At 43.1% G+C, this 144,179-nt stretch overlaps 1 protein-coding gene across 2 annotated transcripts; it reads left to right on the forward strand.

The window, feature by feature from the left end:
• The first annotated feature begins 20,333 nt into the window (after positions 1-20,333).
• epha7 (eph receptor A7) lies at positions 20,334-111,542 on the forward strand. 2 transcript variants are annotated; one of them, XM_069656466.1, is made up of 17 exons: positions 20,334-20,417; positions 21,954-22,018; positions 22,540-23,209; positions 43,633-43,788; positions 54,648-54,983; positions 87,709-87,833; positions 89,757-89,936; positions 91,419-91,531; positions 93,347-93,402; positions 96,130-96,255; positions 96,698-96,883; positions 97,346-97,407; positions 97,635-97,844; positions 98,335-98,484; positions 102,660-102,853; positions 103,490-103,645; positions 106,220-111,542. In XM_069656466.1, exons 3-17 carry the CDS (start codon positions 22,606-22,608, stop codon positions 106,332-106,334), a joined length of 2,769 nt encoding a protein of 922 aa, XP_069512567.1. In that variant the 5' UTR covers positions 20,334-20,417; positions 21,954-22,018; positions 22,540-22,605; the 3' UTR covers positions 106,335-111,542. The 2 variants fall into 2 exon arrangements, with proteins under 2 accessions (XP_069512567.1, XP_069512559.1); XM_069656458.1 differs by having other exon boundaries at positions 89,757-89,925; positions 91,423-91,531.
• The last annotated feature ends 32,637 nt before the right edge of the window (positions 111,543-144,179 follow it).

Here is a 144,179-nt window from a genome sequence, read left to right on the forward strand (position 1 = left end):
AATCAAAATACACGCCCGATAAATTTTTCTCAAACATGGTTTCTGTCATTATAGTTAGTTCTTATCATGCTGATTTACGTCCAAGTGTTCATTTTTCTGACAAGTTTATTTTTAATTAATTATTTGATGCTGTAAAAATGATGATTGACAGCTCTGTTGACAAATACAGCTCCTGCAACCGATCAGTTCCGGGTGAGCAGAGAAGAGGACGATCCGCGAGTGGAAACGTAACTTAAACAATCACTACAGTCATTGAAGTTTCCATACCTGTGAACGTTAACCTCAGACCAACACAAGAAGCTGTTCTGCTGTTAAACACGCCTGCGTGCGGGATCCTTGCTGTTTTTTTGTGTGTGTTTGGGTTAGCGGAAGTGGCTATGGCCGCTTCACTCGCCGATCTCTACTGCGCAGTCTCTGGCTCCATATGACGTCACTGTCGCAAGATGGCAGTGCCTATCATGGGGCTATTTTATCATCAATTTCGTACAATGGGAGCAGATGGAGACGCGTTGTCCATCTATATATACAGTCATCAGTGTGGACAGTGAAGACTGATGTCGGCAAAGGGCAGATAGTCGGCTCAGCAAAATGTTTCCATCTCCTCTTTATGTCCTCATTTTAGGGAATAGAAATCAAGGACCTACACTGATACTTATGCTTATTTTCATGTAATTTATTTGAGTATCTTTAAAAGTTTTAAAACCCTAAATATTTTCAACCAAAGCTAAAAGGTTGGGTCAAGTGAATTAACCGTAGAAATAAGAAATGGATAACTTTTGTTATCTAATTTAAACAGTATTATGCAAACACTGACCTCCTCTGAGGTGTTATTGTGTCAGGAAAGGACATAGATTTATTGCTATTCCACCATCTTCACTGTTTTTCTGTATTCTAACACCTCGTACATGTTGAACTTTTTTTTAAACAAACACATTTTCATACTGTGTGAACGTGTCCGCTCTTCCTCTCTGCAGCCCCCACCTTCTCCCGTCTTTATCTACACTACAGAACAACAAACAAAGTCTTGCCTCTGTGGTTCTGACAGCAGCGCGAAACCCAAAGTCACACAAGTTAACAAGTGGCATATTTCCACATGCTAATTCAGTCGCCCTGGGAAGTGGGCATGCAACAGTGACCTCTCTCTGAGTCAAAGAATGCTGCCCGCATATTAATGCCAATGTAAACATAGTCAGGGGCCAAATTACCACTGCATCCTCTACATTTTAAAACAAATGATACACTGTTAGTACTGGATATTTGTTTTCAGAGGAGCCGACTCTTAATCTCAAAGGTCAGTGTGGTCAATCCAAGCTATAATTGAGCAACGAGCTTAAGGGCACATCTTACACATCTGTCAAAAGAGAGTTGATGTAGAACAGCCACTATAGAGCAAAGTGATCCGCATCTTAAATATACTCTGCAGAGTTTGCAAAATCAGGAAATATATACAAGTACAAAGAGGTATCGATTGAGAGCGAGGCGTACGGCTTTAAGAGCTAAACACGGTGCAAACTAAGAAGTAGCAGAATTCTTCATCAATTTACAAAACGCACTGGATACAACCCAACAACGTACACACAACACCATCAAATACACAGACAAACAAAAGTGGCACGAACGACAACGGAAATGTTAACTTACATTAGAAAGGGGTTGAGCATGGCTTGAACACATGTGCAGGCTTGTTGCTGTCGGGGTTTGTGAATGGTGAAATGATTGACCAGCTATCCTGCAGTTTTGAACTGATAGATTGAATTGGGAGGCCGAAACACGGTCTACTGCAGTTACTGTATCTGTAAACATGTCTGAATAATGGGATCACAATGTTTAAAAGCTAGTTTTTCAACATGAATGATGGAGTTCCAACTTTAATAATTTCACGAGGACTCCCATAAGACTTTGTTGAAGTCCCCATCGAGACAGAAAGTCAACACTGACTTTGACGTTTCATCACATTCATAACGCTGGGTAATCGTACTTGAGTGACAGAGTACTTATTTTAAACCTTGGGTCTCCAACAGGTAGCTCGCAGCCTGGATTTTAGTAGCTCACAAAGAGGTTCACAGACTCTGTATACAAATCTGACAACAACAAATGCAGCTTTTTCTCCTGTACTGTATTCACTTGATAACCTGCTGCTGTAACGCCACAATTTCCCAGTTTGGGATCAATAAAGTACATCTATCTATCTATCCATCTATCTATCTATCCAGCTAGCTAGCTAGCGATCTATCCAGCTAGCTAGCTAGCTAGCTATCGATCTATCCAGCTAGCTAGCTAGCTATCTTCCCACTTCAATCAAACACACAGATGTCCGGCCCCCTCCAATACAAAATAATTAGGCCTATCAGCTGTCACTAAATAACGGTGATGCTCCTGGCAAGTTTGTCAACGTCTGAACCTAACCAATCACAGCAACGTTGCAACAACCTCCATCCACAGTTCAGTTCAGGTCAGTTGTTCTGTACGCTAGTTGAGCTAAAGTGAGGAGTTTGGTGCTGTTAGCATGTTTAGCCAGATTTATGATGGACAATGAAGACACGCCAAGACAAAGCAGAAAACATACTATTTCCACGGGGAGTGGGAAAGCAAGTTTTTTTTTTAAGCGACATTCGGATGGTAGAGCCAGAATTTGGCATTAACAGCATGAAAGCTGGATCCATCCTGCCTTGTATCAGCGGTTCAGGCTGCTGCTGGTGGTGTAATGGTGTGGGGGATATTTTCTTGCCACACTTTGGGCCCCTTAGTACCAATTGAGCATCGTTTAAACACCACAGAACTACCTGAGTATTGTTGCTGACAGTGTCCATCCCTTTATGACCATAGTGTCATGTCACAAAGCTCAAATCATCTCAAAGTGTTTTTTGGAACATGACAATGAGTTCACTGAACTCAAATGGCCTCAACAGTCACCAGATTTCAATCCAGCAGAGCACAGAGAAATGGTGGAACGGGAGATTCACATCATGGATGTGCAGCCGACAAATCTGCAGCAACTGCGTGATGCTATCACGTCAATATGGACCAAAATATCTGAGGAACGTTTCCAGCACCTTGTTTAATAAATGCCACGAAGAATTCAGGCAGTTCAGAAGGAAAAAGGGGGTCCAACCCGGTACTAGGAAGGTGTACATAGTAAAGTGGCCAGTGAGTGTATAATATTTAGTGTCTCTTTGAATGTATTGCTGCTCTGTTCTCAAAAAATGACAAAGAGCTCATACTGAGTTGTTAATGATGAAAGGTTTGGACGGGAGTTGACTCTGGATTCTAGCTGAGACTTGGGACTTCGCCATTGAAAACTGGGCCCTCATGCAAAACACATTTTAAGAAGTTGCACAAACGAGTAAAATAATTCAGATTCAGTTCCAACTATTTTGTCTAAACAGGCAGATGGTTTGCTAAAAATACACACCTGGTAAAAACACACTGCAGAAAAAGGCTGGGTGTGTCACAAATAAAACAACATAATGAAGGAGAAAGTGGGCTTTGGACCAGACTTAAGGACTTGCAGGCCCACAATCTCCTCTCACACATTTGACTGCTACATAAGGCATGCAGCCCTGAATAATGTCTCCATCCTCTGAGGAGTCAAAGACAACGTGTAGAATCCTCATCAGGCCCTCAGCTCTCCAGCAGCGAGGCAGCAGCCTTGGGAGAAACCCGCTATCATTATAACATCAATCGCCACCCGCCTCCCTTAAACTCCTTCCTCATCACCGCTGGTTTCAGCTGCAGTACATCAGCACTGACTGAGGAGGAATATGGGAGCAGGTAGTCATCCTTTAACACCGGCTCCAGCCTCCGTGTATATATTAATGAGACGCCACTGGCTAGCACCAAACTTTGGGGTTTCGTCTCTGTCATTAAAACATCCCATGTGCACTTTTGACTCCGCGTTCACTTCTTTTTGCCCTTAAGGGAAACAAAAGGGATTATGTAAGATTTATAGAGATCTGCCTACATCTAGCTCCGGCCCCGCCGCTCCTTTTATCTTTTGATTGGGATAATTATTGGTCAGAGGAAGGAGCACAGAGGAATGCTGAGTGGATCATGGCTTTGAAGCAGGGGACGGACACACATTTCTGCCTGAACTAGTAATGGAGAGAATCTGTCACCTTCTTAATTCCACCTCTCTGACATCAAATCTGAGCTTCGGTTTACAAGTGATCCTGCTTTAACTTCACCTCACAGATATATATTTAAAATGACCATGACCTCTTCACAGGACATTTCCTGGTGGTGGCAATGTCATTTATCCAAATGATGTGTCTGCACTATGGAATGATTTAAAGGAGGGTAGTTAAACGCACATCACGTAGGTGCAGGGCAATTGGTACAACCATTGTCGTTCATTAGCAACAAAAGAAGGCAAGTATGCACATTTACTCCATGTTACTCAAGTATTTTAATCATCACAATGTTTTGTTACAACTTGATCTTCGTTAGGTGGATTTTTGTAATCAGATGCATCACCCCATCAGTTTATCCTTCACACTGATTTCATTTCATCAGATATAAGTCTCTGGCCTCTTGCAGGAGTTTTGCTCCCTCCGCCATAGCATCACTTAACAACACAGCATGGTAACTGAAGGAAGGGAAAGTGCTGCTATGTGTATATGTGTCATGTCGTTATGTTATGTTCCTTTTGTCCCTGATATCAATGCTATCTATGTGTCTGACTCCTCGATCCCACATGATCCGTCTCGGGCGCGTTCAGTCTGCGCCGCGTGTCTGGTCCGCAGTGCAGCGGAGCGCTGGCCCAAGCAGCTGGATTCGCGAGATCACAAGATCGCGGGAGAACTACATTATCACGAGAGAATTGAGAAATCACGCGATAACATCAATGTTAGCAGAGCAACACACAAACTACAGTTCAGTTTGCACATCCGAGTTTGATTATCTGCTCATTTGGAGATCATTCTGTGATTTTTGTGCTTCTACCATGGCTGAGTACACTACTTAATTAAAAGTGTTCTTTTTTCGAGATTTCACTGTGTTGATCTTAAAATAAAAGGGAAAAAACAGGAGTCTGTACCGGTCTTTACAAGGTGTTTTATTTTGAAATGACCGGATGCTGTATGCTGCTTTCATGTGTGACTTCCTGTTTGGAACGATCTGCTCTGTTCAGCTTGATGCGTGTTTGAAGCGGCCTCCGTCAGACGGACCGCGACGCGTGCTGTGGAATCACGATCATTGACTTGAATGGGCGCGATCGACTCCAAAGGTCGCGACGCAGACGGAACGCGCCGGAGACGGATCCTGTGGAATCGAAGGGTGAGAGACGCTCCACAGACTGGCAACAAATTTCCTGGAAAGGACAAAAAAGAATTTAATCTAATCTGCAGATGCATTACACTGCCATGAAGCTCTCCAACCAACAGACTATTTCAATAAAATAATTTATCACTTTTTCATCGTCATTGCAAAAGCCTACCTGACATGTTAAAACCTATGATAAACAACATATTCACTCGTACTATGCAGTCATACTCAGCATTGAAACATCCGGCAAATGAAATGAATCGTAGCACCCTCACCCTCAGATTAGTTTATGTCAGTTGATGGTGACTGAAAGGTTAGCTAGCATTATAATGAATGAGGAAGGAGAGAAGGGTGAGGACAATATGGCTGATGAAGACCTTATTGTGAGCCATTCGGCACGTCTGTGTGCTTTGTCATGAATGGCTAAGGGCCTGTGTCCACTAACGGCAGTTTTTGTGCTGGCAGCGCCCACAACCTTAATTTCAGGTTGCTTCTCATCGATGCTTACTGTTGCTAGGTTACAAAAGTGACCGTTAAATTGCTCTGCATGCTTAATATTTGCTTTTATTCAAGAACATTTTACAAACAAAACATAAAAACAATGAAAAGAATTGTGTCCTGGCATTAGCAGCATCTCTACACCTGGAAATTGTACCCTCGCAAAAACGAAAGGATTAGCTTCTACTCTGCCATTGATGTTGCCAAACATGTCGTAATCCTCATCTATGTTGATTGGTCGGTGAGTGAGAAGTCACATTGACCAACGTGGCGATGTTCCAAAAGTTGGAACTATTTTTAATTGTGAGCGCAGTGACAAAAACAGCTGACGCCCAGGACGTTTTTGAGGACGCTGAACTGCATTTATTTGTATAGAAAATAGGTGCTGCCAGCGCAACAAAACGCAGGCCCTTTGTTATGGTCTGGGGTCTTCTTGGGTTTTGTTTCTGTTTTTATTCTGTGGCTCTGTTTTTCTCTCCTCTTCTCCCTCCTCATTGTTACCTTTTCCCTCAGTGTGTGGGAGGCGTGGCTGTCTCATTCTCTCTCTCCTCTGGAGTTGCAGCAGAGGTACACCTGTTCTCAATCCTACAGCAATCACCTGCTCCATAAAAGACTGGTCAAGACTCCAGCACTCTGCCAGATAATTCCGTGTCGTTGGGTAGTGCTGTCGCTCGTATGTTTGCCTCCAGTGTTTCTTCTGCTACCTGTAGCTTTTTATTCAGTCCTAGTTTTGCTGTAGCTAACAGCTTTTCTTTTGTGGTTTTCCAGCGTGCGTGCCCGGCTGCCTCGTCAGACTTCCAGTCCCACCTGCCCTCTGCCTTCAGTGGTCAGCCAGCCTCCAGCCACCACCACCTGGCTCATTTTGGTTTCGCCATTTTTGCTACTTTTTCCTGTTTTTTGATCATTTTGCCTGCACTTAATTCATTAAAAACCTCTAAACTGCTCTCCATGTCCGTCTCCTGCTACAGTGGTCCAAACACAAAGACCCGGCCATAACACCCTTATTATTGAGACACCAGGCAGATGGCTGTCCATCAATGAGTCTGGTTCTGCTCCAGGTTTCCTGCCTTTTAGAAGTTATTTTTTGCTGATGCCAATGTATAAGTTGGATCACTGTAAATAATATATCAAAGAGCTGCTCTGGACCTGTTGTATGTGTCAAGTGTCATGAGATATCTGCTGTGATTTGGTGCTATATAAATAAAGATTGATTGATTGAAAAAGAACAGCACTTCTACTATTTGGAATTATTCAAGAATTAAGGACAGGAAATGTACAGACACAGGTGCATGACAAACAGCAGAAAGACATACTGTAAGTTACAGCCATTATTCATATTTGTTAATTTATGTCAAATTTTTATTCCAGTATTGAATCATGTTTCCACACCCTGCAGGCCTTCAAAGCACCACATCTTTTCATCTTGATATCTGCTCTCTGCATTTACACTAAACTTGCGTTGGAGATTTTTCTCAAATTGAAACTTCAGTCTGTTTTCCTTTGACCATTCATGGTTAAAGGTTGTGTTTTCATGCTTTGCCTCGCAGTTATACTTGAATGTCTCAAGCACAGAGTCAAAAGCACACAGTTCATGAACCTTACCGCATGTTTTTTTTTGGTGTTTCCAGGGACATTCATATATTTGCATTCCATTTGGTATGGTAATTTGTGTGCTTCACTACAATGCAGTCAACTCAAACTGGCCTTTTCCTGTTGGAAGATGTTACAAAGACCATAAAAGCAGTCGGTTTAACTTTTCCTCCAGCGGCAAAAATCAGACGTTGGATAGCAGAGCTGGACACAGAATTTAATTTCCCCAAATCCTACAACAGCTTCAGCTGCATGTTAAAGCGGCCGGCCCATTGTGCAGGCAGCTGATTAAAGAGCAATTGTGAAAAAAAAAAAAGACATCTATTTCTCAGGGGTCTCGAGTGCCAGACAGTCAGCACGGCTGACGGCTGTGTCTGGGCGGAGGACAGCCGTTGGACAGACTGCCCGGGGGAGACGCAGGCCAAACATCGCCCAAACTGGAGGCTGTCAGCATTGCAGCACAGGCAGCTGGAGAAACAGTGAAATAAAACACCTTTCTGCTGAGCATCCTTAAGATTCAAGGGGGCCACCTTCTTCTCTTTCACGCAGTGGAAACGCTAACTGACTCCTCACCCTGAACCCCGCCGAATCTCACAGAGGAGGTTCATTTATAGGAGAGAGTTCAGTAACGGGACACTGTTGCTACATTTGGATCTGGGTGATAAACAGTGTACCTTACACACTGATGTGTTCAGTACCTGAGCAGGGTGAGACGAGCCCAGTGGAGCCTGGTTAATCCTATTTCACATCATAAAGAGAGATTTATAGCTGAAGGAGCAGCTGTACAATCCTGCCACTAAACTGTGACTCCATTTGTGCTCTGACATCTTCGGGGGAACTCCAGATGGCCAGCGCTGAATCAATAAATTAGACAACCACTTATTCATTTTCCTATAACGACTAATGTTTAGTCAGAACAGCAAAAATATCCAAACTAACCAATAAATCAGGTAAAGTCAATACCTTCTTTAAAAAAAATCATCATTGGGAATATCAATAAGACTTTTAGAAGTGGTATGATTTCTTATACAGCAGAGGTAGTACTTTGACCCAAGTGAGGTGTGTGTTGAGGCATGGATGTGCCAGCATGAGTTGAAAATGTTTTTTACTTTTCTCCTCCTCAATTCATGAATACAGAGAGACAAAAAGCACAAGATAGCCTGTAGGAAAACAGACTGACTGATATCAGAACTCACCAGGAGCGCAGATGCACTCTCTTTACACGGTGGGTGAGTATTATGCTAGCTAGCTTACAGCTAACGTCTCGGTAGCCAAGTACGACGGCTGTGAACAGGGAATAATCACACCCAGTGGTTAATGTGATGCAAAGTAACAGAAGCAAAGCAAGGCAAAATGAAAACACTGATTTTGACATGTTACCCTTTCTCACCACCAGTGTTGAGGGTAACCCGTTACATAGTCATCCATTAGGGTACTTAAGGATTCGTTTTTCGTTCTAATGAGTGACGTGTCTCCTAAGTTCTGCAATTCAAGTAATCAGTTATTTAATCACTTTTTCATAGTTACCGGAAAGTAATTTGCCGTGTTTCTCTTTTCCGTTTGTCGCCACAAAAAACAGAAAATCCCTGAAGCTCTGTTTCTTTCTCTCCTCCTTCTTGGCAGGTCGCTGCGTACCTGCAGAAGGTAAACACAGCTGTGTCAGTGCGCGGGTGTAGCTAGCTAATTCAGCTAGCGAGCTGTCAGAGAGGACAGCGTTTACTTTGTGGAAATATTCACATTATTCTGAATGTTTGGGTGAAAGGGACGAGAACAACATGACTGTGAAATGTAAGATGTGTCTGGAGGATAAGTGCTCGTCAGCTGTGAAGAGCTCGACTTCAAATGTGAAGCATCTGAAGCTAAACACTGCGTCTGTCATTACTGTTATCAGGCTGCAGAGTTACAGATTATGGGCCATAAACGAGGCTATGCAATGACGGTAGAGTCAATACATCCAAAGGTAGACGTACAGTAGGCTACATGCCGTCCTGACAATATAACACACATGTGTAACGAGTCACAAGGGGGGTTTAATTTTTGGTAACACAAAAGTAATCTAACATGTTACTTTTCTCAGGAGGTAACGCAGTAACGTGACAAGTTACTTTTTGAAGTAACGTTACCCAACACTGCCCGCCACCTTACCTTTCTTGCTAACCCACCGTTGACTTGCGCAACCAAAGACAGAAGCTCTTTAACTTTTTTTTATGAACATCCCAAAAAGTCTGGCACTGACATCAGCACTGGCAGATTTAGAAAATATCACCAAATTCAGTTAGCTAGATACTAAGTTGGCTAACAATAATTAAATAGCAGTCAGCCTATACCTTCCATCATAGCAACAAGTCCTAAAGCCCATCTGATTTTTTGTTCTTATCCTCTAAAACAACCTGCTGCAGCGTTTCCTAATGCCTGGCCCACACTAAAAGATTTTTCAAATCTTAACAGATGTTGAAAATGTGAGAGAGCCCACACATGACAATATGTAATCATAAATTTAACAGTTTTGTTCCTGTATTGTGAGGAGAGCAACGATTACGCCAAAAAGCACACCACACACTAACAGATTTATCCACCAACAACAAGAGTCTGACTCTCAAAGCTGCAAATCTTGCAAAAAATCTCTCGTGGTCAAACGAGACTTTAGATTAAACAAACATGGCGGACGACAGGCAGGAAGAATTGGCGATGATAGTTTTTGGACTTTTTACTGAAAATTCAGTCAGCAACGTTTTCCTGAGCAAATCGAGGGAAGTAAAATCACTCTTAACATCCCTGACACCACAGGAACATCTGACATGACAATCTTTAGAACCACTAAAAAACCAGGACTTTGCTTACGATTGTTGGAAAGGGGGAATCGGGCCAAAAATCGGCCTTTGTTGACTTTTGGTTTAACATTTGACTTCAACTTCGGTCTACTGGATCTACTCCACCCAAACGCCCCTTTTTACTACGTCACCTGCATTCTGCTTTTTTCTAGCGATTGTTACAAAGGGCTGCTTAAGGTCACCATCTGACTAAAAATGTAAATATGCAACACAATTACCTGTTGCACAGAAGACCTATATTGTCGTATCTTTGGTGCAGACAGTCTCATCATGTAGCTGAAGTATTATGACTGACATATTTGCATTAAAACAGGAGTTCCTGACTTCCTCTGCTCCTCACATTTCACTGGGTGTTTGTTTTCACATGTGTGGACTGCAGTGTTCTGCACAAACTAAAGGAAAGCCATTTTAATCACGCCTAAATAAACAAACAACACAATGACGGTGGAAGAGCGAGTCGCGCCGCCACGCATGACTGATGTGCAGTGAAACTGACCACATGTTTCCCATAAGTGTGGACGTCTGGCTATCTTCATACGTCAACACTGATTTCAACAGTCCCACATTGGCACAGAAAAGAGCAGTGACAGAGGAAATGAAGCAGTGATCAGAGCGGCGCGCTGCAGCACCGTGACATTTCACTAACTCAAAGTGAATTTGTGCGTTAGTTTAAAGTGAATGAAGAGCCGTGATCCTGGAATAATTTGAAATGAGACTATAAAAGCAGAGTCTTATTTGAGAAAGGCCGATTAATTAGCGCTTTAATTACTTTTCATTTCCATGGAAATATCAAACTGTAATTAAAAGGATTGTCTTTACATATGGTCGTCTTTAATGTGGGTTCATCAGCTCAGACAGCTGTGTTTTATGAGCAGAGAGCGTTGAGTCGTTTGAGGCTCCTTTAGTTCTGTTTGTGTCTCATTTTCCTTTCTGGCTGCTGTTCCTCTTGTAATTACAGCTTAAAAATATATTTTTCTTCTATACTGCGGCAAAAATTAGTTACTTATGATTTCTTGTTCACTAACTTTGCGATATCACACATCCTGTGACCCATTAACTAAGACACACCAATCCTCTGCTGTACCTACACAGCTAAAAAGTAGAGCAACATCCCAGACAGAAATATGCTCATAAATACAACCGCACTCTTCTCTCTTTGAATCTGCTAATTGGATCACAAAGAATTGTGCGTTTCTGCTGTACTTCCGCGTCTCCTGATGAACCAATTTTCATAATTGCGACCCAAGGCACATGTGAGTTTAAACACAGGGGAAATTTTGTGTGGAATGATTACTCTTTCTCCGGTGCTTTGCATTTTAAAACTTGAGTGCAGTCGCAGACAGACTCCAGCAGGAATGTGATTATATCAACAAAACGGTGTCAGGTGCAAATGGCTTTGAGCTGCCCCACAACAATACCAGTTGAGTTTTCAACACTTGAGATTTCCTCTGGGACGGCCTTTCCATATTACCAATCTATAAAAAGAAGCAAATTGCCTGCTTGCACAACCAAACCACCATTTGACGGGGCCTCTGGGCTGCTTCTCGTGGTCGCTATTAAAGCTCTGGGTGGTGTTTTCCTCCGGGGCCTGACAGGCAGACTGCAGACTGCCCCCACACTGCCTGCTGGATGCCAGGATCGGTCTGCACACGGCTCCACCGTCTGAGGACGGCTTGTTCGCTACTTACTGACACAGCCCGAGAGGTGCACGGGAACAAGATACAAGTGTGTACATAAGTATTTCCAACTTCTTTACACATCTCAGCAGTCTGTGGGACTGTGTCTAAGAAGTGTAATTCGAGCCTGCAGGGAGGAAACTCTGGAGAGGAGTTAAGTGCTGCCTGCTGATGAGGACACTCGATGAATGTTTAACGGATTTCTCCGGGAAGGAACTCACATTGTAAATGTTGGTCAATGTGAACTTTCACTTCATATACTGCATATACTTGGAGAACACTTTCTGTACTGCCATTCTTTTAAAGCGGATTTTTGAACCTGGGCCCAGTTTTTACATGTTTTTGTGAGTAACTCACGAGTAGGTTCAAACAAGTTGCTTCAGCCGGCAGCTGCGACACGGCAGGCACGGCTTCAAATCCTGTGATTCTTGGGGGCAAATGCACTAGAAGTGACCCCTGCAACACAGAGTATAGTGACCAGAAGCTTTTATTCATTTGACTGAGAGCACTGTCTTCAGTCTTTCATTACTGTATAATTTGTATCCACTGATAAAGAATATTAAAATAATTTAATCTGCATTAATGCTGTAAACTGACCTTCACGTGAGGGTTTTTTAGTCTAACTAGTAGTTGTTGTTTTTTTAATGAAGGTCTGTTTTGTGTATTAAAGGTACTGGATTAGAATAAAAACAGAATAAATCGTCAAAAAGCTTAAAAGTAAAAATCTGCTTCCAGCATCAAGCTACTAAATAGTACATAATGCATTTCATATTCAGTATCAGTTGTGTTTGGAGGTAGGGGAAAAAACAACTATAGTCCTGGTCATGGTTGTTTTCTTGTGCAACTTGGTTAAGTTTTTATTTTACAGGCTGATCCAGGATAAAAACAAGCATTAAAAAAAGAGTTATTTTCAAATTTGATAAACATGTTAAAAAGATATGCAAGAACTTTAACCTGCTTCAGAATGATCAGACATTACATCCCTCTTAAGGCAGCTCAATTATTCATGCATGCCATGATATGTTCACGTTTATCCTGCTGTGTTACTGTATGGAGCCAGGCTTCACAGTCAGCCATGAAACATCACTGTACAAACAAGCACTAAAAATAATGGATAAAAAAAATGAATTGGCACCATTGTATCATTCTGAAAAAATACAGCTCAGTTTTGACAGTTTTATCAAATTTTATTTTATTAAATTGTTTTTTAAATGTGTAAATAATTCCCCCCCGCTGTACTTCGTCCATATGTCACAAAAACAAATGCTAATAGAATATCCACTGTCACAGTGTAAAACTACTTTTGATCAATCATCTTTCTCAGTGAAAGAAACGCATTACTGGAACGCCCGACAATCAGGAATAAAAACACAAACTGATCTGAAGACTTTTAATGAAAAGGTGAAACACCGGCTGAAACTAAATCAAACCTGGATGACTGAAGTGGGATCACGCACACAGACACTTTATACATATATGTGCCACTTTAAAATGTTTGCAAGGTGTATTTTTTGTCATTTTTAAAATTTCAAAATAATGTATTAGAATGCAACTTAAGTATGTGCTCTATTTAATGATGACTTGTGCTGACCTTTTAGTGGAAAAGCCTGACCAGGGACAGGGGTTGCAAATTAGCCTTGGCTAGAAACCTTATATGCAATACATATATCTCATGTTACTGTAACCTGTCACAATGTCTTTGTATTGTCCCTGACATAACTAAGAAAAAAAAAAAAAAAAGTTCCAGGCGTTGAGGGATGTTGAAAGCATTCAGACCTTCATGCTGAGGAATAAAGATTATAATTATTATGAAAAGAACTGAACAGAAGGTTAATTCAGAAACGTAATAAGAACTTTGTGTCAGTATTTATACAATCATGCCTCATTCCTCTGTTATCAGCAGGAATGCAGTGATACTGTTTTAATGTGTGACTGTTATTTTCCCAGCAGCTTCAGGTTTCTATTCAACCTGCAGAGACTTGAAACACATTTGATGTAAACTAATCTCGGCTGAAATCTAAACGCTGCCACGCTTTACTGACAGACCTCTGTTTCATTTTTGGTCTTTTTCCTGTTTTTTCCTGTACACTTTAAAATAATCTTTCCCCTTGTAAAATTTCCACATATGATTTTATACATTAGATATTTTTTTCAAACAACTGTGATTTTTGTGTTTAGAATTTCCTCCATTTTAAGGGACCGTTCTGGGTATTTAGTCGCCGATAAATCATAAAAAGTTGCACTAAGTGGAATTACCCTGCAGTAACAAGGTAACTGATTAGCTGATGATAAAAAAAATGTATTTAATTTATTTTGTTGACATATTCCTGCTTAGTTTTTAACGTGCTGGTAAAAATCGACAAAAACACCACGTGTGAAAAATGTACATAAGTTCTGAGATGCGTCTTTAGTCGCTAAATTCTGACTTTAAATTCAGATTTATTTATTTTTCAAACCCTTTATTCTGCACCTGAAATCATAACTCTCACTGTATTAATAGAATGTAAACTTTATATTCAGGATTTCTTCTTCAAATAAAGTCTGAATTTTGAATATATTTGCAGAAGAAAGACTCATACATTTTCAACATGTGCCACTTATCTCTCCTCCGTATGAATCTGACACACAGTTGCTGCAGAGGATGTGGGCTTTAAAAACACAGAGATATACTTAGAACTTTATTTATTTATTTTATGTACATTCTTTCCTTTGTTTTGTTTTTCTGAGTGTTCACAGCAGGTGAGTCTGGCTGCTGAATAGAGTTGTAGAGAAAAGCTGCGGTCAGAAGCAGAGAATAAAGACATGTTTGTGGTGGGAATGAGAAAGTGAATTTGACTGCACCATAAAAAGCAATTGTTACACTTCATGTTTAAATGTTGTGGTAACAGAAGAATTAGAATAGATCTGTAATTCAGATAAAAGGAGATGCATCTGAAGCGGTCCATATCTACACAGCTGGGGGGTCCTACAAACGCGGCTCCCATTAGCTGTGTGTCCGTCCACAGTTTGCAGTAACAGCTGCGTCTCCTTACAGCCACTCCCTCGCCATTGTTGCCTGTTATGACGGAGCTCCTATTGAACCTAAATCCTCTTTAAAAGGCTCCTCTGGCAGAAAGCTACTGCGCTGACACGCTATCTTTCACAGCCCTCACGGCGGCTGACCTTCCGGACATGTCGCACACTTACACTTTTCCCTGTTAGCCAATCAATTTGGCAACAACAAGGCAAGACGATAGCAGCTTCATTACTGTCAGTGCTGAACATAATACCTCTAATGCTTAGTGTCACTTCCATATGAGGCTAACAGGAAGGCTCTAATTAGAGGACACCATGGAAACAGTGAGCATGTAGGTTAGGTACACCGAGATGAAACAGACAGCCTCCAATTTACTGAGCCGTCTCACATTAGTCAACAGTTAGAGCTTTTGTTCAGATAGTCAGCATGTTCACAGAGTGACGACAGGACAAACAGGGAGGATATACGAGTATTAAGACGTCTGCTGGCCTTCATCTTTCCTTACCTTTGAAGGTCCAAAGAAGAGTGGAGCCTGTGCTTGTATCTGACATCACTATGGAGAACATCCCAGCAGAAGCAGACCTATTAGCCAAACAGATGCTTTTATTTAAACTGGAAAAGTTGGTACATTGTAATCTCCAAAGCCACCAGACTCCATTGACAAGAAGAGTAATCTTACCTCCCTTGCTCTCCCTCGCAGGAGTTGCTGGTTCACCACTGCCACGTTAGGTTAGATTGAAGTATTACTTTTAAAGGTTTTAAAGGTTATTTAAGATCCAGAAAAACATTTTTGTAAAGTTTAGCAAAAAATGCAGTTGAGTTGAGGCAGCTGTAGATAAGCAACTTTAAAGGCCGTTTCTGGTTAAAATAATAAATTAGAACAGCATCTTACTCTTTAACAACCCATCTATTGTCTATTAATTCTATTAATCACTAAGATGCCAACATAAAAAAAAAATACAGCCTCTATTTTATAATATCAGAATTACACTGTAAGTTGAGATAGTAAAGTGGTTAGCCCCCCCTCCAGTGAAAATCCAGTGTTTAACCCTGTAAACATTTCCATGTGATGTTCTTCATGTGTTACAAGACACATCAGGGACAACATGAGCAGTCATCTCCATGACTGGGCCTGTCTGCTTTTAAACTGCAGTGTACCAAGGACAGGCTGAACAACACGTTTTCAGATTGGCAGGTTTGAGACGTCATTTTCCAGCAGAGCATTTTACATGTCTTAAAACATGACTGGAGCTGGTCTTTAAATAAGCATCGGTATGTACATATAATAACTTAACTTCTTTCTTTTTGTCATTGGACTACGTTATTTAAACAAAAAAAATGCTGTTTCGATGCCTAAACGGAGAGTTTCTAGTACTCCAAATCTACTTTGGTTTGGGCTGCAAGACTTCTTGACCCTGTTCAGACCTGGTATCAACATGTGGTTTTCGAGATCGGATCACAAGTGGACAGCCTTAACTACAGGTCTGAACATCCCCAGGACAGATTGAAGACGCATTTAGATCTGATCACTATCAACCATGAATGTTAGCTAGGGAGCAGTTGAATGCTAACGTTAGCGGTGGTCTAAGTGTTAAATGTTAACGTTAGTGGTTGTCTAAGTGTTAAATGTTAACGTTAGCGGTTGTCTAAGTGTTGAATGCTAATGTTAGCAGTTGTCTAAGTGTTGAATGCTAACGTTAGCGGTTGCCTAAGTGTTGAATGCTAACGTTAGTGGTTGTCTAAGTGTTGAATGCTAACGTTAGTGGTTGTCTAAGTGTTGAATGCTAACGTTAGCAGTTGTCTAACTGTTGAATGCTAACGTTAGTGGTTGTCTAAGTGTTGAATGCTAACGTTAGTGGTTGTCTAAGTGTTGAATGCTAACGTTAGCAGTTGTCTAAGTGTTGAATGCTAACGTTAGCGGTTGTCTAAGTGTTGAATGCTAACGTTAGCGGTTGCCTAAGTGTTGAATGCTAACGTTAGTGGTTGTCTAAGTGTTGAATGCTAATGTTAGCGGTTGTCTAAGTGTGGCTAATGGGTTATCAAATATGTTGTCCCTCTGAATATGTCTCCCTCTGGCCTTAGTAGACTCAAATAGGAATCTGTGACTTCACGTCGGACTGCTGTGTGATCTTCAAAGTTTAAAACTTCACACAGAACATGAGCAGTGGTCTCCTGGGTCAAAGAGGCTGCCAGGTAAACGTCTATACTGTCTACCACAGTTTAACTGTAAGTAATTAACTTAACTTTAGTATGTCGGATTGTTATACATTAGTCTGAAAGTTTTGCTGACTACATTTTGGTTCATGTACACAATTCTATATATTTTGTGACTATTCCTCCACTGCTGTGAGATAATGTTGAATATTCAGTGTTTGCTGGGCTTCATCTCGTCCTTAACGTTAAGGTAACACATCTCAAAGAGGAGGAAGTCTTCGTGTGCCTGACAGAGAGGAGGAGAAGCTGAGGGGGACAAACACACACTGATGAATATTCACGTGTTGATTGAAAACCAGTTTAAACAGTTTAACCAACCTCTCTGTGATCATGTCACTCACGCTGACTCCACACTGACAGACACCGGTGTGGTGACGGTGTCAGACAGTTCATGATAACAGTAACATTAATCCAGATTAATTCAACAGTCGTGTGTTACACACTTCCATGCAGGACTCGACTGTGTATGAAGGGCAAAAAGGATTAGCTGCAATCTGCATAATAAACAGGCCAAACAAACAAACAGAACAAGAAAAAGCAGAGGTAAATAAACCTTGAAGTGAGTCCTTGTCTGCTTCTGTCCATTCTTATGTACACAGTTTATTAATCAATATTTGTCGGCCATAATTACAGCTGTTTGGCTTGTTGGGAGGTAATGGAGATTAATTAGTGACCTGCAACAAATGCTGCATGTATGAAGGGATAATGAGCTCCGCTTCATGCTCTCATTTTAAGTGATATGCCAAGTCATCCAAGAAAGTGTTAGATTAACTGTTTAATTGTGAAGTTTTTTTTGTTTTGTTTATGTTTGTTTGTTTATTTCAGACCCCCGACGGATCTGTCTTTACGCTGAGAGTCTCTCAAGCAGCAGAGCAATAATGCGTCAGGCCTGTCGTGCCCAAGCCCGTCTCAGTGGGACTCTCCCTCTCTTAAGGTGACCTTCCACAGATTAAAAACTCCATTTAATGTCTCGCCATCAGATACTATATTTGGCTCAAACATTAAAGACGCTGTCACAGATTAAATTCAGGAGACGGATGGAAACTTGTTAAGTGCTTCATTTGATTTAATCTTTGTCCTTTATTTCATGTAATATCGTATTTCTCCATATTGTATTTCTCTCTCTTCTGTTTGTCTGCTCTGTGACACCCGTTTTATTCAGCTCTGTCCTGAGAGGGAAATTCCTCCTCAGTTGCTCCTCCTCGTTTCCTTTCTTTTCCTCAACTTTTAGTTTTGGGAAATACCAACAGTCCAAACATTGAATAATGCTTCTTAAAGATGTAATCTCGTTCTATTTGGCTGCACCTTATGGCAATAAAAGGCAATTGCGGGTGCACACATCCCAGATAACCAGACGTCCACAGTTGGCTCTGGTTGTAACTCTTGATTTTCTTGGCTGACGGTCTCTTTCCTCTTTAGACTGTTTGCCTTCATCTGAGCGTCGAGTTTGTTTCTTTTTCTTTGGATTTTCACTTCTTGTTGAAGTTGTATCTGTAGTCATCCATCTTTTCTTTGTTTGTTCAGCCCTAGTAGATTACTGTTTACTCGCAACACTTGCAGAGACCGGAAAAGCAGCCGCTTAGCTCCGCCTACCCTCTCTGACAGACCAACCACTGCTGGCTGATGGAAAACGCGTCACTAACTGGGCGCTGCTTGTGATTTTTTTCCATAAAAGTCGCCGCAGACACCCAGTCTGTAATCCTGCAAATGCAAAGGCTTTCATCAGTGGGCCATAGGCTCAATCACCATTGTTACCTCATTCGGCGATAGATAGAGACTTAACAGACATTTATTTAAAGGAAGATCTTTCGGATTCATACTTAAATGATCTTTAAATCTGCAAATGTATCAGTCAAACCTTAATGAGCAGTGAGCTTTGTATCATAAAGTTAGTCGTGTCAGTAGAAATAAGGAAACACATCAGAAACAGAAGCTGTAAGTAATCCTTCTTGGGAACAGGTGGACCTGAACTCCTCCAGGACCCTGAAGCGTCTCCTGTCTGCTCAGGACAAACACTTTCAGACTCTCCGCGCTCCATCAGGACCTAAAACATCACGACACAAGCACAGTGTCTTAGCATCAGCCTCATCAATAAGCCCCCCCCTGTTAGACTAACTTTAATCCAGTCACTTAATGTAACATTAACGCACGCTGCATGTTTGTCTCTCTGCATCACACTCTCTCTGTGTCTCATACTGTAAACATTTGCAGACTCCCTGGACAATATCATCACATTCCCGCACACACTCTACAGACCTGTCATTACAGTCTCAAACTATTTATACATATTTTATATGCATAGTAGAGGATTTGGGCCACCTGTGAAATATGTCGAGAATTTAATTGAGTTCTGACTTTTTTTCTCGAGAATAAAATCCAAATTATAAAATTAATTTGAAAAAAAAATCATTTCTTATAAATACTCAATTACTTAAATGTCATCATACTGTCAGAGATTTTTCTGACAGTAATATAGTCTCAATTCTGAGTTTGCAGACAGAACTCAAACATTGTGGCCCTAAACTTCCCCCAGTATACATACATATTTGTTTTATTTTATGTACATTTCTGAACAGCAGGAGAACTGCTGTTTACTTGTGTTGTATTATTTTTATTCCCCTTCTGTGTTCATTGTTATGCACCAAAACACAGACACATTCCTTGTACGGGTAAACCTAAAAAAACTGTGGTTCTGATTTAAGTGGCTCTTGTGTTAGAATAGTCTAAAAAAAATCTTTGTGTGTCTGCTGAAAACTTTCAGTTTATCATTTAACCATGTTGAGACATAACAGCTCGTCTTAACAACAAACTTTAAAGATTGTTTTTCAGAGGAGCTGTTTCTGCCACCCGGAATCCTCTTGGTCTCGAGGAGACACATTTGTGGTGAGCGTGTTTGTGGAGCATCCTCTGCCCTTTTCCTGAAGTAGCCCAAAAATATCTAAAACCAAGTTGTGACAACATTTCCTCCGCCGTGCGTTCCCCCAAAACCTCACGCGCCTATTGGCCCTCTCTTTTCGTGACGCATCCTTATCCGTGTCCTGATTGGAGGATCCCTTTGCCCGTCTGCTTGACTGACATTCCCGCAGCCACAGTCTCCTCCCAGCGCAAGCAGACGCTATTTGAGTGGGGGACCAGCGGATTGTTGTACATAGAGCCGGTTTAGTGTCGTCAATGGGAAGCACGCGAGACGGTGGCAAAGCGAGTTACGGTCTACAGTGAAATCCGCGGCTGCTACCATGCTCTCCAGGTCTCTCCCGTGTCTGTGGATTACATTTTGCCTTCATTTATGCTGTTTTGTAGACAGCGGGGAAGCACAGAATGCGAAGGAAGGTAAGTTCTTAAAGTTTGGACTGCTCCATCCCGTCGCATTTGGAAGACATCCTCCAGAATTAACGGATAGGTGTCCAAATCCGGCGCACAGCGCGCGTGCTCTTCTCTGTTTTTTTTTCTTTAGATGCCATTAACTAAAAAATGGATGTTTTATACCCCAGCGCGGTCACATGAGGCCGGTGTGCGGGAATGACAGCGCTGCTTCCCGGGCTGTTTGCGAGCGACCTCTCGGTGTTTTTACGCACGGCAGTTGCACGCCACGGAACGCGGATTAGACGCAGGGGCTGTTGTTTTTATTTAAGTCCAGTGCCAGTGCGCCATCCGCGTAACTAACCAGCTCGTTAAAGAATAACAATCTGTCACGACAAACTAGGTATTGTCAGCGGATCGATCGTCCCAGCAGTCAGGCTCGCCTCGCTGGAAGTGAGAGAGCCGTGTGTGTGGACTCAGTTTCGGAGGTGATTTCCTCCTGTAAGTGGCCTCGGCGGCTCTAACGCTCCTGTCTGGTCCCGTTTCTTAGAAGGAAAATCCAGCAGATTGATGCGGATCCGTAACCTGCCTCAGAGGCTCAAGTTGGCAAAATGAAGTCTAAAAAACACCAAAAATTAAGAGGAGATTTAAAAACTCCAAATAGCAAAAAATTTACACTTTGAATTGATCTGAATCTGGTTCAATTAATGCTATGATGTTATGCGTAAAACTGAATATCACGTTGATTTTCTCGCCACTAAAACTACAGTGTAATAGCGGAGCGCGGTCCGGGCGTCAGAGCTGATATGAAATGTAAAATCCTCGCTGTTTGTTTGTTATGCGGGATATCGCAGACCTTCTGTCAGATATAACCTGAGCATATATTTTTATTATTTTACTGCGGTGCGTCCTGGCCGCTGCCCCCTCTCCTTATGATGGAGCTGTCTGCTGATATTAAATAGGCCTGCACAATTGAAACAACTTCATTTTTATAAAAGCCGCTGCGGTGCCGCTTTGCGCTCTTCCCGCACGATACCAGAACATAAAACACGCGCCTTTGACAAATCCTCCCTCACAGATTTAAACTGCCGACACGCTGCTAATTAGATGGTTTCATTGTTGGGCCGTTTGAGCTGAAATTATTCCTCAGTTTAAGCCCATGTTGGTACTGTACGTGCGTCGGGATGGAAGCAGCCGCTGCGTTGACCTCAAGGCAACAACTTCCAATTCAAAAATGTGTTATAATGAACTGAAGTGTAAAATAAAACCCCATTTAATTACACAAATGTTCTTGTATTCAATGCGTAATGAGTCCCTGTATCCCCTCTTTATGCGCACTGTCACTGTCTTCATTTGTCTCCCTGAAAGTTCCCCCGCAGGCGCGAGGACCTGTCTGCTGCAGTGTGTATATTCTTATTGAATGTTTTTTGCTTTAGCTGCTGCTGCTGCTAGAAATTAGGTCACGGGTGTATGCGCTATAGATATCAATGTGTGGCCTATCAGAAATACCCAGCCGCGTGCTCCCGGTGAGATTTAACCACCTGCCTCTCGGTTTCCTGTCACTAGTGATTCTGCTGGACTCCAAGGCACAGCAGACAGAACTGGAGTGGATCTCCTATCCTCCCAATGGGGTAAGTCTGCACAATCTCTGCATCACTGCCCCGCTGCATGCACTCTATATATATGTTTCCCAGCTTCCTCTAATCTGCAACAGGAATAACAGCATTTAAAGGAGGCATTAAACACACATAGAGAACCGGAGCTTACATTTCCCCGTTCAAACCAGAATAAAGGATTGCAGGAGGTTGTTTTTCTGCTGCTAAACTCCCCGAGCTTTTGACATTCAGAGCACAAAGGCCTTAAGCAAACCTCCTCCAACTTGCTGCTCTGATTAAAAAGCAGACAAACTTTTTAAATAAATAATGTGAGCAGGAGCAGATAAACCGAGCACCATCATCCTGTAAAGATGTGTGATAAAAATGCAACCGCTAATCTCCCTTCATTCAGACACCATATTTCACATACCTTTGTCATATTCACTGCAGAGTAATCACCTCCACTTTTATTACCAATCATTAGATTTCACTTTGATGGCTCCGAGGTATAAATCCAACACTGTGCCTTTCTCTTTACAAACGTCTCCTTCTTTCAGTGGGAAGAGATCAGCGGCTTGGACGAGAACTACACACCCATTCGCACATACCAGGTTTGCCAAGTCATGGAGCCCAATCAGAATAACTGGCTTCGGACTAACTGGATAGAGAAGGGCAATGCCCAGAGAATTTTTGTGGAACTGAAATTCACACTGAGGGATTGTAACAGCCTACCCGGAGTGGTGGGCACTTGCAAGGAGACGTTCAACCTGTATTACCAGGAAACGGACTCCGAGGTGGGCAGGAGCCTACGGGAGAACCAGTATGTGAAAATTGACACGATTGCGGCGGATGAAAGCTTCACCCAGGGTGACCTGGGCGAGAGGAAGATGAAGCTGAATACAGAAGTGCGCATAATTGGCCCCCTGTCCAGGCGGGGCTTCTACCTGGCCTTCCAGGATGTCGGGGCGTGTATCGCGCTGGTCTCTGTCAAAGTGTATTACAAGAAGTGTTGGTCCATCATCGAGAACCTGGCCACGTTCCCAGACACTGTGACGGGATCAGAGTTCTCCTCGCTGGTGGAGGTCGAGGGCATGTGCGTGAGCGACGCAGAGGAGGAGGCCGACAACTCCCCCAAGATGCACTGCAGCGCTGAAGGGGAATGGCTGGTGCCCATTGGGAAATGTATATGCAAAGCTGGATTCCACCAGAAAGGAGACGCGTGTGAACGTGAGTACCTTTTCTTGTCCTGATCAAAGTGCTACACATTTTAGAAGTCGTTCCCAGAGTCTCTCCCTGTACAATTTAGAAATCAGTCAGGAGCATCCTCTCCTCTATTAAACACAACTAAACGTGTGCCAGGAAAAAAGAAGGCAATAAACTGGGGAGTATTTATGATTTGATTATGCAAAGCAGGTAAATGACAATTTAGGCTTCGCTGGCTGAATAATTCTGTTGGCAAATGGGATTAAAGCAGCTGATCTGACAGCAGTAAAGATGGATAAAGTATTGAGGCCAAACATCCGCACAGTAATAATTGGAATCCGCGTTAATTGATTACAAGGCTCTTAATTTATGGCCATGATTGTGTTGACACTGGGATTAAATAATAACTTGAGTTTAGCGCCTCAGCTTGAATTCGCCTCTCGCTCTCACTGGCAGCGAACCAAAACAATCACCAGCAGAAGACTCAGTTTAGAGGTTTAGAGGAAGTCCAGCCCGTCTTTCAGTGTCTCTCTCCCCCGGCCGAGTGACCCTGACGGAGAGGGAAAACAAATAGCTGCCGCGCCGTGGCATTTAGGCCTCAGGATATTTATGAAGGAGCCCTAACAGGAAGGGCAAACACACCCTTCGCTGTGGCTGGTTTTTGCAGCGTTGTGGTGCCGGACCGTGCCGCTACACTTAACAATAACCTGCTCTCTGTCACTCTGACGATCACAGGATTATTTTCAGTGGCCGCCTGACTTGAAAGATAAAAATCAGTATGGATTAAAAGGGTTTGACTTAGGTCACAGAACTTAAGTGGCCTGCCTCGTCAGCCAGACCTTTTTTTTTTGGGGTTAACCTCAATGTAAGCAGCTTATGAGCAGCAGCAGCCAGTAATAACTGAAAGGAATGCATCTAAGAACAAATGAGCGTCCCTGGCAGACGAGCTTTTATGCCACGCTGTCATCCATTAGGGACCCCACCGAGGGAGCGGTGTTAATGAAATATATTAGGCCGTGTAATTTAGAGCAGCTCAGTTGTGCTACATCTCTAATGTTAGCAGGCGATCGCTGATTCAACCCCGCTGAGCTCCTTTTTATTGTTCTTGTTGTTTTAATATGCAGAGATGTTAGATCCAGTTGTGCCCTTTGGTGGAAGGAAAACTCTGATTTATTTCCACTGGGAGAGCGAAGCCGCACAACCACCAACAGCCACCTTTTCTTATTACGTCTCAGAGCAGAAGACAGTTGCATCTCTCTATTAATTAATCTGTTTAGGTGTCAACTAAAACTACGCACAGGCAGCAGCACAGTGAACCGACCCTCAGGTTGTTTAAAGCCAGCGGAGAAGCCTCCTTAATGTGTGTGTGGATCAAACTCCAGCCTTGACACGGCACCTTTATGAGCTTTATCTCCACCGAGGCATGAGAAGCCTTTGTATTAAGGGGTAGTTAATCTAAATAAAATGAGAATCACGGTGCACCATCAGCACTTCTTCCAGCAGCTCCACTGACATTAAATTGTCCATTCAGTAGTTTCCCCTCGGCACAATCTAAAAGCTATTCAAAGTATTTCTATCAGCCGAACAGCGGAGCAATGAGTCCAAGTGGCTGTGACCGCCGGTGAAAATGTGAAGTCCTGGCATTTGGACCTCGCAGTCGCCCGTCTTAGTGGTGTGAAAGCACGTCTCTGTAATGGTGCCTTGTAGTGGTGCTGAAGGCTTCTTATTCTGCAAACAAACTAGTCAAAGCGTTCTCATCCTAAGGTGTCAAACACGGACGTTTTCCCTCTGTGTCTCATGCAGAGGCTCAGGGCAGTGTGAGTTCAGCTTCTCTTTAAAGGCCTCTTTTCATCCTGTATTACAAGCGCTTAACATTAAACGTCTTTGTGGCCGGTTTAGGCACAAAAACTACATGTTTGAGGAGTCACATCATTGTGGTTTAACAACTGTTAGTGACTTTGTTTCACACGGGACTCTAACACCACCAACAAACTAAATGTGTTTTAAACACAATGACTAAAGTGTTTGTACCTGTTTTGAACGGCCAGAGTGTTAGACGGGGTGGGAAGCCTGCTGTCGCAGAGAGGGGGAGAGATGCAGATGATTCCGGCTGGGGAAAGGGGAACACTTTTATTAGTTAATGCAAACATAGAGTCTTGCGAAAAATAGAGCGGTTATGATTGCATATTTTTGCGAAATATTGTGAGCGAGGAAATATATTGCAATTTTAAAAAATGTAGTTTTAAGACAACTTTGTACATTCAGAACAGTCTGCATTTGTATTGATCACAGTGCATCCAATATTACCGGCGACTTTTTGTGCATTTGTAACAGCAAAATAATTTACACTTCTCTTCAGTTATAGAAATCTTTGTGTGTAACAATTAATGATTAACTGGTACATAGCTTTTTTGAGAATAAATACGCTTTGGATATTTTCTAACACCGCTAGCAAACATTCAGTGACGTGTAGGATTTTGCCTGTTTATGATGAGCCAGCGAATAAACAACATGTCGCTTCATGAAGCTGCTGAATGAACATTTTTTCTTCCCGTGTGTTTAAATAGAAAAGCGTTCCACTTGTGGGACTCGACCTCCCAAATTCCGACATCGGAAAGTTGCGGAGGCCGAGGGTTTCAGACGCTGTTGAGTGATCAGACAGGCGCTTCTGTTGAGGCATGCTGCTCCTTAACACAGTTCTTAACTGGCCTATTTTAGTACGTGCAGTGTGCTATGATTACAACATGGCCGCCGAGTAAAACACCAGCCGGAGGGCGGTGCAGGTGGAGTGAGTGACTGGAGCTGTCAGTCATGTCATTTGAGGAGCCCCCTCTGTGGATGCAAAGGCCTCCTCCCAAACGTGTTGTGATCCACTCATTCATCACCGTCAGCAAAGAGGGACCCCTTGTCTCTCACCCCTACACCCCCCCTCTGTGTCTCTCTTTAACTCTTTGTGTGGCAATCTGTGGCAGTAAATGTCACTCTTCTTCTCCGCCCGCTGCGTTCACTGCTCTCAGTGTAATGGGTGTTGAAAAAGGCCAGTTGAAGTGTCCCCGCAGCCTGCGCGGGCCTTCATTTTAGCGAGCAGTGCGTGTTGTGAAAATAGCGCCCATTCATCCGCTGGTCTTGTTCAGCGCTGGCTGCTGGTTGCAGCGGAGCCACAGAGTCGTTTGGACAGAGAGAGGGCCCTTGTGGGAGGACACTGCCGTCTTTGTTTGGCTCAATCCCGGGAATGTATGTTGTCCGATTTTGACACATCCCATCATTGTGGTACTAAGTAACCAAGCCTGAGAAATGATTAACTGTTGACCCTCGACCAGAGACGCGAGGAGAGGCCTCTGTCTGCTGGATAAAACCGTCCGTATCAGGCTGCTATCGGTGCATGCTAACAAGAGAATTAATGAGAGGATACAGCATCCTGTAGACGCTGGCTCCATCCATCTCCACTGTCAGGGAGTTGGACAGAAGTTAGTTGGAGACTGATTGATGATTGAGCCCCCTGAGGGAAAGGGGGCCGAGCAGTCGGGGTCTGACCACGACAGCTAACATGTATGGAGGCCACCAGGCGGCACGGGCAGCCCGGCCTGGAGAAAAAGATGCACTTAGCATTTCAAACAAGGCCAGGAAGCCAAGAGTCAGGAGGTCCTCATACATCAGGATGCTCCCCTGATTGATAAGGTGTGAATTTAATTCACCAAATGGCCGTCTTTACAACTGCTGCAGAGCTTAATTATGCAAATGACAGGTGTGCGCCAGATCCACAGGAGACCCAAATGGACCTAAATCACTCAAGATTGAAATAAATTGGTGATGGATGGGAGCTCGTCCTGTCGCTGCCACTGTCGGCTGCCTGTGAATGGTAGCATTCTTCCACAGCTCAGGGCTTTTCCTGCTTGTTGTTTCAGCCTGGCAGGTAGCAGCAGACACACACACACACACACACACGCGTAGTACGCTCTGCTCAGGATGTTTCTACCAATACAGCTGGCAGTGTCCTCAAATGGATCACTGGGGGGAGGATTAATAATCCAAGTCATACATCAAGTAAAATGGCAAACATTGTCTGCTTCCAGCTTTTGTAAAGATTTGACGCTTTTCTTTGTTTTGGATCGAACCAACGTTTTTACAGCAAGACATCAGCGTGGGCTCTGCTCATTTGTTTTTACTGTTTTTTACTATAAAGGTGGAAGTCAGATGTTTCCATAACCCTTCAACACGTAGCTGTAGCTTTGAATGTGTTCGTTTGTCCAGCCAACAGTCCGGACACAAAGGATATTTAGCTAGAACCCTGAACTCAAACAACTTGTCTCACAATTTGTACAGAATAACACCAAGGACGGTGTCTTTAATATTGGGCAAGAAACAAACAAACTGTGGAGATATTTAATAAAACTAAAGATTCTTTCACATTTTCTTTGTTATAATATCAGACTTTCCCTTTTATATCCCGACAAGTTTACAGAATCATCTCATGAAATTGGACATGGGCTTAGCCAGGTTTACGATGAACAGGAATACATTGGAAATCTCACCTGAACTGTTCAGCTTTTTTTTATGACAGTTAAAAAATGTGCCTGATTTATGTAATTAGAGCAGACTCTCCCTTTAAATATCTCTAGAAATAGCTTCTCCGCTCTTTATTTGCTGCATGTAGGTGGGAAACAAAGACATAGTGAATCCATAGTACGCTTTTAAAGACAAGCGAACAATGCTTGTTGGATGCGTGTTGGATTCCAGATGAAGCTGTCTTCATGAACAATAGATACTGCTGTACACCTCTGCAGCTCTGTGCTCTAATTCCTTATTATTGTAGAGACTGGAAAACTGTCACGTCCTCACAGGATGAAGCGAATGTTTGAAATGTAATGCTGTAAGCTGTAACAAAGACTATTTATTTTTCCTTTAATACACACGTCTAAATGAGACGTAAAAGTGAAAGCATGAAGAAGAAGCAGTTTCCCGGGATACACTTGCTGGAGCCGGTGCAGCAGCAGCTCTTTCTGTGGGATCCGGCTGCCCTGTCAACACGTCAAATTAAATACAAATGCCTCTTTTTACAGACAAAAAACTTTCACCGGGGGGCTCATTCACAAGGGTAAATATTTGTTTCAAAGTTACATTCATATAAACCGCACCAGTCCTTGCACTGAAACAAAGGCACGCTAAACAAAAGGCCTGTTGTGGCTTATTATTCGCTCCAGATTCATGGAGAGCACAATGAGGTAAAGACGGATGTAAAACACACGATCTCAGCACCGCGCTCCGAGCTTAAAGAAGGACACCGGGCTGCGAGTGTCTGGTCGCTCGTAATGGGTTTGTCTCTCACCTCTGCTGATAAGATTCATGCATACATGAATATCAAGCAGCTGATGGGAAAGCTCCGGCCGCTCCGCTGCTGTAGGCGCACAAACATTATTAGGAGCTCCAAACAAAAATGTCATTGGGGATATTTTCAAACACAAGTAACCTGAGATTCTTTTACACTTAACTCCTGAACCCTGGGATGACTTTGCATGTTTTTTATATTTAAAAACTAACTTAGACAACTCAATCCACTCATTTTAAAATGGTCTATGTATGTTAGAGCTGATTTTTCTGGGTCTTAATAACTGGCTAAAGTTATGATAGTTATAATTTGCTGTGTAACCCAGAACTCAGAATTTATAACCCACCAAGTCTGTCACTTACAATACCATAAACCATACGTATTATTTATTAAAATGCATTAAAGATGGGACCCACATCAAAAGTGTTACCTCATTTCTTGTATTGACTTCTAAGCTGATTTATTGAATGATAATGATGTTTTTGGGTAGAGCACTTTGCTCTTCTATCAGGAGTTTGTTCTTGGTCTGTGTGCTTTCCTTCAGTCCTGACTGTCAGAAGAAAGGGTTCGATTTTAGATGCAAATGGAACCAACAACTATTTCAAGTCACAAAGTAGAAACGCGGAGTTATCAGTATCCAGGTCTTGGAATTTGACCTGCCAGTCCAAATTTGAGACCCTACGTTGCATCACATGAATAGTCAGAATCTGAGTAAACAGCCTCATTCTCACTCAAACAAAGACTCATGGTCCCACATACTGAGCAGAGCCTAAAAGGAGAGACCTCCACGACTTTGCGTCGGATAGCATTTTTTCCAAGGTGATAGCGGGGTCTGCTTTTGGCCGTGCACGAGGTCAGTGAATATTAACTTCATTTACACATGGCTGCAGAGCAGCGCAGCGCCACAATGGAGGCCTGCCTGTTGTGTTTAGTAACATGAGCGACCCGGCTGACAGGACACTGTCAAGACAGAAGATGGATGATCGCAGCAGTTGACCCCTGATCGCCAGCAGAGTCACCTCTCCGGCCCCCTCTCACTGCATGACAAAAGAGCCCTCCCCGCGGTGCAGCGGCCCTCATCTCCACTTGCACTAACAGGTTCAGACATCTCCATCGATCCCCCACTTCCATACCGTTTGCAACTCGAAGCGTTTGCCCTTTTTAGCTATCCAAACTGTGGCACAGATGTCTTTTTTGTAATTGCTTGCCCGCTGACTGCGTGAGAGGGATGTGATCAGACAGGCGAACTCCATGTCAGAAGACAATGTCTTTGGTGTTCTGTGTTGTGTCCCTGTGGCAGCAGGGTGAAAGTGATATGTGACCGAGCCCGGGGTCTCGGGCCCTGTTGTCAGTGGAGCTGCTCCTCTGGGAGGCTTCAGACCACTGGCTCTGTACCTCAATCTTCCTTTAAGAGGAGAATCGATAACTTATTACATAACTTCACACTTTCTTTCCTGCTCACATCCCGAGCGGAGGAAGCAGGACCTGAAATGTGCTTAGGATGGTTCTGTAGGAGGAAACTCGGCTTCTTTTCTCCACAGTGATGGTCAGATGAAGACAGCTTTGCAAAATACAAAGTATTAGGGCAGGGATGGGCTTGATATAGTGCAAGTGTAGCATGTAGCGTGTTTAAGTTGTCAAACTTATTTAGGGTTGTTTTCTCATTTTTAAAGTAAAGATAATTAAAGCTGGTAGAAACAATGAGCAAAGCAGTTACATGTTTTAAATTAGCGTTTATGTGATGCGCTTTGGTGTCGCTGCAAGCTGCAGCTAACTTGGTTAGCTTACGTCTAAGGCTAGGACTTCTTCAGTGTTCATTGTTCTCTGGGTTTCTACCAGGAGCTGAATTATCCTCTGCAATCTCCTCTTCTCTAAAACAAACAAACTCAATAATTAAACAGGCAAAACACTGGATAAAGAAGTTTCATGTTAAAATCAGTGTTTCTCAGATTATCTTTGGGGCTTCTGGGGCTTCTGGGGCTATGGGCTTAGCTGCAGCTAACTTTAGCGCAGCTTGCTTCTCTCATAGCCTCCTCATCTATGGATTATCTAGGTTTAAGTTTATATCATCTAAGCATCAGAATGTCATTTTATAGACTATTTGCATTTTGTTTTGTTTTTGTAAAGTAGCAGAAAATGCCCATTACAAGTTCCCCGAACAAATGAGCCATTCTCTCTCTATTTAAAGGAGTGTCTCAGAGCAGATCTGCACAAGCACTCATATGCATCTGAAGCCGAGCCGGTGCCTCTGTGTGTCAGGGGAAGCCACAGCGATGCAGAGCTGCTGGTTCGACATTGTTCCGCTCCTCTCTGTTCTGCCATGGGACTTTGGGGTCGGGGGGATAGGACAGGACAGGCGGGGGCTGGGCTGGGTCAGGAGGGTTGGCAGGCATTGGCACAGTTCAGAGATAATGCTCAGTTGCTGACTGGGGACATTTCAGTGCTGATTTCGCTCGGGCTGCGGGGGGCTTTGGATGGGTCAGACCTTTGGACCCTGTGCTTTCATCCCCAGAATGCAGAGTCCTCCCCTCGTCTGCGGCTTCCTTTAGAGACAGCTCCCCTTAAAGAGCTGACCACTTCAACCATTAAAGGTAGCCGCCTGGCTGGCCTTAAGGGCCTTCTCTCCTGTTTCCATGTGAGTTAAATGAACTAAACAAAAGGAGATTAGGTAGGGACATTTTCCATGTCACTGAGAATCCATTTCAAAAAGCTCACTCCGCATGATAGCTTAAAGAAGCAGGAACCTCTTAGGAGGACTGTATGGACTCCAGGTCCCGCTCCTGCTCAGGCAGAGTGAGAGGCTGTAAATTCACTGATGTAATGAGTTTAATCTTAAAATGCCCTTCATTTTACCCCTCCAAGTCTACGCAGTAAATCAGCAGGAGAGCTGCAAGAGAAAACAGGTGTTCGTGTTTGTGGTGTGTGATTTGTTTCGCTGTCAGCAGTGACTCTGCTGAAGCTGAAGCGGTTGTCTGTCGTGAGATCAAGTTACTTCTACTTGTCTATAGTTCTTTAAAAAAAACAGTTGATTTATGGAACACACCAGGATATATGACATATGCTATAAAGTTTATGAATGGCTCCGGTAGATTGCTTCAGCCAGCAGCCGTTAAACAGGCTGTAATGACTGCAGTTTCATTCTTGGGGGCAAATACCCTTGATCAAAGTACGTCTGCTAACAGGTCTTGTTTGTTCCACTGACAGACTCAGACTGTTATTCTCAGTGTCTGACAGCGTTACAGAAGGGATCCCTACAGAGACTGACCCTTTTGTTGAATAGTAAGATGCCTATTTTAACAAGAAACTGGAATTTCATTGCTTTCTTAAAACCCACCAGACCCCATTGAGAAGAGTTCTCATTCTTCCACAGCCTTGAAAAGCTAGCTTGATTGCACTGTTGTGTGACTTTTTGGCTTTTAATTCGGATCCAACACAAAATAACCCCTTAAAAAACTAACCTGTCAAGGTCGTGGTAAATCAGCTACTCTCCTGTTCTTCTATGGTAAAATTACTGTTTCCGTCAATAGAGTCTGGTGTGTTTGGAGAGGGAGATGTCGCAGCCTTTTCTGGTTTTCAAAGAAAAGATCTGTAGAAATAATTTCTATAATGAAATAACAAAGCACTTAAGTAGAGGTCGACAGATATGGGTTTTTCAATGGCCGATGCCGATGTCTAGAGGGCAGGGCGGCTGATGGGCGATATATGTGGCCGATATCATGTTGTTGCATATTTTTGCATTTGATAAAATACAACAATTTAATAATAATAACAAATGAGACACAAAATTGCTAAACTTGAATGAACATTTATTTAACACTGTCGTCTGTATTACCTGCAAGTAGATCTACATTCTGTCTGCAGGACACTTATGTTAGATAAAAAAAAAAAATCAACTTAATACATGTCCACTGGTAATCAGAAAACTCAACTTTAAAATAAATTAATTAAATATATGTCAAAGAAAAATAAAGTTTTAGTGCACTTGACAGAAAACGAAAATCCATAAACTTACATTTTTGTAGTTATTGTTTTTGAGTTAGGTGTTTAACGGCGTTGCCTTCCCCTTTAAGAACGGTGGCCTTATGGGTGACGTATGCATGTGACGTCTGGCAGGTTTGTTCTGTGAATTGAGTGTAGACTGTGTAGAGAAAGTACCTGCAGCAGACCAATTAATTGGTCTATCACTACACTTAAGCACTTTTATTGGACGTACGTTGATTAGACGATTGGTGAGGCCGTGATTGCCCTTAATCTTCATACCTGATCATGGCTTCTGGCTGGACCTATTACTTTCTGTTAACTAACTGACATTTTTAGTCATTTAAACCACAAAATATGATAAAAATAAATAAATAAATAAATAAATAAGGCCCAGGTTGAAAACACCGGACTTCACCTGTAACTTGTGCCTGGTAAGCGTTCATTAGTTTGCAGCTTAACTCCAAACCGTCCCACTTTAAGGTTCAACTTGTGGACTGGCTGCAGCTTTACTCTCTGCACCGCGGCAGGAGCGCGAGCTTAAATTTTAGTATAACTTAATCAGTGTCTGGCTTTGATCTTTGCTGTGAACAACCGAGCAGGCACTTCCTTTGGGTTTTTCTCCGCTCAGAGGGCAAAGCTGCATGCCCTCCAACACAGTGTAAGGGAATGCTAATCTTCTCTTTGTTTCTGGTGGAAAGCTACTTATCTCCCGCTAAGCACAGGTACCTCGGATGAATGGCTCGGTTGTCTGCATGTGTGGAGTGCAGCAGCAGCCAGACAGAGCCATTCCAAGTATGTGTGTGGGGTGAAGGGAGGATCCAGCACAGTTAGACACCAGCTTCTTTAACTTATGTTTCAGTGGCTTATTTTAAACTGACTTCTCTTCTGGCCTTATTGCAGCCGTGTCCTACGTCCCCTCTGTCTTTCAAAGCCCACAGGAGGTGTTGGGTGTTCGAAATTAACTTGTCTGAAAGAGGGTTTGACATTGAAACTCTATCTCCGTCCCGTGAAGAGATTTTCAGCAGTTCTTTTCCTTTCTTTGTGTGATCTGCCACTGTTTCCCAGAGCTGGTTAGGCGCCTCGCCTCTCATAGGTGGGAGATTAACATGTCTGCAGGCAAAAAACCCAGCTGCTGAGCATCTCTTCCTTTATCGAAAGAAAGAAAAAGGTTCAGAGCAGAGCAACGGACTCAGAGGGGGAAAAAATCGACAAACACCTGCTGCTTTCTTTGTTGCTCCTGTGATCAGATAACAAAACATGTTCAGATACAAAGAAAAGAAGAAACCATGAGAATTCTTTTGTATAACGTTATAATAGATGATGCAAAACTAAGAACCAAATGTGAGCAAGCTCTGCAGTCAGCTTAATAAATAAACCATTTCTTCCTTCAAGGTGCACTTGATTTCTCTAAAACCTTTGCAGCTACAAAAGTCCACACATCACCTGCGAGATCAATTGAGCCGTCCTTTGGCTTTTCAACGAGAAGAAATACACTCAGCTCAGATTTTTCCCAGCCTGTGCTGCACTGAAATAACTCACAAGATGTACTGCCTCTTATATTGCAGAGGAAAACACCACAGGCTTTAGTCCATAAAAGAGATGCAGCCACAGTTCAGTATGCATAAAATGGCGGTAAACAGAGCCTGATGAATGTCCACACCGAGGCCGACTATTTATTGAGGCAAAGAACATAAGTCACATCTAATCAGAGCAGCACACGGAGGCCCCGGGCTACATTAATGCATAAGAAATAAGCTCTGTGTGAGCTATTGACATCCTTCTCTACAGTCGTAACGCACCGTCATGGTCCTAATCGTATGCCCTGAAAGTAAAACCGAGAAACATAAAGCAGGAGTTGGGTTTTTAAACAGCATTTCATGGTTGTCTGAGCATCCAGCTAGACACAGGGCATTTCTGAAAGAGCTGACAGAGAGTGTTTATGGCAGTATTAACAATGGATTGCAGTGTAATAGAAGCGATCACATGAATTTGAGGCATTGTTTTTCTCAGGTAGCACCGGGATGAAACCAACTGATGTGCGTCTATAGAACCAGGTTTCACAAAATGGTATCTTGTCACATTACTCAAACCTTATTACTTCTTCTTTTAAAAAAACTTATTTAAAATCAATCCTAGTTTATTAAGCTCATGTTTGGACATTTAACATTTGAACGTGGGCTGATTAACCTGCCAAAGATAGAAAAAAGGAGCTGCCAAGCTTCTCTAATATCCCCTGTTCCACCCACTCGTCTTGGTAATGTGTCTGGTATTCCTATGCTTAAAAAAACTACCTGGCTGCAGGTTAAATATGTGACAACCTGATGAAACTTATCTTTTAGGGAGGAGAAAACCTCTGAGGATGATTTCGCTCTGGTAAAAACCTTCTGAGCCTTAAAAACTGAAGGAATCAAAACACAGAAACAGAAAGAGCTGATTGATGAATACAATCGCTGGCTGGAGGCAGCCCTACAGCGTATACGAACAGCACTCATTAAAACAAGATCTTGAAATCTTTTCTGACACAGAACCCAGTAGACATACTTTGAGGCACTCATCACTATTGTGCCTTTGTGGTGCATATTGGCAAATTAGCACAAACCAGTTGACATGCAGTAAAGCTGGAGCTTCTGGGGCCCTTGGACTTCAGGGGCCCGCTCTGCATGGTTAGCAGTCCATCCTTACATCTAAGAAGTTTGGATTCTTCAGTCGTAAGGTTGTAGAAAAACATGAGGGATAAAATATTCTGAAGTCAAGGTTCACCAACCAGCTTTTTGTCTGCAGCTTGTGACCGCGAGCCATGGGCCTCTTCAGGAAATGGAAATGTCTCAGCTCGAAAAACATGTTTGTGTCACAATGTGAGGCAGTGATAAAGGAAAACAAAACTTTGTAATCTTCACAAGAATATTGTAAAATTACTTTGACGGATATCAGCCCTGATCAGACGTCCGTGCAGAGACAAAGTCAGTACTGGATGTGAGATCTGTGCTGACGCAGGGAGCGACACTTGGAGGAAACACACTCTTAAACCACAGGCGACAGGCTCCCCATTGTACCCGGCCTGTGTTTAGAGCTGATATTTATAAAGACATTTCCCTATCGGAAAGGCAGCAGGCATGGCGAGCGTTTTACAGAAACCAATGGTGTTTTTTTGAAATAAGAAAATAAACTGTTTCCTTTATCGCGCTTGACCCGTTCCACCTGGCATTCATCAGCGGCAGGGCCTGCATGTTGGTCCTGTCGGCTGCTCTCCTCCCTCTGCCTCTTTTATCACTCTAATGGGGTGCTATCTCCAGGCTGCTCTCTCCGGGTCTCCACAGCCCCGCTCGGCTCCGCTCTGCGCGCATTCTTTCCACATCCATCCCGACACACGGGCGGATTTAACACATAATCAGGCCGGACGGGAGGGCAGTCAGAGAAGAGGGGGGAGAGGCCCGGCCCTGACAGGACTCATCATGCTAAGGCCGTGGAGACAGAAAGGCCCACACTAGTCATTCTCACTCTGCCTCTGCTAGTCTGCAAAAAAACAGAGGGAATCTCCCTCATTCCCACACTGCAGCTCACTTTGAGCCCCGTCCGCAGCAATATTGAGACAGATGGGGAGAAACTCAATATCCCAGCTGCCCTGCCTGGACCGGCTACAGTCCTCTGTGCTCAGTAGTAATAATGATTGTAACCTTGATTGAATTTGTGGGTTGTAAACAAGCAAGAAAGCTAAGTCTCCACTGTCTCCAACACACAATATCGTTAATACGCACACCAATACCTGAGCATCAGTAACAATACAGAAACAATACTTCTGATACTATACTATATTGTCAAATAGATGCACGATATTACCGGGGATGTGATCTAAAAGGATTAAAATGACATTTTTCATTTCACCTCGACTTTAAGGACAGAATATCTGACCGTATGGACAAGGATCATACACACCCACTGTATGACTGTGAACACACATGCCTATGCAGACACAGTATAAACCAAACCAGATCAACATTAACTTGGAACCATGGCAGACTGCAATAAGAACAGTGACTCTGGTCTTTAGCCATCTTAGCTAACAAATCCGTATGAGATGCCACGAGTGATGTTGACTTTAAGCACTGAGAAATCGTGTTACTGAAAGCCTTTCAGTCTCATTGTTTATTCTGACTTATACCTCTTTCCCACCAAAATAAGCGCATTGACGCAGGTTTTTCAGACCTGGGGAGGCTCGCTCAGTGTGGCTAAGCCAGTGAAGTATACTCTTGTCGGTCTCTTTTCTGCTGCGTCACCGTCTGACACCACAAATGCGCCAGAGACGGGGTTAGTAAACAGTGAAGATGTTGCTGTGGTTAGGTCTTTATTGTATCTATTACAGAATCATTTGACCCAGGTCTGAATGCCGATTGTAACCTTTCCCACAAAGCAAAAAAGCCGGGTGTTAGCGGGTTTTTTGACCAGTGGGAAAAGGTCTTTACAAGTGAGGTTTTGTTAGCGAATGTTAGCTTACCCGCTCCCTGAGATTAAAACATTATTCTCTGAAACTTCACATCAACACCAGAGTGGGGTCATTTATGATTTATTGGACCACAAAGTGAATCAAGTGTTAAAGTTATAAACCTCAAAGGCGTCATGTTAGCATCATGCAGCCATGAGAATAGACTCTATCTTTCCCTGTCCGACACTCCAAAACTCTCCGTCAAACACACCTGATGCTGATTTGATTTCAACCCCCTGAATGCAGGCACTTTGCTTTGGTTTTGCCGTTAGAGTCATTTAAGGCAATGCAAAGGCAGAGTGCTGTAACCACAATTTTGGGGTCAAAGGTCAAATCAGCCATCATGTTTATATTGTTATAAGAATTACCTCATTAATACAGGCACAATTAGTGCAATGTAACTTAAACCGTACACCCATGTGGTTGCCCAGTTGAAGCAGTTTAAAGACAGTTGTCACTGCAGTAAGTCTTTGTGTGGAGGTACAGCTTTGGTCACTGCTTTTTACTAACCAGCTTCTGCAAATGCACCGAGAAACAGAAAACTACACAGAGAACTTAAAGGGCAAATTTGGAATCCGATCTGTCAGCAAAGGCACAAGATTAACTGAGAAAAAAAAACATCAAGTGCCACGGCGTCACCCCAGACAGGGGAAATAATTATTTTCTATTTTGGCCGGGAAGGGATATGTCAGGCTGTCGCGTACGGAGTCATCGGCACTCTCTCCCCCTCCCTCTCTGTCCCTCACCCCGAGTGTCATGACACTGCCAAAGCGTGAGAGAAACTGGATGTAATTCAAGAATGTTAAGAAGCTCAACTCGGAGGAAAAAGAAATAAACCGACATCTAAGAAAAATACAGAAATCCGTTTTCGCCCCCTTTTTGTATATGTGTGTCTGCATAAGATAAGGACACTTTGTTTTATTCTGCGGGACAGTGTGAGAGTTTGATTATCTCTATCCCAGCACTCTGAGGACCGCTCCTTTCTCAGGCTCTTCTTTCTGTATAAAACTGCTGACTGCAGCGCGCACCCCCCTCCCACACACACACACACACACACACACACACACACACACACACGTCACTGAATGAAAGTGCTTGACCACTGGAAGGGAAATTACAGATGCCGGCTCTGTAGCCTGCCGAGGAGCTGCCTGGAATGTAAGACTTGTATTTTTCTCCTCTCTCTGCTTAACCTCACCCCGCTTCTCTGAGGACTGACTAATTTCTCAGTGTTGTAAATAAGCCGGCTGTTGTTGTGCGTCGCGGAGCTTTTTTAACGGGTTCGTGTCAACAAGCACAAGCCATTAGTCTGTTTATCTGTGCCAGAGGAAGACTTACATAAAAGGCCCTTTTTTTTCAAGGATACACTTTATCCTTACAAATATAATAAACACGCTGAACTGTTACTCTTTTGCAAATGTAGGTAGTAAAGAGAGAGAGATGATTTAAGCCTTTGAAAATGTTTCTTACATGAGCCTGAATAAAGACTTTAATGGCTGGAGCTGTCATTCTTTTTGCAGCTGAAAGCTTAGACTGTCTTTTGCTTCATCACTTGGGAGCTTGTTGATGATGTTAAATGGGTGAAAATGCACAGGCAAGAGGAGGCTGTCGTGATCTGACAGCGTTGTTGCTAACGCCTGCTAACACCCGGCTTCTTTGCTTAATGGGAAAGGTTGACTCAAATGACTCTGCAGTAGACCCAGTAATTATCGCCTCGGCTCCAATCGGCATTGATGGGAACACCAAACCCGTGACACACGCTGATCTCTGCCCCCTTTCCGGCGCAATGCTATGCTCCGTCTGTAACTTCTGCGACTACTTGTCATCTCAGCTTCAAATTCAACCCATCTCTGTCCAAGTAGCGCTCGAACATAGTTCCAAATTTTAAAATAAACAGACTGAATGAGTAATAGATACAATAAAGACCTAACCACCGTTACTAACCCTGTCTCCAGCTAGTTTGTGGCGTCAGGCGGTGACGCAGCAGAAAAGAGACACAAATGAGTATACTTCACTGGCAATGGGAAAGAGACAATCAACGTGCTAATTTGGGTGGAAAAGGGGTACAATAAATGAGATCATAATATCCAAAGAAAGCCGTTACAGTCACTGACTCATTTCATATCATTACAGAACTAAAAGGGTTAACATGTTTGTGCGTCAGTGTCTGCCAGTGAGGTGTCAGTCATGTCGTCTGCTAAGAAGGCTACTTAGTGAACAGACTTGGTGTAATTGCTTTGTAGATATTCCCACTCAGAAGGAAAGTGTTGCTGCAGGGACTCTCGACAAAGAACCTCTCACTCACTATCATCCCGTCTCGGTGTCTCAGACTAAGAGAGTCTCTTCAGCAGCTGGTGCCAGGAACGGAAACTTGCCAGCTTAGAGTCCGTGTGTACTGAGCTGCTGCTGCTGCTGCCTCTGCTGCTGCTGCTGCTGGGACAGGAATGCTGGGCCGGGACGCCTGTGTTTGTACTTGTCACTCAATGAGCTGCCAGTGGTGGGGCAGAGCTGCAGAAACACTTAGTTGACTGTGTCATGCAGGCATTCGATTTTTGAGGCCTCATTTGCCGCCTTGTTGCTTCTGTAAACATTTCCGGGTGCCAAACCCAGCAGACACACTGATAAACACATGGGCTGCTTCTGAAAAACACAAATAGATACAATGAATGAGCTTTAGCTCGAGTTAGAGGACGACTCCTGTTATTCATTTTAAAGTTTGGGGCATCATTTATAGCAGCTATTAACACTGAACCAAAGTGCGCTTCCCCGTACTACAGATTTTCCTACTTGACTAGTCTTTCAACATTTGTGATATAAATTGATCGTCTATCATCCGTCCCAAGCGTCGGTCCTGTGCTCTGATGTCTTAAGGCTGATTCAGTTAGCTTCAGCCTGGTAGACTCGGCCCTTTTAACAACCACAGTACCTGGTACCTGAGCAGCACATCCTTCTACTTCTCTTTACCAACACGCAGGAGAGACTCACACAACAACATCACAAGCATACGTTTCCCACAACGCCACCTTCCTCTCAGGGTGAGGCTCAACGCACAGATAACAGACAAGGTGCAGCACATAATGTCTTAGACAGGGAAAATGGTAACAATGAAGTCCGATAGGGCAACCCAGGGCAGTCAGAAAGGCTGTAAACATGGAGGTAACATTAGCATGAGTGTTGATATGTGCCTGTTCATTAACTGCAGTGAGCTAACAGTGATGTATAAGCTGCTGCTGAAACCACAGTACTTTCTGTGAAGCCAGAGGTGGTGAAAATGGCATTGACCTTTGTATCTACCTTCCCTTTTGAATGGTCCATGACACATACATGTCATTGGCATAAAGATACACATAAATCTACTCTTACAGTTCGTTTAAAGCTTCAAAATTTGAGTGCTGATACTGGATCGTTGCACGGCCAAAATCAGCTTCTGAGTTCGGGTGTTGAAATCAGTATAAAGGGAGAAAAAGGCAGAACCCTAACCGTTAGAAATACTGTGAAAGCTATGCAAATAGGAGTGGAGCTGGAGTTATCCAGTAGAGTTGTGTTTATTTCCCCCCCCAGGCCTCGCTCTCGCCTTAATCTGGGCTGTGGATCCTCTTGTCTGCTGGAGTGGTGGTCTCGATGAGAGATAGCCTCGGTCCCTGCCGGGCTCTCCCCCTCCGCACACTGGCCACCCAGCAGACGAGCTCTCAGAAACCCAAAGGCAAACAGACACGCTGGCTTATCAGAATGTTTAAACAGCCCAGCGTGGTGGGAGAAAGCACCGTCTTAGACAGGATCTAGCCAATCTTTAACCTGCTGGAGAAAGCCCTTCAGTGTCATTACCAACATCCACGGGGGAGTGTTTACACTTTGTATCAGATACTGCAACTAGAGATGGTTTCTTTTGCTGTTTCTCAAGTGTTATCGCTCATCAGAGCTCTATATACAGTCAAAAAGCAGCTAAGTGTGATGAGTAAGCACTTGTACACTCTGTATGTGTGTGTGTTTGCCTGGTCAGCATTCAAGACCCACCGCCCGCAGCTTCCTCATGGCTCTGTTTTCAATTACCGGCCTGAAAAGGTAAAGAAAGATTAGAGATAAAATCATGTCTTTTTTCCGCTTGGAAAAAAAAAAGGTCTTGTTTCACGAGGCTGTGGCTGTGCGATAAATGGAGACTGACAGGGCTTTCATGTATCTGAAATGGGGATACCCCGAGCCCCGGTCTGCTCTTCAGGCTCTGGAAGTGTTAAAACCAGAAAATCAGATGCCTCCATCCTTCTTATCCACGACCTGTCACACAGGAGGTGGTGGCCAATATATCCCCCTGCAAAGCGGAAATAAAGAAGTAGCAGCACGGAGATCTGCAATGGCAGCTGCCCAGTATGAGAATCATTGCTCATTTCCCCCGGTGGCTCATGAAAAATGCATCTTGGGTGTAATTTTATAGTTTGTATGCAGAGCTATTCACAGAAGTATAGATTTCTCTCAGATTGTTTAAGAAATCATGTGGCCTAGATTGCTGTTTTTCAACAGGCTTAGCTCTGGTGTGCACACAGACGGTCATTGTAGATTAACTGTCTTTGAGGCTGAAATATCCAGAGCCAGAATAGAGATTTAGCGGCTAACTAATACCAAACATCAAAGGAAAATCTGTTTGCTTTTTTAAACCTGGGCCCTTTCTTTGCAACAGTTTGGGGTCTAAATGACTTTTGGAGCCACATTCGCTGCTTCAGCCCCAAAACACGAGATAGACTGTAGCGGCTGCGTCGTCACAGCCTGTCTGTGGCTGCTGGCTGAAGCGATCGACTCGGGCGTTTCCAAAACTCATCGAGACCCCAAACTAAGTCAAACTAGGGCCAAGGTTTGAACTCTCCTTTAATAATGAATCACTGCGATTCACAGTCAAATTGTTTATGAGTCACCATTTTATTTTCCATTCCCATTTTGCCTTTGTCAATATTTGCTCATGGCTCTTTTCAGACCTGAGAATGCGTCGGTACTGTTGAGTTATTTGGGTTTAGAGGTGTCATCCTTTAATGACTTTCTCAGCACAGGCAGTGATGAGTCTTTGCTGATTACACATATCAGTCTGAGGCTTGTTTACTGTCTTGGTCAAAGGTACGATGTTGAAATGATCCGTGTGCTTGCACTCGCTTATCTCTCCGCTCCACTGAAGAATGTTTCCTCTCAGAGATAGGCCTTGTTATAAACAAGCCGGACCTCCTTACTGACCTGAGGATCCATCCGAATAAAAATAGCCTTGTTATTTTCCTTTCAAAGTGAGAGGCTGTAGTTTATCCCTGGGCTGATGTTTCGACATGAGATTTGTGAAGCTGTTTCCTTGCTCGGGCTGCGTGATGAAGCCTGAGGGGCAGGTTCATTCAAATACTGGCTACTTTAATGAGCGAACACAATGGTTTGTTCTGTCATGCCCTCTCCATGATGGGAATTCAGGTGTGAAGTGAAGACTCTTTCAGGCTGTGTTTGCACAGGACTAATATCACCTGGAGACACTCAGTGATTTGTAATGACGGCTGAGATCATCAGTGACTGTCTGCCTGTGTGAACCTGGCTTAGCTTGGCTTACTGCATATGAAGCGCTCTGAGAATCTACCTGGTTGAGGCGGGGTATGTTTTGAAAATTTGACATACCAGCATGGTTGTATTAACCCTTTAGATGGCCCAGGGTACAGTACCCTTTTCTTTGTTTGTTCAGCCATAGTAGATTACTGTTTACTCGCAACACTTGCAGAAGAGACCGGAAAAGCAGCCGCTTAGCTCCACCTACCCTCTCTGGCAGACCAACCACTGCTGGCTGATGGAAAACGCGTCACTAACTGGGCGCCGCTTGTGATTTTTTTCTGCAAATGTCGCCACAGACACCCAGTCTGTAATACTGTGAATGCAAAGGCTTTCATCAGTGGGCCATAGGCTCAACCACCATTGTGTTACCTCATTCAGTGACATTTTGCTTGGAGAGATTTAAGACAAAAAGAAGATTTCTATTGCAGATGCAACACCAAACTCTGTGCATGCTGCTTATGAAAATAAGCATAACTCAAAAACTACAGTTACAATGACTGATTTAATGTTAAGAAATATATATGTTCATGTTACTACATCCATAATTGTTTTGCATCGATATGTTTTGTGTGTTTGTTTAGCAAAATCTGACAAAAACAGCGATCTATTTTGAGGAGTTTGAGGGATTAAGTCTCGTATCCATTTGTTTCCATACGCAGAGATCACAGGACAAATCAGGAAAGAAGAGAAATAAAAGATCTGCTAAAACAATTATGGTTTTTTTGGAGGAGACTTTCCTCTGAACTTTGCTTTCTTTGGGTAAAAAGTTGTATAATTCACCTGTTAAAGTTATTCAGATGACTCAATCAGAGAGGTTTTGAAAGGAAAGTCACTCTTGGGTCAAATTAGTTAATGACCGGAGGGTTGCAAAGAGACACTGAATCATTTTAAGAAGTCAACACTGTCATCTTTTTCAATTTTTCAAGAACTGAACATGAATAATGAGGCTACACTCTGACAGCAAATTTAACTTTGCAGAGATTTGGTTGTGAATTACAAATTACAGCAGATCCCCACATAATACTGTCTTTATATGTGTGTTTTCCCCTCCTCTCTTTGTCCTGACATGATTCTCCTTTCTCCTTCCCTCTGCAGCGTGCGGTCGCGGTTTCTACAAGTCTTCCTCACAGGACCTCCAGTGCTCTCGATGTCCTGCACACAGCTTCAACGACCGCGAGGGCTCGTGGCGCTGCGACTGCGAGGACGGCTACTACCGAGCACTCTCTGACCCTCCGTCTGTGGCCTGCACGAGTAAGTGTGCCCTGCCGTTGCTACGTAAACACAGAGCAGATCACTTTCTCGGATGTGAATTTAACCAGCCACACATGCGAAGGGGAAAAACACACTCGCGACCTGTTCAGCCAGTGTGCAGTGGTCTCAGGAAAACCCCAGATGTGTTCCCATAGCTGCCTCCCAGTATGTCATTATAATTATGTTTGCAGGCTCGCATGTCTGTTTTGTGTCTTAGCTGGTTGCTAATGATGAGAGGAGCAATTTGCCATTTCCTGTCTGAAAGATTGCAATTACAGTCATCGGCGGCGGCAGCACAGGCAGAACCTTGCGTCTTCATTTGTCCTGGCCAGCGTAACAGTTATGTGACAGCCACTGATGGCTTACTTACACAGGCCGGGGGACTCAGAGAAGGGTGGGGCTCATGTGCTTTCAAATCTGTTCTCAAACGTGTTTATGTCAAGTTGCTGCTGGATGTTTTACCTTCAGCTACTGTGCACAGGGGGAGGCACACCCCAGCGGTGCAGTAGGCTCTCTGCTTTATCTCTGGAGGTAAACAGCAACCTAAACTTAATCTTTGCTCCTTTATCTGCCTTCAGTGCACTGATAATGTATCACGAGATTAAGCTCTCTGGCTTCTGACCGCTAGCTGTACACTTCTAGACAATCCAACTGTGCCCTATTTTTACTTTTTGGTTTAGATAATCCAGCTAAACCAAAATCTAAATCTACTCTGTTGCCCTGTTAGACTTGTTGAAACAATGCTGCCATGTTCCCTGATTCCAGCTCGTGCTTTGGTCAGAGCTGGAGGAACAAACAAGGAGGTTCTGCGGCGAGAGTTGTTTACAAAATTACACTATGAAAGCACAACTTTAAGACTCTAAATCTGGATTTAGTCCCTGTACAAACAAACCTAGTAAAAGGTAAAAGACCTTATTTTTAAACGGGAGCTACTTTGCTGCCTTCAAAGCCACCAGACTTCAAAGAGAAAAGCGGACATTTAAACCCTCTCCTCACCTTGTTAGTTTGCTTGTGTTGTTCTGTTATTCTGGCTGCTCGCCCTACATCTTTGTCATACTTGTTTTGACGCATCTATCATGAAGATGAGAAGAGGAATTAACATTTCACATTTATTTCATGCTGTTGATTACAAACAACTAAAACAGATCGAGGAAAATGCAGGAAAATCAGCATGCCTGCTTCGCTTCCTGTGCCTTTCCCCCAAACACCCAAAGTAGGCCAAGTCAGAATCTCTAAAGTTTTCTGTGTGTGTGTGTGTGTGTGTGTGTGTGTGTGTGTGTGTGTGTGTGTGTGTACAGACAGAGCGAGACTGCTGGTGAGATATTATGCAAATAGTCGAACGTTATAGCTCTGCATTGACTTGTCTTTGCATTAAATCAGAGCATGAAAGAGAGGATTATATGGATTCTAGTTTGGATTTAATGTCGTAAATATGATATGAAAAACGAGTCCTTGTCATTGCAGGCGTCTGTGAAGCAGCTCGTTGAGCAACATCTCTGTCTCTACCTGCCCGCTGACTCTCTCTGTAATATCCTCGACGCACAGACGTGTTTATTTACAGCAGTGAGTTCTCCGGTCATGAATAATCTGGCTCTCGTCTCAAAGTTTGCACCTTATCTGAGATTCTTTGGCTCCTTTTTTATAGGTCTCTTATATAAGTGAAAATATATTATCAGGCAACATTTTAATTAAAACAGTGGGTACGATAGAGGGCTGCAAAAACATTTAAAACTTGTAAAAGAAAAGTTATTCCTCTCATTATTTATGAGCAATGATTCCCCACAAGCATTTTCTATAATTAAAACATCAGCTTTTTTTTGTTGCATTTAAGCTGTTAAATATGATTTGGGTTAGTTCACAGACTTTCTGACATCTCCGTCTTACCCGGCTCTGAAAGCAGCATTCACCTTCTGACCCCCATCACGTGATGTTTCTTTATTCTCATCGTGTTTGGAACATATAATGTGTCTACCATTACCTGTACCGCTTATCCTGTTCAGGGTCACGGTGGACTGGAGCCTGTCCCAGCTGTCATTGGGCGAGAGGCGGGGTTACACCTGGACAGGTCACCAGTCAATCACAGGGCTGACACATAGAGACAGACAACCTTTCACGCTCACATTCACACCTACCTCACGAGTCTTTGGACTGTGGCAGGAAGTACCCGGAGAGAGAACGGGGGAGAACATGCAAACTCCAAACAGAAAGGCCCGCTACGTTTGGTCCGGGGTTCAAACCCGGAACCTTCTAGCTGTGAGGCGACCGCGCTAACCACTGCACCACTGTGCCGCCCTTTGTCAGAAACAGATCTTCTTATATAACATTCATTAATGTAGGTGGTCATCATTGTAACACAGTACAATAAACACTCACCATAGACTATCACTTACTATGTGCATAGGTGTGTCTCACCTCTGCACATAGTAATTACACATTATACAAACAGGTGGATAGTTTAGTATTCTGTATCTTCATGCTTGACGTGGATCAAATAAACTGATCTCCTATAATGTATGTGGAATGTTTAGTCTAGTTTGACTCATTCTTCAAGCTTTAGAAATAAAACTAGCAGATACTTTCCCACTCAGTCCAACTCCTCGTTTCATCAAACAAAAATAACTCCGCATTTTGTTCTGCATTCTTATAGAACATGAAAGTTCAGGCCTTCCTGTCGGTAAGCTGTGCCTTTCTGTTGCAGTTAGTGACAACAGTGAGAGGAAGAACATCAAGGCAGAGCTAGACCACTAATGCTCATGTTCTGCAAGGTGAAATTACTGTTTTTGTCCATGGAGTCTGGTGGATTTGAAGAGAGCGTCATTTTATTCTCAAGCTATCAATCAGTCAATCTTTATTTATACTTGAGAGATCATAGAGGGGCAACCCTCGTTGACAATGGCATATTGTCAATTACAAAAGCAATGTCCAAAAGGTAAAAGTGAACTGACTTTCAAGGAGATGTATGTTGTTCCAGGAATCAGGTGTCTGGTTCAATAAGTAACTTAAATGCGCCCAGTTAGTGACGCGTTTTCCCTGACCCAGCAGTGGTTGGTCTGCCAGAGAGGGTAGGCGGAGCTAAGCGGCTGACAGTCTGAAAAGGAAAGCGAGGAAAATCAAGAGTTAGAAGCATGACGTTGGGAGCCAGCCATAGACGACTGGTTAAAACAGGGAGTGTGCTTTCCTAGTTACCAATTATCGCTAGTGGGTGAGCACAAAACTGAAGTCTTACGAGACTGTTACTCTAAATGGTGAGTTCAGATCCAACTCTATATTTGTGTAACACACAAACAGATTGAAAGAGGCAGAGGTCAACTAGTGACATTCATGCTCTGTGAGGTAAATGACTGTCAAATCAGTCTGGTGGTTTTAAAGGGAGCACTGTAACAGACGTTTCAGATCTTCCTCTGTAACAAAAAGTCTGTTTCTGCAGGGATCCTTCCTGTGATGCTGTCAGACACTGAGAATAACAATCTGAGCCTGTCAGTGGAAACAACAAGAACTTTTATTGGATGGACTTTAATTAAGGGCATTCGCAAGATTATATTGCAACCTACAATGTTACACAATTGCAATCTACTGGAGAAATTCCCAAAATGTTTGTACCTATTAGTCTTTCAGAGCCTAAACGTGTTAAAATAGGGCACAGGTTTACACAGATTCCCAGCCCATCCCCATGTGACACAAACAAGGACATAACTCAGGCTAAGCAGATTTGAGGCCGAGCAATGACCACAAACCACCAAACGCTCTCTGCGCGGCAGCGAGGCAGGCACACAGATCCTGTCCTAAAAGACAGGTCCATTACTCACTTCTCCAACCATCCTAATCTGAAGTTAACGCTTCACTCTGACATCTCGCGCTGATCAAGGGCAGGAGAAAGTTCCACTTCTTTGTCCTCTGGCTGTTCCCTTCTGGGTAATCACCTTGGCCAAGTAGCACAGTAATTACTGAAGTTGCCTAATGCACACTTTCCATTATTCATTTTCATTAACTTGGGGTCTACACTTGATGACCCCATACCATTATATGTAAATATGTATTTTTAACTTGTATGAATAGCTTCGCCCTCGTCCTCATTCACCCAGCACAATGTCTGCTCGGCGCTCCGTACGTGCATTCCCTCATTCATCGCCGGATTAAGTCGGTGTGACCAATAGTCACTGTGATTTCCTTTTTTCAGGCCTTATCCGGACCAGGAGTGAATCGTAATTGAAAATGAATTTGCACTGCCTGAACAAATAGCTTGATTGACAGATTTTTTTAAATAGGGGTTTGTAAAGCTACCATATCGTAGGCCTTAGCAAAACAGTGAGATGGATCTCTGGCACACAGAGATTAAGAATGTGTCTATGAGGATTTGAGGGGAAATGAGATGAAGATGTAATGTGGAGACATAAAAAAGCCAAATCCACGCTGCATAAAGATGAGGGAAGAAGTTCCAAAAAAAAAAAAGCATAGCTCCAGATATATTGTTCCTCATCGTATGTGTTCAGAGGGGGCGGAAGAGGATGGAAGAAATGCTTTTGTTTGTCGAATATTTCTCTATTCATATGCAAAGTTGTGAGAAAATGAGATATATGTGGACGGCTATGGGGAGGCATTTCTTCCAGAGGAGAGGCTGCGCAGCGTGGAGCTGCTGACAAGTCGGGGAGTGGGCATCAATCACGCAACAGCTGTGAGCAGTGCTGGTGCAAGCGAGGGGCTGAAAAGGGCAGTTGTGAGAAGTCGTCTCCTCCTCCCAGCCCCCGCCGCCCCCCTTAAAAATGTGCCACCTCAACAAGTTGACATCCATCAGGGAGTCTATCCTGCCTGGAGTTGCTAGGGGACTGTGAAAGGCCTGCAGAGCGTCGAGGCCGGTGCTGCTACCAGATTTCAGATCAATATCTGAGCATTTTATATACGTCTTCTGTTTCTACTGTCAGACTGAAGCTCCGGCCTGAATCCACTTCAGCAGGACTTAAAGTTTATCCATCTGTGTTATTTTTTAGATGCATTTAAACTCTCGCCATACATTCAGCCTTAAGCTGTGACAACTCCAGTTTCTTGCCCTTTCAGACTTGTTGTAGAAAGTTTGCCTGGAGCTTTAGCACCCTTTTTCTCTTTGGTTGTGCTTGACTGAAAGCAACATAACTTAAGATTATGCTCAATAAAAAGACTGTTTAACTTTTCTAAATCTAGATTGTGACCCATTTACAAGACCTGCACTCTGCAATATGGAGGTATAAAGGCAGGAAATATAGTATCAGTTGAAGTAGAGCATAGTTAAAGGTATAAAATACATTAAAGAGCAGCTCCAGTCATGTTTTAAGTCATATAAAATGCTCTGCTTGAAATAATAATTTGTGTCTTACCTTGTAAGAATCCTCTTAAGACATCTCCTCCTTCTCCCTGCCGACTATGCACATTTACAACCACCCCTCCGTCGTAAAAACAAAACACTTCTCTGCCATCGTTTAGTGGCAACTGGTTAAAACTTAGCGAGCTTGAAATGTAGTAATTAGAAGCAGTAACGTTAACGTTAGTAGTCAGTAGTGAGTTTGCAACAATGACGGTGACAGCTGGCTCGCCCGTCGCCGAAGTGGTTGCTATAGGTTACACATAATGATATGCGTAGCGTCACCCCGTCCATTAACGGGATTGGCTCCTTAGGTTTGTGACGTGCCAATCTGCAAACGTGTTGTTCAGCCTGTCCTTGGTACACTGCAGTTTAAAAGCAGACAGGCCCAGCCATGGAGATGACTGCTGATGTTGTATCTGATATGTCTTGTAGCACATGAAGAACACCACATGGAGATGTTTACAAGGTTAAAAACTTTCACTGGAGGGGGGCTTTAAAACTTACTTTTGATTAGATTGTACTTTGGTGAACCACACAATTTTAACATTTATACAAAGTTATTGTTGCTCTAATAATCTGGAGCCTTTCAAATGGTTAGTTTGGATCTAACACGGTATTTTCTTGTAACACACAATAACACTAAAAACGGACCCTTTGAGGCGTTGATTGATCTGCAACTCCTGTGCTTTCTGCAAGGTAGAATTAGTATTTTTATCAATGCAGTTTGGTGGCTTTGAAAAGAGCATTTTTCTCTTTAACACAAAGGTCTATCTCTGCAGGGATCCTTTCTGTAATGTTGTCAGAAGCTTAAAATAACAGTCTGAGCCTGTCAGGGGCAAAACAAGGCCAAGGATTATGTTGCAGCCCTTACAGCCTGTTTAAGTGGCAGTAGGTTTAAAATTCCAAAATGTCCCTTAAAGGGTCTGTGACCTCTGGGCTGTTGCTCACCTTGCCAAGATGTATCTGTCCATCCATCCACTAACTTAACCACTTATCCTTTGCTTTGTTAAGTACGATATTGGCATAATGAACATCACCTGAATGCAATAATTGGAAATGATTCTGATCCAAACATGAAGCTGCCGTGTCTCTGTCCTGGTCATGCACATGTAAATTCAGTGTAAATGCTGCGTGATTGTTGTGGTCCACAGTGTAATAGAAGAGCCATGCAGATACTTAGAGCAACCTGCTCACTTACAGCAAAATTCACAGATCGCACCACACCTGGGGACAAAGACAGCACGCTCACAGTTTGACCACTCACAAAACAAGCTCTCCTCCTCTTCTGCATGGCTTCCCTCTCACAGGTTCTGCTGCAGCCACATCCTTAGAAGCTGGGTCACGGGGTCACAACACACATTTGTAGAGCGAGGATTACCTCATGGGTGATTTGAATACCACTCACCCCTGCCGCCCCTCTCCCCACAGCTCCCCAATTAGAGCCCAGTCAGCTAATAGGCTGTGGAGGGTTAAGGCAGCCCCGAGCACCTCTCAAGGCCGATAAGCGCCAGATTCTTCCCTCCTAAGCTCGGATTTACTCAGGTCTCACATCCATGCACGAAGTGGAGACGGGCTTTAGAACATGACCTAAAAATTATCAGCTGTTATGCTGTGTTTCCTATACGGTCGATTATTAGCTGAAGTGGATACTTCTTAAAGCTGTATCTCTTTGCGTTCACACATAGGAGTTCTTTGTTTACGCCACAAAAATCACAGGTTCTGCTTTAAAATCTGCTCCATGTTAGCATGCAAGTGATGTAGCAGGGAACATTAACCGTGCATGCACATATTCCATATTTATGCACAACAACACACACACATGCTGGCCCGTGTTTTTTCACAGTGGCAGCAGCAGCGGAGGGAAGCTAGCAAGTGATTGAGACATTTCAGGCTGTGGGGGCTCTGGCAGGCTAATCCGTGAAATGAAACTTGACTGGGAGGAGGGGTGAGAGGAGAGAACACGGAGAGATAAGACAGAGTGGGGGAGTGAGAGACAGAAAAAAAAAAGAGTAAAAAGAAGAGGCAGAGCGACAAGCCCTTGAGCTATAAGGATGAGCAGACAGACAGACAGACAGTGGAGGGCTCAGGATGTGGTGCAAATCTGTGCTGTAGGTGAAGAGGGGGCAGACGAGTTTCATATTCCTGAGTCCAGACGGAGCATATTCAGAGACACGAAGCGACGCCGAGGCAGGAGAGGAAGAAAGAGAAGAAGGCTTTCAGAAGGCTTCAAACAAACTGGGTCATATGATGCGTCCTAGTACTGTGTCTAAGGGGAAAAGTGTGTTTACCTGTTGCAGCAATCCAAGGCTTTGCAAAGGTCTCTGTAGCTTTCTGTTGAAACTACCTGGTTATGTTTAGAAAAAAGATTGTGGTTTGAGTTTAAGCAGTAACATTCGTACATTAGTTGCATAACTGGACAACCTCATAAAGACTGTTTTACTGAGGAATCAAACCCCTGCGTTTTGAATGTCTCTGGTTGTTTGACTCTTCCACTGCCTCCCACTGCTACACCAATTGGACTTTCATCTAGAAATGGTTTTAGAGGGGTACCCAGACAGTCATATTTTGAAGCTTTGGGTCACCGACCGAGCTGCCGTAGAGCTTGAGTGAGAAGTTTAACCCTGTCGACTTTCACAGCTCTCTACACATCGAATTGTCTGTGAGGAAAAGTTACAAAAACTCGTCAAACTCAGCCCCGGTTCTGGAACCGGACAGGGAGTTTCAGAGGGACGATGTTATACGATCCGACACGCACTCCGTGTGAAGCATGCTGAGGTCTCTCGAGGAGGAAGGGCACAGCTTGCAGGATTGCATGCAACTGAAAAACAAGAGCAAAGACAAAGGTCACACGGATCCAGAGTCAGTCTAATCTCATTTCCTTTTGTTGCTGAGAAATCACCGCTTTGATCTGTGACACCTGAGACCAAAACGAGAGTGGCACGAGCAAAATGAGATGCTATCGTCGCTTACCGTGGCCGTGGACATGCTGGAATAAAAGACCCCCGAGGTTCAGGCAGGAAGCTGTGGAGTGTGTGTGCCTGTGCGTGGGCGTCTTAGTGCACACCTTCCCCTTGTCCGTGAGGAAGATTGAGAGTGTGGGTCGAGTGTCGGTGCCAAGGCTGGAGTCGAGTGGCGCTATCGGCAGTCACTCGTCTCCACTTCACCTGCCACAGGTGGCTCTTTCATCTTCCCCGTCCACAGTCTGTCTCTTATCTCCCCCGATAATCATGAATATGGATGTCTCAGTACATCGAGCCCTGGGTTGTAATGGGTGGAACAGGGAAAAACAACTAAGTGCTGTGTTAATGAGCCTGGATATTGGGATGGCAGTTTTGGCTCCTTGCATATGCATGACCTGTTTTGTTTTGACAGATTTAATGAGTTTAGAGGTCCCTCCCCAAGACTACCTCTAAAGAATATATCCTGAGAAAACAGAACAGTTTAAGTCTCCCAGAGAACAAAATGAAGATGCTCTTATAACATTCATAAACAAAGAATACAAGTCGTATAATCTTTACTGCGATACGGGAGTTTATTTATATCAACATCTGGGCCGTAAAAGCCAACAGCCTGGAATCTGAGAGATGAAAGCAGCAATTTGTTATTCATTGTTTTACGAGATGAGATAATCTCTGTGCCATTACAAGAACATTTACAGCCAAGCGGTTTGTGGTCCTCTGCGCCTTTGAAGCTATGGAGTCTGCTGTTATTGTATGTCAGGAGAAATTGTATATGGCAGTTACAGGGCGGCGATAATCCCGTTTTAAATCTAGTCCATAAATTGCGAGTGAGTCCGTCTTTGAGTCTTTTTTTGGAAGACGTTAACTTTAAGTGTCCCGCTGTCTGTTTGACAAACCTTCCAAAGTAAAGCCACCGTCTCCAGCTGGGACGGTCGTATGTCTTCGGCGAACAGGAAGACATGTCTGTGGCATCTGATTTCCTGCTAAGCGTTTGTCCGACCATGTAACCATGTCTCAATCATTTCCATAACAGCTGCAGATTTTATGCTGTTAACAATCGCTATGTAAACAAAGCCCTCAGACCATCTGGATGAATCATGAGCTATTTTTGCATGCATGAGTACACTGTAAAATAGCATCAGGTTGTTTCAGATTGAAAATATGAGGCTACCTTTAAAGGGAATGTCAGTATTCGTAAACCTTGGACCTATTTTTTAAATATTTTGGCATCTAAACTACTAATATACATTCTTGCCATCATCCTTATGTCCACTAAAAGTTCTTGTAATTGTCACTGACAGGCTCAGATTGTTATTCTCAGTGTCTGACAACATTACAGAAAGGATCCCTCTCTTCTAGAACATTATTTACCTCACAGGTTGTAGGACTTGCTGTTCTACTGCTACCAACCATTTAGCCCCAACGTCACACAATAACTCAATAACTGTTTAAGCTCATGAGGGCCAGACATATAAACACAGTTACTATCCAATAGCAGTGTGAGGTTAAACCAATGACTATGTAGATGGATGATGTGTATTCATCTACTCTCATTGTACAAAGTGAAAGCCAAAATAGCCCCCATGATGGGCGCTGCCATCTTGCGCTGGTCTATCGCTAACCAAAACACACTTAACTTGCCGAACGAATGAGGCCACACCCCCTTTTGAAAGCATCAAATAATTAATAAAAGTAAACTCGTCAGAAAAATCAACACTTGGACGTAAATCAGCATGATAAGAACTAACTATAATGACAGAAACATGTTTGAGAAAAATGTATTTGACGTGTATTTTGATTTTATAGTTTGACTCATGTCCCATCTGTTAACATGGAGGAGGCGGGCTTTATGACCTATACTGCAGCCAGTCAGCAGGGGGCGATAGAGAGGGTTTGGCTTCACTTTTAGGGAGCTGTCATGTCGGCCATCTTTTTATACAGTCTATGAGTTAAACAATCAGAAATCTAAATGTGACCTTAAAAAAAAATCAATTTTACAGATTTATTTTTAGGTTAAGTGAAAATGATGTAACTTTGAATTTGTCTTCCTAACAGGGTCAGTACTAAGATATGCTAATGTCTAGTTACAACAATTTTAACAGCTAATTTTTATAAGAAAACAATGTTGTTGTAAATTTAGGCGACTCATCCTTTTACAGTGTCTAAGCTGGTACTGGAAGTGGAGCCTGTGGGTTATATTGGTGTGCTGTCCAGTTAAAACAATGACATGAAACTGTGTTGCATGAACTCTGACTGTGAAATTATTCCCCCTTTGAAACTCTGGGCTGCACTCTTTGATTTCACAGCTTTCTAACACTGACCTTGGTGCCTGCCAGAGCTGACTTCCTCTCAGTGTACCTGTACTCCTCTTTTTTCTGGACCTGAGGCTTATTATAATTGAGTGTGAGTCTCTGGCTCTAGGGCTGGAGCTGGCATGTCCTATACTGTTTTTTTTTCTCAGAGAACAGTGAAAGCACAGATTCAGTCAATGCACATTCTTGGCTGTCACTTTCCCTGGCACCCAGTTATTTAATTCTGGCTTCCTCTGTGTCCACCTCTGACAGGACCTCCCTCAGCGCCACAGAACCTGGTCTACAACATCAACCAGACCACCGTCAGCCTGGAGTGGGGCCCGCCGGCCGACACCGGTGGCCGTAACGACGTCACCTACAGGGTTATATGCCGGCGTTGCAGCTGGGAACCCGAGGAGTGCGTTCCGTGTGGGCCCAATGTGGGATACTCCCCCGCACAGTCAGGATTAGTGGACACATATGTGACCATCTTGGACCTGCTCGCCCACGCCAACTACACTTTTGAGGTGGAGGCCGTCAACGGAGTGTCCGACCTGAGCCGCACGCAGAGGCTGTTTGCTGCCGTTAGCATCGCTACTGGTCAAGCAGGTAAGAACACAAAGCAGTCTGTTGATGGTGTTGTTTTGCACTTGAATTCTGCATTTTTATCTGAGCTAAAGTTGTTACTTTTTTCTGCTTAAATTGGACCAGTTTTCCTCATTTGTAGCACTTTTGTGTGCCAGTTGGTGGTAACAGAAGTACAGTGCACAGTGAAAAAACAAGATGGCAGCAACCTCTGCCAAGTCATTCTTCATTAAATCCCAAAGCGGAAGTAGAGAAGGCACAACACCTTGTCATTTTCATACAGTTATTTAGATTTAATGAAGCTTGTAGTTTGATATGACATATCATTTAGGAAATTTTAGCTACAATGCTGCTAATCAGGAAGTACTCATCTGAGTGACTTGTCTGTAGAAATGCTAGCCTCTACGCTAGGCTAACCATATCCTGAATTGAGCCTTGCACTTAATGCACAGTCATGAGGTTGGTATTGATCTTCATCTCTGACCCTCAGGCGGAAAGTGAATCACCAAGCTGTTTATCTTTTAAGCTGGTGTTGCTAAGCGTTAGTCTCACACCAGGCTGTGCACAGTTCACTCTTTGCTCATGCTGAGCGCTTAATAACGTGACGATTGACAGTTTAATTTTGAAAACCTCTCATATGCAAACTACAGTAATGATTCCCCATTAGCATTAATGACCATCGTCTGATATGATCCATAATATATCCAGATTAATTTAATGTGTGTATCGCTGCAGTGCAAACATTATTAGCTTAGCAATGATGCAGACTCCCAGTGGTACCTAAAGAGCAAGTTCTGTATTTGCAGCTTATTCTCGGGGGAATCTAACGTAATTAAAATGCTGTATTTTGCAGTGACAAACTCTAAGGCCGTGTTTATTCATTATTTCTATGGATCCACCCAACAAGATTCCTCTTTCATGCTTGAGCATCCATGAAACACAGTTGGCCCGAAAGACTGTTCTGACTATGCTGATTAAAAGGAGGAAAGTGCAAAGAGAGCACTGAATCTTTAGCTCCATATATTACCTCATTTAAACGTTAAATAACGCTGCTCACCTGCCGTTTTTCCCGTCAAAACATACATATCCAGAGGCTGTCGTTTGCTACCAAAAACAGTTTATTACACAGTCATTATCCCGGGTTGTATCTGCGAGGGAAAGAGGCGTTGAGATGAATGGATGTGTGTGGGTTGTAGTGTTGGGGGATGATGTATTTCGTGCCGCTCAGTTCGTGACAGAGACACACGCTGGAATGTGCCGAGGGGTTGCCTGGCCAAGGACACGAGGATGGTGGGAAGAGGACGACCTGCAGGAAAGAGCCAGAAAAAACAATTAACACATGCTCTTTTAGAGTCACTCATAATTATACGTGGCATGTTGACAACAGACAATTACTCAGTTAACCTCGGTGGATATTTAGCCATTAGCTATTGTGGAAGAGTAGCGTGCTCGGCCAAGATGGTGTCATGTTTATTATTTTGAGTGAGCGGCCACCATTAAAGCGCTATAACACTATAATCAGTGTAATTGGCCGGAGTAGGTCAGGCTGCTGATCACTTTGTTGATCAGATGTTTAGCTTGACACCCAATAGTTACAAAATGAGCTCATCTTCACTTGCATTGATTTCCCCGAGTCTTTATGGTATCGGGTTGGACGATGATGCAATCCCAAACCCCTCTCTGAAACCCAGACTAATCAAATTCCTTCAGGGTTAGCAGCTCTTCAATGCCGGGCGACCCGCTCCATCTGTTCATGTGCTGGGACCGGGACAGAATAATACCTCTAAGCGGAGGCTGAAATTACAGAACACAGTGATGAAAAGAATAAATCATATGTGCAGAAGAATGGACGCACAGGAGTGTTATAGTTGTTTCATGCATGGCATTACTGAGCGATATGAGATACTTGATAAGAGGTCAGTATTCGGCCAAAACCTTAACCCTAACTCTGGATCAATCTATTGTATGTGGATGCATAGAAACATCATTTTTAATTGCACTGACTCACAGAAACCTTAACCTGAAGCCCTGAGAGAGAGAGGCTTAATTATGGTTCCAACACTGCCTTTGTCTTGGGTAGAAGGACTATTTGGTTAAGGATGGGGAAATATAAGAGGAGGCAGACAGTGGTACGAAAATGGAACATTATTATGTCATAATCACAAACTTTGTTCATCCATCCCTCCACTCTGAAGTTTTTAAAGCTGAACGTCTGTGAGAAATCAGAGCTGGTTTCTGAGATCAGAGTGTTTGAACTACATTTGAAACCTCTCCGGGTTTCGGCTGACGTGCACGTCAATATTGAGCATTCGGTTGATTCGACGGCCGTGTGATGAGTCTCTCTTGTTTCCCATGTGGAGCAGACATTAGCTGCATGCTGCAGGGCTCATTGTCCTGCTCACTGGACCCTCACTGTGTCCAGTGCTCTCCGGGCAGTTAGGGAATGCTTGAGCGCTTTGTAATTGGAACATCGGAGCTTCCTAAAACAATCGGTCCTTCCTGAGCAAGCATGCAGGACCACTCATTAGAGAATGACTGCATTATTAAAGCTTTTATGGCTCATCATTCAGAATTGATTAACCTTTGCGTGGCGAGGTGCTGGAGCCCCGTAGCACTGAAAGAAATGTGTAAAAAAGAAGCTCTCTCCTCAATCTCTCCCCATCCCCACCTCCTGCATGATAATCAGCATGAACATAGGCTCGTAGCTGGGGACTGGGGGAATGAACACGCAGTGTGTGAATGCAGATGGTGATCCATCTGATGAGGAATTCACACCTCCCCTAATTACACCAAAGGAAAAGTCTGGAGCGAGGCTGGAGCTACACAAGGTGCTGAGTGCTTATTGTTCCCAGAAACCTAATTACCTCTCAGCTCTGTCTTAAATGAGTTTAAGTAGAGGCTGCTAGTTCCTTAGCTTGATTTCTGCGGCTTCGCCGTCGCAGCGCCTGAAAAGAAATCCGTCATGTTCAGGATTTTGCCGTCTTCGCCATCGCAGCACGCTGGAAGTTAAGAGTGTGTTTCAATCAGCACTCCATTGTGAGTCAATAGTGCCACAGAGACGCCCTCGGAGGCCCTCGGAGGCTCCCTGTGCCTTCGTTTTCCTCAAGCGCCCTTGTAAACAAGGCCTTTTGTTCTTCCAGCACACTTGTGAGTGGGCACTGCTCATAGAATAACCATTAATATTTATTCAAGACGTTGTTCACATCTCTGAGCCAGAAAAAGCACTGTGGAGAAGGGCACAGAAATAGGATTTGAAATTAGTTATGGGAAAGGCAGCAGGACCTGTGTGTGTGTGCGAGTGTGAGTGTGAGTGTGTGTGCGAGTGTGTGTGTGTTTCTGTACACGTTCAGCTGGAGACCATTGAATTGGGGTTTAGGTGCGATCAGCAAGAGGTATAAACAATCTAATGAGTGAAAGGAAGAGCCTGTGGAAAATTGATTTGAATGTTGACTGCGTGTGTTAGCCAGCAGCACAAAGCCTGTTACACTCAGATAGCAACTTTTACAATAGTTGAGCTCTAACGCGTTCACGGGCTCTGTGAGTGAGTCAGAGCAGAAAACAGGGGAGACTGAGGCAGATGCATTATTTAGACTGTGGTGAGTCTGACTGGAGATGCCTCTGAAAGCCTACAAGGCCTCGTTCTTCATTCCAAAACATTTGATAAGATAAAGACATCGTTTCAGATGTTGCATCTTTGTTTAACACTAAAAACATAACATATATATAACTCTGTCTGTTCTCACGCTCAACTTGTCAAACACGGCAGCTTGGTCAGTGGCCCAACGCTTGAAAATATGACCATCCTGCATCTTCTGTCACTTCTGGATGCTGTCCCGTAGCTTTGTGTTTTCATCTGCCTTTGAAGTCCGGTGATGTGGCTTAAAGAGCAGAGTGTGTTTAGGAAAGCAGTCGGAGGCATGGATGGGGCAAACAACAGGACTTTCCTCCAGTAGCCAGAGATTCAATTCCTTTGTGAAACCAAACCGTCATCCATCCGTTTTCTATACCGCTCGTCCTGTGCAGGGTCACGGGGGGGCTGGAGCCAATCCCAGCTGTCAGGGCCGGCCAATCACAGGGCTGACACTTAAGCCCGGTTCCACCTCAGCACCGTAACGGCTCTGCTGTTTACACGCTGTGTCTCCTCTGTTACTACCTCCGATGCCAGCTCAGAGGCGGAACGACTTCGCCCCACCATTCTACCTCCGTGTGTTATACATAGAACATACAGAGGCATAATAAGCCCGCCTTGAACTGGCAGTGTAAAAAGGGCTTTAGAGACAGACAATCTCTCACACTCACACTCACACCTACGGGAAATCTAGAGTCACCGATGAACTTAATGAGCATCTGTTTGGACTGTGGGAGGAAGCCGGAGTACCCGGAGAGAACCCACACATGCACAGGGAGAACATGCAAACTCCACACAGAAAGGTCACCTACATTCGAACTAGGAACCTTCTACCTGTGAGGCAACATCGCTAACCACTGCACCACCGTGTAGCCCATCATATTGCACTGAATTCTGAATTACGTGATGGATTTCCGTTAGTTAAATAAGTCAAGTGCTGTGGTTTTACAGGGACAAATAAGGGGTTTTATTTCTGTGTGAGACCTTAGTTGACAACAACGTTACATGTACGTGAGTTATAATATGTACTTAAGTCAGATACATTAGCTTATTCAGAAGTTAGTTACTCTATGTGCACAATGTACGTTGATCATTTTAATCTTAACCGAGTAGTTTTGGTGCAAAAACCAAACAGTAACCTTCTAACAATGTTTACCACATGCTAAATATTGTTGCACATCCAAAACTTTGGCTTTGAGCTTTATTTGGAAATTCTCACCAATTATTGCACATCTCCTCTTGCTGATTGCTGCACGTTTAAACAATGACACTACAGGAGTACCCAGAGCGTTGGTCTACTGACCAAGCCGTTGTATTTGACTTGTTGGGAGTGAACATGTTGAAATTATAGCTTTCTTCTCATTCAGATAATTTATCATTACAGGATGTTTAAAGAACAATCCTCAATGCTCGTATGACATTTTACTCTGAGAACACAAAAGGATGTTAAAAATGCATTTACCGTTGAAGCCTGAAAGAGAAGTTAACACCCTGCTTTAGCTTGAAATCACTCCAACACGAATAAAACATGCAGATCACCAAAAACAGCAACCATCCCCACCCCCGTGGTACCTCAGGTTTCGTAATGTCTAAAAGAAGCTTCAGACAAGGTCGCCTCTGAATGCCAAGATTGCCACGGCCGTCGTTCTCAAACAGAAATGATGAGATAGAGTCATAATATTGAGCTGTGAATCAGGCTTCGTGTGAGATGGAATTTAAAAACAGCCCACAGTTATCTTTAGTGTTTATTTTTAGCCATTGTTCGTTTCATTTGTTGTGCAGCACTGTGTGAATGTTGGATGATGTTAAAGTCCCCCTCAACCTACTTAAACATTCAAAGAGAACAACGGGCTATTCCCTTTAGTACAATCTCTCAATGCAGGAGGGAGAAAAGGCATTGAGGCACACAAGAATGTGAGCTAAGCATTTTACTTTGATCTGAAAAGCCTCTGTGCCCTTGCATTGCGTGAGAAGCAAATATTTCAGTTTTGTTTGGCTGCTTCGGTCAGAGTCTGCTTCTCTGTCCTGCAGCACTTTGGTGTCTGGGGTCTGCAGAGTTTGTAGCATGATTTGATGCTTATTTACCTCGAAGATCATTCGGTTTTAGATGTTTATGTGTGCAAATTGATACTCTATAGCTCCTCGGCTGTAATCTATACCACCACTTTATTGACACTTTATCATCACTAAATGGATATTGTTCAGTGCATTTGTGAAAGTAACACTTGGGGAACAATGAGGCCATTGATTTATCCCTTTTTGTGTTCCAATCTGCCACGGTGGCCTTAAACAGAAGGATTGATTGATTCTGAGCGCTCCCCAATGACCAGTGCCAGCCAGTGTAATTTTCTAGTTAAGCGGATCCTCCTTTGTAGCATTTGTCCCCGGTTTTACGTTACCTGGGAGCCCATTCTTTTCACCGCCGCCGCCGCCCCCCCCGCTCCACATGCTCTCAGTAATTTGATGAGAGCTGGGCAAAGCAGTAAGATTCAACAGCTGCAATAAAACTGTGGTGGTCTCAGTGCAGCAGCTCGGAGCACTTAACCTGTAGCTTTTCTGTAAATGCCTCCTGATTTGTCTGTCACCCAATCCGTCAGCAATGAATAATTTTCATGGAAGGTGCACTTTAATTACTTTCCCATTTAAATGGCATTATCGTGGCCTATCTAGGTAATTAATCTCACCAAGTATCCTGTTTCAGCCTTTTATTGCTGGCAGACGAGCTCCCTAAATCCCCCAGAATCTGCCATGCTTGAGCGAGCCCTCCCTCATAGAAGCTGGCGTCGCCTCTTTCCCCTTCACTCGGTCCCTATCGCGGCCGTTGGACGGTCCTTTCACTCGGTGCAGGAAGCCTGTCAGAGCAACGAGCTGTTTCAGTGCGCTGGAAAGGACACAGGGAGACACATCCATGCAGCACTGCAGTCAAGAATAGGACTCAGCCGCTCTGCTTTGAAGGGCTGATAACGGCAGATTGCTGATATTTGTGTTGATATTTGCATGAATGTATCGCCTAGCAAGAACTGTGTGGGTATCACAGGCTGATATAACCTCTGCTCCATAGAGCTCCATGTTGTCCCAAAACTATTAACCCTTTGAACTCTGCAGTAGAAACTGTCCCTACAGTGCTTGCATCTGTATTTTTCCATATTTTGATGTAATTTCTTGGAATACTTCAAATGCTTCATATCAGAGATAATTCTGTGAATAGAGAGATGTAGATCTGCAGGAGCTTGCAGCATGTAACTACATATTCCAGGGACTTTGAAGAATGGTTGCCAGCATGCAGTTGTGGACCAAAGGAAAACCAAGATATCAGCAAAAATGGTCTTTGGAAGAAAGACGCGTAAAGATTCTTATTTCTTTGTTACAGCAAGTTGTTTCAGTCGTTGGGCCACCCAAAATAAGCACTCCACCTGACTTCAGATTGTGATATTCAAAGAGTTGTTGCACATTTATGCTAAATAAATATATATTTTTGCAGCATCAGAAAATAGTTTGGTGTGACAATGGCTCTTTAGAATATACATTTAGCACACACAGAAATCTAGCTGCCTGTTAACGACGATGCTAACGGCAAAAGCTGTAAAGATTCTGATTGTTGCAACATTTTGTTTATTTACAACAACACAAACTCATTCGTCTGTGCTTCAGTTCTCTAAACTGTAGTGTGGTTTGTTGAGGCTTATTGACTAGGCGTTGTAGCTGCTCACAAGCTAACTAGCTAACTAGCTAATATAGCATCAGTGCCTCTGCGGTATTTCCCCATACTTTTCTTTACTGACACAAAGGAGAAACTCACTTCTCATAACAAACAGCATCACCCACAAGGTTGCCTTCCAGTGTTAACACTGCAGTGTATGTCTAACAGACGCACAAACAACAGACGCAGTTCCAATGAACTGACTGACTTCCACTGTAGGATTGGTGAACTATTTGCAAGTAGCTCTAACAAAAACCTTTACTCAAGTATAATGTTTAAAGGAGAGGACAGCTTAAAATGAAATACATAAATAGATTAATCTAAATTTACTCATGTTTCTGATTTAATTCTTTATTAATTTCTTGTTTTAAACCCTTCCTGTGTGTTTTCTGTGCTTTATTTCTGTTTATTTCTGTCTGTGTGTCTCCTACCCAGTTTGTTTGTGTTTGGATGCAGAGTTATTAATTTGGCACATTTGCACAGAGATATTATTTCACTCTGAAAGCTGTGAGAGAAGTTGCAACATTCTGATGTTTCGGGCTCAGCCGGGAATATGTGGAAGTTGAAAAGGGAGCGCTGATTCACATTCAGCTTCATCCTATAGGCTGTGTTCCCCCGCAGCAGACACAGACATGCCTTTAATTATTCAGACCTCTGCGCGGCAGCAGAAAGAGATTGAGGCAACATTTTTCTCTTTTTTTGGCAGTCAATCTGCTGTTTACCTTCCACATGGAGACTCGCTCAGACCCTCACCTTTCTGGAATCACTTCTTTCTCTCTCTCAGACGTCAGCCGCTCTCATTTATCAGCCCACACTTTTGACAACTCAGTTTTGGCAGAAGTTGGCCAATAAACAACTTTCCCTGAGCATTGTTGCCCTTATCCATGCTTTTGGGATATTAAATTTGTGTGTGTATTTGCAGATATTCTGTAAACAAATAAGGATATCTCTGCAGGCATGAAGCAGGAAGTTCAGACATTCAAATGTTTGCCTAGACTCTGCAGCATGTTTACACATTGGCGACAGGCTGGCTGAGTGGTTAGATTGACAGCTCACCTCTCACAGCACAAAGTCTGCTGAAGTGTCTTTAAGCAAGACACAAACTGTTAATCTGCTGCAAATCAGTCCGGATGAGATGATCAGCCAAATGCATGAAAAGTGTCAGCTTGGCTCGGATCATTCTGAAACCTTTACCACCAGACCAGTCCTCGTTCAATACAGTCATTAGATTCTGTTATGTCCCTCAAATGCGACCCAAAGGATGTAGGGTAACACGTCCTCATACCTTTCTTTATGTTCTAACCAGACAAACACTTGAAACACACGGTTGACACTGTGAAAAGGTCGCAGGTTAGATTTAGGCACCAAAACTTCTCGGTTCAGGTTAGAAAAGAGATTGTGTTAACAGTTGTAAGCTGTTGCAAAGACAACCTGTTATGTCATATTTTGTGGTGCAGACAGTCTCTTACCAGTTAGACTATCGAGGTCATTGGACTTTCATTGTTATTTGTGCAAGAGAAACCATTAATGATAGGCTATAATATGTAGTATTACATTTTCCTCATGAAAATCAACATGACATGTAATTATGTAATTTGAGCGTCAGAATTTCACCTGTAGCTACAAATGTTTTTACAGGAATTCAGACAAAAATTGGAGCAGATTTAGACGAGGATTCTTGGAAAATGCCAACATCTGAATTCTCCATATTCAACCCTGGTTTACAAAAGGATTTTAGTGGTTTAAATCAAGTGACCGCAGATCTCTGGATTAAAACGAACATAGTTTCTGATCATTTTAGCTGCGAGCAGTAAAAACTAAATTCCAGTCACCTCCTTTCACATAAGGGTGAAGGTATACATCTGTAGATAAATGACAACCAAACTAAACCTTTTGATAAACTACTGTTCTGGGGCCATTTGGCCATTAAACTAACTGTATGAATATAAATGATCTTGCAACAGACACATGCATGTTTCTTCTTGAGTGTGGATCGTATTTTCCACATACATGAGAGCATTAAGGTATGAGCGCCCGAGCCCTCTCCGTGCCGCCACCGCCGGGTGACAGATCACGAGCACGGACCATTCGCTCAGTGAAATTACAGACCTGAGGGGTAGTTGATGAGAAATGTCACTGTCGACCAAAATGGAACTCTAATATATTCCATCTCAGGTTTGTTGGACACTTATTAATGTCTCTCAGTGAGTGCCACTAATTAAGGTAGTCAGTGTGCGGTGGCGGCGGCGGCGGCGGCGGCAGACGAAGCGTGGGACAAATAACAGTGTGACCCGAGAACAAAAGAGCAGCGATGAGAATATACATGTTTAGCAGCGAAATGAGGCCCTCAGAGCTCAGGGTGTTCTCAAGGAGAGCAACAAAGAGCTCATTGTGGCAGAGAAACGCACCTGATTATTCGTTATCTTTTGTCGCCACTTGTGAGAAAGTTTCATCTTTGTAAACCATCATTAATAGAAACAATAGAATTGTATTAATGAAAGAGTTGGAGAGCCTTTTGATGAACTATTTGCACTACTTGTTGATCAGTTAATCAGAGAGTTATCAACAGGTTAATATTAAAACTTGTTCATTGCAGCCAAAATGAATCACAGGGAAATCCTCAGTCCACATGGTTGCACTCTCCCTGTGAAGTCGGGACTGAAAGTGAACTTGGTGCTCCATATTTAAAGTTGCCCTGTGTGTTGTCAAGCGTTGGCCGGTCAGTGAAGGCAGCTGGCCGCGGCCCTGGAATGCAGCAGCTCTGCGTTTACTGCCCACGGGTGACTGTAAGGCCTCAGTAAACACCAAAATACTTTCTTTCCTTCTCTCTCTTTATCTGCCTGCACTCCCTCTCCTCTCATACACATTCAATCAAACACACACACACACACACACACACACACACACACACACCCACACATACCACACACACACCCTGCCAGCATGCACCTGTGACTCCCAGAGCCTCTCTTTATATGGAACACATGCTCGGGAATGTCACGGCCCTGGCTGCAAATGGCTCCGGCACTTTGCAATAGAGCCATTCGAGTGTTTCATTTCCTGCCGAAGGAGTTAAAAGGACTTCCAAGGGTAATAAAAAGCCAAGCGGGGTTGGATGCCGTAGGTGCCCAATAGCAGAAAATTCCCCCTGCTGGACAAAACACACACACACACACACACACACACACACACATACACACACACACATACACACAGCAGCAATCCCCAGTCAATAGCTAAACTTTGATCGCTATTTCCTGTAGGCGATGGTATTTTGTCTGCTGCTGCACGAGGATTGTTTGGAGCCTGGAGAGCGTTAGCATGTTAGCCACAGAGAACATGTTTCAACTACCACACACAAGATCACATCTGTCTCAGCCGGCATCAATCAGAGCACAATTTCAAAACAAATATGAAGACAAAGTAAAAAATCCTTCATCCTATTCTTTATTTTGTTGTTAAGTTTAAGAAAATACTTACATTTAAAGCTCTGCTAATCAATATTTTACATGCTAACAGGTTTAGCTTGGAGCTTTTAGCCTCTTTAAACTTTTGGTTTCCCAGCCCACAAACTCTCACACACTCTTATCTCTACAAGACCGATTTATTTTGTGTGTTTTTTATCTTAAATTATTCCATTATTCCACTGCCTACCTGCCAAGTATTAAATAGCAAAATTATCGGCCAGCTAAGGACAGATTGGCAGCCAAAATGCCAGATGTTTTTCACATGAGTTGGCAGTTACCACAACAAAGCTAGTGAACTTCACCTTACATTTGTCATGTAGCCAGAAACTTTAGCTACGTGTCTCGTAAATGTTTGCTAACACCTTAGCCATATTAATTTTAGAAGGTGATAATATGTCAAATGTTTTTCAGCTTGTCCCACGTCTCCAGAGCGTCTAAAACCATTAGCCATCCTAAGACGGCTTTAGAGGTGTGATATTTTAGTAATTATAGCCCGCTAGGATCATAGCTAGCTGACCCATGGGCCCCTAAAAACCCAGAACATGCATGTAGGCCCCTAGATTTTACTGCAAGTGATAATAACGTAGTCCAAACTTAAAGGACATTATTATTTCAGTTTATTTTGTGCTGTAGTTGAATGCTAGTTGAATTAGCAGCTTACTTTCACACACAGCCTGAGGCTTTGATGGCCCAAACCCCCTTCTGTATTATTTATATCCTACCCTTGCTTCAGAGACATGTTTTGGAATGATTGTCATGACAACATACTGTAAGCAATATGTCTGCCTCCATGATAGGAAAGTTTGAGCCTTCCATGTGTTACTTGCTTCTGAAGGTTTTCCCAGGAATAAGATTAACTTCCATCACTAACACTGGATCGGTTTTATCACCGAGAAAATGTTCCGAGCTTAGTACATGTAATTATTCATGTGATCACTTAAAAGCTGCTCTTGAAGGCTACTCCTTTAAGTGCTGTGCGTGGGAGAAGGTTGCCTGATTAATGTGTCTTATTATTCTTTACTTGGTACTGGTTAGTTGCAGTTTAAAGCATCCTTGAGGATTAACAGAGCTTAGATAATATGGACAATATGTTTAGGTACATTTAAAGCATAATTCCAGTATTTTTAAATATGGGTCCTTTTTATTTAGTTTATTTTATGTGTTATTTTACATATTGTGTGCACAAAAGACAAAGGCACAGAGCGTTTTGGAATTATTCCCGTAGATTGCTTCAGCTGGCAGCCATGAAGCCGGTCGCATGGGTGCAACGTGGCTGCAAATTGGCCTCCACTGACAGCATTAGAGAAAGGATCCCTACAGACCTTTTGTTAAAGAGTTAGACACATTTTTAATCCAGAAACAGCCATTTATATTTCTATGTTCAAAGCCACAAGACAAAAAAATACCAGAATCCCCCTTTAAGATCTGTTCTGTTCGCAGTGTTCGAACATTGTTATTCACTTCCAGCCCTTTGACAGAGCATGACCTGGATTCTGATTGCTAGAAAGCATCCTGTTTTAGAGTGTTTGTTTTTGCTTCCTTCCTGTGGTCTGTGAAACGGTTCTTGGTGGTGAACTGGCAGAGGTTTGCGTTGCGTAACCCAGTCGTGCTCTGCGGTTTCAGGGTGTGTTGGGATTTTTTGGGGTCTGTGAGCATTACTCACTCGTGCTTTGTGAGATGAAAGAATTGGAGAAGATTGACAGCTCGGCTTTCATTGTCTCATCAGCATACTGTCTCCTGCAGTGAGGAAAACTAATTATGTCTTCAACCCCCTGCTCCACCCCCCTCCCCTTTTATTCAGATCATCACACTTGGAAATCATAATGAGTTTGTGGCAGACCACTTTGGCTTTGGAGAAAGGAAGGGGAAAAAAACTCAGAAAGTCCATTTGCCTCCTCTCAAACAGGCCGCTGGCAATTACACACGACCTTTTGACCCCGGAAAGCTGTCGCCTCGGATTCTTTCAGGGCCTGGCCGAGCCTTAGTTTAGTTCTGCACACCTGCTAGCCTCCTCAGCTGTACTGCTACTGCTTTAAACCTTTTTGTTATCAAAGCAGAGGGACTGTATGACTGCCATCTGGTAGGCTGCTTTTAATTATTTGGTATAAAACAGCAGCACAAAGATTACAGCAGCCGAGGATCTAAAAGGACGTTGGTATTGGCTGCAGAGCAGATGGGCTCCACATCTGGTCTGGATGAAGTTAGCGAGGGCGTGAGGGATGCTGTGACAAGGTAACACGGCCAAGAGCTTCTGCAGAGCCTCGCAGTCCCTTTCTATCGGCTGATCTCCTTCACCTGGCCGTCCTCTCTGCTCACTCTGCTGCGTCCTTGGACAGATGGAACAAAGAGTTAGTGGGAAGTGTTCGGGTCTGACCGAGAGAAAATGATCGCCTATTTAACCTTATTTAACCTTGTGATTTCAGAGATTGTTGATGAAATGCAAGAGTGCAACATATTTTAGTTGGAAAGAGATCGAGCTTACAGGGAGGTGATGTTGTTTTTAGGAGACAGAATATTTTATTTTATTACTTAGAGGGAAAAAATATGTATCTTTGGACACCTATGTTCCCCATGTTTGCAGTTTGTGATGTTCTGGTTCATCATTTTGAAATGATGCTTTCCCAGTAAATACCTGCAACACTGGAGGCGCAAACTGTTGGTGTGTCCCTGGAAACAAAGACTGTCAAACATGCTTAAACCATTTGCCACAACATCACACTAATGCGTCTCTGAGGGATTGAGCCCCACAACAATGTGCATCACATAAACAAGCTGCAGGTGTCAGGAATTATCCGCAGCACTATTGCATTATTATCTGCTGTAGCAGAAATGCACCATTATACCATTACACAGCTAATTAATTCACCTTTCTGTTTCCATATTGTGTGTGTTGTTGTGCTCTCTGTCACCGAGCAGTCAGTGTCTCCTGCATGCCGTGAAGCGTCGAGTCTGAGTGGAGCTATTCTTCTGTGAGAGCTGTGTGCCGAAATCTATTCTCCAAAGAAAGATTACATCTAAATGAAAGTTGGAAGAGCTCGCATCCTTAGAGACCCAGCTAATTAAATTTGTAAATTCCTCCCAAATCATCTCCCTATCACGCTGGTGACTCGCGTCGACTGCTGCCAAAAAGTATGTCACAACGTGTTAAGACCAGTATACTTTGGCTCTCGACGTCAGGATGAGAGCTGGAATGAGAGGCCTGCAGAGACCCCGAGTGCTCAGCAGCCTTTGTAAAAACACTCCTCCAGTGCTCAGGAAGAGAGAGATAATCACTTATTAATATCATGACGTTATTTGATTTTGTCTACGATGCAAAATTAAATTTCATCTAGCTTGCAAGACTCGGTGACTTCATGCACCGACTGGGTGTATTTCAGTTGTTAATCTGACATATTGCAGATAACATCCTCAGCTTTTTCTGGCTGAAATTAAATCGCAGTTGATAACAGAAGATGAATTCAGTCTGAAAGTGTGCAGCATGTGACAGCCGAGTGCATCAAGTCGCTCGCTGAAAGCATATGCATGGTGTGCTGCAGGAGGGGGAGGACTGCTTCCCCCACACTGACAAAACCATTTTTTTTATTCTGTCACCTCGAGCTAACTGAAGGTATCTCGCTTTAAATTGTGTGAACATGTCTTTGGATTTGCATCAGAATAACTCACTCTCTCTCCAATTAACTGGTGACAAAGTGGATGGCAGATACGCTAAGTAAACATACCGGACGTCTGACACAAAGAGGCAAAAGCCACTGTCTGTCATTGTTCTGGGAGTAATTGGGACGGGGTTTGGGAGAAGCTCAGCACCCTGAAAAGCAAACTTTCACCCGGGCCCTCCCACTAAGTCTTAAGCCTCGTCTCCCTCGCCGCCTATCAGACACAAATCACCAATTACAGTAATGGCAAATCCTGCAGCCAATACACAACGGCTGACAATGATGTGGCACCTTGCCTGCCTTAATCAGGATGTCGAGCTTCATCTCTCAATTTGTGAACCCGCTGTCACTCGCTTTGCTACGCAACTTTAAGCTGCTTTGGCCCAATTTCACATGCTGCTGTTCCCCTGTTTGGACTTTGTTAGCAGAGAAACTGCAAGAAGTTTCTACTCATAAAGTAGAAACTTGTCACAAGTTTCTACTTTTGTCAGATGACAGAAAAAAAGCTGCAATACTGTTTTCGGGCTTGAATGGAAACTCCCAGATTCTAAAACCGGATCAAAGTATATCCACTAAAAGTTCTTGTTTTTTCTTACGGCAGACTCAAACTGTTACCTTAAGTGTCTGACAACCCCTATAATAAGACCCTTAGCTTAGAGAGTAACATAAGGAAAGAAACAGCCTATAAAATTGCTCTCTTTAAAGCCACCAAACTCCATTGATAAAAACATAAATTTAGCCTTGCAGAACAAAGGAGCTGCTTGCTCAGAGTTTTGCGGTGTTTTTGTGTTACACAAATATTCTGTGATCCAAATTTACCATTTTAAACACCAAGGTCACACATTGACACACACAAGCTACCAATTCAATGTAGCGATACCCTGCAACTCCCATGTTCTATAAGGTAAAATGATTGTTTTTGTCAATGGAGTCTGGTGGGTTTGAAGAGAGAAATTGAACGGCTGTTTCTGGTTGGAAAAAAAGCATCTTACTTTCTAACCACAAGCGCTGTCATTGTAGGGATCCTTTCTGTAATGTTGTCAGACACTTAGAATAACTGTCTGAGCCTGTCAGTGGCAAAAACAAGCACTTTTAGTGGACACACTTTCAGCAGTCATTTCGTTTTGGAGCAATTCAAAAACGTTTTTTACCTAAAGTTATTTGGACTCTATAATAGGGCCCAGGTTAAATAATACAGGAATTTCCCTTGAAGTCTTGTACCATAATGTATTATGGATTGATACAAAGCCCTAGTTAACACCAATATGAATCCAGCTCTGTCATAAGTGCATTACTGCAGATCGACACCTCTGCAGTCAAATCCTAAACCTCCCTCCATCACATCAGCAGGGAGCAACGCAGATACATGACTTCTACTACAAGGCCAGGCTCAGGCTGATGAACAGACAAACCAACATACTGTGTGAGTGTGTATGTGTGTGTGTGTGTTTGTGCTCCACTGGTGGTCCTCTACTAGCAGGGAATCTACATCACAAACAGCCAGACCCCCCCCCTCCTCATCGACCCCCTGCTGCTGCTTTCTGCGGCTGAATCCACACAGCTCTGCCGGGCTGCAGCGCGGAGCGGTCGCCTATGTAGATATGAATGGTCCCACCAACTATTCTGGAGTTTAATAGTGGAGGATTAAGGCGATTCAGACAGATTTACAAAGGACGGACTGGGGCAGCTTTTTTAATTGTCCCTGTGTGACTAATGGCAGTTGCATTTCAGGGACAGCACAATGTGCGCGAGGCTCTGACAGCTGATTATTTCCATGTGGAGGCTGAGAATTCATTTGACCAGAGTGAATATTTGCAGCAACAAAAGACTAAATAGCTTCCTTCTTTATTTCTAAGACCACTTTGACAGCCTCTCTTAGCCCGCTACCTGCTGCCTTCCTCCTCTCAGAGAAAATAGAAATATGATTCACAGCAAACGGGAAGATGTAGTTAAGTACATATTTTTCTTTTTGTCTGGCCAAACTCCAAACTTTAATCAGTCTTTGGACTTCCACAGACTTCTCTCTTACCCAGCAGGGAGAGTGATTCATCTGCTCAGCCCGCAGTTTTATGTGACTGCTCCCTGCTTCTGTCGTTTTAAGCAGCTCTCCATAAGCTCGCCACGAAGGCGTGAAACAGCCAAAATGAGAAAACATTATACAGCTAATAGAGCTGTTAGAAAAACTACCTTTCTGGATTGCTTAATGCCACGAGGTGCCACCTTGAGCGCGCCGCGTGTTTTACGTGGCTCGGTTCGTGGAAGTCCTTCTCAATATCGCCGTTATTTTCTTCCCAGCTCCACTGATGATCTCTGACATCTCATTAGAGTGTCTGTTATTCGTATTACCCGCACTAAGGCAAAGTGATCACGCTGGATATTGTAGGGTAAATTTCTGTAACCAGCCAAAAGAAGAAAAGAGTCATTATCAAGTCCAATATCGAGTTGGCAGCAAAACAGAGGCACTTTGCTGGATGGAAAAAGTACAAGCTATGAGATTGTTTCCCAAGATACATTTTCAAGGCTAATTATCTCGCAATAATGACATCATTATAATGATAGTGAGCCGGGCTCAGACTGCTCAGGATGAAGCTCTCCTCTCACACACTGAGCTGAAAAGAACTCAAACATCCAAAGAAGCTGCAGGTGTTTTTTTAAATAAGCACATCTGTTACGATTTATGAATTTAAACATCAGATTCAAAGTTAAATACAAGAGCTGAGCCCAACTGTTGGATCTTTAACTGCTCTTATCAGAGGTTTCTAGATGTGCCTGCTCTGAGCCCAACAGTAAAACGTTTCCATCTGACTACTTACTGAGCGTTTCATGTGACATTTCTATCACTTTAACTCTAAAGTTTAACTGGAGGAAGGATTTTATAAAGCCAGTGAGCTAAAATTTGCAGCAGCTCAGCTCAAACCAAAGTACAGTCAAGAAACAGCGATTTTTAACACAACAGTGTTTAATTCAGTGTTTTTACTGGTTTAAGCACAAGGTCTGTTTGTTTTGGAGAGGAGGTGACCTCTGCAGATAATTCGGTCAACAGTGAAGTCAGTTTGAAACTGTAATGTTTACAGCCTGTCATGCTCCTGCATTTCTCTGTGTACAAAGACACAGCTGCAATGCAGAGACTCAAACGCCACATTCAAGTCGTCTCAGGGTTTCCTTGTCTTTAGGTGGGCAGCACCAGGAAACGCCATGCTCCGATACTCTCTGACTTTTGTCCAGTACATCACAGAATATATTCCACGATGCAATGTTGTAATTCATTTCTTCTTGGATAGTTAGTTTTTTCCTCAACCTGCCTGCCTGAGTTTTTCTCAGACTTTTGACAGCCCCCTGAGAGCTGGTGTGAACTTGTTGCTGTCAGCTGTGGGTTTTATGCTCAGGTGGAGAGAGCAACAGTGAGGAGAAAGTCAAAGTCACGACCCGCTCTGAAATATTCCTGCGGCTGCTTCTCTGGCTGAAGGAACCAGAGCCTCCTGTCTCTGTCTATGATCGGATACGTAACATTGTGATTGTTGAACGCTGGCTTAAATGACAACAACATATCTGGCCACTTTTCTTTTTGGAATAGAAGAGTAAACCACACATTATTTTGGAGATATTACAGTGTCATGTCCCTCCTCTCTGTCTGTCCAGGGTCAAACATCGTATTCGATCCTTCCTACACCCTGGCATCACGACGATCCTTTCCCTCCCAGAAAACAAAAAGGGGATTCTGCATTCTGAGGGAGCCCTCTTGTTTTTCTAGCAGGTGTTACAGCGTTACCGTTTCTCCATGCACTGAATATGACTGTGTGCCTGGTGATATCGGACGGTCACTTTACCCGGCTGACTGGCGGGGGGGCGCGTAGGTGGGACAAAGGACAGTGGACGTGCTTTTGTAGGGCACAGGGAGCCGGGGGCCGATCTGTGCCGAGTTCAACCGGGCAACCTGAGAGCTGGCTTTGTCTGCATAAGCCGCCGATCACTCAGCGCAGTTTCGGTTGAGAACTGCGCGGAGGCTTAGAGGGCAGGCTGCGCGCCTGAGTCTGGGAATAATCAGCTCCTGTTAGACTCTGCTGCTTTTTAGCGCCGCAAACAGCTTTAACACGACACTTGGTCATAAATCATAGTTATGAATTTGATCTGAACAGATTGTTACAAGCACTGAGTTGTGGCAAACCGACTTCACGCAAAGCATGAGATATATTTCTTTAATCACACACGTCCATAAGCACCACACTGCAAAAAGTCAGCTCCCAAGAACAGAGAGGGGAAGGCAGTAACATAGGGAAATTGTCTGATGCAAAGAGAATATTTAAAAATCTTGACAAACAGGTTGTAATTAAGCTTTCAGTGTCTCACTTATATTTAACTCAGGGGACAGGAACCTGAAACATACAGGGCACTATACAACTCAGGAAATGTTTCTATTGGTTAAAACCAACGACTGTATACAAAGAGGGATGCACATCTCCATCTGCTCCCATTGTACGAAAGTGATGCCAAAATAGCCCCGTGATAGGCGCTGCTATCTTGCGATGGTGACATCATTTGGAGCCAGAGTCTGCGTGGTAGAGATCGGCGGGTGGCGCTGCTGTAGCCACTTCCGCTGACCAAAACACACACTTAACTTACTGAAAAAACAGCAAGGATCCCGCACACCGGCGTGGTTAACAGCAGAACAGCTTCTCTGTGTTGGTCTGAAGCAGACGTTCACAGGTATGGAAACTTCAATGACTGTAGTGATTGTTTTAGTTACGTCTCCTCTCGCCGTTCCTCCTCGACTCTGCTAATCCAGAACAGATCGGCTGCAGGAGCCGTATTGGTCAACAGAGCTGTCAATCATCCTTTTTAAAGCATCAAATAACTAATTAAAAGTAAACTTGTCAGAAAAATGAACACTTGGACGTAAATCAGCATGATAAGAACTAACTATAATGACAGAAACCATGTTTGAGAAAAATGTATTTGACGTGTATTTTGATTTTATAGTTTGACTCATGTCCCATCTGTTAACATGGAGGAGGCGGGCTTTATGACCTATACTGCAGCCAGCCAGCAAGGGGCGATTTCCCTTTCCTCATTTTGACTAGTAAGAAATGAATGGTAGATGTGTTGTATTAAAGAATAGCTATAAGTGAAAAATTCTATTACAGCTCTGATTTGTAAGCAACCAAAAACTGTTAATACCTGTGGTGGCTATTATAGATCAATGATTAAAGGGCTTGTCATATATTTACAGTCCTAGAACTGTTTTATCTTATTGAGACAATGAAGGACAACAAAGCTCGACACAAAGGAAATGTAGCAATATATAAACTGCGGTAAGACAAAAGATGTGCACATACTGCTTTGATTTAATAAATTCCTCCCTTCTTTCACTTCTTGCAGTGTTTGTGTCTGTGCTTAGCAGTCATTAATCATAATCAGTCAGCTGCTTCCATAAATGAACAGAGCACAAAGAAGAAAAGATGTGGCTCAGGAGGTCAATCATCTGAAGGATCAACACTTTGTAGGCAGAGACACACATAAGCTCTCGTCACTGTAAAGTATTCCTGCGAGACAAATATGCTCCGAGTGTGTGTTTGTGTGTGGAGCGACACACCCAGTCGTAAGCGTTCGTGCGCTCGCTGCCGTCTGGTTCCCTTCACGTCCTGTCATTTGCTTTTTGTCCTGCACATAAAGAAGACATCAAGTGAGCTCATAGCAGACAGATGAGTGATAGAAGAGCTCAGCGCTGATGACAGACACAAAAAAGAGCCAATCCCCAAAACTACAGTCAGCCACTAAATGGGCTTTTGTGCAATCTGTCTTTTTTTCTCTCCCTCATGCCGTCTGGCTGGAGGCCTGTCTGGAGTGTCTGGCCTGGGGGGTTACTCATCACGAGCGCGGCTGCCAGCATCAGGTCGTCCCCTTGATTACAGGGCTGCTGCTGAGTCGGCCGGGCCTTCCAGTCTCATTCGCCTTATCACCAGGTGCTTTTTCTCCGGCTGTGCACCGCTCCATTTCCTGCAGATGCTCTCTGTTGACTCAAAGCGAGTGTGCAGTCAGATGAGCTCTATACTTCTTGTTTAAGGTCATTATAAGCATCTAGTTTGGCTTGTCTCTGGCAGAATGAGTTGTTAGGCTGAGCTTTGAAGCGGGCATTTATTGGTTAAGCTTGGGATTTATAAAAAGTTTGAGCACAAACCTGTGCGTGAATGTGACCGGAGCATTAATACCTTCCTGCATGAACTGTTTTTAAAATAGAGACGTCAGAATCACAAGGGCACCCGGAGTCACCACCTCATTAGAGATGTTCCCTTCTCCTGATTCTCCATCTTTTCAAATGTACTTTAATTTACCCTGAAGTTTCCTTAAGGCTGTTAAAATACTCTTATTCCACATTGTCTGACAAAACCAGATTCTGGACTAGCATGTGCATGAGAGCCTCTGGCTGCTAACACCCGCTAACACCCCCGTCTTTTTCGCTTAGTGGGAAAGGTTACAAATCGGCATTCAGACCCGGGTCAAATGACTTTGCAGTAGACCCAGGTAATTATTGCCTCGTCTCCGATCTGCATTGATGGGAACACAAAACCCGTGTCGACACGCTTATCTCTGCCCCCTTTCCGGCGTGATGCTATGCTTCTTCGGTAACTTCTGCGACTCCTCGTCATCTCAGCTACAAATTCCGTCTCCGTCCGAGCAGCGCTCGAACATCGTTCCACATTTGTTGCCGTTGAGTTTGATACACAGACTGAATGAGTAATAGATACAATAAAGACCTAATCACTGTAACATGTTCACTGTCACTAACCCTGTTTTGGGCACGTTTGTGACGTCAGATGGTGACGTAGCAGAAAAGACAGAAGAAGCGTCAAATGATGCGTAAAACGCGTGCACAGAGCCTGGGTCAACAGAGAAAGTTCATAACCAGCTTTGTGATAACCGTTACCCAGTTACAGACAGATTAGACATGCTTTTTGAATGTCCGACAGCCACCACTAATATTTTAGTCCCGTCTCGTTTCCTTAATGAAAACAGAACATACGTGTCGTCAGAGTTTTTATTATCAATGATCTATTTCAAGCTCGTCAACATCTCGTTTCGTCATGGAAAATAGATCGTTAGATCTAGAAGGCTGTGGGGCAAAAAAGAGCTGTTTTCCTCCTATTGGCCCCCTCTTCTGTAAAGCACAATGCATGCTGTAGAATATACACTATGTTATTGTTGCCTCCCTGACATCAACCATTGCTTCATGGACTTCTTGTTTAGGGTAAGAAAATGCTAACTTATCAGCTAATGCTAGCACCAACAATATTCTAGATGAACTGTTCAACTGATACACATTTCCCCGACATTCAGTCTGAAATATTTACTATCTTTGGGAAGTTTGGGATCTGCACTAGATTTAAAAAGTAATGGTTTGTGGGTTTGAACAAAGTTGGACCACAGCGCATGAGTTTGTAGTGAGGAAGGCTTTTTCAGGGGCTGTTTCTGCCTGCTTTATGCTCACTTTCAGAGTAAGGTGATCCCTTTAGAAAGAAGTGTTCAGATTCGTCCCACTTGCTGTGCGAGGGATTGTTTTCTGTCTTCTTGCAACAAGGAAATATCAAAACCCCACCAAACTTGAAGTGTGTGGCTGTCACTTTGTCTGGCAGAGTACAAGCCGGACTTGTTGACAGATTCAAGGTGCTCAGCAGTCAGGGGAGTACATCCTGCACCTCACACAACAGTCCACAGCAGCGTGAGCGGGGTCATCCTCAGTGCTTGTCGGACGTGTCTCGGGCTCTGATCTGATTTAGCTGCGTGGTGTTTTGGAGAGCTGCAGGCCCGGCCTAGATCTGCTGGCAATCAGCAGCGTGTTGGATTGGACCGCTTCTTGCAAAATTACAGAGGCGGCTGGAGGATGGAGCCAATCCAAGTCTGTGATTAAAGAGCATATGAATCCTGATTAATATGATCATCTTCCTAATGACAGAAGTATTTTTATAATAAATAGATGTTTATGATGCCAGCCCTGGGCGATCATATGTCCACACATTCAGCAAAGCGACGGCTGGGTTTAATTTAAATATTTCTCATGCCGGATGCCAAACATTCGATTTATTCACTGATAATAAGGGAATGAGAGCAGCTGCCTCAGTGTGAAGCCGCAGATAAGTGTGACTACAGGGGCTGAAACCTCAAAATAATAGCAGGGCCTCAGGATTCTGACCCAGTGCGCGCCATCAGTCCGCAGCACAGTGCATTTTGTGAATTATCTCACTTATCAATCCCCGTAGAGCTCAGATGTCCAATCAGGGTTTCAGATTGGAGCACAGGGCCCTCAGGCTGCGCTTTGACATTTAAAGGGAAGCAGAGAGGTGGAAGGCCGTCTGGCTGCTTAGCGGCTCCTGTAAATATCCACAGCCACCGCGCCGTAATCTGCTCTGTGCCTTTTCACTCCACAGTCTTTGTTTTATTAAGATAAATGATAAAGCCACCGCGTATGCAAACGCGTATCACTGCTTAGCTCGGTCATGGATTTGAAAAGACGTGCCTCGCAGCTGCTTGTAGCAGAAAGGTCAGCGAGGCAGCGGATAAGCAAAGCCAAGCGTGTACATTATAACAAGTACCAGTGCTTTCATTTCTCATCGGGCCTGCGCCTGTTTGTTTCACAGCGTATTCTCTCTGACAGTCTGGAGCGAGATAGCATGATTATAACACAGCTCAACAGCAAAGGGGATCAGGACAAGCATGGCATATTTGTATGACTTCATCAGGCTTTCTGGGCGATGAATTCTGCAGATCTCAGGAAATTCGGCAATTAGGAGAGAGGATATCAGGCTGTACATCATGCAGCCAGGCACTTCTGGGGGATTTGCTCTGATTAAGTGGCTTCAGATGGAACCGGTCTGTGAAAGAAACCGAAGTTTATTTACAAACGCTCAGAGTTTTCCTCTGTTCCTGACCCTGTCATTTGTTTCCAGCGACCTCCCTGAAACCACCTCACCTCCCACTGCATCCTGCACACACATGCCGGCCTGCTGTGTATTGTCACTGTAATTATGATTGCCAGAAGAAGTCAACAAAGGTTCTTATTTGGCAGCCTGGGACGTTCATTACAAACAAGCAGGCCCCGTGTTTCTTACGTGTGCGGTTGAGGATTTTAAATCAAGAGGCTCAGTTTAGCGTCTGCAGTAAATATGAGCTTTTGGCACAATCAAGCTGCAGAACACATTTAGTTTATGTTGCATGTCATTGTCCTCTGAGTCATATTGCTGTTTCCCATCTGTCCTGCTAATCGTTACGACCTTCTAAAACATGACCTGCAGTCTGCGAGACGGAGGAGGAAATTACAGTTCACACCTGGTGCTATTGAAATGCGTCTTAGCTGATTGGCTTCAATCTGCATACATCTCTGTGAAAAATGGGAAAAGAGGACATATACATTTGCAGCTTTCATTGGTGCTTAAGAACAGCATTGGCTTGTATATACTGTGACTTACCCAGGCGGTCATATTTGGAAGCGTTGAGCTGCTGTATTTGAAAAGTTGGGAGTAAAAACTGGCTGCCCAGTGTTGGTAAAAAAAAGTGTGAAAGCCAAAAGCTGACAACCTTAAATCCTGTCACTGTGTTCAGGGTGCACTCATGCCTAAATATAAACCTGTCCGCTTGTGAGAGGAGCTCCCCCACACGCACGTTAGCGCCCGGTGTGAACAGGGCCATCATTTCACCATTACCGCCATGTGATTATGTAAATTGTGGTTACGGTACGATCAGGTCGAGATGACTCTATTCTTGCTCTACATGGGGGAGAATAAAAATGGCGATTGCAGAGCCGGTTGTAGCTGACTGTAAGGAATCAGGGAGTGTGCTAAGAGCTGCTGATGATAGGCTGCCAGCCCTGCTCCCTAATTTGGACACTGACACAGGAAAGCTGAGTGCTCCTGCAGTAAGAGGGTCCCTGCTGGCTTAACAATTATGTAACAAAGCTGACCAATGATTTCTGCATCTGTTACACTACTGAATGACATTTTGATATTATACGAGAGCGTGCAGCGTGCAGCAGGTTAAAATGAACTCCCTGTCAGGAGGCATTGGAGGGGCAATCATGCACAGTGTGCCTCGTGTGTGCATGTCAGTGTAGCATGAATGCAATTTCCCCCGCTGACCTTCCACTGTGATTCTGATTCTGGGCTTCACAGTAGCTCACAGGGCTATACTTAAGCTGTTAGGTATGGGTGATGCACTCAGCGAATCACACTCCCAAAAAAAACATTTACTTGCTTGAGCGCAGGGAGAACTCAAGGGGGGATTCTATTAACCGAAGACATTGACATCTAATGCGGTGCCTTTATGGCCAAACACATCCCGGCATCTGTAGATGAGCATGTCTCTGTCAGAGCTCACTGCAGGGCCGGGCGAAAAAACCATCTGCAAAGTATTTATTTATATAAAGTGGGATTATGGGTGGGCGATATGACTTAAAATGTATATCATGGTATTTCTTTTTCTTTTGGCGGTATCAGTTATTATATTGCGTTATCACAAAAAGTAAAGGTCCTCTACTCAAAACATGACTCTCTCTTTTTGCTCTATTGTCAATGTAAGGGAACACATCAATGTGTTTTCATGTACATATAAACAATTAACAATTATACTTAACATTATTTGGGACTTTAAAGTCTATTTTCTATTTTACAGAACACTCGGTTCAGCGACTACTAGACTTGTGTGCTGCAGCTGGGTTACTTGTCATCTACCGTTTCTAACGGTGTTCAAATGTATGTTTAATCAGCGCGAGCAGCCCCGTGACGGTAACCTTTGGAAACGAAAGTCACACATCTGACTTCCTGTCGCCAAACGCACAACCTCATGCCGTGTGTGCGCAGCAGGTGAACCCACTAAAAGTGAACACCTCACAGCACCAGAGCGAGGTTACGGTAATAATGGGGACACGACGGTGACTCAATTATCCCGCCGACACTATAAAAAATGGCTGCAGCGTCACGTGCATGTTTACAGACACACAGTCTGCATGCAGGTCTCTGTGTGCTCGGCGGAAGTGATGCACTCTGTGATATCAGACGATTGTGATTATCACGGTATTGACAGTATTGCAAAATCCATGTCGCGGCTGAACGTGACACCGGTGACGCCCACCCCTAACTGGGAGCCCCATGAACTCTTTCTGGTTCCACAAATGTAAACATCACAACATGATAAAAAAGGAACAAAAATAAAGAGTGGAACCGAGAGACTGTTAGGGGTGAGCACATTTTTGACAGTATTACCGTGGTGATAAATATCAATAATGTAATACCTCATCCTTCCTCACTGTTGACTGTTGTCGATAAGAGAAGAAGCTTTGAGACAAAGAGAATCCGCTGTGATGCCTCTCTGTCGATCCACAGTGTGTGATGGTGGGGTCCTTGAACTGGGAAATAATGAGGGGAGGTTTGATGGCTGTGTTGAGCTGTCAGTGGTGAAAGCATCAGATATGTATTAATAATCATCCCATCACCTCTGGAGCTGTCAGGCCTATAGAACATGAAAGACCCGGCCCAGGTCTCCTTCAAATCAGGCCCAGCTAATTGCTTTCAAACGGAGCCGCCTTTGACCTCCCCGCATGGTCACTAAAGGTGTCCCTGCCTCGAACCGGCATTGTTATGCAGCGAGCACTCCGTCCTCTGCCGGGCTCTTTAAAACTCTATTTTCAAACACTCCTGGTTCAAGGGCATTTCATGCACCTGCACCTGAAGTGTTCACGGTGAATAGGAATCATCAGGCTATCGGAATCTTCCAGAGATGATACCATCAGACTTTGATGAGAGGACACGTTTCGCGGCTGCTGGCTGAAGCGATCTACCGAGTAATTCCAAAACTTGTTGTACCTGTGAGTCATTTAGACCCCTAGATGTGTTCACAAAACTGGGCTTAAAACTGATACGTCACTGTTTGTAACCCAGGTGTTCTGATAAAGAAGATCCTGAGTCAAGATAATTGTCATGACAACATCAGGAGTTATGTTCTCAGAATAGATAAATGTCCTCCAAAGCCACATCAAATTAGTAAACTGTCGATTTTGTGTAGCACTGGCGGAATTCCCCTTCAAGGTCCCGGCTCTGCAGTTTGGTTAAGTTTAACTCATGGATAAATGAAAACCACTTTAGCCGAAAATAAAAACTTCACTCAGGCTCTGGAACATTTCTTGCATGAGTTGAAAATTGTGCGTGGGTCGCTGAATTCAAAGACAAATGTATCGAAGCAGTCAGAGCCTCGCTGACCTCCACTCCCTCACTTTCCACCGCTCCGTTTCAGTGTCAAACTGCTGCCTGCTTCTATCATCTCATCCTCATGTGAACCTCTGCTAATGGGAACATTTGTCTCTCTATATGAAGGATGCATTTACATTTCTAGACAGCGCGATCATTTCACCAAATTTCATGCAACCGCAGCTGTTTGCCTGTGTTTGTTTGTGCGTGGGCGTTTGCTTGCCTGTGTGAACCCAGTAGAAAGCGTGCATACGTGGGCGGGTGGATGTTATTTCCCCCCAGCTACTCTTCACCTGTCTGTGGAGCTGGTTGGACTGAAATTAGCTTGCAGCTAAACTCTGAAGGCCACTCATGCACCAAGCCACCTAAAGCAATCATGAATTAAAAGGACGATTCCTTTTAGTCACCATGTGAGCTCTGAGCACGCTCAGTGATCTTAATGCTCACAGAGTAAAGGACGGAGGACGCCAGTAGGCCGAGGCTCCGATGGATGTGAGGGGAGCTGTCAGAGTTGGTGTGACATGTTTCTCGCTCTTGGGCTGCAGACAGTGTCTCGCTGGCTGAGTTTAGGCTCAGTGTGGCATCGTGTTTCACCAGCTGCCCAGTGACATGTCACATCTGCTCACACCAAAACAAGGAGACAAGAGGAGAACTGGTGAAGCTTTTAGTGATATCATTCTTTTAGGCTGTAACTACATGTAGACAACATCCTACTGTAGCGTAGTACACATGTAGTTTCGACTATCAGTGCTTTGTTTGGATTCAGTACAATATTTGCGTAACATGCACCAACATGAAAAAAACTACGCAATTGAGGAAGCGATAGTCTTCCAACCCCCGTGTTGTGCACGCTTAAATTGTCATTGCATAAAGTCTCTCACATTCCTTTATCAGAAACCCCCTTAATTCCCAACATTCCAACACTTACCAGCAGTCCTCTTCCTGCTCGGTTATGGCAGTCACAACATCATTTAGGAGCAATCTAGATTATGTCATACCTTGTTAGTGTCAACGCAACGCAGGACCAAAGTGTCGCCAAGCTTTTGTTCCCAGACTGCAGGAGATGAAGTGTTAAAGGAAACTGCAGTCGAACAGCCAGACTCTAAGAACTGTAAATATTCAGCTCCGAGAAAAAAGACCTAAATATGTGAAATGCATCAGAAGCTGTCAATGTGTGAAACACTTGATATGAAGGAGAGGAAAGGCAGCTGGCAGCGCAGCATGTGAAGTATGTTCACATGGATTCTTTAAGGAATGTGTAGCCCTGAGCTGATAGAGGATTTTTATTAACCTTTATCATCCTGTTGAAATTAATATAGAGTAAAAACTATAATAGCTAGAGCCTGAGTATTTATTCTTTTTGCAGTGCAAAGTTAAGGCTTCCATGACACAAATAAAGGACGTTCATTGATGTCAGCATTACAGCAGGTTAGGCCTGGTTAAAACTTGTGCTCTTTTTAATATGAGCAAAGGTTGTACAGGTACACTCCCAGAAATGACTGTATATAAGAGATACAAGATTTAAAATGTGTTTGTGCCTGTTGTTGAGTCTTAAAGAAAGCGTCTCCATTACATTTAAATCTCTGCATTGTTTAATGTGATTACATTCCCCTGCTTGAATTGTAAGGAAGATGTGCTTTATGTTTGTTTATGCGCACACACTGGGCCCAAAGGAATTTTCAGCGTTCTCCTGTTTAATTTCAAAACCTCTAACAAGTCTTAAAAACACTCTTAAATGGCAGCACTCGTCCACAAAGATGGTGACACTAGGCATCGAGAAACACAAGCACATCTTAGAAAACGGCAGCAAATTAATATATGAGTATATAGCATTGGTACGGTCCATGAGGCGAGCATGGAGGCAGAGAAAGGCGCTTATGTAATGAACTACCTCCGCTCTGCTTCTCCGCCTCGCGCTGGAAATGAGGCGGCTGAGTGAAAGAAGAGGATATTAAAACACAGCGTCTAATGTATTCATAAGAGATTCGAATGCTGAGCACGGCGGCGCCTTGCTTCTGGATCAGTTAGCTTTACAGGAGAAGGTGTTCGGGGTCACTAACACATTTTCTAATATTGCAAAATGAATGCACAAATGCCCTCCCAAACAGCCTCTTTAAGAGCGGCTGACAATTATACAATTTTTACGCCACGCGAAGCCCCGCAGGTTCGTAAGAGAGGCCGACTGCTTCTGGTCTGCATGATATCAGGTCATTCATTAATGGCTGTCAAACAGAGCGGCCTGAGACAGACGACGAGCAGGACTTTCTTAGAATAACGCTGGAACGACACCGAGAGCAACACTCTTCCTGGAATCATTACCTTGTAGCCTGATGAACGGCACGTCTGCTAACACTGCTCACTGATCTCATAATCTCCGTGGAAACAGCTCCCGGTCACCTGTGGAGGGCGAAGAGGGAGTGGAGGACGAGGGCGGGGCCGGGCTGAGTCATTGCTACTACAGCCGTGGGCCAAAGGAGGGTAAATGGGGCAGATCTGGGGCCTGAGCCTGAGAAGAAACTGTGTGGGAAAATAACTCATCATGCTGCACAATATCTCTGCTGCTGCTCCAAAAGCATATGTCTCAAGTGTGTGTTTTTAGAAATGATTGCTTTTTCATATTTAAATCAGAACAAGGGCGACAAAACGCACACACATGCATCATTTTAGATTCAATTGTTGGAGGAAGGAAAGACCAGTTCTGGAGTAGTTTGAGATCCTGATCTCACCAAAGAAACAATGCATCATGGGAAGTGATGGATCTGGCTTGTTTAAGCCTTTAGATTTACATGTTGGGACTGAAAGTCTACATACCTCAAATATATATATCTGAGATCTATGCAGTCAAATCTGGCTCTGGGTTCGGTAGCTTAAAGAGCAGCTGTTGTAAGACATAAAATGCTCTGCTTGAAATAATAAATTGTGTCTGATATGTTTTTTCTGCAAAATATGTTTAATTACCTAAAAATCCTCCCAAAGCATCTCCTCCTTCTCCCTCATTAAAAACGCCAGAATCTACATAGGCCCCGCCCACTATGTCGACGTTTCTCCTTTCGTAAAGCCGAAAACAAAACAAGTCTCTGCCATCGTTTTGTGGCAACTTGTTGAAGTCAGTAGCGAGTTTGCAAACATCACGATGACGGTTACAGCTGGCTCGCACATCGTCGAAGTGGTTGCAATAGGTTGCACATAATGACATGTACAGCGTCACCCTGTCCATGAACGGGATTGGCTCCTTAGGTTTGTGACGTCTCAAACCTGCCAATCTGAAAACGTGTTGTTCAGCCTGTCCTTGGTACACTGCAGTTTAAAAGCAGACAGGCCCAGCCATGGAGATGACTGCTGATATTGTCTCTGATATGTCTGTTAGCACATGAAGAACACCACATGGAGATGTTTACATGTTACATTACAAAAATACATTTTCAGTTTATCTCGTACTTGTTATAATAAGTTAAGATTTACTGTGATGTTTTTAGTAGCTCATTCAGTTGGTACTCCTTGTATGTTGAATATGCTGGAATGATGAGCATTAAAGGAAGGAAGGTTGTATCATCATCAGCGTCGGGGTGAATCAAAGAGTTTGTTTTTGTGCTTCTTTCTTAAAAGCAGCGTGTGGCTCCTGTCTTATTGATTTTCAAAAGAAAAAGTAGAGAAAAATGTAAGAATTTCAAAAGCATCTCACGCAGGCCTCCAAACATTTATTGTATCTGAGGGGAATTCGTCTTTGATGCGATGTGTTGTATAACCTTTGGAAGCAGCAAAATCTTCATTCAGTCAGCGTTCTGCTTCCTGTGTCACATTTAAATACATTACTGACATAGATTAACCTAATGTAAGGAAACGATGATAACTTTAGTTCCAAATTAAGAATGTAAAAGACTGAAAAATAACAGTCCAAGAGTTCCTCACAGAGTAAATATAGATCCTGAAGTAGAGTTTCTCTTTGTAAAAAGACATCTGCAGGGGCTGACAGCAAATGTCAGATTAAAGCAGTAAACACAGACATAAGCATCATTTAGTGCCCATAAACCCAAAGCAGATTTAGGCTGGAGAAGAGAAAGGTCCATATTTCAAGGACGCCGTCTGGACGGAGGCCGAGAAAGCAGCCAAATTGGATGAAGTTAAGCTGCACTAACTGTTTGTTGTGACTCGGGAGAGAAAACTCAATCGTCCCTTTGACCGGCCGACTGCGCCGAGAAAGGAAACATTGTTCCTGTGTTTTGGGTGGATTATGAGGGGACATGTCACAACAGCGGGTTTTTGACAAGGTCTTGGGTGTCCGCTGTCGTGAGCATTACTGTCAGGAATGCCGATGAGGCCTAATGAGGTTTTAATCCAGTCGGAGTCATTAGTGGCAGGTCATCTTAAAACAATCTAGGGTCAGGCTGCATTAAGGGCTACAGAGGTCCGCTCCCACCGGGTCACTGAGCATGACACAGACACTTCAGCACCTCAGCAGCTTCTGCCAAACCAGGGAACAGAGGTCTGCTCTCTGGTCCAACAGTTTTCAGTATCAGAAATATAGAATCTCAGTACTATCTGCAGATTCAGGAGCGTACTGCACCATCCAATAGAGAGGTACAAGCTTCTGTTTCATTGATTGTAAATTGCTCAAAATAAGACGATAAAGTGAGTTTGCATTGCAGAAATCACATCTTGTGTAAATTCTTCACTCACCAGCTCTGCTGTCACTTTAAAAGCACTCCTCCGATCCGTGAAAGATCCAGGAAACAGAAATCAAAGCACAGCTTCTGTCAAGTGGCTTTCACTCGGAGAGAGAGAGTTCATGATGTCCCCAGGACGCCTTTTCAAACTTGCTAAGACGTGTTAATTAATAAGTTTTGCCCCCGAGAGCAACACAGTTCATCAAGATTTCACGGTATGTTTACAAAAAGGGGTTTTTAAGGCTGTTTAGAGTGCAGATTTGCGGTAAGCGTATATTTTGAAAGCATCATCTCCTCAGGGAACCCGAAGAGATTGCCCTTTGTTGTCTCAGCAGGGTTTTAAGAAAGTGCTGTAAATATGACAGTGATTATAATCAAGATGATGATGAGAGTGATGTAAAGGTAATGGAAGCTGTTACAGACACAGAGCGCACAGCTGCAGATCGAGTAGCTGTAGTTACACGCTGCAAACAACCTCTGAAGTCACTCTGTGTCGTAAAATGTATTTTTTTATGTTTGATATGTGTCAGGAACTTTAGTTGTCGTGTTTCAACCCTGTTTAGTTTGTATTTAATATATTTCTGTGTTTTCTGTTTTGTTTTGTCACATTTCCCTCTTGTGTCTGACGTTCTACTTCCTGCTTCTGTGTGATTATGGGCCCTTTAAGAATCCGGTAACAGCAGTGGCAGTACACCAAGTTCCTCCAAAGGATCTTAGTGTTTGGGGAAAGTTCCTGCAGTGGAAACATTGCGACAGTGGTTGATTTTGCAGCAGCAATAATAGTTGTGCATCAGTAGTACGAGTCACAGTTAAAGGAAAGGCCCGAGCTTTGTGCTGACACATCACATGGCCCTTATGTAAGATTAGGCTCCTTCTACTCGAGGTTTTTAACTTCAGTAACATCATTTACCTTTAACTATTAACAACTGAAAATATAACTGTGTGTGCACTGTTTAGCAAATGTAACTGCACTTAATCCAGGCAGCCAGACACTCAGGATGAGTCATGCAAAGAGCCAGAGATAATTTGTGTGCATAAGACTGATGTCAGGAGGTTACAGGTACAGCCTCTCTCTTTAAGAGGCTTTCTCAATACTGCTGTCATCAGGGAGAGGAAGTGGCTGCTCGTTCCGCTGGAAATGTTGGAATTAATTGAACTGAATTGTCATTCATAATCTACATATGGCAGGTTTTTTTTCCACTGGCTGGGGTAACGCTATCTTCCGCTGTTTGCACTGTAATTGAAATTTCGATCATGAGGTGTAAACATTTAGAAGCACCCCTGTGAATATTTGTCAGCTCGACAGGGCCGCTGCGGAGGAGTCATTGCGGCTGATTAGTGGCTGGCTGTATGCGTGTGCGTGCGTCGAGGGTTTGCCCTCCTCTTATTGACGTGTTCTTGTCTAAACAGCTCCGTCCCAGGTCAGCGAGGTCATCAAGGAGAAAGTGCAGCAGCGCAGCATCCAGCTCTCCTGGCAGGAGCCGCACCAACCCAACGGCGTCATCACCGAATATGAAATCAAATACTATGAAAAGGTGAGTTTGTAACCTCTCCCCCTCCTCACTGCCCGAGACTTTGGGTAGGTGTTGCTTACCTTATTGTAGCTGTAAAATAATCTCTAGTTCTACACTTTTTTTATCTTTAAATGGAGAAAGCATTTTTATTTACCTGCCAAAACATTTTACCTGTAAGCTTCCGTATGGTGTCGCGCACGGGTTAAACACACAATTCCTAAGAAGAAGTGAGTTTGAAGGAGATTTGTTTGTGTCCTTGTCTCTCTCTGAAGCCCCTCCCCCTCTCATCCCTCACATCACTTTTACTTTTGCCGACTCTTCATTTTGTATTCTCTCTGCACGCGGCTGTGAGTGGAATTCACAAGATTCTGCGAGTACCTTCTTTGTCTCATAATTGCAATAATGAATGAGATGCTCATAAGATTTTAATCAGGCTGTAGTCCTTCACAGCCGCCCCCACGCACATGTTAGCACACACACACAATCCGTGCCTGCTGCACTGCCAGAATTAGCAATCTGTTACTGTTATCTCCTTTCCCCTTCCACATAAATTTCTCTGCTGCTTCCCTGTGTTTCAAGTCTGAACACATCAGCTTTTTACAGCCAGGTTTAATGGAGCGAATTTAACCCAGCAAATCAAAGAGGGGGGTAGCAGAGCTCTGATGCCAGTCCTGCTGGCCGCAGCCTCTCGCAAACACGGACGAATCAGTCCTCTGTGTCACGTACTGTGGCTGTGCTCTGCCCAGCTGTAAAAGTGGAAAATTGGAAACAACAACTGCACCCCTAACAGACCCTGGCATTCCATTTGGGCTTTTGCCGAGCAAAACATTTACAGATCAACAACAAAGAACACAATACGATCAGCCTGTGCATTTAAATGGATTCCTTAATGGAGAAGATATTTCACATGTTTTTTATGTTGTCAGTGGGGCGGGCTGTCTTATGGTCAGATAATCATTTCGCTTAGTATTTGAGATGCTCTATTAAGCCTTTTTAAAACCTAATATTATCACATAAAAATCTGTAGTCTAGTAAAGGCTGAGTAAGTAGCACTGATGTACTAAAGCTCAATATGTGGTATTTTTTTGCATAATACATATGTAACAGAACTTATTACATCAGTTTTGTATTTAAATGGAAGGTATTAATGCTAATTACATGCTTTATGTTTCACTCAGTGATACCTGTGGAGTAGCTTAGCATAATTTACAGCTCCTCCGTTGCTCCAAACCTAACTCATGCGCACGCATTTCCTGTCTCTCTCACTCACTCGCTCTACCACTCACACTCACGCACTCATCTATTCCCAAGCGGAGCTGCGCTTCTAGTATAACAATAGGTACAAGAAGTTTGGGAATTGTATCACTAAAGCTGGCTACAATGTTATCCTTTCGGTAAAATGGCTTTAGCAAAGTATTTTGATTAAATAAAATTAAAAATAAAAACAGTACGTCTTAGAAAAAGACATACAGCAGGTAGAGTGTATGTTTTTGACTGCTACAGAAATGCACTTTATACTCTATTAAGACAACAGATAAACAGAGAGTATTATTATGACAACAGGAAATGTGAAAAATAAAGGTATGTTTCTCATGACGGCCTGTTTGAATTAAGACTTTGTTCTCTCTGCGGCGGAGATGAATGAAGTATTAATAAGCTGTGCACTATTTTAGCACTCATGATAACACTAACATAATGACTTTATTTGACTGGTTTCATCTTAAATTGCCACACTCTGGATGAATCATTGTTAAATCACATTCATTCCAGTCACAAAGAGCAGGTAATTACATCCTCTGAAGTGTATCTGCACTATTTCCCAAGCAGAGACATGAAGATAACCGCGCTTCAGCAGAGCTCCGTCAGAGACCTGACTCTCTCTTTTTTCAGCCCAAACGATGAATAGGTTGTTTTTGAGTAAAAGATGATTTATTCCTTTTACAGGATCAGAAGGACCGGATCTATTCCACAGTGAGGTCCAAGTCCACATCAGCTACGGTGAACAACCTGAAGCCCAGCACGGCCTACGTGTTCCAGATCAGGGCCTTCACAGAGGCTGGGTACGGCACCTACGGCCCCAGACTGGAGATCACCACCAAGGAGGAGGCCACAGGTAGGGTTTATATACAAGCTAACAATGAAGTGCAAAATATGTCTTTTGACTTCCTTTTGTTTGCACCTGGCTGCTGATCTTCTGAATACAAAGCTCACAGAGAGCATCAGTATGTCTCCACATGCACCAGAGCGAGCGTTTGACCGCAGCGGCGTATCTGCACATCACTTTAAGCACCGGCTCTCAGCTCCAAATTTATGCACAACCTGTTAATGTTTCCAGCTCCTGTAGTAATAGCCCAGGGAAATTATTCGCTTTCAAGCAAAGCAAACAGAAATTGCTTTGACTTTTATGCTGACAACACGTCATGGGAAAAATGAGTAAGCACAAGGACAAGCTACTGTAGCGTCATGAGGATAAATCTAATCACTTACATTAGCTTTGCCCTGAGTGCTGCAGTGTGTGTTGTGTGTGTGTGTGGATGAGGGAGGCCTCTGCGGGGGGTTTGTGGGATGGATCATAATGTCTAACATTTTAACATTGTTAACATGGATGCAAATGAGTGAGACAACAATTAGGACCTCCGTAAGTCAAAACTGCTGTTAATGAGCCGGTGTAGCTTTCCAATAATTGTCCTTTATAAAATATAATAGTTCAACCTGGTATATTTTATTATATAGCTACCTTTTTTCTCTTTCTCTTGCTAAAGCCCTTCTTTTTTGTGAAGCCACGGTTAATATAATTTCTGCTTAGTGCCCCAACATCTAACCTGCCCACCCAAACACCCCCCACCACCGTGCATCCAGCATTTGTGCATTAAAGGACACATTAATTACTCATACCACACGCAGAGTGTGTCCTGGAACAAGGTTACAAGTTTGCAGTCCAGAGAACTTGTCCTTGACCAAAACGGTGAACCACGAGCCTCCTCTGTGACAGCCTCGTGGGGAAACCTGCAAGTGCGTAATTTGACAGCTGAGTCCTCTTAATTCCTCCCAAAATAATTAGACGACTGCTGAGATATTTAGAAATCAAACGTTGCCACGTTTTCCAGCCTCCTCTCGCTCCTCAGACACACCGCAAAAAAAAAAAATCATTCTCTTCCATTTATACAGCGCAGATCCACTTGATTTAAAATGCATGAATTTTCCCCCTCATACACCGCTCACGTTGACTTTATAAGATGCTACGAGAAGCCATTCTTCGGAGCAATCGGCAGTTTGTCAACGCAAACAGTTTGAGCACTGAGAGAGCTCTGAATGGGAAACAATCCAACCTGAATGTGTCTTTGTTTGAGATGAAGGGCATCGCCGTCGCCGTCTGGGACTATTAAGCCCACTTTCTGAAACAGTAGAGCCGTGTGTATAAGGACGGCTCAAAAATAGAAGCGGCCCTCCTTTGCTCCCTCAGAGGGAAGGAAAGGAGGGGGGTTATCAATCTCCACGCCTCTCATTGGGCTCAATTATGTCCTGCAGATTGTTCTCTTTGATGTGCTGAAGTTCACTCTGAGTGTCTCTCTGTCTGTGTGTCCCTATGTGTGTGCGTCCGTCTCATCAGCTGCCATCGTGTCCAGCGAGCAGAACCCGGTCATCATCATCGCGGTGGTGGCCGTGGCGGGGACCATCATCCTGGTGTTCATGGTGTTTGGCTTCATCATCGGGAGAAGGTACGCTCTCGCGGGCCCCATTGACTCTCCGCTCCTGTGAGTCTGCGCTTGTCAATTAGCCTTTCTGTCACTCACAGGCCCTCCACGTCTGTCTGTGGAGCCGTCACACGCACACACACGTGCACCCATCATCTCGTGGCATGCTGTGCTAATGCGTTGTGATGCATCATTATTTTTTTATTTTTTTCTCTCCAGCCCCAACAAAAATTTTAAGCTATTTTCTGCAGAGCCATTATGAGACAAGCACCCCAGAGCGAGGCAGCTTTGGCTCTGCATTCCTGTGTGTGTGAGATCCTGAGGGCAGGATGAAGTATGGCACACAAAGCACCCTGCGCATTGTCATTACCACCGCTCCCTCACACACTTCATCTGTGTTTTCATCTGCACGAATGGCATTTCACCAGAGCTTGCTATTAATGGTGGATTCATCAAGTAGTTTTCGCTTGCTGTCCTCCCAAATATTGCCCCCCCTCATCTCTGGGTCATAACTTAAAGGTTGATTCTGGTGTTTTTGAACCCCAGGCCTCTGATACATAGTTTGTGGTCTAAATCCAACTTTTATTTGATTAAAAACAGGCTGCAATGGCTAAAACTAAATGTCTGCAGGAGAATAAGCCCATTAAAAGTGCTCATTTGTGCCACTGACAGGACTCGGATTGTTATTCCAAGTGTGTGACAACATTACAGAAAGGATATGTGAGGGTAAAATAGTTTTTCTTCATTAAAATAGCCTTTACGTCGCTCTTTCCAAAGCCACCAGACTCCATTGACAAAAACATGGTTTTTACCACACAGAACACAGCGGTTGCTGGTCTGTATCCAACTCAATTGTTTAGTTTGTGTAATTGTGTGACTTTCGTGATTAGTATTGTTTGTTCAGAACCAACAGAATATTAGTGTAACAAACAATAAAGAAAAGAAAGTCACTATCTGATCAAAGCAGCAGTAGACAAGCAACTCAGATGTTGTGAAAAGTAAAATTACAGTTTTTGTTAATGGAGTCTGGTGGCTTTAAAGAGAGCCTTGTAACCCTTGCTTCTGGTTAAAGTAATCATCTTCTTCTTGAACATAAAGGTCTATCTCTGTAGGGATCATTTCTGTAATGTTGTCAGACACTTAGAAGAACAATCTGAGCCCGTCAGTGGAAAAAATAAGAATTTTTAGTGGACGCACTTTGCCTGCCTCTAATTGCCCTGAAGGATTATGTTGCAGCCATTAGAGCCTGTTTTGTGACTGCCAACTGAAACAACCTACTGTACAATTTTTTCGTACCTTTAAGTCATTAAGACCTCAAATATGTAAAGAGTAGAAGCCTAAAACTCATAGTCTACTTACTAGCCATAATAGTCCAGAATAGATGTAGAGAAAAGCAGCGTTGAAGTATGAGATCAAGAATGCAGTATTAAACGGGAGTCTTGCTACACGTGTGCAACATCATCCACAGTAAGTGCATGTCCATCACTTGTAGCTTATTTCACCGTCCGACATCATCCCCCCCCTTTTTTCAGTTTGTGCTCAAAGACCAACGTTGTGCTGTCTGCTGAGGAACCTTCAACACGTTTATATTACATATTAATATAACAAGACATGTTGAACAGTCCCGCACAGTGCATGTATTATTTGATCTGTTACATGATTTGCTACTTTCTCAGGCTATAGACTGTTGTGTTCACAGCTCCTGCTGCTCAGCTGGGTTCATAAGAGATTTGTCACGCGCGGCATTAGCTGCCGCATTACGATTCTTCTGATTTAGGGACTTTATTTCCTGCGTACAATCAGCTGATTCTGCCACTCTCTTCCTCTCCCCCCGTGCAGGCACTGCGGGTACAGCAAAGCCGATCAGGAGGGAGACGAGGAGCTCTACTTTCAGTGTAAGTGCCCAATTGCACACACAGAGAACATATGTACACACACACACACACAGAGCGAAAGAGACATCTCAATCACTGCATACCGAACAGGAAGGGGTGCCTTAAAACCCATTAGCACCCACAGGCATGACTGCTTGATCCCAGTTCATTTGATTTGAGTCAAAGCCGGGAACAATCAGGCTAACATCTGCTGCTGATTGGCTAGACTCAGAGCGTGGAGATGAAGTTAGGAAGCTGCAGACGCATGAATGTGACAGCTGTCAGGGAGAGAGTCGAGGTTGACCCGCGTGTTTTCGCAAGAACTGGTTTTCAAGAGCACAGTTGTACACACTGTTTGCTTGGACTTAGGAGCTGCATCTTTTAGTAAGAGGTTTTTTTTTCCACACAACCCCCTAATGATGCCCCTGGAGATCCAGCTGCAGACAGCTTCCCAAGTGGAGTCGTAATGATCCGCGCTGTAGGCAAACTGCTGATTTGGAAACAAAGGGTCAGGGGTGTCACAGAGTGTAAGGCTAAAGCAGAGGCAGCGCCGGTGAGCCCAGGTTTGCTCCTGCTAAGTATCTGACAGATCCTCAGCGGCTTACCTGCCGAAGAGGAAAAAAACGCAGAAAACACAAACAAGAGTACTGTCGGGCTTAATGGAAGGATCCGCCGAGCAATATCAAATGACGAAAAGGCTGCCAGGCCGACAGAAGGCAGATAGCGCGAGATTTCAACATGTAGAGCCAATTTGTCTGCCATGTAGCGGCAAGGAAGTCGTGATAAGACATCTCCTATCAGATCTGCTGACATCTCGGATGGACGAAGCAATTATGGGAGCAAGTGGAGGGAAATCTGTGCTGCCGGCGTCCCCTCACTGGAGCACAATGCATTTGTTGTATTTACACTGTCGGATTGGCCACCAGGCTTTTTCCTCCGTGTGGAGTATAAGTGTCTCTCCAGCTGGATGAGCTCGCACTCCTACACTGTTGTTGTGTTTATCCAGTGTATTATGGCACCACTAGCTCATTAAATTTTAAAGTTGACAGGTTATATTGTTATCAGTGGAATTTAAAATGCATATAATCGCCCCCATGAGTAGTCTGTTCCCTTAATAGTGCACAATATTGTAATTTGCTGTTAATTTGGAGCGCGGTGCGAAACAGTCACCCCCCACCCCATCTCTGGCCTTTCTTTAACCCTGTTTGTTTTCAAACTGCTTCCACTCTCACTTCACAGATACGCACAAACTCTTCTCTCATATTAAATTGCAGGGACTTTATTTTTAGGTAAATCCCAAATGTCTTACCCGAGGCATCAGTCAAACAAAACTTATTATTCCCCACTCCCCCCACAAATTCTCATTCAGTTTCCTCAACGGAGACGTTATACATTAAATGTTGTGTTTGCACCTGTATGGAAAAGCAGTGTCCTTTTCTAACTTAGCTGTAATTATTGTTTAATGTGCGCTTATTTAAAAAGGAACATTACACATTGTTATGTGTATATCGTATGTTCTGAATGACATTGTTCCAGTCGACTGATGTTTTATAGGAGAGATGCTCTGATTCAGTAAAAGCATTTAGACTAAACCCTTGTCTCGGTGCGAGCGCGCCTGAAGAAAGCCCGGTGGCTTCCCTCCCTCGACAGTTAACTTAAGAGCACCTGGCGTTCACCTGGAGTTTACCACATTGCTACTGTATCCCTCTTTTTTCTAGTGTAGCGTAAGTTACATTGTTTTAGTATTAAAGAGGATTGCAGCCAGGCAGACGGCAAAAAAGAGGATGAGATTGTTTTTAGTAAATTTTGCATTTGACAATGAAGTAAAAATTCTTAAATCAAATGAAAATGTCAGAAATTAGTAAAAAATGTTGAGAATAAGTCGACATGTCAGGATAGGGTTCACAAAATCAGATATAACTTGTTTTTACTGCTCAAAGCTAGAAGTTCACATCAAGACAGGCCTTCAAAATAAAAGCCCTAAAAACCTTTAACAAATATCACAGAAACAACAGACTAACCTTATTGTGAAAATAAACAATAAATGGTAGACATTACATTTTGACAGTCACCCCTTTGTCCCTTTTAAGTGTTACAAATCAGCATTCTCATATTGGATTGGTTAAACCCAGACCCCCCTAAATGAAGTAATTTAACCTTGAACATCAGTGCACTGAAGGTCACTATAGGTCAGACGTCTGATCAGCTTTGTTCAGTCACTTACACGAGCACAGAAAGACAGGAACACTGAACAAACAAATGAAGTACTTGCAGAAGGTCAAAGAGGGGAATCATACCACATAAAGATTCAGATCGACGGCTTTTAAAGTAAAGTTATATTCAAGGTTATAAAGTAGAATTTTCATTTTAACATTAGGTATTTAAAATTAGCTTTGTAAGTCTTTCTTTGCTTCCATAAAAATGTCTACTAATGACATCATGTGTTATAAAAACACTAAGTGTATGCACCAACATGGCGGGATTATTCTTCAGAGAGGCGGTCTGAGCCTCAGGGAGGTGAAAGGTAACCGACAGCACCATAAAAGCATTATATTCGCAGGTTACTCAAATCTTTGCTCCCGTTTGTGATGAATTTTGCTGCGTGAAAAAGCCTTCCTGACGCCGGCTGCTGACTGTTCACTTATTCCCTCTGAATCACTGCTCTTTGTAATCGTTTGCCTGTCAAGCAGCCGCCGCTGCGCCGTGTGCATATTTAATCGTAACAGTAATCCTCTTACCTTTCTACAGTTAAATTTCCAGGCACCAAAACCTACATCGACCCTGAGACCTACGAGGACCCGAACAGGGCCGTCCATCAATTTGCCAAGGAGCTGGACGCCTCGTGCATTAAAATCGAGCGGGTTATCGGAGCAGGTGAGCCCATCTTGTGTCTCTTTAGTGACTGCAGCTATCATATATCACACTGACAGGCAAATATTTACACCTTGTATAGGGACACAGCTCCATGCCTTGTTTATTGATGGTGCAATTGTAAAGAGGGGAAAAAGTTCATTGCAATTAATGTGTGGGCTTCGTCTGAAGAGGCAGCCGCAGAGATTCCTGCAGCTGAAAAATTGCTGCCACATGGGTTTTCCACAGGCGGTCAATGACAGTATCTATGCATCTCTAGCATGTCTTATTATAGGTCTCGGTTACACTCCCCTGAGTATAACAAGATGTCGCACTCCAATTTGTATTCCACACCGCACAGCTGCTTTGTCTGAAAATACACTAATAAATTTGTCATTGTGAAGTGGCTTTTTTCCCCCCCTCACCACAACCCCTCACTCATGGATGGTTTTACATCCCACCACAGGAGAGTTCGGGGAGGTGTGCAGCGGCCGGCTCAAGCTGCCGGGAAAGCGGGACGTGTCGGTCGCCATCAAGACATTGAAAGTGGGCTACACGGAGAAGCAGAGGCGGGACTTCCTGTGCGAGGCCAGCATCATGGGACAGTTCGACCATCCTAATGTGGTTCATCTGGAGGGGGTCGTGACGAGAGGTAATCACACTCGAGAAAGAAATGAAAAGACAAGAAAGAGATGGCTGGGAGATTTTGTTTTTTTTGCATCATCCTGTTTAATTTATTTAAAATAAAAAGCATAGGTGCCAGAGTTTGTTGGTCTTATCTTTTCATCATCACTCTCAGTGAAAAGAATAAAGTGTGAATGCCATGAAACGGTTAAAAATGATCACTTTCATCAGAGCATATTCAGCTTTAGGAGGTAAAAGTAGCTCGAGTGACGTTATATCTGATTAAATTAGCCAAACTCCCTGTTTAACATTTCCTCATTTAGACGCTGTAATAAAAGCAGCAGATGGTAACTTCTAATTAAAAGCCAATGAAACACACAGCTAAAAATAACTCTGAAGCATTGTTGTTCACTCTGTAAGCACACAAACTTAAAGGTATCAATTCATCATGTTCTTTATCTCTCATCCACCTCGTCTTTACTTTGTGCAGGAAAGCCGGTGATGATTGTCATTGAGTACATGGAGAACGGCTCATTAGATGCTTTCCTCAGGGTGAGTATCACCTTCGAAAGCGCAGGCGGCTTAAAGCAGCATCTTTCCTAACTTTCCTGTGCATTTGCTGGGAAGAGTCCCAGACAGCAGGCAGTCTGCAGCAGGATCTGTGCATCGCATAAATATCATAAATCTCTGTGCTAGAGCTGCTGCAGTGCTGTGACCTACATTTCCCTTCTGGTCAGTGAAGATGGCTGACCTGCCTGTGTTTTCTCTGTGCCGTGCAGAAACACGACGGTCAGTTCACAGTCATCCAGCTGGTGGGCATGCTGCGGGGCATCGCGGCGGGGATGAGATATCTCTCCGATATGGGATACGTCCATCGAGATCTGGCCGCACGGAACATCCTTGTCAACAGCAATCTCGTATGTAAAGTGTCTGACTTCGGCCTGTCAAGGGTGATAGACGACGATCCCGAGGCTGTCTACACAACAACTGTGAGTCAATTAAAGCGCTCCCTCTCTCCACCCAGAGCCCTGTCTGAATTCTCTAATCAAGTCTCAGCTGGTGCATGAAAATAGAGCAGGAGCACGAGTGCACGCCCAAGTAGTCTGCACCATTTTTATCATGCAAAACAGGCTTTATTCTAGTCCAACGTCCTGACAAGACCCCCTTTATGCAGGGTTTAACTAAAGCTCAGGTACAAATCTTATTTAGATCAGTTAGGGACATTAAGAAGAGAAACTTTTGGGTTGCCAGGTTGGGGAATCTGTTTGCTTATAATATGTGCAGTATGAGATTTAAAGGTGGCTGCACACGGCCCAGACAAACGCCAACCAACATAGAAAGTGATGCTAGTGTTTTTGCTGAACCTGTTGGAAGGTTCTTGTCATGTGTGTGAGACTGTTGGTAAAACTGTAGGCTGACATGCAGGATATAATGCCTTTGATCTTTACTGCAGCCACTAATCTGCATCTTCCTGAACAGGGTGGAAAAATACCCGTCAGATGGACCGCTCCAGAAGCCATACAGTATCGTAAATTCACCTCTGCAAGTGACGTGTGGAGTTATGGCATCGTCATGTGGGAGGTCATGTCCTATGGGGAGCGGCCTTACTGGGACATGTCCAATCAAGATGTGAGTAACAGCTTGACCTAAAGTAGACGCGATACATTTTGTCATTCTGCTCATAACCAGGCATCATCGTCTTAATTAAAAAGAAGTCATTAATGCTGAGTAATCTTTTAAGTTATCTACCAAGCGAAAACATTCAGTGGCTTTTATATCAGTACTTTTGTGTTTCGGACAAAACGGGTCAAAATAAATGCTAAATGGACTTTTCTTATGTAGTGCTTTTCTAGTCTTCCTAACAACTCAAAGCACAATTACACTACATGTCACATTCACACACTCATTCAAACACTCACAGCAATGACCTAAAGTGCCAATCTCCAATCAGAATCTATGCATTCATACCTGATGGCTACGCCGGTCCAGTGTCTTGCCCAAGGACACTTTGACGTCTGACTGTAGCAGTCAACCTTCTGATTGAGAGACGACCGACTCCACCACTGAGCCACAGCCGCCTCAACTATATTAATGAGAATTGGTAACTCGAGCTCTGAGAAGTTGTGAGCGTTGTTATTCCCTGACCTTGAGTTTCTAAACCATTAATCATTTATTGCTCACCAACAACAAGCTAGTAAACATGGCGCTAACGCTAAGCATTACTTCCAAACTGGGACAACTTCTTTTAAAGTGACTACCATCTAAAATAGTGCATTCATTATGAGGGTCTCATATTTTCCCTAGATTCATCTCTAATTATCCCTGATGAAGTCATCTCACTAAAACACAGAAAATGACACACAAAAATCTCAGTTTGTGCTTCTTCTTCAAAGCCTTCTCGCAGGACTCTCATGAGAACAGCTCGTCGGGAAGGGTAACCTTGGGCTTAATTAGTTCAAGAAGTCTCGCTGTATTCGTGTAGTTTGAATACATTTGAAGGAGAAACAGTCCTGAAATGGGACACGCATAAAAATGAAGTCCTGGGAACGTGGATTTGACGCTGGTATTAATACAAATAACAGGAGTGGAAAACAGTCGTCATGCAGAATGCCTTTGCTTCAAATGTCTTTAAAAGTTTATAATGACTTATGCTAATGGAAAGCATTGTGAGTAGCAGTGTTGAACCAATTACACGGCGAGAAAGGCATGAACATTTGCAGTTTATGTTGCACCTGCTACGTTATACAAGCCAAGGATGTAATGACACAGATATGCTCTGGTTTCAAAGGGGCACTTCAACAATTTTATCAGATAAGATAAGCTCACTTTTCAACCTGTGAAAAAAGCTACACATGGCTTCCTGTTGTATCTATGGGTTGGGGCATTTTGAAAGAGTGGTTGCACAACAAATTAGAGATCAGAGAATAAATCAGAGAAAAAGTGCAGAGGCTGGAGCAGAGGAAATGAAGTCTAGCACAATACAGTCAAAGCTAAGCCGATTTCCTACTGGTCAAAAAACCTGCTAACACCCGGCTTTTTGCTTAGTGGGAAAGGTTACAATCTGCATTCAGACCCGGGTCAAATAACTCTGCAGTAGACCCAGGTAATTATCGCCTCGGCTCCGATCGGCATTGATGGGAACACAAAACCTGTGTCGACACGCTAATCTCCGCCCCCTTTCCAGCGCGATGCTATGCTCCGTTAGTAACTTCTGCGACTCCTTGTCATCTCCGTCCGAGCAGCGCTTGAACATCGTTCCAAATTTGTCAGCGCTGAGTTTGACAAATAGACTGAATGAGTAATAGATACAATAAAGACTGAACCACCGTAACAGCTTCACTGGCTACTAACCCTGTCTCCGGCGCGTTAGTGATGTCAGACGGTGACACAGCAGAAAAGAGACCGACAGGAGTATACTTCACTGGCAATTAGAAAAGAGCCAATCAGCGTCTATAAGTGGGTCTTCCTGGGTCTGAAAAACCTGCGTCAACGCGCTAATTTGGGTGGGAACAGGGTATTCGATACAGCTGTTGAAGCTTGAAGCAAATTAAGGCTGAAAATTAACCAAAAAGATTAAAAGTAGACAGCCCATGTTCCTCCAACTGACTGATGATGTTTTGACGCTCATGTCAGAGTTGGAAGAGGACTTGGGAGATTTGGGAGTTAAAGAAGCTGCTGTAACTAAACCTGAAGACGGATAATCTCGATTCATAATCAAGATTAGAGTTTTTGCGACATGCAAGTTTTACCATGAAGTAAGTTGTAAGAGCTGCCTCCTGTCATGGCCCGCTCTCTTCATCTTCAAAGAACACATTTACTCGCACTTCTTTCACAAATGTCACAAATTGCTATAATGATTGACTCACCCGCAGTTCTCTGAGTGCTGTTGCCTGCCTTCCTGCCAACTCCCACTGAGGGAGTCCAACCGCGCCAGACCACTTGAAGCTGTTCCTTATTGTCGGACACTTGACACATTTTGATTGATGGTAGAAGGCGGGTGAGCTCTGGCCTCTAGATTCCTATATGGCGCCCACTGTTTAGCAGCCACAGCATCAGAGCTTAACATGATTAAGATTCTCGGGCGCCCCGAAGCAGCGCCCTGCTGATTGAACGATCCGATGTTAGAAATGCTAAACAAGATGCCTGCGTATTAGAGCCGTGCATGTGCTGTTTTGACGCCCCGCTACTTGACAGACATCAATGTCAGAATTTTTGCGCTTTGTCAAGATGTCAGCAAACATCCTCTGGGGATGGAGGGAGAACATTATCTGCATTTTTCCCAACGGTTTCATTGTTTTGACACCTTCTCCCTCCATGACTCAGTCTAGTCTGAGCGGTCCTGACAGGAATAGCTGATGAACATACGCAGAGATGTTGGCAGCTGCTCATACACGCAATAAAGGAGGAGGAACCAGGGGCCCGAATCAAAGTGCCCGCTGCACCTACTGTTCTCACGGCACTGACTTTTAATGGACTCTGTGCTGAACCTCATGCATGATGTGAAGAGACAGGAGGCTCAGATTACAGGCTCAGTGGAAGGATCTTTTAGATTATTTATCAGAGCAGTATGAATATAGCTCTTTGTTTAGTCACATGAACAATGTAGGACATTAATACCAGGAAAACAACTCATGCTGACCTTACACCAACCTCTGACTGATATCACTGTCTGAATAAAATCACAAGAGCAAGCTTTTTATCCTCTGACATTCAATAATCAAACAATAATGTTTCATATTATCCTAAGTTTTAAGTCTTGGTCCATGCAAATGGTGAAGTTCAAGACTTACTGTGCGTTCGAACGCGAATAGACGTATTCACGCTGGGCGGCGCAAAGTGAATGACGCGAATGATCGTGGCTCAAATTTGTGTGAGCGAGGCGAATATTCACTTCACGTTCGGTGTGAACGCAGTTAGGAGTTGTCAACAACCAATAAGAGCGCTCTTACCAGCGCCAAACAGGAAGCAGCAAACCAGGTACATAGTAAACATGGAGGGGACTCCAGGAAGGCTGGTAGCAATGTTGTTTTTCTTCTTGTAAATTTCCTCAGAGAGCATGATGGGAAATAATCTCAACAGGGATCTAGTCGTATGTAAAAGACAACCTTGCAAGATACCCAATCTTCAAGATATTATTGCCTGTGAGGTTGTCAGACTCAAGTCTTTAAAAGTGTATGGCATGGGTTTGTCTGCACTGTGGCATCTCCAACAACTATCTATACCGCTTATACTGTTCAGGGTCGCAGAGGGCTGGAGCCTATCCCAACTGTCATTGGGTGAGAGGCGGGGTTACATCAGTCAATCATAGGGCTGACACACAGAGACAGACAACCTTTCACACTCACATTCACACCTACGGGCAATTTAGAGTCACTAATGAACCTAACGAGCATGTCTGGTCTGTGGGAGGAAGCCAGTGAGAAAATGCAAACTCCACACAGAAAGGCCTACTACGTCCGAACCGGGATTCAAACCAGCGTTTTTAACCTTGAAAATGATTGGTAAAGATTATCAGAGTTATTAGGTCTTCCAGGACAGACTGATGGGGATGGAAAGAAGAGTTGGTTAAAAGCCTCACTGCAGTATTTAGCACTTGCTGACAGCAGGTGATGACAATGAACACACGAAGGCTTAATAAAAGCCCACATCACCTTCACAGGATCAGTTAGTGTGAGAAGATTTCAGTAATGTGCCTGATCTTAATAAATCTCACCTTTTAGACACGAGATGAGGGATCATTTCTTCGGGGTTGGGATGGGACTAATTGCTGACACTAATGACTCCATCTGTTTTGAACTCTGCAGGTCATAAAGGCGATAGAGGAGGGCTACCGTCTTCCAGCCCCGATGGACTGTCCACCAGGCCTGCATCAGCTCATGCTGGACTGCTGGCAGAAAGACAGAGCCGAGCGGCCCAAATTCGATCAGATCGTTGGCATCCTTGATAAGATGATCCGCAACCCTAACACTTTGAAAACCCCAGTGGGAACATGTACAAGGTGAGGAAGTAAACCCTCAAATGATTCATTTTAAAATGCGGCTTCATACAATAAAGAATTTAAACTTTTATTTCAGAGCATTAGCGGATGATCCAAAGTGCCCAGTGGATGATTTAGCCTCTGTAGTTCGCAGATGAAAGATAAATCCCGGGGGATCGATACCCCAAAGCAGCTTCCATGGCTTTATGGTCAATCGCAGGGCTTTTAAATCAATCTCTGTAATGAGTTCCTGGTACTTCAGAGTGCAGAGGGAACTCCAGACCTCACTCTGACGTTTGTCAAATGAACGCCATTTGCAGTCAGAACATTCTTTCCCGAGGTGAGATTGAGACTGCGAGGTTACAGCTGGTTAAAAAGCACTTTATCATACAGAGCCCGCATGGGGTGGATGCATTCAGATTCTGAAGATATTGACAAAAATATTTTTCAGAAGCAGAAAGCTGACATGCTGCATCTGTTTGTGAAATTCTTATTGATTGAAGCCTCCAATCAGCCACTTTTTCCCCTTCTCGCAATTTGCCGCACCACTGGAAGCCTTTGGTCGTCGCTTTGTCTCGTCTCCTGCTTGATTGTGTTTTCAGCCGAATGTTTCCTTTTCACATAAGACATAAACATCTTTCTGTGCTCATCCCGCAGACCAATTAGTCCGCTGTTAGATCAGAGCACACCAGACTTCACCGCTTTCCGCTCAGTGGGAGAGTGGCTGGAAGCCATCAAGATGGAGCGATACAGAGACAACTTCACAGCAGCTGGCTACAGTTCCCTGGAATCTGTGGCCAGGATGTCAATCGAGTAAGTAGATATCAAGTGGTTCGGCATCAGTAGAGAACATTAATACCAGCCACACTCTGAAGATAGTGAAGTGTAGCAGAGATCAGAGTCTGTCAGAACTTGGGTAAACAAATCTACTTGGATGCATTTCTCATTCATGTAGTTTTGGTCGACTTCCTGTTCTTAGGTTTGCGAGTTTCTCTAACTTTACCTAACTTTGAACAGCAGAGGCAACCAGGTCTATCTCACTAAGATGCTTTTATAACTAGAAACAGCCAGTACATCGCTACCTTCAAAGCTACAAAACTCCATTGACAAAAACAGCAATACTACATCTCAGGACAAGGGAGTTGCTGGTCTTAAGCTGCCTCTAAGGGTTCGTTTGTTGCTGTTATCTTCTTGTGTTGGATCCAAAATAACCCTGTCAAACAACAAAATCACACTACAATACAAAAAAGAGGCAGTGGTAGAAGCAACTCCCTTGTTCTGCTGGATCAAATAACTGTTTTTGTCAATGGAGTGTGGTGCCTTTGAAGAGAGCGATGTAAGGGCTGTTTCTGATTCAAAAAAGCATCTTCCTCTTTAACAAAAATCCATCTCTCAGGATCCTTTCTGCCTTTCAACATGCCTTTGTTGCCATCAGTGTTGCCAGATCTGATCAACAGTTTCCAGCGCAATTACAACTCAAAAGCAGCCCAATTCAATAAAAAGCAGCCCACATCATAACCTTGCCAGAAACCTGTGTAAAACCATAAAACCATGACGCACGCAATAGCAAACAGATCATAATCATGCAAAGCTTCATACCTGCATCTAATAACCACAGAAGAAATGTTAGATAAATATGCTATTGCAACCCATAAAGAGTGCAGTTGGCGTAGTGGCCAAGCCACAATAAAGTGAGCAAATACTGCCATGAAACGTGACACCAAAATCCAACCTATTTAAAAACTATAGAAATGAATATGACATTAAATGCACCAAAAATATTAAAAATAAGGCATTATTTAGGCAGATTGGTGATAAAATGTGACTTAAATTGATATTTGTGATTTAACAAATGTAAAAAGAACATTTTTGTCACAGTGATAATGACCTCACAGTGAACAGGTCCTCCTTTATTCACAGGATTGAATACAACTCATGTCAATCAAATGGACAAAAAATGAGTGGAAACCATGAAATCTTTGTTTTTAACCTTAAAATCACCGCTTTTTGGTGTTCAAAATGTCGACAGAAGCAGCCCAAAATTCATCTACCAGCCCAACACTTTTTTCCCAATTGGACAACACTGGTTGCCATCTGATGAAATCTACAGGAGCGAATCCAAAATGGTTTAAACATATTAGTGATTTAGACCCCGACATATGCAAGAATGCAATTAATTATGTCTTGTTATTTTTAGATTGTTACATAACTCAACAGTAAACACCCACAAGGAGTTTGATTTAAACTCCTGTGCACTGTTACATCTCAGGATAAAACGGGCCTGATGCTCTGTGGCTCCATCCGCTTTGTGTTGTTTGTAGGGTTCAAGGACATTAAAACACAAGACATGTTAAAAAATGTATTATTCATGGTGTCTCCTCCAAATCCATACGAGACGTCCCGGGCGTCATGAACTCGTGTGAACTCTTTGCTGTTTATTGCATTCTTACCAGCTGAGAGCAGCAGAATGTGAGGATCAGCCCAGACTGTGGTTTGCTCTGAGGAGTCACTCAGAACTTCCAATGACCAGAAGATGTCAACATCCGTCTCCGCATTCCCATAAAAAGCACAAGGTTTCAAATAGTGTTTCCAAACATACTCACCAAAACAATATTCAACTTGAGACCACTTCAGATCATGTCTGACACTGGTATTAAAGGGTATTTCCAGTGTTTTTAAACCTGGCCTGTGACTAAAAGAGACAAAAAGTTTAGGGATTACTCCAGTGATTGATTCAGTTGGCCACCGTGTAAAGAGATGTAATCCTTGCAGGGAAACACACTCGAATAAAAACATGTCCACTAAAACAGCTTGTGTTTGCAACTGACAGATTAGAAAGGAAAAGACCGTGATTAGAGTTAAGACGCTTTTTTTACCAGGAGCAGCTGTTACATCACTCTCCTCAAAGCCAGCAGATATTATTGACTAAAATGGTCATTTTACCTCTCAGAACAAAGGAGCTGCTTTTCCACAGCTGCCTTCATCAGTTTTTCTGTTTTTGTTTTGTGTGACTTTAAACGGCTTGGATCCAAAACAATATTTGTGTAACGCACAATAACACAAAAACATTTTGATGTAGCAGCAGATAATCAACTCTCATGGCCTGCAAGGTTAAATTACTGTTTTTGTCAATGGATTGTGGTGGCTTTGAAGGGATCGATGGGACTGCTGTTTCAGGTTAGAAAATACATCTTACTGTTTAACAGAAAGCTTTATCTCTGCAGGGATCCTGCTGATTCATATAAACACTCATAAACAAGTCGGCTGTGTTTACCTGCTTTTTTGGGCCTCTTACTCACAATAATGAAAAACCTGAGGCTGTAAATCTCGCTTGTTGTCGCTTACTGCGGTCCGGTTCATTGATTGATGTGTTGTCCTGTCTTCCAGGGATGTGATGAGCTTGGGGATCACGCTGGTGGGCCATCAGAAAAAGATCATGAGCAGCATACAGACTATGAGAGCCCAGATGCTGCATCTCCACGGCACGGGGGTCCAGGTGTGACGGACCGCCACAGGCCGCGTCGTACGGGGGGCGGAAAACAAGAAGCAGAACTTATCTGGAGCAGTGCCTGGGACGTAACCGGGATAATCGTCAAAGTTAACGGACGTCTGTTATGTCTGACTCTTCCGGCCGTGTCTGGAGTGAAATCATTCCTTTGTTCCTCAGTGAAAGATTGTGGTCCTCCTCTGCAAAGGGCACTAAAGAGAGGAAAAGGGCAAAAAAAACTGCAACAAAAAAAGAAACTACCTGGACGACAAGACTTCCTGTTTTGGTTTCTTTTTCTCTGAAGCGCTTATGAACTCAACCACATATCAAATTGCGCATAAGAGAGTTTGATGCTTACATTTGTTTAACTCACTGAATGATTTTCGTGCACACCATGGCTTTGGATTTCCTTCAAAAGAACAAAAGACTTCTTGCTGTGGTTCTTTTCTAATTTGTTAGTTTTCTGTGTGTGTGGCGCGGTGACACGCTGCGGCCCCACAGCAGTTTTTATCTCTTCTATTTGGACTTGACAACAGGGTAAACACTTTTATCCAAACACAGAGGAACTTTTAGGTGCAGATTCAAAGGTACTTTTTGTGACGACACATGCTGGACTGTTTGCAGTGACTTGTGTTTTCCTACATGTGCTGTTGAAGTGAAAATGGTAACCTCACATGCTTGTTTGCAGCCTGCAGGAGTGGCTTTTCAACGTGGTTTCACATTTTTTTATAAAGGAGTTTCTGAGGAGTGCAACACGGAGGAGACGCAGGAGTGAAAATTGTTCTTTGAATCACCAGACTTTCTGTAAGAGTAGCAATATCCTTTGTCTTGTGTTCACTACAGGAAACGCAGAGTGGAGTTTTGCAGCACTGTTGAACGATTGTACTGAAATTGAAGCTACCGCAAATTGTTTTGCCATCTTTTTGCCTAAAATGTTGCACACAGCGTTTGTTTTGGTGCATTTTTCAGCTGCAAATACAGTTTTTGAGGGTGGATCTGAGAAAGGGTTAGACTTTATACTGCCTTAAAATGTGTTACATTAAGTATTGCCACTATTTTAGGCACTTCAATGGCAATGCTTTCTGCGGTTCAGTTAACGGGTGGACAAGCTCCCTATTTTTTCTTGTAGTGTGATGTCTTTTTATCTGGAACTTGAACTGGTGTAATGCAATGTACGGACACGGTTAATGCCACGAGTGACACAGTCAGCGAGGAAGAGGTGGACTAATCAGAGCAATAATTACCAGGTAGAAATGGCCCTCACCTGAGACTTTAAGGTGCTAGGTTGTATCGCATGTGTGTGCTGTGCTGAGACAAACCCTTTGGAAAGTCATCGCCGGAGAAGGAAAGTAAAAGGAAACGTACCTCTCTGACCTCACAACGGTTTAGAAAGTGCTCAGAAAACTGCCGTGCCAAGTCATCAAATGAAATAATCATGTCGTGTTTTGACGCCATGATACGCTAAACGTTTGATGGAAATCTAACACGGCATGGAAATGTTGAATTGAGTGGCTGCAGAGATGAAAGAGGCGCCGTTCGAAACACTACAAAGGTGCCAATTAGCCATGCTGACATCATCTTCTGACATTTGTGCGCAGCCCAGAAATCAAAGAGCCCCTTCAGGGTTTGGGTCTGAAAATGCAGGACCAAACGACGGAGCCCGAGTCAGACGTGCTGTTAAATCCCACCGTCCCGGCTTTGCAGGCAGCCATGCAGCTCGCCTTGTTTATTCATGCGACTCCGCCGCTCATCCCTCACAGGCGTAGATGTGACTGAACATGCATTAAAGTGTCTCTTAAGATTGCTCCTCTTTTCTTCCATACGGCTTTGTATGGGAGCAGAGATGAGGGGGGCTTTGCAGAAAATGTGCTAAAAGCCAATCAACCTATTCGGTGCCATCTGTCTCCACCTGAAATGCATAAAAACAAAAGGTTCCACGCTGAATAGAGCAGAATCCTTGGGTAAGAAGATGCAGTTACTCAGCTGTCATGTAAAGAGGAGTGCTGTTCACACAAGAACACCATTATCATCTTTTACTGCTGCTGTAACCTCATAATATATACGTTGCATGAAACCATGAGCAGCTTTCTGAGGTGTCTCTGTGTCCACATGAAGCCTGCTACATTTAGAAACACATATTTGTCTCTGCATTCGGCCTTCCGTCGCAACTAACTAACAAAACTTTAGTCTCCACTGAGGATACATCTGAAAGAGGAGGCCAATAAGGATGATGTAAGCCTGCATGGACACTACTGAGTAAAGGCTGTCACCTCTAAAGGGACAGCTGGAGTCCTAAACTATGGACTCAGACATGCACGGCTGCAAAGACGGCATGTTCACGTACGTCTGTCAGCACTTACTGTGCGAGCACGTCGATGTGGAAAGTTTTATTAGGGCCGGTGTAGCTGCACACAAACGACTTCTTGACACCCCATTAAACTGTAGTGGCGAGTAATGTGTTTAAATCATGTTTAGGCACCACGGATGTGTTGGAAATAATGCCAATGGAAAGTCAAAGAGGATACTTGTCATGGAGTCCTCTTTAGAGCGATGAAGTCAGTTCAGGGTGCTGGTCTGGGTTGATGGATGGGTCACACAATCACACGACATCCACCCAGGAACCCAGAGTATGAATCCTGTGTGAACCTGAAAGACAATGTTGCAAACAATGTTGTCTTTATGCATGTAACGTCAAATTACCTGAATGTGTTGCGTTACTTTACTGACTTAACTGACAGTGTTAACCCCTCTTTCTTTCCCCAGTGTGGACTTTGCATTGGCGTTGTTTCTTTCGGTCCATGAGGTGACTTTTACACAAAGTCATGGCGTTATGCTCTTATGTATTTCTGTGCAATCAGGTCAGAAAGAAGTTGTAGCTGTTGTGCTGCTGCCCACCTGATTAGTGAGGACAAAGATCTTAACGAAGGATTACCTGCAAAGATCATGTAGATGCGTGTCTTTTTTAGGCGCTGACAGTGTTTCAGAATTATCCAGCTTAGTGTGGATGTAGATCTATTTCACTGTGGGACTCACCTTTGTGAGGAGACACCAGGAATTAGCCCTGACCGGCTCTGAGCCCCCCCGTGTCACACACACCCCTCCCTTTATCCATACAGCAGAGCTCAGCAGTTGGGCCTTGGCCAGACCTTTGAATTGAATACCGGCATAAAGTCATTCAGTCAGCACAAAACTCCCCAGTTCACAGGCAGCACTCTCTCTCTCACCCTCACTCCCTGCTCTGATTTTCAAACCGGGCCCCTGGAGGCCCCTCACACCCCAGGGCAGAATGCCTCTGTCCCGCTTTCTTCCTTTGCTGGGGAAACAGCAGATCGAGCCAAATTGAGATTAAGGCCAGGATACAATCGATCCCACGTCCACATCACCTTTAACCTTCAGCAACAGAAAGTCACTTTACTGTCCGTCTCACCCACATTTAAACTTCAGGTTGCTCAACTTTGGAAATAAAAACTTTTGTTGTGACTCTTTCAGCAAAAACACAAAAAGAATAAAAAGTGAAAAAGACAAAAAACAGAAGCCTGCAGTACGTAGAGGGTCAGCTGGAATCAGGAATAGCAGATAGAGTATGAAGTTATTTTTCAAATCTTGTGGTTCAGCAGTTGGAAATTAGCGTCACCGCTTTGGCGAGGTGGTGGATAATTCCAAAGAGCGCAGCACTGTCGATTGTGTCGGAGAGAGCCGAGATTTGAGGGAATCTTTGTATATGTTCTAATTGTAAAACTTGTACATTTTATTTATATTGTTTTTTACACATATTACTCAGTAGAGAGCTCTGAATACATGAAAATGCACTATATTTTTCTATCTCGCAGATGAATTATTGTCACCCACAAGATTTCAGTTGTACATAATTTTTCATTTAGGACCAAAGACAGCTGATAGGATTTCCATCTTTACTCTGACCTTGTTTGATTCTGCCTTTTAGTTTGTTGTACAGTAAACAAATTGTCAATTTATTATTTATTTTTCTGTGATGAAACTATTGAGGATATTCACTGGTATTTTCCCCAACAGCAGAACTGTAAGATCATTGAATTAGACAATTTCTTGTTACATAGACAATTCTTTTTGCTTTGTAACCTTTGTAATAGACTGTACATATATTTTTGGAAATATAATACAATCTCTATAGAAGCTCTGGTCGTCCTTTGCACCGTTTATTCTCTTTTCATTCACAGGGTGGTGTTCGTGTTTAAGTCTTGAGATCACAAGTCCACATGAGTGTTTGTTATATTAAGTCAACTACACCCATCCATCCAACCATTATCTATACTGTTTATCCTCTTCAGGCTCACGGAAGGGCTGGAGGCTATCCCAGCTGTCATTGGGCGAGAGGCGGGGTTACACCTGAACAGGTCGCAAGTCAATCAAACTTTCCTTTCACACTCACATTCACACCTACGGGCAATTTAGAGTCACCAGTGAATCTAACTAGAAGCCTAATTTGGCCACAGCTGCTGTTGTGTGTGTTATCAGTGGTGCTTCATGCTATAACATTAGCTATAAGTTAGCATTACTGGCTTGCAGGCTGCTAGCAAGGCATTTATACTAGTTCACCTGAGCTAATCAACACCATACTAAGCGCATTGAGACCCGACAGCTTTGGTCCGGTTCGTGTGGACAAGTGAGAACACGCATTGGAACTCTGGTGTGGACCAAACCACCAGAAAATACGGGATTGGTCCGTTTCCAAATGAACAACAGTTCAGTTTGATTCAGGTGAGAAAATAATCGGACCTAATAAAGGAAGCAAACCAGAATTGTTTACCTTTTTGCAGTTGTATTCACATAACGTTAAATAAATACGTTACCGCCTTTAATACAAAGAAACATATCGTAGGCATCCATGAGGTCTCCTCCAATTGTGTGAAGCGATGCATTGTTTACACGACTGGAGATGTGCTCGTACTTCACTGCTTTTCTTTGATAGCAACACAAAATTATAATTAAAGCTACTATCGCAATTGCAATACGCTGCTGTTGCTCCATTGTTGTCTGTGACAATGTGATTTTCCCTTAAAAAATGTTCAGTCAAATAGAGAAGAGGAGTGCGCTCTCTCTCTTTGTTTACTTCAGGGAGTTTTCCCACGTGAAAATTCCGTCCAATCAGAGAGCAGTTTTACTTGCGCATCAAAACTTTTGGTCGTGTGAAGTCATGGATCTTGGATTTGTGGATCAACAGGAATTCTGTGTTGTATATTTATTTGTGAACAAAAGTAGATAAAGTGTAAATTTATTCACAGCTTTGGTTTCATAAAGTTTATTTAATCTCATCAGTTATTTGTCTTTGTTACACAAGAAATTGTTATAAGTTATAAAGTGTTGCATCCCAAAATTAGCCCTGATACTGTCTTCTATAACTCATCTTCTCCTGGATCACACTTACAGCAGCCATGGAGACGTGTGTGTGTGTGTGTGTGTGTGTGTGTGTGTATGTTCTTGTGAGACTGTGGACATACTTGCGAGCTTGTTTGCACATGCAGACATGATAAGTCAGCCAGAACTTTCCAAACAGTCGTCCAAACTCCCCCAGTTTTGTACTTTAATCTTCCAGAAACTCTGAATCTTTGATGGATTCTGAATACATTTCTGCAGATCACATCTTTCAGCAGTTGCAGTATTTATTTTGGTAAGTCCGGTAGTGGCTCAACATGCTGTCTCCAAGCCTGCTGCTGAGACTGTCTCTGTGAAACTCATATTTGGTTTTCACATGGATCTGGCTTCCTTCCATTTGTTCCTCGGTGGCTACTCCTCACTTCCCATTAACGTAAGCTGCATAGTCTGATTAAAGGGGGAGTGTGAACATGAGGGAGGAAACAGTGCTCTGTTGCTTTGTCTCATGGCCTCTCTTTAAAATCTTAAGAGGGACACTTGGCTTTATAGTCAGTCGAATGATGAACTCTAAATCTCTGACCAAATGCGGCTCACTTTAAAAGCTCTGCGTTTTCTTTTTCTATGTTACTGTCAAATAAAAGTCAGAATAAGAGAAATTCATTGGCTTAGTCCAGCTGCAGCTTGGGGGCCATGAAACCTAAGGGTTCAGTTCACCTCAATTACAACAGTAATATCTGTTCCCGGATAAATGGGCCGATTTATGCTGGATTGTTAACACAACACTTTAACTCTTTGCAAAGGTACCATTTGTTTGGTAGAAAGTAGCTCCAGATATTTTTATAGCTAAGCGGCTAACGCACAAACAGAAGCAACAGTAATTGTAATATTTCAGGACAATGAACCAACACTACTTTCTTAAAAAAGATCTCTGTTTACATTTCCAGAACAGATTTTAATTGGACCTTGTTGAGAGAAAAGTTACATTCAAGTTTACATTCATATTTAACTTAACTAAATCTAACTCCAGTGGATGAAAAACAAGGTTGTTTTCAGCTTCATTTTACCCACAAGAAGTAAAACACTGTTATTCGTATGTAACAGATGTGGAAGTAACAAATTACTCACGTTATTGTAATTAAGTAGCTTTTTCGTGCACTTGTATTTTTTGAAAGTCAGTAATTTTACTTTTACTTGAAGTAATAATCTTGAAGATTTTCATGTCAATAAATGTCTGTTAAGTCTCTATCTATCGCTGAATGAGGTAACACAGTGGTGATTGAGCCTGTGGCCCACTGATGAAAGCCTTTTAATTTGCAGTATATAGTATTATTTAGGGCTGCAACTAACAACTATTTTGACAATTGATTAATCTGTCGATTATTTCTACAATTAATTGATTATTAATTGGAGAAAAAAGAAAAAAAGCCCAATTTTAGTATTAGCATTATATTCACTACAAAAAATATGATATCTTATTTTTTTGTACAGTGCAATGTTAATATATCAATTATGTAACTCAATTCATATCTTGTTGATTAACTTAATAATTTCACATGAAAAAGTAAAGTACAGACGAGGCCACCACAATAAAACAGGACATTGTGGATGCAGCCATGAACTGAGTATAACAGGGAAATGTAACTAACCAAAATAGTTAATCAGATATTGCTCAAGTTTCTGTTTAGTCCGTCTCTGACTGATGGCATGAAATATTCAAAAACTCAATAACGTTATGTTACACTCCAGAGTCTGTCCGACCAAATTTCAGCTAATCAGCGATAGATTAGTATCCGCTCTGACGGACAAACACACCATTACAAGTTAATTTATACACAACGTGACGGACAGAAATACTCTCCGTCAGTTTTCTCTCCATGTTGTGATGTTTAACGATACCGGGCATTAGCTTTATCAAGAGTTAGCGTTAAATAAGCTTCACCAGTGGCGCTAGCTTATCAACAGCTTTATTACCACGGTCAGCTGTCCTCCGCTGCTTTATCAGCGGCCCGGCTATGGGCCCATCACAAAACGGAGAGGACACTAATCTACCGGAGGCGGACACATCATCAGCACTGCACAACAAATGGATAACAAAGACCCAACTCATCGATGATGAAATTCATTAATCATTGATTTTCATTGATTTAATTGATTAGTTGTTGCAGCCCTAGTATTATTATGGACTGAATGGTGACATTCACAGAAAAAATTACAAGCGGCGCCCAGTTAGTGACGCGTTTCCATCAGCCAGCAGTGGTTGGTCTGCCAGAGAGGGTAGGCGGAGCTAAGCGTCTGCTTTTCCGGTCTCTGCAAGTGTTGCGAGTAAACAGTAATCTACTATGGCCGAACAAGGAAGGAAAGCGACCATCAGCCAGGAAAATCAAGAGTTACAACCGTAAGCAAGTGTCCTCCTGCAGTTCAGTTTACCACCATTAGGTGGCGCCCAAGAGAACGAAAATGAAATATTGAGATTGTTAGTTTAAGTATGTTTTAAATTAAGTAAAGTAATTCTCTGCATTTGTACAACCATCCTTTACTGTGTAAAATATTTATCTACAAACATTGCGAGCTAGGAAGAAAAACTGACTGGCAATCAAATTCATCGCTTCAAAAACATGCTAATTAGATCAAAGTGTCATGCATCGCGACAAAACAGCAGTGCCCAAGTCTTTTGTTTAACCAGAAACGGCCGTTAGATCGCTCTCTTCGAAGCCACCAGACTCCATTAACAAAAACGGTCATTTTACCTCGCAGAACACGGGACCTGCTGGCCTACCGCTGCCTCATTACACGTCGTAACACACCTTAGTTCTGAACCAAACTAACCCTTTAAAACACCACACGATAACACAAACTAACTTACCGATCGAGGCAGCGGTCGACCATCAGCAACTCTGGAAGGTAAAATGACTGTACAACATACAAACACAGGGCCCAGGTTTGAAAATAACAAAGTTTCATTGTAATTCATGTAGGTCATGGCATTAGTTGAAACATCTATTACCTAAACTACATAAACCTTTACATTGTTCCAACTGCAGTCAATCCCTCTCTTCCTTTACAGTTCATTGCATAGGATTCATGTGTCAGGTAACCTTGGGGACTTTCAGTCAAGTAACAGTAGTTCTACTTGAGCACAATATCTCAGTATTCTTTACACCTGTGGTACATAACCCACATTCTCACTTGAAAGTTGTCATTAACAAAAGTTTATCTCGCCCTGAGCGTCTCACACAGAAAGGAACCCTTTAAAATAAAGGGACTGCACTTATACAGCTCATTTCTCGTCTGCAGACCACTTAAAGGACTTTATAATACATGTCAACCTTCGCTCCCATTCACACAGACATTCTCTCGCTAATAACGCTGCCATGCAAGGCTCATCATCTTAAACACATTCAGACACATTTGCACACCAAAGGCTTTGCATTCCAGAGAATCTCCAGAGAGAGAACACATGCAGGCAGGAGGAGATGGAAATCGATCCCTCAATCTCCTGATTAGCTGACGTCCCTGCTGTAGCTCCGGAGTCAAAGCTGTGTTTAGTGTCTGCAAGAGAGGCAGCAGGCTTTTGAAAAACTCCAATGTTAACACGCTCACAACAATGCACAAGCTTTCGAGCAGGGGTGCTGGTTAAGCTCAGCTGGTAGAGACGGCGGGCTATGAATGTATTGGCTGCGGGTTCGACTCCGGCTTGCAGCCTTTGGGTGCATGTCTACTCCACGTTGTACGCACATTTCCTGTCTATTTTCACTGCCCATCAACATCAACAAGGACAAAAAAGGCCAAAACAAAAAACCAGCAAATGGACTGTACTTATATAGCACTTTTCTAGCACTTTTACACTACATGTCAAATTCACCCATTCATACACTGATGGCAGAGGCTGCTACGTAAAGTGTCCATCACATTCACACACCATTGGCTATGCCACCAGGAGCAATTTGGGGTTCAGTGTCTTGCCCAAGGACACTTCGGCATGAAGACTGAGGGAGCTGGGGATCGAACCACCAACCTTCTAACTGAAAGGCGACCGACTCTACCACTGAGCCACAGCCGCCACCACATGGGAAGTAAGGTGGTGTAGTGGCTGATATGTCCTTAATGGCGATTGAGGACGATGGGTATGTCAAACTTCCACTCCAAGAAGCTTTAAACGTAACCAAGTAGTTTTGTGTCTAAATCTAACCCAACAGATTATTTCTCGTAAAAAAAAAAGGAAGAAAAAAGTAAAGTAAAGGGTTCATTAAAACAGACCCAACCACATGTTCTTAAACTTAGCTTAAAACAGGCTCCAGAGGGTACCTTAAGACAGATGCTAAAGAGACTTCCTTGCGTATGAGATGCCAAAGAGGGGACTTGACAAAGCGTCAGTATCTGAAATGTGTGCAAAACTCTATTTCGGATATCACATAAACTGTTGAATAAGGACACATTAGGAAAAGATGATGATTCAGAGACAGACAAGGCCAGAACCTGGATACAAAGTATCTCCTCTGTGCACATTCTCCGTCTAGATAATACTGCTCTCCACATGAGAAGGCTGACTCAACTGTGTTTAAAGCATTTGAAGATAACGAACTTGTTTAAACACATCATCAGAGACAAAAGCCTTTTATTCCTGCAAGGCCGTGGCAGTTAAAGTTATCTCTGAGGTATGAACACCTGCACATCACGACACGCTGCTGAGAGAAAGTTACAATAAGTTCTGCTGATCATAAATATTTGATCAGAATTCAAAGCCAGTGAAAAACAAAGAGGGCTCTGTCTCGTCGTTATCTCTGCAGCTCCTCTGTTTTTACAGTGTCAGAATTTGATCTGTGAGCGTGCACTACTTTAAAGTGGTGGCTCTCCCCAGGCTGAACATGTCAGAACATGAAAGTTACCTACAATAAGTGAGACGCTACCTCAGTGTCAGCAGCAGTACAGTAGGATTTGTATAAAGAGGGGAAAACCCAAAACCAACACTGATATGAAAGGGAGAGAAACAAAAGGAAAGAAAACATTGTGTCATTTAATCTTTAAGCGATATTGTCATGGATTACTCCAATACTGAATACCGTAAATACTCTAATATTGCTTTAGTGTTTCTTGTATTACAATAGGTGCACTGTTATGTCCTTTCTGAGGTTGTCTTTATATTTACAAATGTGGCAGAATAATCTATGCAGCGTCCATCATCAAACATTCTTCATTCTTCAGTAGAAGATTTCCACATTTCTGGAATAATCTTTACAGTTTATTGACAATTTATGGAGCACTTCACTAAACCTGAACAACAAATCAGCTGTGCTTTTACTGTCCAATACAGAGCAGGACTTATGTGTGTGCGTGCATGTGATAGGTTGAAAAGTATGGAGACATCTGATTGGCTAGCGAGGATTCCCTGTTGAAAAAAACACATGCCAGGGGAGTCTCAAAATACCCACACACAAACGCAGTCCAAAAATATTTTTGTTAAAAATTGCAAATACATATATTTTTGGATTTTCATTACACATACAGCATTAAAAAGAAATATTTGTGTGTGCATCAGAAATACATTTGTGAGTCTTATTCATTAAAGTGTAGATTTTTTTCACATTTATGTGGAAGTGGACAAATATTTTTGTGTGCATTTAAAAATATTTTTTTAAGTGAGACATTTATATGTAAATTGTAAAATATATTTGTGAATCCTTCCGTGTGCATTTATTCTTTTTGAGACTGATCTGGCTTCATATTAAAGTTGTCATAACGAAGATCTCTGTCTCGTCGTCTTTGGCGGCACCTATGGGAATAAACCATAATTACAGGAGCACACTTCCCAGATATCCAGACAGTGCTGCATGTGTGACGTCCACGGTTGGCTCCGGTTGTAACTCTTGATTTTCCTGGCTGACGGTCGCTTTCCTTTTCAGACTGTTTGCTTCATCTGAGCGTCGAGTTTGTTTCTTTTTCTTTGGATTTTCACTTATTGTTGAAGTTGTATCTGTAGTCATCCATCTTTTCTTTGTTTGTTCAGCCATAGTAGATTACTGTTTACTCGCAACACTTGCAGAGAGCGGAAAAGCAGGCGCTTAGCTCCGCCTACCCTCTCTGGCAGACCAACCACTGCTGGCTGATGGAAAACGCGTCACTAACTGGGCGCCGCTTGTGACAGACACCCGGTCTGTAATAATGCAGATGCAAAAGGCTTCATCAGTGGGCCATAGGCTCAATCACCATCATTTTACCTCATTCGGTGATAGATAGTGACTTAACAGTCTATTTTATTTACATAAAAATCTTCCACTTTAAAGTGTCGATTTATCCACAATCAATATTGTGATGGATTATTCCTTTGTTGCATTGATTAATCATTACCATCATACTCTAATATTGCTGTACAATACATATGTTAGATTACAATAGATACACTGTTGTATCCTTTCTTCGGTTGTCTTCATACTTACAAATGTGGTAGTCTAATGTAGCATTACAGAAGTAAACCACAGATGCATCGCCACTCATCAACATCCCCTAAAAGTCTTCAGTCAGAGATTTGAAATTTCTGGATATTTTTTACAGTTCATCAACATTTTTTTGAGCCCTTCACTGATCTAAACAAATCAGCTCTGCTTTTACTGTCCAATAAAGAGCAGGATTTATGTCTCAACACTCATCACCCTTGGTCCAAGCGCTACCAAATATCTACCCTTTGACTGTTCCTATGATTTCATCGACTCATTGTGTCTTAATACTTTTTAGATGCTCTGAATGTACGAAAGTACTAAATAACCAAGTTAGAAGGCTTCAGTGGATTAGGTTTCGACAGGCCTTATAAACACGTTCTATTTTAGATTAAGACGGCGAATTACACCTGATTTACTGCCAGTAATGTATTCACTGAGCTAGATTCCAATTGGTTATATTACATTTGTTAGCTAATCACCATCCTGTAATGGATGACATATTGGATCTTTATACATGAGAGTACAAAATGTCTTCATCTGCATCCCTCCAATACACTGACGTGCTGCCACGGAAAATCCGAGGAACCTGGCAGACAGCCAGAGGAAGATAAGAGGGAAAGAAATCATTTGTGTTTGACGATTCTGCAATAATCCTGAAACCTGCTTCAACGTTATTACACCGTCTGACATTTTGCATCTAATATAGAAGTCAAACACGGATATGGAGATGAATGGTTTTAAACGGTGTAAATTGATTTGGAGGAACGTGCAGGCCTGACTAATGGTTTACCTGTTGGACTCCAACAGGGAAAACAGATCATGACCCATTTAGAAAACAAAGACTCTGCTTTCTCTCAGTTCAGCCGGATCCTTCGGGGAAATATAACGTGGTATTTACAGATGCAACGCGGTCGACTTTTCACGCCTAATCTGTTGCTCTTGTCTTGATGAAAAATGGAGGTGATTTCTGGGAAAAGTGTCCCTGTTTCCCAAAATAAGAGAAGGTGCTTCATCAAAAGTTCAGTCATTGACTCGTCATCCATTCTCATTATGTTCAGGATGTTGTTGAAAGTGTTGTATGCAAAGAGTTTTTACTAATCAGACCAACTTATAAATGGATGGACTGTACTTATATAGTGCTTTTTTAGTCTTCCAACCACTCAAAGCGCTTTTACACTACATGTCACATTCACAGACGGATGGCAAAGGCCGAAGTGCTAATCTCCAGGCAGTATCTGGATACACATTCATACACGATGGCTCTGGCTTCAGGAGCAACTCGGGGTTCAGTGTCTTGCCCAAGGACACTTCGACATGTTACTGTAGCAGTCAGGGATCGAACCGAAAACATTCCGATTGAGAGACGACCGACTCTACCACTGAGCCACAGCCAACCCTTGAAAATACAGTGTTTTATGATTGTAGCTGTGTCCCAATCCACGGGCTGCAGCCTTCAAAGGAGGCGGTCCACGGAGGATGCTCCATTCATAGCCTGTGTATACCACTAAAGCCGAACTGAAATGAGACGGTCTGGTCTACCCTACCCCTAACGCCAGGTAGCTAGCAGGCTAACTAGCTAGCATAACCAACGTTGCGTAACTTAACCTATTATTTTAAAGATAATTTGTTTCAAGGGCCCGTTCGTTTCTTGAACATGTGTAACCCTTGCAGTGACTGAGTTGAAACCAAAAACCATCACATTTAAAGTGTATCCCTCGGCCGTTTAAAAGTCTGCCATTTCGTTTGAATTAGTGCACAATGCATCTCGGGATACGATGGGCCGGGAAACGGAGGACGCATTTGTCAGCCGCATCTGAAGGCGCCTTCAAATTGGGACAGCCTACGACGCGCTGCTGTGACGCAATCAGTCTTCAAATACGACCTTCGAAGGCTGCGGCTGCTGGATGGGGACACAGCTTGTGTTAAAAAATGTAAGAAACTATGGATGTGGATGTATTATTCTGCCAGTGGCCACTATTATTTTAGAGCAGCGAAGAAGAACTGATTTCAGGTAGTTTATCACATGACACCAGCAAACAACACTGTGGTACAATGTAAGCTCATAAAAAGTCCAACCTGTGAAATGATGATTATTAGATCATGAACTTTTTCTGCCTGGGCATGACTCAACTAAAGTTAAGTAATTGAATGATTACCAAACAGAATTTGTTGTGTAAAAAGGGTAGGCATAATAAGCCCTAGCTTCGGCAGACACCTTTTCAGTTGGTTTATCCCCAAATGTATTTATTTCTTTACATAACTTCTGTGGTTATTTTTAAAGGGGAGAGCTATTGTTATTGCTGAGTGAAATAAATAAATAAAAATAAAATAAATAAGTTAGACATATAGGCCTTATGCCTCGTTGTAACATCTATGCACTGGAATTGAATTTGCACGCGGTATCATTCCAGGTACAGGACTTAGACAACAAGAAAAACATCTAATTATCTCAGTATCATATCCCAAATATTACTACCTCCCACCTCCCAGAAAAATATGATAATATGGTGTTTACCCTCCTAATGATGAAACCACAGAGAAGATTAAAACGGGAGACGCTGTTTGATTTTCAGATTATTTTGCTGACATCTGACACACGCAGGCTGAGTAGCTTTTTAGCTCAGGATTACACACACAACATGAAAGAGAAAAGGCAGCGATGTGCCGTTTGTGGAATCAGAAATCAGCTCTTCACCTTCGATGCAGCTCACAGTGAATCTGAACGGGTCTGAAGGTAGGTAACTGGGAGCGGGAGGAAGTGATTTAGCAGGAATGATTGGAATCAACGTGTGTTGAAAAGGTATCAAATAGATGTTATGCGTCACTTTAAAACAGACACCAAAGGGTCCCCTGAAACACTCTCTAAAGGGTATCTTGTAAAAGATGCTAGATGGTGCTTGTAATAGACGCTGATGGTTACCTTGAAACAAATACACACAAGACAGGTGCAACAGGGACCTGAAAACAGATGATTAAAGCCGGAAATAAACTTCCTTTTTAACCTTGCGTTCGCGTACAAAACCGGCTGTGTGATGAACTTAATTGTTCACATGCACTACGCGTCTTACTGGAGGATACCTCTAGAGGGCACACCAGAGAGCTCAGGCCGTATGCAACTACCATATATGTGGGATTGTTACTGGGAATGGGAATGACTGGGAGTTGACTGGGGCAAATGCATTCTTTAACACAAAGTGCATATAAGATAAGACGCTGGCTTGTCAATGGGTGGTGTTGGGCTTACCTCCGGGCAGCAACGGTGGTTAGCTCAAACCAAGGGCTCCCCATGGGCGGCCAACCCAGGCGGCTTGTTCAAGTTTTTGTGTTGGTCCAAACGAATTAACAAACTGGAGATAGGCTTCTAGTCCTTGTCGAAATCAAGGCTAAAAAACATAAGGTGCTCTAGTGTCTGGTCTCAAACCTCCTCGTGGTTAGCCAAATTTCTCACTGGACCGCAAACTTAAGACACCTGCGGAACCCGATTAATTGATCAGCCCCGCCCATTACCAGCCAAAAGAAAGAGGGAACTAATAATGTACATAATGCATTAATGTAATAATGCACAACCTGACAGGTGTTCGGTGGACAGGACACACCGTCTGCACCGTCCCCACTCCGTCTCTCCAACATGTTCCACTGTGCACAGACGTAACGGCCCGGACTTGTTTCCATTAAGTTTTGCAGGTTTCCATGTCACTCCAGCTGTTTTGACTGGCATGTTTGTCTCTGTACTGTGTCAATGACACACCGTACAGTTCGCTGGCAAGGATCACACCATCAACAGGATATGATTTGACAATTTATTAATTAATGAGATTGATGGTGATGCCTGGGCATGGAGAGAGGTCGACGTTCTTGCAGTTAGCGTTTTGGGGAAGCTTTACCAGGGATCTGCCGTAGCACCTGGGCACGGTGAACCCCTTCAGGGCTCTATAGATAGGAGGACAGAATGAAAAGTGGTGGGAAGGAGTGCAGGATACGAGAGCGAAAGAGGAGGAGAGGGTCAGGTTTGAATTTATGGGAATGCCGGAAGAGGCTCGGTTGAGGCGTGGGCCTGCTCCTGAAACTTGCTACATAGCGTCAAATGTGGATATCGGGACTTGGTCTATCAGCTTGTCTTCAGAACTTTCTACCATTGTTGTCCCTGCTACTGTGTTGACCCTGTCACATCCCCTCTGCCTCTTACGTACGAGTAATGATCATTTTTGAGGGTGTGCACCGCCGATGCTCCAAACAGATGCAGGGAACATCCATATGGCAGACATCATGCACACGTGAATGCTTAAGGGTGCAAGGGTGCATGAAACAGACACCAAGCGGTACCGTAAAACTGGATCAAAGGGTACTTTAAAATTATAGACGCTAAAGGGTACCTTGAAACAGATGCTAGAGGACACTTTTCACATCATTCAAGAGGTTTTAAACTCTTCAAACTTCTTCCATCATAAAAATCTCTGCAAGTACGGTAGTAAAGAGAACATACTCTTTTCCTGAAATGCATAATGTTATTCATAAAGAACACTACAGATAAGAACACCACCAGTTGATTACAATCATTGTTCCTGGTAGATCAAAGGATAATGTGTTTCTAATGCAGATCTGACCGCCTTACCTTAAAGAGCTCTACATTCACACTCTGCTCTTCTTCAGGAAACTAAATCTCACCCTGATGAAGTGTTGCAGCCGCAGTCAGATTCATCAGACGTCTGTGTTCAGAGCGTCTCAGGATGCTCTGGGGCTGATGGAGAGTGGCCTGGCCGTCCTGGATTCATGGGGTCCTTTTTATGGCTGGGCCCGTGGCACCTTCCTGCATTAAGAATTTAAGGAGGCTGTAAAATATGGCTCCCCCCACTATGGCCCACAATCCCCAAGGTAGATGATCAGTTTCACAGGCTGGCAAATGCCTCTGTGGGAAAGGTTGATGGATTTGGCAGATACAATGGTTTCTTCAAAGGCGCGGTGCAGCAGAATGAGTGATGGTGCTGCTGCCATTAGCCCGCTGCTTGCTGAGAGCTCGGCTCTGTTTCCAGCTCAGGAGACGCTTCTTAAAGAATCCGCCACATGAAGTAACGCTCTACAGAAAGATCCTAACACAAAGGTAGGCCCACAGCACTGTGGGAGTAAGCACAGGTTTTAATCCGTCATGTTTCTATTTCATGCGCAGCTCACAATCATTTTTAATATAAACATCATAAACATTATGATTATATGATATATTCAATAGGAGGCATGAAAACAGGCAGCCTGTAAGAGTCCACAGTTTGTAAAATAGTCACAAAATAATAACTCATAGAATCGAGTTCATGGACACGAATGTCCCTTTTTTTTTTCTTAAGCCAGGCCCACACTAAATGTTTAAAATCTTAACATAAGTTGAAAATGTGAGAGAGCCCACACATAACGACAAATAAACATAGATTGAACAGTTTTGTTCCTGTAGTGTGTGGAGAGCAACTGTATAACCTAAACAGCACACCACACAGACAGATTCATTCACCAACAACCAGTGTCCGACTCTCACAGCTGGAAATCTCTTGTGGTCAAACAAGACTTTAGAGTAAACAAACATGGCGGACGACGGGCAGGAAGAATTGCCGATGATAGTTTTTGGACTTTTTACTGAAAATTCAGGAAGAAAAAAGAACAAACTGTGGATGAAGTGGTGGAGACGGCGTGAACACGGGCTGCTTCCTTCTTTTGTCAGCTTGCTTCCCCATTGGCTATCATTTCATTCCGCGTGACAATCCACAGAGAGCGTGCTCGGCTGTCCTCAGGGTTCCCCCCACACAACAGGATATCAGATCGTAAATATTGAACATGTTTGAAATCAGAGGGGCCCCGACGTTCTTCCGAGCAGATCGGGGGGAAGTAAAATCACTCTTAACATCCCTCACACCACAGGAACATCTGGCAAGATAATCTTTAGAACCATCAACAAATCTTAACTCTCTCTATCTCTACCCAAAATCAGCCCGATTATCTTGTAGTGTGTACCCCACATTTGTCACATCAGAATTTTATTAGTTTTATTGACCAAGTATGTCAGCACCAACAAGGAATTTAATTTGGTTTTCATGGCGCCCAATGCACAGACACACAACATACTACGCTTAAAGCAAGGACAACAAGTTCAACAAAGGTAACACAAACACTTGAACACCAAAGAGTTTGACTGAATATAAGAAATGGACATCAAAACTGAAGCCAATACACAGGTAAACCTGCATTCTTTCTAATGGCCAGCAGGTGGCGACTCTGCTGGGTGCAAAAAGATGTGAGGACGACCATGAGAAAATTGAGTTTATGGTCTCAATCTGTAGTTTCAAGTCTTCTTCAATACAGCATGATGTTCATTTAGTCAATTGACCCTTCGCTAAGTCCCGACCCCCATTGGTAACTGTTGCTACGCGTTTCAAGCTTTCACACCGGCATGTTAATATTATGGAGATTTCAACTATAACAGTGAGAAATGTTCCGAGGGAAATAATAGCACATTTCTGTCAGTGGACAGAAAGGACGACAACGCGCATGTGAAAGCTACATCCAGAATATAATCTGTCAGCAGAGTGTTGAGAATGAAGAGGACATAAACATCGAGGCAAAAGCTCAGCAGGCTCCCCACATCATAACTTTCATTATCTAACATGTTTTAGCACGCTGCTAGCGAAACTGAATTATCCCACTTTTTCATTTAGTTTAAAGCGCGTCAGGATATTGATCGCATATCGTGAGCTTGATCTAAACACTGGATGTGGATTAAGTTAGAATTAATATTTAACTGTCTTTGTTTGCTAACATGCTAACCTAGCCAAGTTAGTTAGCATCTTAACTTCGATGGATTAAGCTGCGAGTGCGGTCTTATATATCTTTGTAATCCCAAAGGAAAGGCAAAGGAAAAGCTTAAAATATTGCACCCCCCCCTAAACTTTGAGGAAATCTACTGTCGGACTTGCACATTCAATATGCACACTGTTACAGCATCTGAAGGCTTAACAGGCCTCCCGTGCCTAGTTACGGTTGCTAACGTTGGATTGGACAGTGGCCGTTCAAGGGAGGGGCTTAGTGAAGGGTCAATTATGCTCCGGTTTAAAAAGCAGGTTGGCTTTAGGTCGTGGCAACCTGTGATAGACAGGGAGTTACCATTTGCATGCACACAATTCATGAAATAGTGACAAAAATATGACGGATGCCCTGAGACTGTGCTGCTTATACAGGATACAGGAGAACTTCATGCTTGTTTAAAATTAAATGTATCCACACTGAAAAGCCGAGGCCATCCCATAGAGAAACACATTGTACTGAGAGTGGGAGAAATGGGGGCTTAATGTGAGGCAGGCAGTTTATTATGCCAGAGGGCCTGAGAGGAGCTGCAGGTAGCAGAGTAAGAAGCATGAAATACAGTTATTGCACTTGTTCAGTAGCAGCAAAAACAAAAGTATAGTAAAGATTTGATTTGGCTGATTCCTGTTTGAAAAGGTGATGTTGTTTTATCAGTAGGTACAAAAGTGTCTTTGGAAACTGCCGCCATCCGCCCCCCCCTCCACAGCTGGCAGAGCAGCCTGTGTTGTTGATCGGACTGAATGATTTTTGTAATACCACAGAGTTATTCTTCGAAAAGTTCAACAGATTCACTCGGGTGGCAATAATGCTGTGACATTTGGAGAAGCTGAATAGTTTATGTGTTGATATTCACTCTAATTACAAGAGCTGTGTGTTTGGTTTCATTCAAACTTAAAGTGGACTCAATGAGTTTTGTTAAAACCTCTTCATCTGCAACAGCAGTGCCATGTCTCTGTGGTGCTACAGACAGACAAACAACACACACACACACACACACACACACACACACACACACACACACACACACATAGGTAAGGTATGAATTAAACCGTTGAATGTATGACTTCAAGAGTTGTATGAATTAAACTGCATTAAGGACCCAGCCTTGACACATCGGATGCCCTTACTTTTCACCTTGTTTACTACGTTAAATCGCATTTTGGACACATTTTAATTTTGGCCTGACAAAGTGGGGGATCAACAAAGTGTGGTAAAAATATGTGAAACAACATTCATGGCATCCAATCCAACATTTGCCTCCTTTATAACCATCAGCTCTGAGATAAGCTTATTCCAAGGACACCTCCTCCATGTTAACAGACCTGAGTCAAATAAAATCAAAATACACGTCAAGTACATTTTTCTCAAACATGGTTTCTGTCATTATAGTTAGTTCTTATCATGCTGATTTATGTCCAAGTGTTCATTTTTCTGACAAGTTTAGTTTGAATTAGTTATTTGCTGTAAAAAGGGGGTGTGACCTTGTGATTGACAGCTCTGTTGACAAATGGGGCTCCTGCAGCGTTCTGTTCCCGAGTAGCAGAGTATAGGAGGAGCGGCGAGAGGAGAAGAATCAACACTACAGTCATTGAACTTTCCATTAGCGTGAATTTCTGCTTCAGACCAACACAAGAAGCTGTAGCAGAAATGATGACAAAGAGGCTGCTGATTCAAAGCACTGTTTAGAGCCAAGTAGCAACATTACGGTTGTGATCACCGATCTAACACAGATTCAGGGCGCACGATACTTATGTATAAATATACAATCACATGAGTGCATTAACAGCAGAGTTGCACACTAATATTCAAAGTTATTGAGAGTAAATTATAATTTATTTACACCCAATCATGATCTTAACCTAAACGTAACCAAACTGCAACCCTGTCCACATGACCCAATTATTCTTTAGTGTTGCTCGTCCAAACAGTAGTGGACAAAGTACACAACTTCATTACTTGAGTAATGAAGGGAAAATGTCAGCCAGGCTTTACACAGTGAGAAAACAAGTAGTAAAAAAAAGAAATCTAACAGAAAGTTAACTCAATCACTCAGCCAGCGGGCAAATCCATTGTTTGTTACTACAAGTTACTACAAGGAAACACTCGACTTTGTTTTAAATGTTCATCTGGAATAAAACAAATGTTTAGCTACATTCCTCAACATGGTTTCTCAGGTTGGATGACGAATATTTGTAGGCTGTGATGAAGTTTACGCGATAAACAGAGCGAACATTTAAATACAAATCATTCTTAATTTCAAAAACCTCAAACGTGGGCTGAAGATATGAACATGGGTGCTCGGGTGGAGAATCGTCATCCCTCTCTGCCGTAGCCATCATTACCGCCACTGAATGAACCGCCTGATCTGAGTGACGTTTGCTCTGCGTTTGCTCGATGTTCAATCATGGAGACACGTAAGGTACAGCTACGGCAACACCACTGAGACAAACCACACGCAGAACTACACAAACACAGTTTATTGTCTTTGGGATTTTAGAAAAGAAAAGACAATTCAGTGGAGTAAAAGTGGAGTAAAAGTAACACATTTTTCCAAAAAATAATACTCAAGTAAAGTACAGATACTCAAAAAATGTACTAAAGTACAGTACTCAAGTAAATTTACTTCATTCCTATCCACCCCTGCGTCCAAACCTGTTTCCCAGCAAGCTTTATTTTGAAAGTCTAACTGCAGCTAACAGCTGGAAGCTCAAAAAGTTCCATGTAGGTCTTCATTTAGGAAAGTATGCCCCACATACTGATCTGAAGGCCAAGGATAACCTTCCATGCTGTAGACTGAAGGTCACCTTTGCTCTTTGACCTGAGTGTAACCATAGCCAAGAGGTCACTCCAAACACATGAAGGACTCAAAAAGATAACGAAGGCAAAAAGCCAAAATCCAGGATGGTTCGAGCAATATTGATCGCAGTGTTTTCATTGCAGAACAACTTAAAGAGCCGGTTCATCAGGAGCAGCTCACAGACACTGTCTGCACTGTCTGTGCAGTGATTCTCGTCTCAGGCTAGCAGCATCCAGCATCTTGTCGGGCAGAGCCGCAGGAAGTGAACAAACCAGTGCAATCAGGACTGATCAGTAGCATCCCAGCAGTCAGAGGTCAACGAGAGTGATTTGTGTGGGTGTGTGCCTGTGTAAGGTCAGAACGTGCCTCTCTGTAAATCACCCTCTCACTGGGCAGCAATGTGAGGCATGAAGAGGCTGGGAAATCACAGAATGGCCTATTGTAAATTGTGCTGAGCGGGAGATGTGGGGCCAGCATTGTGACACTATTATCTTTCCATCTGACATGAGATGTGCCACATTATTCATGGAGAATGAATAGTCGGAGGATCCCAAAGGCTTGGGTGAGTGGAGACGGGCAAACAAAACAATAGATGAGTATTTATGCAGAGGCTGTGGGGAAAGCACTGCCTGGAGATTACTTACAAACTGATATATAACGTGCATGATATGCCATCCCTTTAGGCATGATTAGACTGTGCAGATTTGCAGATTTTCATAAAATGAACAGCAATTGTTAACATCTGTCCCTTCCCTGCTTTATTTTGCACAAACACATTTGCAGATAACGTTCGGACGCTTCTGAAATCAGCCACAATTCATTGCATCTCTTACACTGAATGTATAATGGTCTGTCCTACTGGCAAACAGCTGCTTGGCTGTCCTCTCACAGGAAGCTTGATTTCGATAAACACAGCTGATAAAAGCGCCTTGCACACTATCCAGTAATCGCTGTAATAATAACTGTGCTCGTGCTAGAATGCATGAGAGCTCGGTAATGTGCACGATGCACCTTTAGGAGCTGCAGCTCGATGGAGAGGGATGGACGAGTGCCGCAGCAGCTGCTCGGGCCTGTAGGGTCTCTTCACAGAGCAGGGTGGGTGGGTCGATGCTCAGAAGCCAGACCCAATAGGGGTCCCTAATGGGGCCCGTATTGATCCGAGCACAGTGTTCACCCCATGGGTCTAATGGAAAAGACTGCACAAAAAAGAAAAAAGTGCCCGCCACTCTGAGAATCTGGATCACACCTCGGGCCAGAAGTGTTCACTTTGTCATGCCCTTCAGACAGACAAAACAGCTATGGAAGATGTTTCTATATGAGCAGCGGAGAGCAGAGTTGTTGCTCAGAGGTGAGCTAATATAGTAAAAGAGCAGCTGAGGAGGCTCATGCTGGAACGCAGGCTGCCCTTGGGTACTTCAGTCCCTCTTTGAATAAGTGCTCACAGCCACCGGCTATGATATATAGCCTACATGTCCCCTAATGACCTTGATGTGGTTCACTGAATGTAAACTAGGTTTCACAGTATGTTTGCACATAAAGTGTAGTACATGGTGCTCTGGGGTCGTCGTCAGTCTGAAGTCAGATACGCAGGCACACCTGATGTGATTAGCTTCAGGCCTGGGTGGCAAAGATGCAGGTTGAGTGAGGGGGATCTGTTGCTGTGTGGCACTTGTCAGGTCAGTGTCTCTGGGGGTTATGTTCATATGGGACAATATCTGTACAGCTCACGTTCAGTGCCAACATCAGCTGTCATTCAGGAATAAGTGAGTCATATGTGATGTGGATGGGCAGGACGTTAATGTGAGAAACAACTGTGTGCATCTGGTTAAGTTTAGATTTTCTATTTTTTAACCTAGTGTAATACTAGCCCTTTCAAAATATATACATATATATATATTTAAATGTCAACATTATCTCTTGATATAGCGTTGGACGTGTGTGACACTCCGTGCTCACAACAGAAGGATTTGTAGAAGGATACGACCAAAAGGACGGTTATTATCATTTCAATGGAGAAGATCTTTTGATAAAGAATTTGTGAAGTTGTCCGTACATCAGAATAAACACAAAATAATTTAAGAGCTGATTTTATTTTCCATGTCACTGAGAGCCACAGTGGGAAAGGGACTTTGTAACTGTGGTGGTGACAATGGGATATACAGTGAAACATTAGTGACATCATGGAGAGCTACGACAGAACCACAGTGATGACACTAGTGATGTTATAACAATAGTGAAGCCACTGTGACATATCTACAACACTACAGATGTTATGTTAGGCAACACTTGAACTCTAATGGTGTCAATGAGAGCTCCAGTCAGTCACATGTGATCCTGGTGAAGACACTAGAACATGAGACATGTGACAGGTGTGGCACATTAACATGCTAATTAAACCGTAAAATGATTACACAGCTGCCATCGGCTGGTCAAAACAAAAGTCATTCTTAAGGCCTCGATCAGACAGAGCGCATTTTGCAGGCTGTAAAACGCGAGGTGCACCGCACTGCCTTTTCTGTAGCTCGCTGGGCCTTTTTTTTCTACTGTTGTTAAGGCAACCACTGAATCATAGCTGTCATTAACCTAACTGTCATATTGTAAACTGACAGAAGGCCCGCCTCTCCTTTCATCCGATTGGACAATGAGAAAAAACGGCAATGACGTCGAGTGCTTGAGTTGAAGTTTTTTCAACTCGAGGCACTCGGAGCGTTTCCTCAAAAACACGAGGAGCACAGAGCGGAAAAATGTGAGGCGCTCTGCAACGCAAGAGCAGCGCGCTCTCAAGCCTCCCTCTCATTGAAAACAATGAGGAAAAAGCCCCCAGCTGCTAAAACACGTTCATTGTAGTTTTGTCACAAACTATTTTCTTTAATTGCCTTGTATTTCTTCCAGCCCAAAACACACCTGTGTAATAATCATGTTGATAAACGTGCTCACACAGATTTTAAGTGATTTGTGATCAGAATTTGAGAGAAAAAGTCAAAATGATCTTTTTCAACTCTTTGAAAATTAGAGAAAGTTAATTGTTAATTATATTAACTTCGTCTACACTTCTTCTATATGAAACGTCTCAAAGAGCTTCAGAATAAACTGGTACACAAAAAATAGACAATTTATAAAGACAAGATAAACATAAAATAAATAAAGAATAAGAGTCAACTAATAAACCTCACTTTTATATCCTGTCAACTTTCAGCTTGGAAACATCCTTTCATTTGATTCAATGATAAATGTCTCCGTTGTCATAATTTATATCAGCTATCATTACTGCTGATTCTCTGATTACCAAATTAACCCTCGGATCACTATTCAACAGTAATTGTTAACAAGAAATGTTGGCCTGCAATCGCTTGTTCTATTTCCGAGCCTTACGCAGCTGTCAGCTGCAGGGCACATCTGCAGGGACGTTTACTATATGTGAGAGAGCACACACAGCAGCCAGCTCTGAGACGCTCTCCCACAGTAAAAAGGAAACTCTGCACTATACCACAAACTTTCCACATCCTGCAGAGTTCGATCACATCACTCAGCTGTGATTTATGGAAAAGGTCGACTAAATGCATGATAAAGTGATTGCCTGGAGATTTAAGTGCTGTTCTGCTGATGTTTAGAGAGAAAACTCAGGGAGGCAGAAGCGTTGCTCTCTTCCTTCCAATAAAAAGATAACCTGGTTTCAGGGTGTTATGTGGATAGTCATTATAATATGATATATAAGATCCTGTACATGGACACTTATTTCCTCTTTTTTTGCCAGTATTCAACTGGAAGCCCACCGACCAGCCATAACATTATGACCACTGACAGGTTGAGTGAATAACATTGATTATCTCCTTGCATTGGCCCCTGTAAGGTAGGCAGCAAGTGAACATTTTGTCCTCGAAGTTGATGTGTTGGAAGCAGGAAAAGTGAGCAAGTGTAAGGATGTGAGCGACTTTGACAAGGGCTGGATGGTCGGGTGAGTGTGGGTCACTTACCTAGGGAAGACATGGCACCAGGATGCACAATGGGAAGAAGGTGAGCCGGTGGAGGCAGTGTGGTGCTTTGGGCAACATTCTGCTGGGAAACCTTGGGTTCTGCCATCCATGTAGATGTTACTCCAGCACATACCACCTACCTAAACATTGTTGCAGACCAAGTACCCCCCTTCTTGGAAACACTATTCCCTAATGGCAGTGGATAGGATAATGCACCCTGCCACACTGCAGGCATGGTTCAGGAATGGTTTAAGGAACTCGACGAGTTCAAGGTGTTGACTTGGCCTCCAGATTCCCCAGATCTCAATCCAATGGAGCATCTGTGGGATGTGCTGGACAAACAAGTCTGATCCATGGAGGCCCCACCTCGTGACTTACAGGACTTAAAGGATCTGCTGATAACATCTTGGTGCCAGATACCTCAGCACACCTTCAGAGGTCTAGTGGAGTCCATGCCTCAGGTCAGGGCTGTGTTGGTGGCAAAAGAGGACCTACACTAAATTAGGCAGGTGATCATAATGTTATGGTGAGTTGACTTTTTAAGTAGAGTAGTGTACATTAGTTACTTATGGTAGATTTGGTTCCTAAGCACTGCATTCCCACCAGAGCATGTGGCTGATGAAAAATAGTATAATTTGAACACAGCAGCAAACAGAAGTCACATTTCACATGAACAGATGAACAGGAAAGGCAGAGAGGTACAAACAACTGAAATAATTCCTCATAAATGTAACATTCATCAAACACGGAGGATAGATGATGATGGATCGAGTGTGAGCAGCAGTTAGAGGCGACTGGCTTCCTCCTGATCTGTGTGTCAGACCATCACAAGAGGTGAGGAATGGATGCAATTAACGCCGTGTCATTGGCTGCATTATCATAAATATTGCAAGGTGAGGGATAATTTGTATGATTGATCGAAGGAGATTCTGACCAAAACACTGCAAATATTACTTCCTGTGTGGCTTCAGGGCTGATGGGGAAACAAACAACATTATCTCAAACAGGGAAATGGCACACAAAGCTGTGCCGAGGATCGTTTGGCTGTACGTCTCAGGTAAAATTACTTTGTTTTGATGTCTAATTAATGTCTTCTGTCATGTCAGTATATTTTTGGTGAGGGCTGCACTTGAGAAAGAACCACTTTGTAACAGATTGTTTGTTGTTGGTGTTGACAGCTCTTAACACTCTGATACCTGGCTGGGTGTGAGCATGGGAAGTCTTGTGACCGGTCTGTACTTAAGATTCAACCCCTGGAAACAAAACAGGAAGCGCAGAAACATTCATTTTACGTCTTCTGTTTGGAAATGAAAACTTATACCAAGTCGTTAACACCCTACACTTCAGCCTGACCCCTGCAAGCTTCAATCACGCTTCTCTAAGTCATTCAGAGCTCAAGATTTACCCACAAAAGCAGCGTCCGAAATTATGGTCCTCTTTCTACAACTGTCACATGTCTACGGATGGCTGTCTGTGTGCCGCTTCTGAAATCACTGTCGACACAAAGGCAGTTGTACCTGAAATAGGAATATATCTTTAGAGCTTAATCCCCTCGTGTTCTTAATTGTAGTTTTGCTTTTTGAAATAATATTGTCAGGAAAACAACGTATCCGCCCTGATGAAGTTTGACATGAAATCTTTACCTGCTCCAGGCTCCCCCTGCATTTGGAAGGTGATAATTTATTTCTCTGCACAAGCTGGTGGTGTCCATTACCCCTCACGAGCGCTGCTCAGACAGAAACGGGCAGAATTTGTAGCTGAAATGACAAGGAGTCGCAGAAGTTACCTACGGGGCATAGCATCGTGCCGGAGAGGGGGCGGAGATTAACGTGTCGACACGGGTTTGGTGTTCCCATCAATGCCGATCGCAGCCGAGGTGATAATTACCCGGGTCTACTGCAGAGTCATTTGACCAGGTCTGAATGAGCAAGAAAGCCTGGTGTTAGTGGGTTTTTTGACCAGTGGGAAAGCAGTTTATGTAAGGCCTCCCGTTCTGTGTAATTATCTACCTGTTGGGTTCAGGGCAGCAGGAAGAGCCTCCTCCTTTAAACCTCCTTCAAAGACACAGGTTCAAGAATATGCTTTTAGGTGAACGGACATGGTTTTTATTTTACCTGATGGTTGTATTGATTTGTGTTTGTAAAATCAATTTGGCTTTGCTTTGAAAACTGCTAAATAAATAAAGTTGATCAATTTAACTACATCTGGATTTTGTATGTTAGTTCATATCTCATAGCATCCTGCTCACGCTCTCTCACGCATGCTCACTCTTATTTTCCTGCAGCCATCAGCTGTTCTCATCACCTGGTCACATCTGTCCAATAGCACTGCAGCACACCCTCATTGTTAGCCTATCATGTTGTTGCTGTGTTTTTAAATGGACTACTTATATAGCACTTTTCTGGTCTACAGACCACTCAACGTGCTTTTACACTACATGTCACATTCACCCTTTCACACACACATTCATACACTGATGGCAGAGGCTGCTATACAAAGTGCCAATCTCCAATCACTCTCATTCATACGCCGATGGCCATGCCTTTGGGAGCAATTTGGCGGTCAGTGTCTTTCCAAAGGACACTTCCACATGTGGACTGCAGGAGCTGGGCATCGAACCACCAATTCAGTCGAGTGCTAGACAACCAACTCTCCCACTGAGCCACAGCCGCCCCAAATATATGGCTTTTCTTTGCCTCCAGTTCATTCGTGCCATCGGTACGTGCAACCCTTCACCTCCCCATCACCGCCATGTCTTCATCATCTCATCGGCTTTTGATGACATCATCAGCCAGCACCTCCACCACCAATGCCAGGTCTCCATGGGGATACTGTATGCTGCCACTGAGGGCTAACAGCCTTCTATAACTATTGACTTATTTTATTTTATTCCATCTTCATGTATTCCTCATTTTTAAATGTGCCGTGCTTTTCATTGCCATTTCTTTGCCTACATAAAGAACGTCAATGGCCTCTGTTTGAAATGCACTGTATTAATTGAGCTGCCCTTCCTCGAGCCAGTTTCACAGGGACGGTGATGATGCAACCTGTGAGACGAGCCGGCCTGATTAAAACATTGTCTCGATCTCCACCTGTACATCAGATAATAGTGACGTCTCTCACGGCACGTGTTCAGGCTGCAATTAATCCTCCGACTTCCTCCCAAAGTTTACTCGGAACATTTGCATAGGTGATTATGTTAGTCTGCAGCACCCATATGTCGCACCTGTGCTAATTGCTTAATGGCAGCACGGGGGGATTTGGGACTTGCACAAGCTTCTTCTTCTCCCTCCTCTTAAATGTGTGCATCGATGGCTCTGTCATCTCCAATCTAACATGACAAACTTCCTTGTTTTAACGTCTGAAGCTGAGAGCAGATCCACCCCTCTCTGGAAGAAGCTGCTGACCCCTTTGTCAGACTCCGTATACAAGGTCGCTCCAACGACGGAGTCGAGATCAATCGTATTCTTGTCATTTCCGCTGACGCTGCTGTCTCGCGGCGGGTCAGTCCACTCACTCGAGCTGTCACCACACACTAACTCAGCCTGCTGGAGGATCCTTCTGATCTCCCACACACTCACACAGGTCATTTCTCCTTGTTGCTTCTGATTTGTTTAACATAAGCACTGTCATTTTCCTCTTTAAATAAAAAAGGGCTGGATGCGTCTCTTGAGATCATTTGTGATGTGGATAGATGGAAAAGGGCAGTTTCTTAGATTAACTGTGAAGGTAGACTCACTTAAACCACAAATTTCAAGGGACTGGAAGAAGTCTGTTTTAGTCATCACAGCTTCTTATGTCGGATTTGATCTGAAAGGAAACATTGCAACAAAGTTCACAAGTTCAAGCTGCCTCCTTGGTGTCCACTGGTGAAAATGAGTGTGCACTTTACTCATGGTTCTTGCCAATCTTGTGATTTACAAGTAGCATGGGATGTACGCGAAACATGCATGAATAGTGACGTGGTGTAGGATCACTTCATACCGAATGTCTGATGATAGCACTTCTGACTGGATGAGTAGAGTTTGATAAAATGTTTTTCCCAAGTGTAACCATCCAAAGTGTCCTGTCATTGTTACTCAACACATATATAAAGGTTGGTTATGGAACAGCTCAATAAGTTGCTTATCCAGTTTCCCACAAATATAATAAATTGACTCCTTTGCATGGACAACAAATTCACTTTATTTTTATGTCAGTCAGCACGAATTTCAAAATAATATATTTTGATTGGAAGTATATCTTTGTGCCTGAAAAATAAAATCATTGTCTTGACAGTCAGCACGAGGGCGTTACATGTGGGAAGCAGGAATCATTTGTCCCAGTAGCCGTCACGGCTTTCTGCTCGAAAGCTTTTCTTGTTTCATCAAGGAGAACGGTGTGAAAGTCGTCAAGGTTGATGTATTATTTAAGCCAAAACCATGATTTATTTCCTAACTTAACCAAGTAGTCTAAGCCTAAACTGTCACATGAAATGGTCAAAGTTTGTTTGTGTTTAGGAACCAAAAATCTGCATTGGTAGATTATTTTGTTAAAATGTGTTACAGCAAGAAATGGATGTCTAAGAAGAGCCTGATCAAGTGCTGAAAACAAATAAATACAAATAAATGACCCTGATCTTCCAGAAAACATAAAGCTAGTACAGTAGCATCCCTTAAAGCCAGGCTCCGAACCTCAGAGCCTCAGATGCAGGATGAGCTTTGGAATAAAACAAAGTATTTCATTAAGCATCCTGCTTAATGAAATACTTTGTTTTATATCAACTCACTGAGATTTACAACTTTTCACAATTTAAGTTTGCAACTTTAAAGCTCCTGTGAGGATTTTTTCACTGGTTATAAAACTAACTGAAATTAATTCTGATGTCTCTATATGAGCTACAAAAGCAAACCAGACCATCAGCGACAAGATTAATTATTTCTATATAGTTATTTTTAATGCCTGAAACCGCTGGCGGCGGGGTAGGTCCCTGGATTAACTGCACGCTGCCTTTGTTTACATTTTCCAGGGCAAAAAAAATGGGTGACACATGTGGCTGTTAAAGAAGCAGGATAATATTTTTTTGTTAAAAAACACCAAAAAGTATGCACAGGACAAAATCAACGAAGCGATAGTGACACAATTCAGTCTTCAAAACGTGCGTAAAGGTCATGAGCTGAGTCACAGCTTTAATTGTGACCCATAAAGCTATTTTGTGAGTCATTTCTTTTCTAATGGTGGATATCTCATTTAGGGATGATACGCCTCATTTTTATGGAATAATGAGTTCATCCGGTATCGATGAGGCCACATGTGCTCTCTGCAGTTCAGAGGGGCAGAACAAATCAATGCAGACATTTACTAACGTTATCCTGCAGACAGTTAGTAAATGGGGGGTCAAACAGTGCTTCCATTATTTCCCTATAATTAATAGGTGCAGTTTTTAATAAGTGGTTGCAAGTCCTTTTGGTGCTCGCTGAAGTTTTCCTAGACAGCAAATGTTTCTTCTATCATGAGGAGCTACAGGATTTGGTGTTACTGGTGCTGTGCTATTACACAAGAGATACTTTACACAACCAGCTGATCTCAACAGCACGTTTACATCTCATGGTCTCTGCTGGGACCATTATCAGTGAAGAGTGTGAGCATGTAGAAAAGAAGATGAGTCAAAGAGAGCGTGACTCAGTGTGTCCTGATCATAGGGTGGATTCCATTTTTGCCCCTCCCCGTCACTATCGACCACTCCTCAGAGAACATCCAGGCTGTGAGCACCAACATAGGAAGCCTTTGTCAATTTAACCAGCTACGACAGCCTGTGCTCTCCCTATACCCCATAACAGACTATCAACTCATAGAGGATAGGCACAAGATGTCGCCAAACATGGAAGAGGTCATTTTTGTTCATGTAAAGTATGGAGACGACCTCCTGACCGATACAGACAGGTGGAAGAAAATGTAGCTTACCCTTACCTCCCCTTAGATACAGTTAACAGTTCTGATTTCATGTTAAAGGCCCACCACTGCCAACACATTAAAGTGCATTTATTGTGAAGTACACCCAGGAAGTGGAAAAATAAAAGACGTAGCTTGAAATATGAAATATAATAACTACAAATGAACAAAGAAGAACAAAGAACTGAGTTTAAGCAAAGTTTTCTATGGTTATAAAGCAATTTCAATTTAATGCTGATGCCTCCATATGACCTATAAAAGCTCACCAGATCTTTAGCAAAACGATTGATTAATTCTTTAGGGTTAGTGTTGGGTAATGTTGCTTTTAAAAGTAACTTGTTACATTGCAAGATTACTGCTAATGAAAAGTAACTTGTTACGTTACTGCATTACCTCCTGAGAAAAGATTAATTTTGTGTTACCAAAAATTAAACCCCCTTTGTGACCTTTGTGGCATGTAGCCTGCTGTACGTCTACCTTTGAATGTATTGACTCTACCGTCGTTGCATCGCCTCGTTTACGGCCCATAATCTGTAACTCTGCAGCCTGATAACAGGAATGAAAGACGCGGTATAACCTTTACAGCTCTTTATTATGCTAACAGTCTGACAGTGAACTGGGCAGAAGCATACAGTATTAGGCACAGCTGTTTCCATGACAACAGTACAACACAGGCTCTTAGTCCCACCAGTGTTGTGGAGCTGTGTTTAGCTGCAGGTGCTTCTTCACATTAGAAGTCAACATTCAGAATAATGTGAATATTTCCACAAAGTAACCGCTGTCCTCTCTGACAGCTTGCTAGCTGAAGTAGCTAGCTACGCATACGCACTGACACAGCTGTGTTTACCTTCTGCTGGTACGCAGCGACCTGCCAAGAAGGAGGAGAGAAACAGAAAGAGAGCTTCAGGGAGTTTGTGATATTGTGGCGACAAAAGGAAAAGAGAAATACGGAAATTTTTCAGGGATAACTTTTTTATGAAAAAAGTAACTAAATAACAGATTACTTGAATTTCAAAAGTAACGCGTTATTTTACTCGTTACGACCAAAAAAGTACTCTAACGGATTACTTTGTAACATGTTACCCCCAACACTGATGGCTACTATAAATGCATGTCACTGCTGTTACCAGATCAGATTCTGAAGAAGCAATTTACTTCTTCCAATCTTTAAGAGCCTTTGTTAAAATTTTCACACCAAGTAGTACGTTAGCCAGCAGGAATAGATTAAAGTTTCTCATTGCTGCTTCGATCTTGAAGGTTATGAAATAACTGTTTGTGACTGTCTGCTTCTCACTGTAACGGCAAACAAAAGGGGAGAAGATTTCTCTCTCCTCTTACTCGTTTATTGGCAGTTGACAAACCAGCTTAGAGGTACATTACTGCCACTAACTGGACTGGAGTGGAACAAGAAGAATGGTAATAAGGCATGCAGTGATATTGGGGCATACTGGACAAAAGAAACAGCTCCTAAGTTTGACTTGATTTTATTTTCAAATGAAAACAGCTAACAGAGAGTTAGCTAGGGCGCTAGTCAATCACGGAAGCAGCTCTTAATGCTTAAACTTAGCTAACATTAATGAACTTGCTGTGATATGAAAAAGTACCAACCAGTCCATAAAACTGCTCCTAAACCAGAGAGGAAGAAGATCATGAAAGAGCGTCTGTCTGCTGTGTAAGGCCAATCCATTTTTTATGAGAATACAATGGCAGCTCAATCAGCATGCAGCCCAGCATGCAGGAATGCAAGCTGCTGATCGCGCTGCTATTTCTGCCTTTTGCTGTGTCCAAAGCGGACTTTCTAAAGCCCACTGTCTTCTGCTGTGCTGCGGAGGTCAGCAGCAGCACTGATGCAAAGGGGTTAGGGGCCGATTCAGTCCAGTTCCTGAGGTCAGTGGTTGGAGAGGTCGCTGCATCCATGTACGCCTGGATCATGGTACATTCTTTTATTTGTTAACACTTTCAACTACTACATCTTAACTTTGTACGTGTGTGTGGTTTATTTCTAAAAGGACTTTGTGTGTGTTACTGAGCTGCAGAAAAACAAAGAAACGGAGGAATGTTGGCCAAGTTAATCAGACTTGATTCCTTCGTAGGTTGCAGTCTGAAGTTACTCTAATCTAAATAACTTCTCCACTCTGTGGTACTGTTAAAGAAGTCAATATATGTGGCTTTAATAGACTCCCATTAAAGGCAGAGCTGTTTCATCTAAAGTAAGTGGTAAAATACTGCGGGGCCAGTGTGCCAAAGAGCCTGTTGTGGATGTTGTGGAAGGGAGTCCATGTCATTTTTTTTCTCTGAAAGTCCTTCATTGGATGCACACAGTTTGTTCTGGATACAGATGCTAATTGCATTTTAATGTGTCATTAAAAATAAACCCATAAATCAAATGGTAGCACAGTAATTGGGGTTTAGAGACTTAGCGGCCCCTTAGGAGAAATAATCCCACTTCCAGAGGAGAGGAGGGGTTCTGAACAGTGCTGCATTTCAGGGCAAACACAGATAAATGGCCAGCTTCTCTGTCTGACCACAGTATGTTCAACGGGGCACTATTCAACACTGCAGCCCAGCTTATGAAGGCAGGGCATGATGGAAACCACATGGAGAGGATCCAGGACCCTCCGTGACTAAAGACAGACAATGAAAATGCTTCCACCGGGGAAGACGAGCCAGGATGCCAGCAGCTCGGAATCAGAATATGAATGCAATCTGTTAAACCAACGGGGCACATGCAGGTTAAGCTCAGCTGATTTCATAACTGCAGCACAGGCAGGTTAAAGTGTGTGCATTGATGTGTGTGTGTGTTAGGGGAGCCACACGGAAGTTGAGCTGCAGTGTCAGGTTCACTAACTGATCAGTGACAAAGACACCTGCAGGCCCGTCTTAAGATCAAAGGGTTAGGGTTAAATTCAGTGGACACTTCATGATGGAATAAATATTTATGAAGGGTGAAACTAAAAATAAGCCTTATTCATGTTTACCTCATCTGTCATCAAAGCTACAACTCTGACCTCTGACCTTTCGTGTCAAAATCTGCATCAAAAAGATGACTGTATATGTCGTCCGTACAGAAGCTTACACAGATCAATGTTCATGTTTAGTGTTAGGCGGTGACCAAAGACTGAAAAGAGTTTCCATATTTGGACAACAGAGTGGACACGTTGGCAACGTCTCTGCTATGGTGGTACGTCGCATTGGTAGTGACTTGTCAATCACAGGTTAATCCCGCTTCCTAAAGCATATCCTTAATGGGAGCATATTTTACTTAATGGACATGTGTACTATTACAGAGGACATAAAACCATTGAGACCATAAACTTTAAACAAAAAATGTTTACTGGGGTAACAGCTTAAGTGCGATGTAGGCTCATTTTCTCTATTTATTGAAACCATAGACTGTATAAAAAGATGGCTGACATGACAGCTCCTTAAAAGTGAAGCCAAACCCTCTCTATCGCCCCCTGCTGACTGGCTGCAGTATAGCTCATAAAGCCCGCCTCCTCCATGTTAACAGATGGGACATGAGTCAAACTATAAAATCAAAATACACAGCAAATACATTTTTCTCAAACATGGTTTCTGTCATTATAGTTAGTTCTTATCATGCTGATTTACATCCAAATACGGCTCCTGCAGCCAAACTGTTCCGGATTAGCAGAGTGGAGGATGAACGACGAGAGGAGACGTAACTAAAACAATCACTACAGTCATTGAAGTGTCCATACCTGTGAACGTTAACCTCAGACCAACACAGAGAAGCTGTTCTTTGTGTTGTTGCTGTGTATTTTCAATAAGTTAAGTGTGTGTTCTGTGTTCTGCAAGGTTTTTCAAGTTGTCATAAATGTAGACTAGCAATCTGAGCCTGTCAGTGGCAAAAACAAGCATGTTTAATGGATGTACTGTGGGCACATTTGAGATTATGTTAAAACCATTACGTCCCGCTTTGCTGCTTCCACCTTGAGTAATCTGCTTCCTAAGCTTTTGTTCCTATTAGTAATTTAGAGTCCAATATCAGTACCAGTATCAATTAGGCCCAGGTTGAAAAGTACCAGAATTACATTTGTCTATAAGGATATTACCAAAATAAAATATGAATCATCACTGTAAATCAAACAGACTATGCAGACTCTATACATGAGCCTGCACACACAGACATACATAATCAAACATCCAGAAAAGAGAAGAATATATTCCATCTATCACAGGAAAGGTGGAAGATAAGCTCCTGAAATCTTCCCGTCAGACGTGGCTGCCCTGATCTGTTGTTTTAACAGAATTAGGAGGATCTGAGGTGGATTATTGTTGGGGCTGAACCAACACTGTGTAGGACTGCTGGGCTGTGCTTAGATGTTCCATGCATTTTACACTGTTGTCAGAGTGATGTGACAGGGAATGAAAGGCTTTTCTGTGCACACAGGCTGAGCCGTCGGGGGGAGGAATGCAGCATGCTATTGAACTCTGCTGGAGACACAATGATTAAGGAAAAGACATATTACTACTCGCCCTATGAATCGGGGCTTAAATAAATTCCAAACTGATTACATTCTGGCAAGAGAAACTTTTTCGCTGAAAACTCACGTCGCTGTGGTGCCTTGACTAACCTTGTCATGCAACTGTTGACTGATTTGTCATACAGCCTTATTCGGCAGGGCTGAAATGGAATTACAACTAATCTGACAACTAACTTCTTTTCTGCACAGGCACCTGCACACTGCTGGAGTTAAAGGGAAATTACAAGCTAAACACGGTGCTGCTCTTACAGACAGTAAAGGTGTTTCTTTTCTTTTTATAAAGTACACTTGCAGGCATTGTTCTCTCCTCTCTGACTTTGTGTAACTAGTACAAAAAAACTTGCTTGCTTTTCTCTCTGCTAGATCAAAGACAGCCCCCGTGGGTGCTGTCAGGAGTCAATGTGGGAATTGCAGGACTTCACTACCTGAGGTTACAATGCAGCGTGAGGGCAAGTGGACACACCCCAAAAGTAAAATGCATTATTGATACCTGCATACTCAAATCCTATGTATGCATTATGTATTAAAGGAGCAACTGTCATGCTTCAGCATGTTTATAATGTTAAACACCAGCAGTCAAATGGTACCGCTGGTATCAGGATGCCTTACAAGTTTAAAGTGATAATCTGGAAGATTTTCATGTAAATAAATGTCTGTTTAGTCTCTATCTATCACTGAATGAGGTAACACAATGGTGATTGAGCCTATGGCCCACTGATGAAAGCCTTTGCATTGTCAGTATTACAGACTGGGTGTCTGTGGCGACTAACAGCGCCCAGTTAGTGACGTGTTTTCCACATCACACATGCTTTGTTTTGGACATCACACATGCAACACTGTCTGGATATCTGGGAAGTGTGCTCCCGCAATTACTGTTTATCGCCATTAAACTGGAATCTTCGAGATTGTCAGTTTAAGTATCATTATTACTTAAATGAAAAGTCTTCACTTTGCATTCATTGTTGCATAATGTTTTATGTGCAATATATTGTGTACAATACAGGGTTAAGATCCATGTTTTCATTCAGTGTTTCTAAACAAACGTGTTCTCTCTCTTTTTTTTTTTTAAATCTCTAAACGTGTAAAAACTGAATAGAAGGAACAAGTAAAACCCTCTACCATAAACATGTGGCACTAAAATCTAGGCTGCACCTACAACATAACCTTAAGTTAATAATTGGGAAGGGCGAAACTGGGTTAGCTCAGCTGGTAGAGCAGGCGCCCCATGTTCAGAGGCTTCAGTCCTTGCCGCAGTGATCACAGGTTTGACTCCCGGTCTGCCAATCATTTGGTGCATATCATCCCCCACTCTCTACTCCCCACATTTCCTGTCTTTCGTCAGCTGTCCTATCTATTAAGGCAAAAAGCCAAAAAATAATCTTGGAGAAGAAAAAAAGTGTGAATGTAATTCTGGTTAAAAAAGTATAAAAGGGTGCTTTGAGTTTTTGTTCAATTAATTTTTTTGCTAACCTCTTTATCTACAAACGTTTAAAGGGGGCACCATTCTGGAGCAAGATGAATCCACTTACATTTATTCACTCTTGCATTGAGCTTAAATTCAGCACAAACCCACTGGGCCCTATTGTACACGCAGCACAAAGCACACAGCACAAGTGTCATTGCTATTTTCCACCCGGCGCAGTCGTCATTTTCACACCCAGCGCCCACATTGTGTAAATAGCAAGTGATCATGCGCCCATGTTAGCACCCATGGGCGTGTTGGTTTTAAAATGAGGTGTGGTCAGGCAAACGGGTAGCGAGTAGCTATTTCGACGACGCAGAAAGCGACTGAGCCATAGACCAACAAAAACCTGGTGCAAAGTCTAGAGTCTATGGCGCAGTCTGTTCCTGGTATAAAGGGTGCATTGTGGGCATACATCAGACAGTTCACAACACGAGTCTCTGCTTGTCACTCACACGGGAACTCAAAGCAGCGCTTCTACTCATAAGGAAAAAGCAGTTTATTTGCAGATACTTTATTTATGGGACAGAGGACTGTGAGATGGCAAGATTGTGTAACTAGC

This window comes from Semicossyphus pulcher, unplaced genomic scaffold (genome assembly GCF_022749685.1).
Source record: "Semicossyphus pulcher isolate SPU_LCO1_2020_fin unplaced genomic scaffold, fSemPul1.0.p SCAF_11, whole genome shotgun sequence".
NCBI classification, from domain to species: Eukaryota; Metazoa; Chordata; class Actinopteri; order Labriformes; family Labridae; genus Semicossyphus; species Semicossyphus pulcher.

What these genes read in the sequence shown, in the direction of transcription:
- epha7 (XM_069656466.1), top strand. Translation starts at nt 22,606, where the DNA reads ATGGAGCCCAATCAGAATAACTGGCTTCGGACTAACTGGATAGAGAAG. An exon ending in CGAGGAGCTCTACTTTCAGT is followed by an intron (nt 93,403 to 96,129) that starts GTAAGTGCCCAA and finishes ACCTTTCTACAG; the next exon opens with TTAAATTTCCAGGCACCAAA. An exon ending in CGAGCGGGTTATCGGAGCAG is followed by an intron (nt 96,256 to 96,697) that starts GTGAGCCCATCT and finishes ATCCCACCACAG; the next exon opens with GAGAGTTCGGGGAGGTGTGC.